We start from the raw sequence: 144,179 nt of genomic DNA, 5'->3' as shown, positions 1-144,179 counted from the left end.
ACTGTACAAAAAAAATCTTCACGACCCAGATAATCATGAAGGTGTGATCACTGACCTAGAGCCAGACATCCTGGAATGTGAAGTCAAGTGGGCCTTAGAAAGCATCACTACAAACAAAGCTAGTGGAGGTGATGGAATTCCAGTGGGGCTATTCCAAATCCTGAAAGATGATGCTGTGAAAGTGCTGCACTCAATATGCCAGCAAATTTGGAAAACTCAGCAGTGGCCACAGGACTGGAAAAGGTCAGTTTTCATTCCAATCCCAAAGAAAGGCAATGCCAAAGAATGCTCAAAGTACCGCACAATTGCACTCATCTCACACGCTAGTAAAGTAATGCTCAAAATTCTCCAAGTCAGGCTTCAGCAATACATGAACCATGAACTTCCAGATGTTCAAGCTAGTTTTAGAAAAGGCAGAGGAACCAGAGATGGAATTGCCAACACCCACTGGATCATGGAAAAAGCAAGAGCGTTCCAGAAAAACATCTATTTCTGCTTTATTGCCTATGCCAAAGCCTTTGACTGTATGGATCACAATAAACTGTGGAAAATTCTGAAAGAGATGGGAATAGCAGACCACCTGACCTACACCTCTTGAGAAACCTGTATGCAGGTCCGGAAGCAACAGTTAGAACTGGACATGGAACAACAGACTGGTTCCAAATAGGAAAAGGAGTACTTCAAGGCTGTATATTGTCACCCTGCTTATTTAACTTCTATGCAGAGTACATCATGAGAAATGCTGGGCTGGAAGAAGCACAAACTGGAATCAAGATTGCTGGGCGAAATATCAGTAACCTCAGATATGCAGATGTCACCACCCTTATGGCAGAAAGTGAAGAGGAACTAAAAAACCTCTTGATGAAAGTGAAAGAGGAGAGTGAAAAAGTTGGCTTAAAGCTCAACATTCAGAAAACGAAGATCATGGCATCTGGTCCCATCACTTCATGGGAAATAGATGGGGAAACAGTGGAAACAGTGTCAGACTTTATTTTTTTGGGCTCCAAAATCACTGCAGATGGTGATTGCAGCCATGAAATTAAAAGACGCTTACTCCTTGGAAGGAAAGTTATGATCAACCTAGATAGCATATTCAAAAGCAGAAACATTACTTTGCCAACAAAGGTCTGTCTAGTCAAGGCTATGGTTTTTCCAGTAGTCATGTATGGAGTTAGAGTTGGACTATGAAGAAAGCTGAGTGCTGAAGAATTGATGCTTTTGAACTGTGGTGTTGGAGAAGACTCTTGAGAGTCCCTTGGACTGCAAGGAGATCCAACCAGTCCATTCTGAAGGAGATCAGTCCTGGGTGTTCTTTGGAAGGAATGATGCTAAAGCTGAAACTCCAGTACTTTGGCCATCTCATGCGAAGAGTTGACTCACTGGAAAAGACTCTGATGCTGGAAAGGATTGGGGGCAGGAGGGAAAGGGGACATCAGAGGATGAGATGCCTGGATGGCATCCCTGCTTGATGGACATGAGTTTGAGTGAACTCCAGGAGTTGGTGATGGACAGGGAGGCCTGGGGTGCTGTAGTTAATGGGGTCACAAAGAGTCGGACACGACTGAGCAACTGAACTGAACTGAAGGGCTGAAGTAGCTTTTTGAGAATCTTGTAAAGCCTGTTGAGTAAAGTTAGTCAGAACATCAACTTGTAGTATAACATCTATAGTTCCCAGAGAGATAATCATACCAGTGAAATACAGACCTTGCCCAATGAGTTTTAAGGTGTGGCAGATTAGCAGGCTTCTTTGGAAACTCTGAAAATATGAAGCCATGAGTAAAAGCTGCACCTAGGGTGCATCTCCCTATCCAGCCAGGGGGAAGCCACACCCATAGGTAAGAGCCACGTATACAGTAGGTCCATTTTAGAGCAAGCCAGCATGACTGAGGGATCCAGTCCCAATCAGTGCCTGGCCAGGCAAAAAGGAGGACCTGAAGTTCTTATGTGAAGCAAAATAGTCATTAAACCAAGTTAAAATATAATCAAAATTAAGAGTCACATTATGTCCATAGTTACATCAGTTTATCTTAGGATTGTTAGATGTCATCGCACAGTTGAGGAAAGTCCTTTCTTCGAAGTGGAGAAACCCACCCTGGGAAGCCTTCAATTGATGAGGAGGCTGAAAAGCTGAAAGCTGAGTCACATAGTTAATTCTAAGGCTTCAGGATCTCTGACAATATCTGTGGACAAAAACTGTCATTGAGATAATCCCTTCTTCTTAGGGGCAGTTAAGCCCTCATTAAAACTATGGGTCAAGCTTTAAACCAACTGTCTTGTGTTTCCTGAGTTAGCTTACACAGATGTCTCTTAATAATGTCATTAGCCTTTTCAGTTTTTCTGACATTGGGGTCTCTAAGAACACGGTAAGTGATATTCTGTTCCTCAAGTTTTTGACACCCCTCGAGTTACAGCACCTTTAAAGGTAGAGCACTGTTGCTCTGAACTTCAGAGTTTAAGAGCCCACTTACATCATGAGAAGTTAGTACAGTAAGATTTTGCCCATTCAATTAACCTTGGGCTTTAGTGGATACTGCTTTTGATGTGAAAATAGGTCAGGGTCATTGAGCTTGATAATGACAGGAACAGTATTTTGTGCTCAACTCATAGTTTTCCCATCAGTCCACACTCTAGAATTTACATTTTGTTCAATTAATGGGAGAGAAAGAGCAAGCTCCATATTCATGAAAACAGAGGCCTGGACCTTGTTCAGTATATCCTTTGCTAGAAGGGGTGAGTGAAACTCTGGCAAGATCAGAAACTCATGAGAAAACAGCAAGAGTCCCAATTGCAGCTTAAAGGATGACTGAAATAATAGCCTTTGACTCGTCCTGACAGTCCCATTACAGTAGTGGATTGGGAGAAAAGTGGACCGGGGCTTCAGTGAGCACAGAGTAAGTTTCCTTGGGGTCCAAAAGGAATCGACTGATTGGCCCCCCAAAGTTATTAATACCCGGGGTTCCTCGGGTATTATTAGGATGGGGGCTTGTGTGGGGACCCCCAGGCACCTTCGGTCCTGATTGTCTTGAGAGTCTGACCCCTGGGGCCTACACCTCAGAGGGCAGTCTCTTCTCCAGTATGGTCCTTTGCAGACCAGACATGGAGCTGGGGGCAGCTTAGATGCCTGAGGGCATTCCTGCTTGAGATGCCCTTTCTTTCCACAGTAATAACAAGTCCATCCCTTTTCACCTGGGTCCCTCTGGGTATTTTTCTCAGGCTGTTCCAGAGCAGGTTTAACAGCCATTGTTGGTGCTTCAGTCTTTTGCCTGATTTTTTTTTTCCCTATTTTCCTCCTCATATTCTCTACCATAATATCTGTCTGAGCCATCTGTAACAGTTTTTCTAAAGACTGATTTGGTCCAAAAGCCTGTTTTCATAACTTATGGCGGATATCTGGAGCCGACTGAGTGAGAAATCTATTGTTTAATATTACTCCTCCTCTGAACTTTTGGAATGAACATCAGTAAACTTGTGGAGAGACTTCTGTAGTCTATCGAGGAATTTACCAGGAGTTTCCTTCTCTCCTCGTTCTATGTCAGCCAACTTAATATAGTTTAAAATCTTAGTGTGCACTTGCTTAAGTCCCTCAAGTATACATCTGGCAAAGCAACTCTGTTATTGGAACCACTTGGCTCCCAGTAGGAAGGAGGGCTATTTCGTGTTCCCTCTTTCCCCTTATCTCACGTTCAAGCCATTTATCTCCAAAAGTAATTGATTTCCCCAAAACTCAAGTTTTTGAGTCAGGAGTCAGTGTCTGTCCCAATAAAGACATGCATTACATCTCTCCAAGTAACATTATAAAGTAAAGTTAGTTCTGTAAAGCCTTCTATGTACCTTTTGGATCCTCTAAATAGTTCAACCACAATTGGGACTGTTTGAATTTTTACCAAGACTGAGGCAACCCCTCCTGGAAGGGTGCCCTGTTCAGCCTTCTCAGCCTATTCAGTTGGGAGCCTCAGATACAGGGGCAAAGTAAGAGGACAGGAGGGAGCCAAAGGTTTCACACCCAAATCTGCACCTTTAGGACAGAAGTCTGGCATGTCTCGCAGAGAAATAAAGAGCAACATATATGGTACTTCTACCCATTTCTCTTGTTTTCTATGGAACTGGTCTAGTTATAAAACAGTATTGTAATTAAGAGACACTTCAACAGGCTAGCACTCCACATCTTCTAAAGGATACTGTGACATTCAGTATCACAGAAGAAGATCAGGTGTGTCTTTTTTAAACTTTGGGTCAAACTTGTTCCTTTAAAAAAAAAAAAACATTATAAAGGAACTGCTAGCTCCCATCTGTAAGAGGGGAAAAAGTGCATCCACAGCTGTGGTTTCTTTCCACCAGAGGCGTCCCTCTCCACTCTAGATGGGGGTGTAGACAGACTTTCCACTGAAGCTTTCCTTCCCTGGTCAGACTTAGTCTGTCCCTTATGGATGCAGGTACCTTATTCATCCCCCCTGGTTCTACCACAGATGTGGGGTGGAGAGGCACCAGGGGTAGACCTGATGGCATCCCAGATTGACTTTGTTCCTTACCACCAAGACCTTTGATTTCTTCTCCTCCTCTGATGCCACCCAGAGTGGATCAGAGTAATCTTTTGTAATGTTTCCCAAGCTAAGATGACTAGGGGAAGCATCCATCTTCCCTCTGCCTGTGCACATTCCTGAGTACAGTCCTGACTGCAGTAGAAATGGTGAGTCATAAAGGGATGAAAAACAACCAAGATGTCCCTTCTGAGTGTCACCATGCCAGCATATGTGAGAGCAAAAGGGTCGGCCAGCGAGGAAAAAGTGGTTTTTGTCCTCAAGCTATTAGGGCCAATCCTTCCAGTTCTTGTCCACAGATTCCACAAAAAGAATATCTAAGGAGTTGAAACAGAAGCCACTGGAGAGCTTTCTCTGGTCTTCTAAGAGCTAGCACGACCAAAGGAAGAGGCCCATTGCACTTGCAATCTAACCAGATCCTGCAATTCCTGATCTGTGTCCTCAAAAACCTCACGATCTTCAGCAGTGCTTCTATCCACATAGATCAGAGGCACAGCCATGACAAGGATTCGCTTTCAGGTCATTGGCCCCTGAGGCAGGCAACCAAGAGAGACGTTGCTGAAGCTAGAGTTCCACTTCCTTCCCAAACATGCTCCTGTAACTTTTAGCTCCTAGCAAGCCTAAATGCTTCCATACATGGGGTCTAAGTACACAGCAACAGCATGGATCACAAGTCCCTTGAAAGTCTATAATCTGACAGATTAGGTTAGTAGTTCTAATTCCCCATGTAATCATGAAGTAGCCAAAGGGACCAGGAAAAGTTGACCTAGAAAGGAAAGTTTGGTCTACACGCTTCGCCCATTTCTGGCCATTCTCTTCACAGGGACATTGAGTGTCTCTTGGCATTGGCAGGTAGGTATAAACCCCCGCCAAGGTTCCCCTTTTGGGGACTGCCTTCAGTCATTACAAGGCACTGCAAAACCACAGAGCAGGGCTCATCACTTGCTTCATACAGGGCATATCATTCATTCACACAAGCACACCATAGAGTTAGTGAAGTAGAGCAGAAAATGTTTACACTGAGAGAGCAGAGAGGCTAGAGCTCTTGAGTGTTCTTACCTTGTCCTGAAGATCCTGGAGGAGCCCCCAAGATGATAGCTTATGGTGAATGGTGTTGGATTCATGATCTCTGAAGAAGATTTAGCTGTGGGGCCAGACACCAGGCTTAATCACTCAAGAGTTTTGTATAGCAGAGTTTTATTAAAGTGAAAAGGGACAGAGAAAGTTTCCAAGGAACAAGTATCTTTTAATTTCATGGCTGCAGTCACCATCTGCAGTGATTTTGGAGCCCCCCCCCCCAAATAAAATCTCTCACTGTTTCTATTGTTTCCTGATCTATTTGCCATGAAGTGATAGGCCCAGATGCCATGATCTTAGTTTTATGAATGTTGAGTTTTAAGGCAGCTTTTTTGCTTTCCTCTTTCACTTTCATTGAGAGGTTCTTAGTTCCTCTTTGCTTTCTGCCATAAGCTGGTGTCATCTGCATATCTGAAGTTACTGATATATCTCCCGCAATCTTGATTCCAGCTTGTGCTTCACCCAGCCCAGCGTTTCTCATGATGTACTCTGTTTATAAGTTAAATAAGCAGGGTGATAATATACAGCCTTGATGTACTCCTTTCCCTATTTGGAACCAATCTAAAGACTAGAGATCTCTTCAAGAAAATTAGAGATAGCAAGGGAACGTTTCATGCAAAGATGGGCTCAATAAAAGACAGAAATGGTATGGACCTAACAGAAGAGGAAGATATTAAGAAGAGGTGGCAAGAATACACAGAAGAACTCTACAAAAAAGATCTTCACAACCCAGATAATCACAATGGTGTGATCACTCACACTCACCTAGAGCCGGACATCCTGGAATGTGAAGTCAAGTGGGCCTTAGGAAGCATCACTACAAATAAAGCTAATGGAGGTGATGGAATTCCAGTTGAGCTCTTTCAAATCCTGAAAGATGATGCTGTGAAAGTATTGCACTCAATATGCCAGCAAATTTGGAAAACTCAGTAGTGGCCACAGGCCAGGAAAAGGTCAGTTTTCATTCCAATCCCAAAGAAAGGCAATGCCAAAGAATGCTCAAAGTACCACACAATTGCACTCATCTCACACGCTAGTAAAGTAATGCTCAAAATTCTCCAAGCCAGGCTTCAGCAATACGTGAACCGAGAACTTCCAGATGTTCAAGCTAGTTTAGAAAAGGCAGAGGAATCAGGGATCAAATTGCCAACATCTGCTGGATCATGGAAAAAGCAAGAGAGTTCCAGAAAAACATCTATTTCTGCTTTATTGACTATGCCAAAGCCTTTGACTGTGTGGATCACAATAAACTGTGGAAAATTCTGAAAGACATGGGAATACCAGACCACCTGTCCTGCCTCTGGAGAAACCTATATGCAGGTCAGGAAGCAACAGTTAGAACTGCACATGGAACAACAGACTAGTCCCAAGTAGGAAAAGGAGTACATCAAGGCTGTATATTGTCACCATGCTTATTTAACTTATATACAGAGTACATCATGAGAAACACTGGGCTGGAAGAAGCACAAGCTAGAATCAAGATTGCTGGGAGAAATATCAATAACCTCAGATATGCAGATGACACCACCCTTATGGCAGAGTGAAGAAGAACTAAAGAGCCTATTGATGAGAGTGAAAGAGGAGAGTGAAAAAGTTGGCTGAAAGCTCAACATTCAGAAAACTAAGATCATGGCATCCGGTCCCATCACTTCATGGCAAATAGATGGGGAAACAGTGTCAGACTTTATTTTTGGGGGCTTCAAGATCACTGTAGATGGTGACTGCAGCCATGAAATTAAAAGACGCTTCCTCCTTGGAAGGAAAGTTATGACCAACCTAGATAGCATATTCAAAAGCAGAGACATTACTTTGCCAACAAAGGTTCGTCTAGTCAAGGCTATGGTTTTTCCAGTAATCATGTATGGATGTGAGAGTTGGACTATAAAGCAAACTGAGCACCGAAGAATTGATGCTTTTGAACTGTGGTGTTGGAGAAGACTCTTGAGAGTCCCTTGGACTGCAAGGAGATCCAACCAGTCCTAGGTGTTCATTGGAGGGCCTGATGTTGAAGTTGGAACTCCAATGCTTTGGCCACCTGATGCGAAGAGCTGACTCATTTGAAAAGACCCTGATGATGGGAAAGATTGAGGGCAGGAGGAGAAGGGGACAATAGAGGATCAGATGGTTGGATGGCATCACCAACACAATGGACATGGGTTTGGGTGGACTCTGAGAGTTGGTGTTGGACAGGGAGGCCTGGCGTGCTGCGGTTCATGGGGTCGCAAAGAGTCAGACACGACTGAGCGACTGAACTGAACTGAACTGATGGTCATACTAAAATCATGTGTCATGGCTATTAAGTTTACAATTCAGCTAAATTTGTATTCCTAGCCAGAAAAAAAGATAAAAATTAAACAGGCAAGAAGTGGACTTTTTCCTAAACACCCCATGAATACAGATGGAGGCGGTGGTTGCCTTGACAACTACGAGAAATCTGCTTTGTGCAGGGAAACAAATGAAGCATCAAAGCAAGAGGAAGTGAAATTATTAAGTAATTTGAGGTTTAACAGGTGTTTCTAAGTTTCTTACATAGTAAGACACATGCTTAGACGTGACCTATGTGCCTGAGACAGGACATTTTTATTTATGACAATAATGAATTGAATGTGGCTGGGCTGGGCTTGTTACCTCTGAATATGATTTCAACATGAGTCAGGGCCACATGGCAATTTATTTATTCCTGTTTTCCTTTTGTCATAAATCTTTGTTATCCTCTAGCTTCATGATGTAATGTTAGTATGCAGATTCTCAAAGGGGGTGATCATTACCAAATTGCGATGGATTATAGAATTAGGCAATGGCACCCCACTCCAGTACTCTTGCCTGGAAAATCCCATGGATGGAGGAGCCTGGTAGGCTGCAGTCCATGGGGTCGCTAAGAGTTGGACACGGTCGAGCGACTTCACTTTGACTTTTCACTTTCATGCATTCAGTTCAGTTTAGTTCAGTTCAGTCACTCAGTCCCGTCCGACTCTTTGCGACCCCATGAATCGCAGCACACCAGGCCTCCCTGTCCATCACCAACTCCTGGAGTTCACTCAGACTCATGTCCATTGAGTCAGTGATGCCATCCAGCCATCTCATCCTCTGTCGTCCCCTTCTCCTCCTGCCCCCAATCCCTCCCAGCATCAGAGTCTTTTCCAATGAGTCAACTCTTCGCATGAGGTAGCCAAAGTACTGGAGTTTCAGCTTTAGCATCATTCCTTCCAAAGAAATCCCAGGGCTGATCTCCTTCAGAATGGACTGGTTGGATCTCCTTGCAGTCCAAGGGACTCTCAAGAGTCTTCTCCAACACCACAGTTCAAAAGCATCAATTCTTCGGTGCTCAGCCTTCTTCACAGTCCAACTCTCACATCCATACATGACCACAGGAAAAAGCATAGCCTTGACTAGACGAACCTTTGTTGGCAAAGTAATGTCTCTGCTTTTGAATATGCTATCTAGGTTGGTCATAACTTTCCTTCCAAGGAGTAAGCGTCTTTTAATTTCATGGCTGCAATCACCATCTACAGTGATCTTGGAGCCCCCAAAAATAAAGTCTGACACTGTTTCCACTGTTTCCCCATCTATTTCCCATGAAGTGATGGGACTGGATGCCATGATCTTAGTTTTCTGAATGTTGAGCTTTCAGCCAACTTTTTCACTCTCCTCTTTCACTCTCATCAATAGGCTCTTTAATTCTTCACTCTGCCATAAGGGTGGTGTCATCTGCATATCTGAGGTTATTGATATTTCTCCCAGCAATCTTGATTCCAGCTTGTGCTTCTTCCAGCCCAGCGTTTCTCATGTTCTCTGCATGTAAGTTAAATAAGCAGGGTGACAATATACAGCCTTGAAGTACTCCTTTTCCTGTTTGGAACCAGTCTGTTGTTCCATGTCCAGTTCTAACTGTTGCTTCCTGACCTGCATACAGATTTCTCAAGAGGCAGATCAGGTGGTCTGGTATTCCCATCTCTTGAAGAATTTTCCACAGTTTATTGTGATCCACACAGTCAGAGGCTTTGGCATAGTCAATAAAGCAGAAATAGATGTTTTTCTGGAACTCTCTTGCTTTTTTGATGATCCAGCGGATGTTGGCAATTTGATCTCTGGTTCCTCTGCCTTTTCTAAAACCAGCTTGAACATCAGGAAGTTCACGGTTCACGTATTGCTGAAGCCTGGCTTGGAGAATTTTGAGCATTACTTTACTAGCGTGTGAGATGAGTGCAATTGTGCGGTACTTTGAGCGTTCTTTGGCATTGGAGGAGGAAATGGCAACCCACTCCAGTGTTCTTGCCTGGAGAATCCCATGGACAGAGGAGCCTGGTGGGCTGCCGTCTATGGGGTCGCACAAAAGGCGGACACAACTGAAGCGACTTAGCAGAAGCATTACAGAGTCATCCAAGTTTCTTTTGCATCTTCTGTGTCACCAGATGCCAGCATGGTGTGGCCAGGCTCTCTGTTCAGGATATTACGAACCTGAAATCAAAGCGTCATATGGACTGAGATTTTTGCCTGGGGGCTCTAGGGGAAAATTAACTTCCAAGTTCATTGGTGTAGTTGGCCGAATTCAGTTCCTTGTGGTTCTTCTAAGACTGAGGTCCCCTTTGCTTGCTGGCTGTCAGCCAGGAGCTATTCCCAGGCACTAGAGGCTGCCCTTAGCCCGCTTCTGCGTGGCCACCATTACCACTTCACAACATGGGAAGCCAGACAGTTCTCTAATGTCCCCTTCTTCAACTAGCCAGAGAAAATGCTCTACTTTTAAAAAACATTTGTTTATATTTAAATATAAATAAATCTTCCTGCAATCCCTGGGTCAGGAAGATCCCCTGGAAAAGGAAATGGAAACCCACTCCAATATTCTTGCCTGGAAAATCCCATGGACAGAGGAGCCTGGTGGGCTACAGCTCATGGGGTCACAAGAGTTGGTCACGACTTAGCCACTAAACCACCACATTTACATTTATTTATTGATTATTGACTGCCCTGGCTCTTCGTTGCTGCATGTGGGCTTTCCTCTAGTTGTGGTGCTTGCTCTTTTCATTGTGGTGGCTTCTCTTGTTGCAGAGATGGCTCTAGGGCACCCTGGCTTCAGTAGTTGCTGCCGTAGTTTTGGTACATGGACTTACTTGCCCCGACGCAGGTGGAATCTTCCTGGACCAGGGGTGGAACCAGTGTCCCCTGCATTGTAAGGTGGATTCTTAACCACCAGATCACCAGGGAAGCCCAAAAATGCTCTACTTTTAAAGATTCAATATAATTAGGTCAGGTCCATCCAGATAATCTCCCTAACTTAAGGTCACTTCTTCCTGTAACAACATAATCACAAGAGGAAAATTCATCAGAGTCACAGTCCCAGGGATTATCAGGTAATACACAACCTGTCAGTGGGATATTTGGGGACCATTTGAGAATTTTGTCAACCATACCACTACCCATGAAAGTTTATCAGGATGGGGAATATATTTTGAAAAGAACCCAACAAACAAAGAACATCTAAGGTTTTTCTTAGTACTTTCCCCCACATTCTCAAAGAGAATCCTTTCTTTAATGGAATTAAACTTGAATTATTCACGATTACATAATTAGTTTCATTCATTGTGATTTATATGACTAAATCCAATTCTTCCAGCACGACTCTGAATTTCCATTTGTTAGACAATGATGGTGGCAAGTGTTAGCATGTGTGGGTTATCCTTGCTTGCCAGTGACTTCATTTTGGGCTAATTTAGCTAAACCATTAAATAACAATAAAATATTTTTTTTGGAGTGCTAACAATATCCAACGATGTCTGTATTATTGTACTAGAGTTTTGTAAGATGCTACTTACTATTGGAAAAGACCCTGATGCTGGGAAAGATTGAGGGCAGGAGGAAAAGGGGGTGACAGAGGATGAGATGATTGGATAGCATCACTGACTCGATGGGCATGAATCTAGCAAACTCCCGGAGATAGTGAAGAACAGGGGAGCCTGATGCGCTGCAGTCATGGGATTGTAAAGGGTTGGGGATGACTTAGTGACTAAACAACAACTTACTATTGGGGGAAACTGGGTAAGGGGTGCGTGGGATCTCTTTGTTACTCTTACACCTGCATGCGAACCTACAAATTTCACCTTAAAACTCAAAGTTTAATTTTAAAAAACTATCCACTTTTTTGGTGGCACATTAAATTCAGGTGCCAGCTATCTGGAACACTGGGGCATTGATTTTGTTTTTTCCAGAAGAAAAAGATACATGAAAGGGGAGCAAGATAGAATGAGAAAGAATTTTTGGAATATCCTAAGTGAGGAATCTGATCAAAAGCTCTAGACAGGCTCTTCCCCAGCTTAAGTCAGCTGAGTTTCTAGATCAGTTTCTAAATTTTACAGAGTGAGTGAATTATCTACTCATGCTTTGAAGTTTGTGTGTTGTTTAGAATATTGGAAATCAAAGCTTTCCCTAAGTTTCCATTATATTATGCAGAGGATCAGATGTTTTAAGCAAAAATATTATGGCTTTTGTAACCACGTAAAAGAGAATGATTTAAAAAAAAAATGGTGTGAAGCACTCAAAGAGCAAGGAACATATTTTCTCCTAGACACTGTTTCTGTGATTTCAGTTACCATCACCATGTGATGAACCCATAAATATATTCTTCTCTGTGGATAGGCTACATCCTAGGTGAGAAGAGAGAAGAGCTGAAATGAGTCTTTGATTCTGTTCATTATGATTTTTACCATAAAAAGTATTAGAAAGAACTATTATGTTTTAGCTTGTTATATAATGAAGCTTCAAAATAAAAGTATCCTATGCTAAGAAAGACATCAATCTCTTACTTATTTCTCTATTTGACCCCAAGCAAAAAATTTTTCAGGTAAGTTCCAGATGCCATTCACCAGCTATTTTCTCCTCACATCTTCATTAAAGATGCATCATCACTCCAAGACTGTAATAATTGAAGTCATTAACTGACATGTCCGCACTCTGCTAATCTCTGCTTATTTTTCACAGAATTGCTAATCTTCAGGGAACATCTCAAACCATCATTTCTTTCTGAGTCAGAAAAACAGAAAGTGGAGAAAGTTATGGATGACAAGGACTTTTGAAACATCAGACTTTAACATGGGCCATGTGACCATCTCTCTTACGTGGAAAGAGACAGATTTGATACACTGCCATTAAAATTCAAGGTACCCCAAAGCTGTATGGTCTAAGGAAAGAGTATAAAGGATGTTTTTGTCTTTATATCTTTCTCTACATCATGAAAATTTTTGCATGCGTGTGTTCAGTTGCTCAGTCATGTCCGACTCTTTGTGACCCCATGAACCACAGCATGCCAAGCCTCCCTGTCCATCACCAACTCCTGGAGTTTACCCAAACTCATGTCCATTGAGTCGGTAATGCCATCCAGCCATCTCATCCTCTGTCGTCCCCTTGTCCTCCTGCCCTCAATCTTTCTCAGCATTGGGGTCTTTTCAAATGAGTCAGCTCTTCGCAAAAGGTGGCCAAAGCATTGGAATTTCAGCTTCAACATCAGTCCTTCCAATGAACACCCAGGACCAATCTCCTTTAGAATGGACTGGTTGGATCTCCTTGCAGTCCAAGGGACTCTCAAGAGTCTTCTCCAACACCACAGTTCAAAAGCATCAATTCTTCGGTGCTCAGCCTTCTTCACAGTCCAACTCTCACATCCATACATGATTACTGGAAAAACCATAGCCTTGACTAGACGGACCTTTGTTGACAAAGTAATGTCTCTGCTTTTGAATATGCTATCTAGGTTGGTCATAACTTTCCTTCCAAGGAGTAAGCGTCTTTTAATTTCATGGCTGCAATCACCGTCTGTAGTGATTTCGGAGCCCAAGAAAATAAAGTCAGCCACAGTTTCTTCATCTATTTGCCATGAAGTAATGGGACCAGATGCCATGATCATAGTTTTCTAAATGTTCAGCTTTAAGCCAACTTTTTCATTCTCCTCTTTCACTTTAATCAAGAGGCTCTTTAGTTCTTCACTTTCTGCCATAAGGGTGGTGTCATCTGCATATCTGAGGTTATTGATATTTCTCCTGGCAATCTTGATTCCAGCTTGTGCTTCCTCCAGCCCAGCGTTTCTCCTATGTAGTCTGCATATAAGTTAAATAAGCAGGGTGACAATATACAGCCTTGACATACTCCTTTCCCTATTTGGAACAAGTCTGTTTTTCCATGTCCAGTTCTAACTGTTGCTTCCTGACCTGCATACAGGTTTCTCAAGAGGTAGGTCAGGTAGTCTGGTATTCCCATTTCCTTCAGAATTTTCCATAGTTTATTGTGATCCACACAGTCAAAGGCTTTGGCATAGTCAATAAAGCAGAAATAGATGTTTTTCTGGAACTCTCTTGCTTTTTCAATGATCGTGCAGATGTTGGCAATTTGATCTCTGGTTCCTCTGCCTTTTCTAAAACCAGCTTCAACATCTGGAAGTTCACGTGTGTTGAATGCATGTGTTAGGGAGGGGGAAGTTTCCTCTTCTCCCCTTCTTGTGTTCTTGTAACTGGAGTAATAATAAAATTGACACACGACTGATTCATATGAGAAAAAGGAACACAATTTTATTCATGCACATGGTGGTCCCATATAAATGACACCTAAGAAGTAATGAAAACAGGCAACTTTTATACTTTTTATACAAAGAAACAATAAATTTGTGAGGAATTGACCTGACAAAGAAATTTAGGTTTGGGGCCCCCAATTAGTGAAACATCTGAACTGCATTTGGGCTTGGGGTAGTAAATTTTAAAAGTGGCCAGGTTTATTTACAGAGGCTTCTCAGCCCCAATTTCCTACCTCAGGACATAAGAATGTCCTTCTGCCTCCAGGTGAAAGAAGGGCATCTTTCACATGAGACATTTATTTCCTGCTTTCAGGGAGACAGAGAGGAGAGTCAGAGTGGCCCTGTTGCATTGGACATTTCTTTAGCAACATTGTTTCAAAATAATCAATATGCTATTGAGGTACATTTTGGAGTGACTTAGTCTGAACCCCAATACATGTAACATTTCAATTGAAAAAAGCCTGCCTTTCAAGGCCCTAAGTATAAAAAAATAAACTTTTTAAATGGTATCATTTTAAGTATCAAGTTCACTTTGCAAGGAAAGAGGAGACTGGGTCATGACAATGGTTCCTGACTGTTAGGTGGACTTTGGAAACTTCGAAGGCAAGAAATTTCAGTGACAGACTGTTTCTGCCCTACTGGAATGCTGGCTATGTCTACCATATTAGAGCCAGTCTACCCCACCACAGGATGGAGCACATTCTCAGGAGACCTGAGACCCCCTAGTTAACAGCCAGTGTCGAACCCCCAGTCTTGCAAATTCCAGCGTTCTTGCAAGAACAGCCATTCTTGCAAATATGTAGCTGCATGAGTGGGTCAGCAAAATTGACAGAGGAGCCATCCAACCAACTCAGAATTGGCATAAGAAATCCTTGCTGTAAAGTCACTGGGTTTTGGGATGCTTAAAGCAGATTGGGACAGTTGAGGAAGACTTCATGAAACTCAATGTTTTAAAAAAGAAACAATAGTCCCAAAATAGAGTCATTTATGCTAAGTCCACGTCACCAAATCAAGACTTAATACCTAATCTAATTGCTGTCTTAACTCCCTTGGAATGTGATCTTTAACCAGTTAGCCTGGAATTACCTGTCAGCACTAACTGAAGCAATTTGGCCAATAGGTACTTTCTCTCCCCTTAGAAAGGTGATCCTGTCTGAAACTGCATTGTTTGTTAATAATTTTCTATTTCTACCCCCTTTCTGCCTTTAAAAACCTTTCCTTTTCCATAACTCAAGGGAGCTCCTATCTGTTTACTAGATGGGTGTTGCCTGATTCATGGATTGTTTAATAAAGCCAATTTGATGCTTATATTGACTCGGTTGAATTTTTGTTCTTTAAAAATATTACAAAACTTAACTCATTTTTCTTGATTTTCGTTTTCCCCCTTTTCTAGTAACAGTGCCTTCATTTCTGTGTCCTCATGTTTCAAAACTTGAGGCAGTCTTTTTCTTTCATTTTATTTCCCTTTAATGTGCAGAGCTATGTCTCATCAATTCTTCCTTAATAATTTCCGACTCTACTTTCCTTTCCACTAACAGTTACCATGTTTATGCTAATTTAATAGCTAAAGCACAGCAATGATTCTTTGGCCTTCAGCAGTTCAATTTATCCTGAATCCTCATGGAATTTTCATTTAGTAAAATATTGCTCTAATTATGCCTCTTTCCTCCAAAAAAATCCTTGGATGGCTTCCTTTGCTGACATAACAATGTTCTTGCTCCTTCGATTTATTGATCAAATCACCTCCCTCCCAATTCTGGTGGCCATTTGTTGCCCTGGGGATAACCTATCCTTCTTCCATGTTACCACTTTTCTCCAAAAGCCAGCCATAACTCTAGTCATTATTTCTAGACTATTCCATCAGCATTCTTTCTTCAATAGTTTTGCTCTTGATTTTTTTCTCAAAGGAACCCCCACTGCTAATCCTCAAATTGCCAACTCAAATCTGTCTTTTATGTGAGGCTTCTTCCGTGACTTTTCTCAGATTCCTTAAGTCCTTTAATATTTTGTCCAAACCATTCAGTTAACACCCAAAAGGTTGCTCAGTGGTAAATAATCTGCCTACAATGCAAGAGACTGCTTGCAATGGAGAAGACATGGGTTCAATCCCTGGGTTGGGAAGATCCTCTGGAGAAGGAAATGGCAAAGTACTCCAGTATTCTTGCCTGGGAAATACCACGAACAGAGGAGCATGGCGGGCTACAATTTATGGGGTCACCAAGAGTCGGACATGACTTAGCGACTAATCAACAACATGTAGTCATTTATTATAGTTAACATTTTTCATGTGTAATAAATGTTTCATCCACATACCTGAACTACAAACTTCTGGAGATCAAGATCCATACCTTACACCTGTATAAGGATAAAGCATCGTCAGTAAATAGTAACTGGTGCTAAAGGAAGCAGTAGATTTGCATAATTGGGGAGAGAAAGGGCATTCTAGAGGAACAACAGGGACAATAAAATATGCAGTTTGTTCCAGAGACTAGAAAGATGATATCAAATAAAGGGTCAATTTAAGTCCCTAACAACAGCAACGATAAAAGCAGTGCTCAACTATCCTTCCACTTGCTTACTTTTCTCCAAGGCACATCGGGGCTCATTTTTGCCTCAGGACTTCAACACTTGTTGTGGAAAATATGATAACCAAAACAGAATTTTAAAATTACTTTGTTGTTTGCAAGAGGTGTGTTACAGGAAGGAAAGAGGGGGCGTGTTCACTAACCGTAGGCAAATTACCACTGAACCCCAGTTCCTTAACATATGACAGGATCTATTTATACCTGTCCGCCCACCTCCCAGCCTCTCTTCCTCAGAGTTGTCTTGTGGCTTAGCACAAGGAAACGCCTCCCTAAATGAGCAGGGTGGCAGAAGAGAGGGCCCTGTAGTCAAAAGTTCTAAAGAGCTGTTTAAAAAGGGTGCTGTTTGCATATATTTGAAAGATTCATGCAGTTGGTCCAGTAAAACACTCAGTAACCACTATTTACATGAGCCCTTAAATTCTCTAACAATCGATATGTAGTGGTGTCACCATTCAACAAATTCATTTATTCAACAAATATTCTCTGAGTGCCAACTATGAGATAAACACTATGCTAGGAGAAACATGCCTCACAATAAAAAATATGAAAAATTTATATACAGAGAAGTCTTATGAGGTGGCTCAGTTGGTAAAAAATCTGCCTGCAATGTAGAAGAGACCTAAGTTCGATCCCTGGGTCAGGAAGATCCCCTGGAGAAGGGAATGGCAGCCCACTCCAGTATTCTTGTCAGGAGAATTCCATGGATAGAGGAGCCTGGTGGGCTACTATCCATGCAGTCACAAAGAGTGGGACACGAAGAGCAAGTAACATTTTCAAGGGCAGGAATATACCACCAAGGCAGCACAGAGGTAAAGAATCTGCCTGCCAATGCTAGGAAACACAGGAGACGTGGTTTCAATTCCTGGGTTGGGAAGATGCCCTGGAGAAGCAAATGGCAACCCATTCCAGTATTCTTGCCTGGAAAATTCCAAGGACAGAGAATATACTGTTGAGAATATTGACCAGTCAAGAGCTGGTTGGGCAATATTAATAGATAAATGTTCATGAAAAAAATATTGTGAACAGTTCACTTAGTAATGTTGAAATGATCAACAGGAAGAGATCACAATTTTATTTCTGTGTCCTCTGAATAACAGCCTCAATATATATAAAACAAAAAAAAATTGATAGAACTGTAATGGAAAATAAATAAATCCACAATCATAATAGTTTATTAAGGAGAAGCTAATTTCTTTACCATCCCTTCTCCCTCTACATCGTTACATTGTGTATTCCCCTCCTTTTTTCCTGATAGTATCTTCTAAAAGGGCTATTTTCAAGTTATTCTATTTAAAATAATTCCTATTATTCTTTACTGTGCCTATACTTGCCTGAGATTACAGTATTCGTTTACCTACTTCCTAATTTCTCCTCTATTGAAATATATCCCATGAGGGTAGTGATAATATTTCTCCTTCACCATGAAATCTTTGGTTCCCTGAACAGTTTCTGCCACATAAAAATGTTTGCTGAATAAATGAGTAGCTAAACAATAGTCAATGGTTGTTGGATACTTCTGTGTTCCAGAAACTGTTTTTTTATGTTTTTTTTTGAAGAATTACTTACTTATGGCTGTGCTGGGTCTTAGTGGCTGCTCCTGCTTTTCTCTAGTTGCAGAGGGGGCTACTCTCTTGTGGTACAAGAGTGTCTCGTTGCAGTGGCTTCTCTTGTTGCAAAGTGCGGGCTCTAGGGCAAGGGGGCTGCAGCAGTTGCGGCTCCCAGGCTCCAGAGCACAGGCTTAGTAGTTGTGGCCTGTACGCTTAGTTGCTCCACGGCATGTGGGATCTTCCTGGACCAGGGATCAAATCCGTGTCTCCCGTATTAACAGGCAGATTCTTTACCACTGAGCCACCAGGGAAGTCCCTCCAGAAAGTTTAAATGCATTATTGAAATGCTCCCAGTACTTCTTAATTTTATAGAAATCCTTAGTTTTTACAGTGTAAGTAATTTACTCAGTCTCAAACAGTAAATGAGGAGTTAAAGATTTAAATCCAGGGCTCTTGTCTCCTTGCAAGTCCTTAGCATTTCATCAAACTTGAGAATCTGTTCTTCTTACACAGGGACATGACATTTTATTCATTTAATAAAAATATACTGTATTGCCTACTGTGTGTAATCTGCCAGCAATGCAATGATGAGACAGAAATGGACAGTGCTTGATTTCACAGGGCTTATTACCAGGGCAGAGGGCTTTAAACAACTACTCACGTAATTAATTATTTAGTTACAATTATTTTAACATTAAAAGGGGTAACTTAAAGTACTACACAATGCTGACCTAATCTGGGAATGCAGGGAAGGTTTCTTTGAAAAAATGCCAATTGTGTTGAAATTAATTCCCACTCATCTTTCAACTTAAATGTCTTGAGCACCCTAGACACAGGATGAGTAACATAATTCACGGTAGACTTAATTTTAAAAGAAAACATTTATTGTAGGGGTGAAAAAATTTCTAGGTTCTTGGGTTGGTCTAATAATTAAATAAGATAGAATAACAGGAGAAAAACACATTTAAATATATATGTACAAGAGACCCTCAGAGACAATGATGGTCAAAATCTGTCAGGAAATTGAGGATTATATAAGGCTGTGTCCTCTTCAGCTAAGGAGACACAGGTAGGGGCCTGGGACTTCAAAAGGAGGAAGACAAGTCCCCGGAACATGAGAAGAGTTTGGCTTGCCACACACAAGTCTTTCAGATAGAGAAGTCATCTCTGAACTGATTCAGCTAGATACATATATTTTCCTTTACAGTTTATTATAAGGTATTGAATATAGTTCCCTGTGCTATACACCCCAGACTGGTAATATTTTAATTTTACTGTTCCTTTATTTATGAACTGGAATATATCTATAAAGAAAAACTTTCCCTTATATATTATTCCCTTAGGTTATCCTGAGGTGAAATTCTTCTAGAAAAGGCAAGATAATACTTTATTCATTCTCTTTAGTTTCTGTTCTCAGAATAATGTGTTTGTTTCCTAGCATTCTCCAAAGGGAACAACGAGGCTTTTTATTCTATTGCTGTAAATATTATGAACATTGGATTTTTACACATTTGATGTGTTCCAACAAAATATACATGCTATTAAATTTGATGTGGCCCAATAATAAATATATATATATACACACACATATATTCAATATGGATATTATTACTAAAGATTTGATCATATAAAACAGATTAAGATTTCTTTGTAGTTATTTTCATCCCTGGGATTCTTTGCAGTAGGGATACATAGATGAACTTCTATGTTGTAAAGACATTTGGTTTTTTGTGTGTGTGGTTAATTTACCGTTTTCCTCTTTGAGACCCACGGACTGTAGCCCGCCAGGCTCCTCTGTCCATAGTATTTCCCAGGCAAGAATACTGAGTGGGTAGCCATTTCTATCTCCAGGGTGATCTTCCCGACCCAGGGATTGAACCCAGGTCTCCTGCATTGCTGCTGCTGCTGCTAAGTTACTCCAGTCGTGTCTGACTCTGTGCGACCCCAGAGACGGCAGCCCACCAGGCTCCCCTGTCCCTGGGATTCTCCAGGCAAGAACACTGGAGTGGGTTGCCATTTCCTTCTCCAATGCATGAAAGTGAAAAGTGAAAGTGAAGTTGCTCAGTTGAGTCCGACTCCTAGTGACCCCATGGACTGCAGCCTACCAGGCTCCTCTGTCCATGGGATTTTCCAGGTAAGAGTACTGGAGTGGGGTGCCATTGCCTTCTCTGCTCCTGCATTGCAGGCAGATTCTTTACCATCTGAGCTACGAGGCAAGCACCTTCTATATAGTTAGATTTGCCTTATTTTGATTTCAATTAAAAAATTTTTTTTGTACTTTGTTTCCAAAGCCTGTGCGACAGAATAAAGTACTTTTCTAAAAAGACTAGCTTCTTTCCTATCTTCTCTCTCTCCTCACAGGTAACCATTTTTATTAGTTTTAATTTATTCTTTGCTTCAAAATAATATATGTGAATACTTTTCTATTTATTATTATTCCTCCCCTTCCTTCGAGAAAAGATATTTGGTGGTTGTTTTTTTTCCCCCTCAACTTGGTTGTTTTCAAAACATGCTTTTTTTCATGCTTAGCCTGTATATCCTGGTAATTGTTCCTCAGTAGTATATAGATACTGTCTTTACTCATATTACAGTTGCATACTATTCATATTTAAATATGCAAATGACATAGTACTTTATTCAGCCTTTCATAATTTTCAGTCTTTTTCATGATAGGTGTATGTGTTCTTAGTCTTTTGCTGTTACAAAGAGTGCTATCATTAATAGCCTTGTGCACACAATCTTCTGTGTTTTTGTTAGTGTTTCTTTGGGATATGTTTCTCGAAGTGGGATTTTTGCATCAAACAAAAATTCATTTGTAATTGTGCTAAATATCCCCACATTCTTCTCCACATGGATTATGTTTTGGCATTCCCACCAGAAATGTATGATATATCTGTTTCCCCGCAGCTTTGCCAACAGAGTATGTTTGTCAAGCTTTGGGGTTTTTTTCCTACCAGATATATAAGAAATGACAATTCATTATGGTATTATTTGCACCTTTTAAAATTATGAGCATATTTTATATGCTGAGGACCATTCGATTTTCTTTTTTTTCTTTGTTTGCCCCTGCTCTGCGCAGCTCTGGGGATTCTAATTCCCAGACCAGGGATTGAACCTGTGCCCTTGTCAGTGAAAATCCTAAGCACTGGACTGCCAGAGAATTCCCTGATTTTCTCTTTTCAGGTGGTTCAGGGTACAGAATCTGCCTGCCAATGCTGGAGATGCAAAAGAGAGATGTGGGTTTGATCCCTAGGTCAGAAAGATTCCCTGAAGTAGGAAATGGTAACCCACTCCAGCATTCTTGCCTGGGAAATCCCACAGACAGAGGAACCTGGCAGGCAAAGGCCCATGGATCACAGAGTCAGACATGACTGAGCACCCACGAACAGGATGGACATGAACTATGTTTATACTTCTTAGTCATTAAAGATCTTTTTTAGAAGCTCTTTATATACAGAGCTATTAATCCTTTTTCTGTGATATAAGTTCCAACTACTATGATGTGAGGAACATGTTCAATTTTTCCTTTTCCATACAGCTATTTAGTTATCTCAACATTAATTATTAAGAAATGGAAAATGGTATTGTTTAAAGGAGACCAATGCAGTTGGAATAGGTCAGTGGGAGGGAGGGTCATGAAAATTAAGCTAGTAAAGTTAGGCTTCCCTTGTAGCTTAGTCGGTAAAGAACTTGCCTGCAGTGCAGACCTGGGTTAGATCCCTGGGTTGGGAAGATCCCCTGGTGAAGGAAATGGCAACCCACTCCAGTATCCTTGCCTGGAAAATCTCATGGACAGAGGAGCCTCGTGGGCTGCAGTCCATGGGGTTGCAACGAGTCAGGCACGACTGAGCAACTAACACTTAATTACTTAGTGTTTGTAGGGGCCAAATCACATAAAATCTTATAGTATACTTTAGAAATTTTGGTTTTTCTCTTTGTAGCAGTAGACAAACATTCAATAGTAATATATATCAGGAGATGTTTGAGCAAACTTCCTTTGGCTAGGTGTGGTGGTGGTGAGTCAATTTCTTTACCCAAGTGGGAGTGAAGACAAGCCACAGGAGTTAAGTAGGAACTAAAGTCCCAAGGTATGTAGCTGAATTTATTCTTGGAATATTCAGATCCCTACATCAACTGAGTTTTGTTGTTCCAACCCCATAGGTATTGCTAAAATTTCAACTGGTTGCATCTGAATTGCAGTAGCTGTCTGTATGTATGTTGCCTGTAATGTGTGAAGTTACTTTCTCCTGTGGGAAGCAACTCAATCCATAGCAGGTCTAGAAATCCTTTATGCAACTGTTTGGAACAGACTGCAAGTGTGTCATATCACGGTGAGCTGTACAGGGATACTAGCCGTAGATTAGGTTCACTTCTGTTCTTCCCATCAATTGCAGTAATTAGTAACTGCCTCACTTCTTACCATCCCTCCTTTAAATAGTCCACAGTGAGTTCAGCCTAGGAGCTGAATCTTGCTCATTACAGATTTTAGTAAATATATATCTCTAGCTTTACTTTTCAAGATACATTGGAACATTATTGAACATCTCCTCTAACAATAGGAAAATACTGGACATTAACAAAGGGGTTGAGAAATTTATACCAGTGTAATTAGATTAATGTTACATTCAGTGTCTCTGTGAAGATAATGGCCTATAGGGTCAGGAGAACTCTATTAATGTCATGTAACTGGCAAAGGAAAAATAATCTGCATCAGAGGAAATACAGTGGCTGAGTTAAAACTTTTAAGGGTCAGTATCTAACTTGTATATGACTTCCCAGGTGGCTCAGTGGTAAAGACTCAGCCTTCCAAGGCAGGAGACGTGAGTTCAATCTCTGGATCAGGAAGATCCCCTGCAGAAAGGAATGGCTACCCATTCCAGTATTCTTCCCTGGAGAAAACAATGGATAGAAGAGCCTGGTGGGCTACAGTCCAAGGGGTGGCATAGAGTCAGACAAAACTGAGCATGCATACACAGGAGGCAGTCTAACTTGTATAACTTGTAATGAATTATGGTGAATTGGGATCTATTTCAGTCTGTAGATACTGAAACAAAACAATTCATTTGAATAACAATCCCTTAGAAATGGAATAATCTACCATTAGGTGATAGGGTAACACAGGTGGAAAGTCATAGTTTGGCTTTAAACAAACCCATCAAGGCAAATATTAAACTAAAAAGCCACTTCTGATCTCCCTAAGTTTTGAACATTTTTACTTTCTTATAAAGAAAAGTCTCTGACAAGAAAAAAGGGATGTCATCTAATCTTTGGCAAAAATATTCCCCTAAAATAGAGTGATGCAAATATATTTGCTATTTAAAAACATCTCTTTGGCGGCTTCATAGATTTAAAACAAAAGTGGAAGTGGGGTTACCAGACATCCAGGAGATAAATAGTGAAGGAAGTAGATGGATTTGAAAGATACTTATTGGAAGGACTGATACTAAAGCTAAAACTCCAGTACTTTGGCCACCTCATGGGAAGAGTTGACTCATTGGAAAAGACTCTGATGCTGGGAGGGATTGGGGGCAGGAAGAGAAGGGGACAACAGAGGATGAGATGGCTGGATGGCATCACCGACTTGATGGACATGAGTTTGAATAAACTCTGGGAGTTGGTGATGGACAGGGAGGCCTGGTGTGCTGTGATTCATGGGGTCCCAAAGAGTCGACATGACTGAGCAACTGAACTGAACTGAACTGAACTAGGAGTAAAAAGCCACAGGACTTGGCAATTCTTTGAGTGTTAAGGGTAAGAGGAAGAGTCCAAGGTAATTATCAATTGTGGTTAGAGTTTTCCAGAAAGATCTTCAATTCAGTTCAGTCTCTCAGTCGTGTCCAACTCTTTGCGACCCCATGAATTGCAGCATGCCAGGCCTCCCTGTCCATCACCAACTCCTGGAGTTCACTCAAACCCATGTCCATGGAGTCGGTGATGTCATTCAGTCATCTTATCCTCTGCCGTCCCCTTCTCCTCCTGCCCTCAATCCCTCCCAGCATCAGAGTCTTTTCCAATGAGTCAACTCTTCCCATGAGGCGGCCAAAGTACTGGAGTTTCAGCTTCAGCATCAGTCCTTCCAAAGAACACCCAGGACTGATCTCCTTCAGAATGGACTGGTTGGATCTCCCTGTAGTCCAAGAGACTCCCTCTTCTCCAACATAACAGTTCAAAGGCATAAATTCTTCAGCGCTCAGCTTTCTTCACAGTCCAACTCTCACATCCATACATGACCACGGGAAAAATCATAGCCTTGACTAGATGGACCTTTGTTGGCAAAGTAATGTCTCTGCTTGTGAATATGCTATCTAGGTTGGTCATAACTTTCCTTCCAAGGAGTAAGCGTTTTTTAATTTCATGGCTGCAATCACCATCTGCAGTGATTTTGGAGCCCAAAAAAATAAAGTCTGACACTGTTTCCACTGTTTCCCCATCTGTTTCCCATGAAGTGATGGGACCGGATGCCATGATCTTCGTTTTCTGAATGTTGAGCTTTAAGCCAACTTTTTCACTCTCCTCTTTCACTGTCATCAAGAGGCTTTTTAGTTCCTCTTCATTTTCTGCCATAAGGGTGGTGTCATCTCCGTATCTGAGGTTATTGATATTTCTCCCAGCAATCTTGATTCCAGCTTGTGCTTCTTCCAGCCTAGCGTTTCTCATGGTGTATTCTGCATATAAGTTAAATAAGCAGGGTGACAATATACAGCCTTGACATACTCCTTTCCCTACTTGGAACCAGTCTGTTGTTCCATGTCCAGTTCTAACTGTTGCTTCCTGACCTGCATATAGGTTTCTCAAGAGGCAGGTCAGGTAGTCTGGTATTCCCATCTCTTTCAGAATTTTCCACAGTTTATTGTGATCCACACAAAGGCTTTGAGTGTCAAGGCATAGTCAATAAAGCAGAAGTAGATGTTTTTCTGGAATTCTCTTCCTTTTTCCATGATCCAGCAGATCTTGGCAATTTGATCTCTGGTTCCTCTGCCTTTAGCTTGAACATCTGGAAGTTCACGGTTCATGTATTGCTGAAGCCTGGCTTGGAGAGTTTTGAGCATTACTTTACTAGCGTGTGAGATGAGTGCAATTGTGCAATAGTTTGAACATCCTTTGGCATTGACTTTCTTTGGGATTGGAATGAAAACTGACCTTTTCCAGGCCTGTGGCCACTGCTGAGTCTTCCAAATCTGCTGGCATATTAAGTGCAGCACTTTTAAAGCATCATCTTTCAGGATTTGGAATAGCTCAACTGGAATTCCATCACCTCCACTAGCTTTGTTCGTAGTGATGGTTTCTAAGGTCCACTTGACTTCATATTACAGGATGTCTGGCTCTAGGTGAGTGATCACACCATGGTGATTATCTGGGTCGTGAAAATCTTTGTTGTACAGTTCTTCTGTGTATTCTTGCCACCTCTTCTTAATATCTTCTGCTTCTGTTAGAAAGATCTTAAATGGACATAAATGGAAATCCTCTAGGCTTTGCAATACAGGCACTAATAAATGGAGTTTGTCACAATAAGAAATAATAAGCTTGTCAAAATAAGAAAGTCAAGGCCTTTAACCTACCCATTACACCTGGGTGACTTGGCTCATTGAGAGCATTGTTGGTTACTGACACCAAACAATGTGTTCCACTTCAATAATGGAACAATCTGGAGAACATCTTACTCAATGTGGTCAGGATGTCCACCATTATGGCTTTATGAGATTCAAAGGAACCAGTGGGAAGATGATCCTACTTAGCTGCCTATTTGGCTCATTTTTATGCTTACTATGGAGAAGGAAATGACAACCCACTCCAGTACTCTTGCCTGGAAAATCCCATGGACGGAGGAGCCTGGTAGGCTGCAGTCCATGGGGTCGCTAAGAGTCGGACACGACTGAGCGACTTCACTTTCACTTTTCACTTTCATGCATTGGAGAAGGAAATGGCAACCCACACCAGTGTTCTTGCCTGGAGAATCCCAGGGACAGGGGAGCCTGGCGGGCTGCCGTCTATGGGGTCGCACAGAGTCGGACATGACTGAAGCGTCTTAGCAGCAGCAGCAGCGGAAGAGAAAGTGAGAGTGAAGTCGCTCAGTCAAGGTGCCTTGATCTTCGTTTTCTGAATGTTGAGCTTGAAGCCAACTTTTTCACTCTCCACTTTCACTTTCATCAAGAGGTTTTTTTAGTTCCTCTTCACTTTCTGCCATAAGAGTGGTGTCATCTGCTTATCTGAGGTTATTGATATTTCTCCCGGCAATCTTGATTTCAGCTTGTGTTTCTTCCATTCCAGCATTTCTCATGATGTACTCTGTATATAAGTTAAATAAACAGGGTGACAGTATACAGCCTTGATGAACTCCTTTTCCTATTTGGAACCACTCTGTTGTTCCATGTCCAGTTCTAACTGTTGCTTCCTGACCTGCATACACATTTCTCAAGAGGCAGATCAGGTGGTCTGGTATTCCCATCTCTTTCAGAATTTAGGACAGCACATGTAGACAACCCTTGAGAGGCTTAACTTTGAGGGGATGGAGAGAGATGAAAGGATTTTAGGAAATCAGGAAAGAGCAATGTATTAATACTGTAAGTGTTACTTAAATTTAATTCAACAAGTATTTTCTTGATCACATGAAGGGCAGGGAACTGAGAACTGAGAGATGAGTGAGCAGAAAGAAGTCCTCAAGTTTCTCAAAGTTGAATGGGGAGAGACAGGCCAAAAATTATGTATATGGACAGTGCAATATTACACGTGTTAGATTCAGTGGTAGCATTGTACGTTTATTAGGAAGGAGAACAGGGAAGACATCTAAGTCACATTTAAACTGAGTCATGAATTTTTAGGTGTCCCTGGTAGCTCAGCTGGTAAAGAATCCGCCTATAATGCAGGAGACCCTGATTCGATTCCTGGGTCGGGAAGATCAGCTGGAGAAGGGATAGGCTACCCACTCAAGTATTCTTGGGCTTCCCTGGTGACTCAGACAGTAAAGAATCTGCCTGCAATGCAGGAGACCTGGGTTCCATCCCTGGGTTGAGAACATCCCCTGGAGGATGGTATGGCAACCCACTCCAATATTCTTGCCTGGAGAATCCCCATGGACTGTACGTAGCCTGCTAGGCTCCTCTGTCCATTGCTTCACAAAGAGTTGGACATGATTGAGCGACTAAGCACAGCACACACATGAATTTTTAAATGTTTTCTATGATGACTATCTCAGAAAGGCATTTCAAGCAGAGAGAAAAGCATAATTTATTGAAAAACTACATGTAGCCTTTAAATAACAAGGGTTCTTGGAATGGCACTGTCTAGATATAAATCCTGCCTCCAAGTTACCAGCTCTATGACTTTGGGTAATCACCGTGTGTTTGCCAAGCCTCAGTTTCCTCATCTATAAAATGAAAGCTGATAATTACTATCTCAGGTTTTTAGGGAGGCTTAAAAGTTGAGATGCGCTGACTGTTGCACATCAAATATTCAATATACATTAACTTTGGTTAATACGGTAGGATATAAAATGTAAAAAGTGTGAGAGGGTATGAAGCTAAAGAGGTAATCAGGAAGCAGATCACGATGGATTTGTCAGGAAAGTCAGTATTGTTCACAGAACTAATTAAAAGAAACCAGTACAATTATTAGATGACAAACTAAAGCCAGATTTAATTCTGCTAAAAAAAAAAAAAACTTCAGGAAGCATCTTAATTATAATCTCCTGTTGATAAGCCTAAGGCAACAGCTATGTACAAGTACCTCTCAGGCTACTAATTAGGAGGCTGAATGACTAATTTCTAATTGTGCAATTTACAAATTTTTTTATTACAACATCCTGTAACATAACGCAATATTTTTCCATTAAGATTGTTGCTAAACTTCATTTATCTAATTCTTCTCTTTATATATATATTTTTTGGTATTAAAAAATGATACTATAGCTACATTTTGATTTCAGCAAAAAAGCTGTTTCACCTCTACCATTGAAACAAAATAAAACAAACCAAGATTAGCTGATCATGTACTTATTATAGCTGACCTTGAGAGTATTGTAAGGGCATTTTAAGTGTAGAGTTACACTCCACAAAAACTGCAGGTAGATTTAAGGAAATTTGCATTGAAACTGTTGCCTCTATTCATTTGTCATAGTTTGGATGGGTAAAGGTTTCTCTAGTTTAATCTTTTAGATTTTAATTTTGAGGTAGTCTTCCTTTTTTTTGGAGGGGGGAGTTCAACTTCTTACTTACATGAACAGTATTCCTTCTGTAAAGAAATTTTTGCTTTGAAAAGATAATTCTGGGTCACCACTGTCTAGTATACTTAATTTAACCTGTTGAGTATTTTTTTTTAATTGAGGTAAAACTAACATATAACACTGTATTAATTTCAGGTATACAACATAATAATTTGCTATTTCTGCTTTATTGACTATGCCAAAGCCTTTGACTGTGTGGATCACAATAAACTGTGGAAAATTCTGAAAGAAATGGGAACACCAGACCACCTGACCTGCCTCTGGAGAAACCTATATGCAGGTCAGGAAGCAACAGTTAGAACTGGACATGGAACAACAGACTGGTTCCAAATAGGAAAAGGAGTACGTCAAGGCTGTATATTGTCACCCTGCTTATTTAACTTATATGCAGAGTACATCATGAGAAACCCTAGGCTGGAAGAAGCACAAGCTGGAATCAAGATTGCTGGGAGAAATATCAATAACCTCAGATATGCAGATGACACCACCCTTATGGCAGAAAGTGAAGAGGAACTAAAAAGCCTCTTGATGAAAGTGAAAGAGGAGAGTGAAAAAGTTGGCTTAAAGCTCAACATTCAGAAAACCAAGATCATGGCATCTGGTCCCATCACTTCATGGGAAATAGATGGAGAAACAGTGGAAACAGTGTCAGACTTTATTTTTCTGGGCTTCAAAATCACTGCAGATGGTGATTGCAGCCATGAAATTAAAAGACGCTTACTCCTTGGAAGGAAAGTTATGACCAACCTAGATAGCATATTCAAAAGCAGAGACATTACTTTGCCAACAAAGATCCGTCTAGTCAAGGCTATGGTTTTTCCCGTGGTCATGTATGGATGTGAGAGTTGGACTGTGAAGAAAGCTGAGCACCAAAGAATTGATGCTTTTGAACTGTGGTGTTGGAGAAGACTCTTGAGAGTCCCTTGGACTGCAAGGAGATCCAACCACTCCATTCTAAAGAAGATCAGTCCTGGGTGTTCTTTGGAAGGACTGATGCTAAAGCTGAAAGTTCAACACTTTGGCCACCTCATGCAAAGAGTTGACTCCTTGGAAAAGACTCTGATGCTGGAAGGGATTGGGGGCAGGAGAAGGGGATGACAGAGGATGAGATGACTGAATGACATCACCGACTCCATGGACATGAGTTTGAGTGAACTCCGGGAGTTGGTGATGGATAGGGAGGCCTGGTGTGCTGCAATTCATGGGGTCGCAAAGAGTTGGACACTACTGAGCGACTGAAATGATGAAGTGATCAACACAGTAAGTCTAGTTACCATCCATCACTATACAATTGACCACTTTCACCATTTTGCTCTCAGCCCTCTTGTCCTCTAATCACCAGTTTTTTTCTGTGAGTTTGGTTTTGCTTTGTCTGTTCTCTGTTCTTTTTTTTTTTTTAGATTCTGCATGTATGTGAAATCATATGGTATTTGTCTTTCTCTGACTTATTTCACTTAGCATGATACCCTTAATGTCCATTCATGTTGTCACAAATGGCAAAATTACCTTGTTTATGACTGACTAGTGTTTTATTGTATATACACAGGACATAGGTTGCTTTCGTATGTTGGCTAGTTTGTAAATAATGCTGCAATTAAAATGGATGCATCTTTTCAAATTAGTGTTTTTGTGTTCAGTAGACAAATATCCATAAGCTTGATCATATCATAGTTCAATTTTTAATTTTTTGAGGTACCTCCATAATGTTTTCCATAGTGACTGTACCAATTTACACTCCCACCAACAATGCGCATGGACTCCCTTCTCCACATCCTCTTCAACACTTGTTAACTTTTGCCATTTTGAGAGTAGTCTAATATTGTGTGCTGATATCTCAATGTAGTTTGATTTGCATTTCCATGATAGTGATGTTGAACACCTTTTCATGTGCCTGTTTACCACCTACATGTCTTCTCTGGAAAAATGTCTATTTAGATCCTTTATCCATTTTAAAATCAGATTATTTTATTTACTATTGTTTGCGTTCGACATTTTAGATACTAACCCCTCATTAGATATATATTTGCACTTCTATTCAGTAGGATGCCTTTTCATTTTGTGGATGATTTCCTTTATTGTGCAGCTTTTTAGTCTGATGTAAGCTCACTTATTTTTGCTTTTGTTGCCTTTAGTTTTGCATGCAGTGTGCAGTTGTGTCTGACTCTTTGCAACCCTTTGGATTGTAGCCTGCTAGGCTCCTCTGTCCATGGGGTTTTCCAGGCAAGAATACTGGACTGGGATACCATTCCTCCTCTAGGGATCTTCCTGACCCAGGGATCAAAACTGCATCTCCTATGTCTCCTGAATTGCAGGTGGATTCCTTTACCCGCTGAACCATCGGGAAAGCCCTAAAAGGCTTTGCTTTCGGATTCAGTCTAAAAATTTAATGCCAAGACCAAAGTCAAGGACCTCATTGCCTATGTTTTCTTCTAGAGGTTTTATGGTTTCAGGTCTTATATTTAAGGCTTTAATCCATTTTAAGTTAACTGTTGTGTATAGTGTAAGATATTGGTCTAGTTTCATACATTGCACGTACTTATAAAATTCTCCAATGTATACTCTTGGCTCCTTTATGGAAATTGCCCATACACTTGTGGGTCTATTTATTGCTTTGTATTCTGTTCCACTAATCTGTGTGCCTATGTTTATGACAACATCACTCTATAACTTTGCAGTATAGTTTGAAATTGGGGAGTGTGATACCTCTTTCTCAAGGTTGCTTTGGCTATTTGTGGGTTTTTTTTTTTGTTTGTTTGATTCCATAAAAATTTTAGAATTGTTTCTTCTAGTCCTGTGGAACATGGCTTTGTAACTTTGATAGGGATTGCATTGAATCTATACAAAGCTTTTGGTAATATGGACATTTTAACAACAGTAATTCTTCCAATGTATGAGCATGGAATATTCTTCAATATTTTGTGTCTTCTTTCATCAATGTCTTAACAGTTTTCAGTATACAAGTCTTTCATGTCTTTGGTTAAATTTATTTCTAGATACTTTATTCTTTTTGATACAGTTGTAAATGGAATTTTAATTTCTCTGATAGTTTTAAAGAAAGCAATAGGTTTCTATATATTGATTTTGTATCCTGCAACTATAGAGAATTCATGTTAGTTCTAACAATGTTTTCCATGGAGTCTTTCTTTATACAGTATCACATCATCTGTAAATACTGAGTTTTACTTCTTGCCTTCCAATTTGGATGCCTATCTTGTTGAGTATTTTCAAAGTTAAAAATATCATCTTGATATCTTCATCTGGAATTTTCCACTCCTGATGAATCCCAGTGGTATAATATTTCTACTGAAATTGCTAATGCTCATTCTGGTATTTAACATGCCATGCATCGTTAACGCTGTTTTTGATACTTTTATGGAGTGATTTGTGTTACCTCATGTGTGTGTTTCAATTTCTCTTTTTCTGATGGTCTGAGCCTATAAATTAGGCTTGATTTTAGCAAGTTTATGTATATATACAATTGGGTCGAGTCTTCAAACTGTTTAATCAAGTACGTCCAATTAGCTGAACATAATTTCCTATGGGGTGTGTATTAGTTGCTCAGTCGTGTCTGACTCTTTTAGTCCCCTGACTATAGACCACCAGGCTCCTCTGTCCATGGGATTCTCCAGGCAAGAATACTGGAGTGGGTTGCCATTTCCTTCTCCAGGGGATCTTTCCAACCCAGGGATAGAACCGAGGTCTTCTGCATTGTAAGCAGATTCTATACCATCTGAGCCACCAGAAAAGCCCAACTTCCAATGGTAGGAGGTCCTGAAATTCGGCAGAACTGTAGATGTTTGCTGCCGCTGCTGCTAAGTCGCTTCAGTCGTGTCTGACTCTGTGCGACCCCATAGACGGCAGCCCACTAGGCTCCTCTGTCCCTGGGATTCTCCAGGCAAGAATACTGGAGTGGGTTGCCATTTCCTTCTCCAATGTATGAAAGTGAAAAGTGAAAAGTGAAAGTGAAGTCGCTCAGTCGTGTCCGACTCTTAGCGACCCCATGGACTGCAGCCTACCAGGCTCCTCCGTCCATGGGATTTTCCAGGCAAGAGTACTGGAGTGGGGTGCCATAACCACACTGAAATGAACTAAGATTGGAGGGCAATTCCCTTCAAGAAGTTATAAGAGTGTCAGTGCAGGGGCAAGCTATAGCCGCTCAGCTTTATAGCCATTGGTTAGCACCCAATGGGCTCCTCCTCCAAGCAGTTAACAGGGAGCAACTGTCAACCCGCAGCTGCTACTGGTTCTGCTCAGTGATTTGGACTTCCCTGGTGGCTCAGACCCATAAAGAATATGCCTGCAATATGGGAGACCCAAGTTCGGGAAGATATTGTGGAGAAGGGAATGGCTACCCGCTCCAGTATTCCTGCCTGGAGAATCCCATGGACAGAGGAACCTGGCCAGCTACAGTCCATGGGGTCGCAAAGAGTCAGACACGACTGAGCGACTAACACTAACAGAGTGGGCCCCTCTCCCACTGTATAAAAGGAGCCTGAATTGAGATTAAGCAGAGGTAGCTTTTTGAGGCCTTAGTCGGCCATCTTCTCAGTCTGCTAACTTTCCAATTAAAATCGTTATTTTTTCTTCCAACAACTCATCTCCTGATTGATTGGCCCGATTTATGGCCAGCATAACCAGCCTGCGATGACCTAAGGGTACGAGGCAAATTCCTGCAAGAAGTGCCTTTGGATTTCAAAAATTTTCCGTCCAAAATCTACCTTAACATCTGTAACCCAGTACACGTGTATATGACTGAATAAAGAATGTTACTATAGAATACTCGACTATCTTACTCCAATACTTACTCGACTACCCGAGAGGTTCCTGAAATTTCTCACTCTATTTCATATAAGACAAAAACTGTAGCCCTTCCAGGTAGAAACCAGGTAAGCTGATTTCACGAACTACTAAATGGTCGTTAAAGGCAAACTGAAACCGCTCCTCTATCCGTCTCTGCTGCTGCCTGGTCTCTCCTGGCCCTTTGGAAACGCGGCGCTGGCTGCCGGGAAGGTAACGGCCCGCGGAGACGTTAGGAGCTGCACCTGCGGTCCGCCCTTGACCGGTAGACCGGTTTCCTCTCCGGAAGCAGCTGGGCTGCAACTCACAGCCCGCGCTCGCTGGATGATGCGGAGCTCCACCAGTTTCCCTGCCCTCCGCTTCCTCGAAGTCCGTCCCGCCTCTCATCTGCTCTCAGTCAATTTCGCATCTCCTCTGCGAGGTGGGCCGAGCGCCGAGCAATCGATGCCTCCTCCTCCGCCCCGGGAGCCGCCATTTTGGGGGGAGGAGAAACACTAGTAGGGGCGGCAGCGGCTCAACGGGATGTCGACTGGCTCCTGCTTCTCTTGCCAGCGCTGTGGAGCTCGGGCAGAAGCCTCCATAGGGGCCACTCCTCCGCCTGCCTCTCCGGAATGAGGCCTAAGTTCCTGCACCGGAAGGCCCCCTTTCTCCTCCAAGAGTAAGTAGCACCAGGCGGCGCAGCGCGCCCCCGCGCGCCCTCCTCTGTCAGTTACCCCGCGCGTCCCCGCGGCCGCGCGCCGTTCCCCGCGCGCTCCCGCCCTCCCCCTCCCCCCCAGGCTGGGCGCTCGGCGCAGACTCGCTTGTTTGTGTCTGCAGGAGCCCAAGAAGAGGCCGAAGCCGAGACGATGCCTGGGAAGCTGAAGGTGAAAATCGTGGCCGGGCGCCATTTACCAGTGATGGACCGAGCTAGTGACCTGACTGATGCCTTCGTGGAGGTTGGTGCAAGGTCCTGCCCCTCCAAACACAGGGAGCGCCAAGCCCTGTGAAGGATCCTAGCCACCTTGCCCGCAGTCCCTCAGCCCGTTCCCCGCCCACCGGCCTGCCGGGTGCGGTGCTTAGCCAGCCCTCCCTGGAGAGCTGGCTGCTGAGGCTGCAGCCCATGTAATGGGTGCACGGCTCGCAGGCGTCAGCGGCACGCTCAGCCGCGAGGGAAGGCTGTTACTGCTCTGTCTGCAGGGGTGACCCTGATGTCAGGACTCCTAACAGGCCACCCGCCAGTCAGGAGATCGCAAGGCGTGGCCAGGCGGCCACTGAAACACACACACACACACACACCCCCACACCCACATCCACCCTTCTCTGGGGGCAGAGTACCTGGTTTTTTAATGTTAGAGTGATGGAGATATTTAAGAATGTAGATACAGTCTGTTATGGACTCGGGAGAGCTGCAAGGCGATCTCCTCTTTAGCATAGTGATTTCTGAATCATCAGTGCAAGTTCTGAAACCCAAGTGTAACACTTTTCTGCTCTTGTATAGACTGGTAGGTCTGATGAGCTGTTTCAGGGTAATTTAGTGCCTTGAGGTAGGAAGCCAGTTAAGTGCCATGGGTTTAAATTGCAAAATTGCTTTTTAAATCTAATGATTAGTTTAAAACTCATGCAAATTAGCACAGGCCTGGGGCGCAGAAAGTAATAATCCAGAGTCTGAAAGAAGCCTAGTAATACTGTAATAAAAAATTGTCAGGACGAGCCAGAGCATTAGAACAGTAATTGTTTGGGCTATTAATGCTTCGAGTTGATAGATACATGATAATATACAGCCTGATTCCATCTCAATATAAAATACTGTTCACGGTCCCTAAAGATTCTCTAACTCAGTCAAATATTGACACAAACATTTACATTCTTAGTCTCAACTTCATTTTTATTTGAGAAACAGTTACTGAGTATGTTCTTGGGCCAGATGATAAGTCATGGGGTTGCACAGATTGCAAAAGCATAGTCTTTGCTCTCAGGTATATCAGAGACTGACCTGCACAGTTTAGGTTAATAAATAGTAGCTAACATGTGTTGAATCTTGTTATTGCCAGGTCTGTGCTAAGTATTTTTCAATTCTTAGTCTTTATATCTTAAATTTTAGTCTTACGTCTTAGTCTTTATATCAGACTTCCCTGCTAGCTCAGGCTGTAAAGAAGCTGCATGCAGTGCAGGAGACCCAGGTTTGATCCTTGAGTTGGGAAGATCCCCTGGAGAAGGGAATGGTTACCCACTCCAGTATACTTGCCTGGAGAATTCCACAGACAGAGGAGCCTGGAGGGCCACAGCCCATGGGTTCGAAGAGTTGGACACGAGTGCGGGACTAACACACAACCCAGCCTTTGTATCAGTCCTACTGCTGTATTATTTCCCATTTACAGTGGAAGTACTGGAAGGACACAACAGATTGGTTTGTTTTAATAGCATATGAACTTTTGTTTCCAAGCAATATGTACATATAATCAATTAAAACATATCTGGAAAGAATCATGATATCTGAGAAATGCTATGAAGACTTGCTGGTGCAAAGGAACCTGGCAAGTTCAGGAGCCAGGGGAAAATGTTCTGAGATAACATTTGCATTGTCAACCTGTATTGACTGTTTTTACAATTAAAAATGCTTTACAACTTGGAAAAATTCTAGGAACAGTAAATATTTTGCCAGAGGTAACTTAACCTTGTAATTCTCCATAGCCTTGTGGTCTGTTAATCCACTGTGCTCATACTGCCTTTCCGGACAAGATGATGGATGTTTTCTGTAGACTCTGGAAACTTAATTCTGTCTCTGAAGGTTGAGGGGTCTTCCTAAGAAAGAGACATCAGAGCTGGGCTTTGTAGAATACCCAGAATTTTCCAGGCAGAGTGAAAAGGCGCAGAACATCAAAGGCACCGAGTGGGATACGTGATGTGTGAGGAGACCAACCTAGTTTGTGATGTGCTTGGTGTCAGAAGGGATATGTGGGTAGTGGAGCTTTGGGGGGTTAAAGCTAGAAAGGTAGGTTTGCGCCAACCTCATTTTCTGTATTAAAGACAATTTTCCTTTATTTTTTTGAGTGTAGGGTAGTTTGGGGAAGTTTTTCAAGCAGAAATGAAATAAGATCATTTTTGTATTAGGTTGTTTCTTTCTAGGATGAGTTGAATGGTGATGTTATTGATAGCCTGGATAGATGAGAGACGAGGCAAGGAGATCAGTTGAGAAGGTGGTAAAATTATCCAGACAATGTGTGCGTGTTTAGATGATAGTGGGAATGAATTAAAGGAGAAAGATTTGAGGGACGTTTCTGAGGTAACATTCTCAGGCCTTGGTAACAAATGGTGTTTGCTGGAGAGGGAGGAGTTGGATTTAATGGTGACTCATTCATTCCTTCTTTCAACAAATAGTTACTGAGTGTCTGCTGTTTGCCAAGCCTTGTGGTAGTCACCGATCTAGCCGATGCATATGTGATAGTGAATAAAATATTCTTGGTTCCTGTTTTTATGGACTGTATATTTTGGTGGGAGAACCAGATGTTAAAAAGTAAAGGAAACTTAAATTTATAATTAGAAATAGTGGTGAGAGTCATGAAAGAAAAGTGATAGAGAATCTCAGGGGGTTTACCCTCACTGTTCACCTGAAATTATCACGACATTGTTAATCGGCTGTACGCCAATCCAAAATAAAAGGTTTTAAAACGGAGAAGGCAATGGCACCCCACTCCAGTACTTTTGCCTGGAAAATTCCATGGACGGAGGAGCCTGGTGGCTACCGTCCATGGGGTCGCTAAGAGTCGGACTCGACTGAGCGACTTCACTTTCACTTTTCACTTTTCATGCATTGGAGAAGGAAATGGCAACCCACTCCAGTGTTCTTGCCTGGAGAATCCCAGGGATGGGGGAGCCTGGTGGGCTGCCGTCTATGGGGTCATACAGAGTCGGACACGACTGAAGCGACTTAGCGATTAGCGACAGAATAGATGCTGCCTTGAATTCTGTAAAGCAAATACTACTTTTCCTATTGGTATTTATTGTAGATCAAACATTTCATTTCACCAAAAAAAAAAAAAATTTTTTTTTGCCCTGACGTAAGGTATACAAATAAATCAATCTAATAATAGTTTGCTTTTTGCATCAAAAAGTGTGTGGATGGATGTGTTAGTTTTTCCTTGTTTCTTTCTTCCACCTAAATGGTATGGAAGGAACAAAGTACGTGGTAGAAGTCACAGCATTTCTTTCACCACAGAGACCGAGTATGTGATTTATTAGCTAAACTTGTCTATATCCTGAACTACTTCTATTAATTTTTGCTTTTTGCCTACTCCTTTTTTCCTGTCAGAGGCTAAGTATATTTCCCATGTGTAAAATGGGACCTAAGAAAGTGAGATGCAGTACAATCAAGATTTGTTCACATCTCAGTGCAAATCAGTGAACAAATCAACTCATAATTTTTACAGATGTAAGAAAGATACTAAAGGTACCCTGGCTGACCCATTTTACACATGAGAAAACTGGACCTCCTTTTTTACATCATCATCAGTTCAGTTCAGTCGCTCAGTCATCATACCTTTTCATTTTTTTCCTAAATGTACTAATTTCTCCTGCCATGCTTTGGCAAATCTAATTTGTTTTTCTTTGTTTCACACTCATATTTGGTACCATGGATCACTCTATAAACTGGTCATCAGTGGATATTCTAAAACCACAAGTATAGAGACCTTGCAAAGAATTCCTGCCCAAGAGGGACTATGCCATGCATCCAGTATTATCTGACCTCAATTTTTTAAGCTACAGATTTTAAAGTTTCTGTTCTTCAACCTGTAATTGTTCTCGATCTTCTAATAAATGAAGTGGCAGCTCCAAAAAAAAAAAAGGTTTAAAAAAAATTAAATACCATGTACTTGTACCCTTTTAGAAGTAGTAGACTGTTAAAATTTAATTTTGCATAGTCACTGTCCTGGAGTAAAAAAATAAATATATGCAGATACCCTTTTCTAATTGTCAGTAACTATTAAAAAAGAAGAAGAATCTCTGGAACTTTTGGTTGGATTATCAAGGGAGGCCCCCGAGAAAGTGCCAGCTAGGCACAGACCTGCTGGATGAGAAGGAATAGCTGCTTGGTGGCAGTGGCGGTGTATGTGTGTGTAGCGGAGGGGCTGGAGGAGAAGGAAACCTCAGCAGAGGGAAGATCCTGAGGATTTGCTTATTGCAGGAAGTGAGGGAAGAGATGTGTGCTGGCAAGTAATAAGGGAAGGAGCGAGTGCTGTGAGAGAACACTGGACAGTTAATCAGGGAGCCAATTGTGCAGGATCCTAGAGGCCATGACTGAAGTTTGGTTTTGATTGTCAGTTCAGTGGGAAGCACTTATTAAGATGAGTATTTCTGTTACTGTCTAGAGAATGGACTGCAGAGGGGAAAGAGCAAAAGCAGTCAACTAGTTAGGAGATTTCATAATAGTTCAAAAAAGAGATCGTGAGGGTCAAGGTGATGGTTTTGGTAATAGAAGTGGATGGATTCCAGATACACTTTGAAAGTAGACAGTAGAGGACTTGGTAGGTTGGAGTAGGGGCAAGGGAAAGGGAGATGTAGAGATGATTCCTAGCCTTCTGGTGTCACTGGAGTAATTTTCTCAGTCTCCATGGGGTTCAGAGAGATTGGCTGAGTGGGTTGAGCATCAGCTTCCGTTTGGGCATGTTCAGTTTGAAGTGTCTTTGGGTCCTTTAATTGGAGTTATTTAGGAGAAAAGGTTGGATTTGTGAGGATGGTGTTCTGAAGAGAGGTATGAGTTAAAAATAAGCTCCCACAGTCCAGTACTTCTCAACTCTGTGAGACCCAATCTCGCATTTATATAGCAGGTATTTTGGAATCTTCCCTTTACTATCTTTACATGCTTACAGTTCTAAATAATCAATATAATGCTCTAACTGTAATATGATACAGAAATAAAAGTATTTTATAATATGTATTTTAATATGGACATACTTGTTAATGACCATAGTAGAAGACATGAAGTAGTCAGATTGAGTCCATGATATTTATTGAGGCTTTGTATATATCAGATACTGTACTGGCTATAGTACAGCATGCAAGGATAGAGCAGTGAGCAAAACAATTTCTGTAGTCCTGGAATGTAGGTTTTAGTGGGAGGAGAGAGTTAATCAGGAAAATTGTTAAGTAAGAGAGAAACTATGCAAGGTGGTGAGAAGTGCCCCATGTGGAGAAAATAAAGCAGGGATTCAGGATAGCAAATACCTCACCTCCACGTACAATCTCCTGAACACGGCTGCTCCTCGAACAGAGTGAGACAGTTGTGTAGTGCTGGCATCTCAGATGGGCCTTCACGGCCATAGGTGATCTGGGTTTCCAAAATAGTCAGCTCATGGGAAAAAAGTTGTCCACTGATTTTTACAGTGGTCATATTTCTTGACAATTATGTATATTAAAGTGAGTGTATATTTAAACCACACTATAATACTTATATTTGTAAAACTGATTTAGGTTCTAGGTAGGTTTTTGACCCATCTGGCTATCTGGTGCGGACATTTGATAGTCATGACATTGGACAAGTCTTCATTGTTGGGGACTGTCTCTTGAATTGCAGGACACCTAGCATCTCTGAGCTTCTTCGCTTAATAGTACTACTGTTTGTCCCCAAAATACCTGGTGGCAATTTTTAAAGTTCCATTAGAAGTTGGTTCTGTCCCTTTTGCAAACCACTGACTAAGGGGGAGAGAAGAGGGAGCAAGAAGAAGGATGGATCCTTGAACAAATTTGACATTAAGAATTTATTAGAAGTTGAGGATTGTGGAATGGAAACATACTGTCAGCCAGTGATTTTAGGAGAGAATCAGGAAAGTAATGTCTCAGATGGCATTGACACTCAGAAGGAGTGACAAGGCCGGAAACGCATACTGTAGAAAAGTAAGTACGAAGGAGGGCTTCGCAGGTGGTGCTAGTGGTACAGAACCCACCTGCCAAGACGGCAGACATAATAAGAGACCCACGTTTGATCCCTGGGTTGGGAAGAGCCCCTGGAGGAGGGCATGGCAACCCACTCCATGGGAGAACCCCATGGACAGAGGAGCCTGGTGGGCTACAGTCCACAGGGTCGCAAAGAGCTGGACACAACTGAAGCGACTCAGCACACACGCACTGTACACAGGAATAAGGAAGTAGGGGTGGCATGAATAGGCAACTGTTTCAAGAAATAAGGCTGTGAGGGGAGAGGAGAAACAGTGTGATATTGAGGGGGTATGCAGCTTTTAGTACTTAAAAAATAAATTAGAAGATATTAGAACATATTTGTGTGCTAGTAGGAATAATCCAGCAGAAAGGGAAAGATTAATGCAGGAAAAAGGGGATAATGAAGGATTATAATATAATAAAGGGATACATTGTATGGGGTAGACTCTAAGTACTGTATGAACACATAGGAAAGGAGCATAATGAAGTCTGGGCTGGTGATAAGAAGCCTTTGTGCTGGACTCGAAGGATAGTAACATCTCCACAGGCAGAGAGGAAAAGGGAGCATTTTTTGGATGAATAGGACAAACTTGATAAAAGCAAAAGGAGGTGATAGAGCACATGTCATTGAAGAGAGGGTTCTTGTTGAATAGAACTGGGAAATAAAATTTGGCTGAGTAAAGGGGATACGGGCCCCCTGGTGGCTCAGATGGATACAGATTACCAAGTGGTCTGAAAAGGACGGGGAGAAGTCTGTATGGTGGATGCTCTCTTAACCAGTTTCTACCAGCTGACTCATTACGGTCTCCAGTGCTCTGCGTTTCTACCATAAACACATTTTTGAATACCTCGTATCATTAGATTCTGCTCCAGTGTGCCTGTTTTCTCTCATCAGTTCTGATATATTACTAAGAGGCAGTTGTGTTTATTTATGCCCTACCCTATTTATGCCAACTCCATTTGTTATTGTTATTTGTTTAAACCTCATACAAATCAGTGATTTAAGTGAGATGATGAAGTTGATAATGCTGTGTAAAGATTTATGGATACAGTTGCTAAAAATTACTCCTGAATTAGATGAAGATTTTAAAATGAGTATTTTCTATCCATAGTTTTTTACCAGCAATTTTAAGTCTACTGCATGAAAAAAAAAAATTATTTGTTTATATGGCCGCACCAGGTCTTTAGCTATGGCATGTACAATCTAGGTCCCTGACCAGGGGTCGAACCTGGGCCCCCTGCATTGGGAGTTCAGAGTCTTAGCCACTGGACTACCAGGGAAGTCCCTCTACCACATTATAAGGAAACCCAAACTGGTAAACACAGATGATACATTATGAGTGTTGTTTATGCAAAAAAGATGCCACAGAACTATCAGCAGTGGATCCTTACTCAAAGATGAGGCCTTTAGTCTTAAGATAAAAGATAGAGAAGTGAATATTTGTTTGCCTGTTTTATTTGAAAATGTTTATTGCTTGTATCATTTTTAATTATTATCTGACTACAAATTATTTGACTGACTACTCAGATATTGGTCCTGGTTGTATTGGTTGAGGGAATTTCTGCTGTATTTGATGTGAGGCTTTCAGGAAGCCAATGAAGACCAAGTAGTACTTAAAGATGATTATTAAATGGGAATCTCCAGGATGAATGGGATGGGATTCTGTACAAGGGAAGTATTAATCAAAATATATCCCAGTATTAATGTGCATGTTACAAACTGTTCTGCTAAACTACATTATCATGTGGTGTTTACCCAGGAGCCTTTGAAGGAACTGGGAGAGGAAAAGAAATTAATAGTTAATGAGCATCTTCTACCAGACATTTTGCTAGGTCTCTACATGCATTATCCTGATTAATGCTTACAGCAACTCCTCTTTTCAGAGGAGGAAGCAGCTTTAAATAACAGGTTAAATAACTTTCTCAAGGTAATTTAGCTAATGAGTGGGGAAAGAGAATGCCTTTACCTTACCAGGGAATCTCGTTAAAATCCCTGATGTTCTTTAGCTAAATGGTGAGGCATTCATTTAATTGCTGAGTAATAAAATCTCCTTTGAATTAAATAAGACCAAATGAACTCTGATTCTTCTTTAGTAGGTGGGGAATCACCGCAATGTTGGCAGAGTACCCGCTCTAGCCTTTTTCTTCTAAAATCTTTTGTTGGTTTAGAGTAGTATGGGGACTATTAGATTTTTACTGTAGATGAAATGGACAGTTGACCGTCCCCACCCCACCCCCCCAAAAAAAAGCACATTGTGGCACTACATGGTAGTGGGACAGAACTCAAGAGGGTGCCAAAATCATAACTTAGGGAATGATATGCTGGTTTTTGGCAGTTGAGCCAAAACCCTTGGGTACATTTGGCTTTTGAATGGTGTTGAATGGTATTATGAATCCTAGTGATATTTTACTTCAAATAAAGTAGTTTTTAGGTAAATTAAAAAATAAATATTTCTTTGGTGTTTTGAATATTGAAATGTAATAAACATTAAAGAAGTAGTAATCAGGTTTCTTCTGAGGGTCTTTTTCCTCATTTCATTTCTTTTACATTTGTGGTTTAAAAGTGAAAAGATAGTTACAGAGTAATACAGTTGGCCCTTCATGGCCCTGGGGTCTGCTTCCTTGGAGTCAACCAACTGCAGGTAGAAAATATTTGGGAAAAAAAATTCCAGAAAGTTCCAAAAGGCAGCAGTTGAATTTTTTGTGTGTGGCAGCTGTTTACATAGTATGGGCTTCCCAGGTGGCATTAGCAGTAAAGAACCTACCTGCCAATGCAGGAGACATGAGACAAGGGTAGGGTTGAATCCCTGGGTTGGGAAGATCTGCTGGAGAAGGGGATGGCAACACAATAGTCTTGCCTTGAGAATCCCATGGCCAGAGGAGCCTGGCAGGCTATAGTCCAGAGAGTCACAGAGAGACAGGACTGAAGTGACTTAGCATACACACATGTTGTATTTACAGCTATTTACATAGCATTTTGGAGAAGGAAGTGGCAACCCACTCCAGTATTCTTGCCTGGAGAATTCCTTGGACAGAGGAGCCTGGTGGGCCACAGTCCATAGGGTCGCAAAGAGGACAGGGCTGAAGCGACTTAGCACAGGGCTTCAGCCATGTCCTCTTTTCGACCCTCTGGACTAGAGATGATTTCAAGTGTACAGGAAATTATGTGCAGATACCGTACCATTTTATATAAGGGACCTGAGCATCCACAGATTTGGATATCTGGGGGTTGGATGAGGGGTAGGGAGGAGTCCTGGAACCAATACCTGGGTACTGAGAGACAGCTGAGCACGAATAACTCCTGTTACAAAAGATTTAGATACTCAGATGTAAACTTGAAAGCCCCATACTTCTTGCTACACTGTACTGTGTTATCTGCTCCCTTATCAGTTCCTTCTTCAGAGATCATTGCTGTCTCTTTTTTGGCATGTCTATATCTACTCCTCCCTCTAAAAAAAAGCAACTCTTACTATCATATGTTTCTTGTTTTTTTCATATTCCCCTCCCAGCATATATAGTTAACCCCGTTCTTTAGTAGGGAGTGTGTGATTTAGTCCCTTTCTTGTTCTCACTAGGTTTTTGTGTATTTTTTGGAGGAGGAGCCGCATGTGAAAGTACTACTTGAGGATAAATTCCTGGACGTGAATCCAGAGTTCTGTAATTCGAATCTAAACAGAGTTTTTGCCATTTGAATTTATTTTTGATGTTTTTGACTTTTAAAATAGCCCATTTAAAAAATAGGTAATATACATGCATGTCAAAATTCCAGCAGGTGCAAAATGAGTCAGCCTCTCATTGCCTCTCCTTCAACTGATCTGTTTTGTTCTGTTCAGTGGCCTCTGTTAACATTTGTTGTATATCCTTCCAGAAATAATGCGTGCACATATAGGCATATGTCATATGCCTTATGACATTTTGTCATTTTTTTCTCCACAAAGAATACCATACACACTGCCCTGCAGTAGAGATGTATCATAGACATTGTTCCTTTTTAAAAATTTTTTAAATTCAAATTATTTTGGCTGCACTGGGCTCTTTGGTTCAGCACACAGACTTCTCTGCTTGCAGCACATGGGCTTAGTCGTGGTATGTGGGATCTTAGTTCCCCGACCAGGGATCAAACCTGGGCCCTTAGACATTGTTCTGTACTAGTGTTTAGAGAACGGCTTCATTTTTCTCTTTAGCACTGCATCATGCAGCTTTCCCATACTTGATTTAGCCAGTTCCCAATTGATGGACATCTAGGTTACTTCCAGTCATTTGCCACCATCATGCTGCTTGTATATGTCATTGTGCATCTCTGTATGAATTTAAAGGGTATGGGCATTTAACATTTTGATAACTGTTGTCAGATTGCACTTTGTGAAGATTGTTCAGAGTTGCACTTACAGCAACAAGAGTACGAGTATGAAACACTCACACTGTTTTTTCCGACTTTGGACCTCTACCAACCCAAGCAGTCAACGTGTTGGGTTAGTTTGTTTTCATCTTTTGATATATTAAAAAGACATCTACGTTCCATTTCTTTGAATTTCTTTTTTTCAGTTGGTTTATTGATCTTTTTCTTACTGCTTTGTAGGAACTTGTTAGAAATCAAGGAAATTAGCTGTTTGTGACATGTTGGCAAATCCTTTTTCTCAGTTTTCTTATTTATCATAGTCCTTACCAAGCCTGATGGAGTAGGAAATGGCAAATCAGTATTCTTGCCTGGAAAATTCCATGAACAGAGGAGCCTGGCTGGCTACAGTTCATGGGATCGCAGAGTGGGACACGACTGAGCAACTAAGCGCACTCACCATGCAAGAACTTACTATTTTTGTGTAATTTCTTAAACTTTTTCTACTCTCTGATGCAACTACCTAGGTACAAAATGGTGGGTATCATCCCTGATAATTCAAATTGTGTGATAAAATGTACAGAAGATAATGACTATAGTTTTGGGTATTTTGCTTTTAGAATATTTTCTGGACTGATTAAACATTAATGTCTGCCAGCATTATAATACCAAAAGTAGGATTGTCAGTCAGGGAGGAAAGGAGATTTCATGGGTAATCTGACTGAACCAACATTTCCTGAGTATCTACAATGTGCAAAATTCTTTATTGGGTATTGGGATAAACCTTTAGTGAATTTTGAGGGTGGGACATACACACTGGTGAAAACTGATAGAACTGGGAAAGAGCTTGGCAAGATCAAATTTAGGAAAGATGAGACAGTCTAGGAAGTAGTTTCTTATCTGTTTTGCTCTTAAGCTTCCTGACCGCTTCTCAAGTCCAGTCTAAGGTTTCACAATCTCCATTCTTTGTTAGAAATGTCCCAGGGATTTAGCCTGCTTTCCATCTTCTTCATTTCCTTATTTACTTTTTCTTTTTGATTTAGTGCCCACCAAGACTGACTGTGAAACCAGATAGACTCCCCATCCAACCCCTTTTATTGTCCCCTGACGTAGGAACATAAAACCCATAATGACCATAGTTATTGCTGATCGCTGATGCTGGGAGGGATTGGAGGCAGGAGGAGAAGGGGACGACAGAGGATGAGATGGCTGGATGGCATCACTGACTCGATGCACATGAGTCTGAGTGAACTCCGGGAGTTGGTGATGGATAGGGAGGCCTGGCGTTCTGCGATTCATGGGGTCGCGAAGAGTCGGACACGACTGAGCGACTGAACTGAACCGATGTATACACAAGTAAAGATTTAAAAAAATAACAAATATGAGGAAGTAAGAAAATAGGGGAGTATATGTTACCAAGTTCTTGTAATAATAGGCTGTAGTTCTGGATTCCCTTGATAAGCTGGTAAGACAGTTGTCCTTTTTACCTTCTGATTTGTTTTGCTGGTCCTCCACCCTTAAGACTTTCCTCTTTTGTTTAAGCTCCTGTTTAGTGAACGCCGTGTTGAGTACTTCCTCCATACGGACTTGGTGGTGGATTAGCCACTAAGTCTTGTCCCACACTTGTGGCCTCATGGACTGTAGCCCACCAGGCTCCTCTGTCCTGGGATTTTCCAGGCAAGAATAGTAGAGTGGGTTGCCATTTCTTTCTCCAGGAGATCTTACCGACTAGGGATTGAACTTGGGTCTCCTGCATTGCGGGTGGATTCTTTACAGACTCAGCCACCAGGGAAGCTCTCACACTGACATAATGGTCTGATTTTAATTTCCCCATGCCGTGCTGTGCTTCATCACTCAGTTGTGTCCTACTCTTTATGACCCCCGTGGACTGTAGCCTACCAGGCTCCTCTGTCCTTGGGGAGTCTCCAGGCAAGAATACTGGAGTGGGTTGCCATGCCCTCCTCCAGGGGATCCCTGGAGGGGATTCCTGACCCAGGGATCAGCAGAGCTAGTCAAACAGAACAGTGGGCGAGCCCTTGTTCCCAGGTGTAATCTATCAACTTACCTGGGCCTATCCTATTTTCTCCCCTTTCATCTCAGGGATAGTTGTCTTTTTCCCCCTGCATGGTTAATCTTCCCATTGCTTAGCTGACGTTAAATTTTATTGTTATTCACATTTTTGATCTTTATATTTGAATTATTTCTCATTTGTTTTTAGGTAAAATTTGGTAATACTACCTTTAAAACAGATGTGTATCTCAAGTCCCTCAACCCTCAGTGGAACTCAGAGTGGTTTAAATTTGAGGTAAGTTTTTAAATGTCAGCATTTTTTGTGTGTGTATTTTTGATATGACCCTTTTTTCTCCTCTCCCCAGGAATGATTGCACTACCTTTTATTTCAGGTAATGTAGTTTTTGTACACCAGGAAAATATTTCCTGTGTGTGTGCTCAGTCACTCATTTGTGTCTCTTTTCGGCCCCATTGGCCTCTGCCCATGGGATTCTCCAGGTAAGATTACTGCAGTGGGTTGCATCTTCCAGGGCATCTTCTCAACCCAGTGATCAAACCTGCATCTCCTGCATTGGCAGGTATATTCTTTACCATTAGTGCCAGCTGGGAAGCCCTGCTGCTGCTAAGTCGCTTCAGTCATGTCCGACTCTGTGCGACCCCAGAGATGGCAGCCCAATGGCAGCCCACCAGGCTCCCCCATCCCTGGGATTCTCCAGGCAAGAACACTGGAGTGGGTTGCCATTTCCTTCTTCAATGCATGAAAGTGAAAAGTGAAAGTGAAGTCGCTTAGTCATGTCCGACTCTTAGCGACCCCATGGACTGCAGCCTACCAGGCTTCTCCGTCCATGGGATTTTCCAGGCAAGAGTACTGGAGTGGGGTGCCATTGATTTCTCTGTGGGAAGCCCTACGAATATTGAATTTTCAAAAAAATTATGTTACAGTTTAGAAAAATGGTGTATGAATAGGAGAGCCCAGATTAAAAAGGTATTATATTATTATGTAATAATTTTCCTCTGGATTTTAGCATATACCAAAAATCACATATGCACTGTGTATAGATTAAAAGTTTTTGAATTTTGTAAAAATATGTCATAAATATTACCATTTTAACCATTTTTAAGTGTACAATACAACAGCATTAATTGCATTTACCTGCATACAATGATACGCAGGCATCACCACTATTTCCAAAACTTTTTGGTCACTTCAGAGAAACCACTCATTCAGCACCAACTCCCTATGCCCTCCTCTCCCCTGCCCCTTGTAGCCTCTCATCTACTCTCTGTCTCTGAAGTTGCCTATGTAAGTATTTCATGTAAGTGGAATCATAAGTATTTGTCCTTTTGTGTGTGGCTTCTTTCACTTAACATGATGTTTTCAGGGTTCATCTGTGTTGTGCAGTGTGTATCCAAATTTCATTTCTTTTTATGGTGGAATAATATTTCATCTTATGAACATACCATATTTTGTTTATTCTCTTTATCTGTTGTTGAACACTTGGATTTGTTTCTGCCTTTTGGCTGTTGTGACTAATGCCACACCAGTGAACACTGGTATACAAGGATCTGTTTGAATCTTTGTTTTCAGTTCTTTTGGATATATACCTAGAAGTGGAGTGGGTGAGTCATATGGTAATTTCTGTGTTTAGCTTTTTAAAGAACTGCCAAACTTTTCCACAGTGGTTGCACCATTTTGCATTCCCACCAGCATGTCTTGAGAGTTTCAGTTTTTCCATATTCTTGTCCATATTTATTTATTTTAAAAATGTAAGTCATCCTAATAGGAAGGATAATTTAATTATATAAATTATCCTATAAATTATATACATTATTATATAATTTTAATGTGCATTTTTATTATGAATGAGGTGAGTTTGATTTCTTATGGCTAAGGCTCATTTGCATTTTTTTTACTTTGAACTGTACCAAAGGAAGATATGTAGATTTTTGAGGTAGACTTCACCAGACTTGATGACCATTTTAATACAAAGAATGTAAATGTGAGGTGGTATCTCATTGGTTTTCTTCTGCATTTCTCTGATGACTAGTCTCTCTACCTTTACTTGGAGATAAATCTGTGTGATTTTTTTTTCCCCAGAGATAAGTAATCTTCTACATTATGCATACATTTATGGTAATGAAGATTTTTATTATATTTTTATTATAAGATTTAACTTTTAAAGTATCCTTTTTTAGGTGGATGATGAAGATTTACAAGATGAACCTCTCCAGATCACAGTTCTTGACCATGATACATATAGTGCAAACGATGCCATTGGTAAAGTGTACATTGACATTGATCCTTTACTCTACAGTGAGGCTGCAACTGTCATCTCAGGATGGTTTCCAATTTATGATACCATTCACGGTAAGCAGTACATTTTAAGAAAATAAGTCACGATGTTTTTTAAAAAATTAAATCTTCAAAATTATTTTTGGTCGTGCCAGGTCTTTGTTGCTGCGTGGGCTTTTCTCTAGTTGAGGTAAGTGAGGGCTTCTCTGTTGTTATGGAGCATGGGCTCCAGGTGCCCGGGCTTCAGTGGTTGTGGCTCATGGGTTCCAGAGCTCAGGCTCAGCAGTTGTGGTGCATGGGTGTTGCCCTGGGTGTCATATGGGGTCTTCCTGGACCAGGGATTTGAACCCATGTCCCCATTGGCAGGCCTATACTTAATCACTGGACCACCAGGGAAGTCCTCACAATCTTTTAATTTATCTTAAAGACTTTTGTGCTAAATTTGGTTTTTTTAAAAATATGACTTTTGTTTTAATAGACATGTGGTAGTATGTATTGTTGGTAGAGTTGTAACTTTTCTGACCGTAATTTGGAATAATGCTTGCTGAATTTGTGCAATATAATAAGCAAATATATCATTTGAAAATCATCTAATATTAGTACTCTGTTTCTAAAGCATACTTTAAAATGAATGATTTTGAAACTTTGTAAAAATTCTTGAAAGGAAGAAAAGTGTTCAAAGGCTTTTTGTTACCTAAAGTAAAGTTCTCAAAGTATGGTCTAGGGACATCTGTGTGTCCCTGAGATACTTTCACAGGCCCTGAGAAGTGAGATGAGAACTGTTTTCGGCATGATACTTACATGTATGTCATTTGCCATTTTTAGCCTCATTTTCTTAGGAGGGTACAATGGAGCTTTCTAGAGGTATCTTAGATAGCATATTCAAAAGCAGAGACATTACTTTGCCAACAAAGGTTCGTCTAGTCAAGGCTATGGTTTTTCCTGTGGTCATGTATGGATGTGAGAGTTGGACTGTGAAGAAGACTGAGCGCCGAAGAATTGATGCTTTTGAACTGTGGTGTTGGAGAAGACTCTTGAGAGTCCCTTGGACTGCAAGGAGATCCAACCAGTCCATTGCAAAGGAGATCAGCCCTGGGATTTCTTTGGAAGGAATGATGCTAAAGCTGAAACTCCAGTACTTTGGCCACCTCATGCGAAGAGTTGACTCATTGGAAAAGACTCTGATGCTGGGAGGGATTGGGGGCAAGAGGAGAAGGGGACGACAGAGGATGAGATGGCTGGATGGCATCACTGACTCGATGGACGTGAGTCTCGGTGAACTCCGGGAGTTGGTGATGGACAGGGAGGCCTGGTGTGCTGCGATTCATGGGGTCGCAAAGAGTCGGACATGACTGAGCGACTGATCTGATCTGATGTGATCTGATGATAATATCATGTTACCACACACTGAATGCAGAGCAGAAATGAGAATCTAAATATTTCATTAAGTTACGCACTATAAAGGTTCGAAAAAATGTAAAGCCATTCTTATCATTAAACATTTTTTTGTTTTTCAAAATATAGTTATTTTTATAAAAATGTTTATCTTGACATAGATTTCCTGTTTAAATGAAGTAATAAGTAAATATTTTTCTGAATTCTCAGTTTAGATTTGTAACATGGTAAATATTGAAGATAGGTTTTGACCCACATAGACAAAGACTCTTTGAGATCCTCAATAGTTTTTGAGATTAGAGGGGCCCAGTGATCAAAAAGTTGAGAACCACTAACCTAAAAATAATGTCATCTCTTTAAAAGGGCAGATGGACCCATAAGAAACTGGCAGATACTTCTGCCTACAGTCTTGTACTTTTTGCCTATTTTACATTTTTGATCTGGCAATTCCATCGATAGTAGTTTATTATAAGAAGTAAGATATTTGATGAGATTTGTGTGTATTGTGACATTATTCATATTCTGTATTTTTACTGATATTTAAAATGGTAAAATAAGTTGGGAACAATATTTACTTAGAGCATCTGTAGAATAAAAATAATTAGGAAACAAGGTTAGCATTGCTATTATGATTGATACATTATTTTAAAATCATTAATTGGCATTTATTTGCTGATTATTTAATTATACTTTATTTTCTAAAGGTAGAAACTTGATTTTCCTTTTGAAATTACAGGTATCCGTGGGGAAATCAATGTAGTTGTCAAAGTAGACCTCTTCAATGATTTAAATCGATTCAGGCAGTCATCATGTGGAGTCAAATTCTTTTGCAGTAAGTAAATATATTTTATTACTCATTTGACAGGAAATTTAATGCATTTATTAATAAATATGAGAAATTTTGTTAATTTATACATATTTATATTAATAAATATGAAAATGTATTAATAAATATGTTAACTGTGAGAAATCAAATTAATATTTCAGAAGGCTGACAGAAAACCTATTACACTTCGGTCTTAATGTCAAAGAGAAAATTGCTAGTTTTTCAAAACTAATTGCTGTAGTTCTGGAAACTTATCTGATTTTAAAGTAGATGATAGCCAATTTTCACAAGTTCATAGAAAGTTTTTTCTAGAAAAATCCAGTAGGGCATGTCTGTGCATGTGGTTGTCATGACGATGTCCCTGTGGCCTACAGGGAGGCTGCCTTTGGTTGTTCCCCCCTTCCCTGACTTCTCTAGTCTCTATGCCAGCCTCTGCCCAGGCCCACAGAGCGTGATTAGAAGGAATCACATTAGTCACTGCGGCTTACAGTACTTAACACCATTAGAAAGAGTAACAGGTGAGGATTTTTGAATCTTTTTCAGAATTTTTAAAGAAGAATCCATATGTTAATGAGAGAATATTTAGTTAAACCTTATGTTTAGTGATACTGGGTTTGAGGTGGAGAATTGATTGGTAAAGCACTACATAAGAAATATTTAAGAATGACTGGAAACAAGATTGAAGATAAAGGTGAAAAGTTTTTTCCTGCAATGCAACAAATTAATTCAGCCTTAGAGAAATTAGATATGGGAATGCAAAGTGTGCTAGCATTTGGTACAGTCTTAACTCAAAATGCAATAATTAAGGGAATAAACCCAAACTGATATATAATGAGCCCACAGTTCATCCAGGCTACATGTTGAAAGAAAATCAGTGCATTCTTAAACTAGGTGTGAGCCCATGTGTAATATAAAAGATTGTGATATAAAACAGCTGATATACTGTATTTGAACATAGCCTACGCTATCTTGATGTCAGCAGGTAGTCAGTGGTCAGAGAGACAACACGAGGGGAGAGAACTTGTTGCACTTTCTCAATCAATGAAGACAAATCCCATTAATATCTACATTTGGGAAACATACTGGATGAGGCTACATGTGTGGAATATTCAGACCTAATTCAAATAGGTTGTTCAAAATCAGACAATATAGATGTGGAACCATTTGTGGTGGATGGACATGTATATCTTGCAGAAGTCTGACATGGCTTTAAAAAGCAGAATTATTTAAAAAGCATAATTACAGGACACTAACTTATAGAGAAGATTGCAAGCTACTCATCTGGTTTGAGTTTTACTCTTGTACCAGTAGTCAACAAAATCTTAAAATAATTTGCACATGTTTGTCTTATTTTGTAAAAATTAATATTTTATTGCCTATTACATTTTTTTCATAAATTAGAACAAGTTATTTTTGTCAAATGTGTAAAAGATCTGACTATAATTAAGCTTTGACTAACTGTCCCCAAAAAGAAAAATCCAGTGGCATTTTATGCTGGTATAGGATGCTAAAAGATAGGAGTGGAGTACTGTGGTACTATCCAGAACGACATAAACACCTACAGGTATGGAGCCCTACAAATGCCATGAAATATGGGGTTGCAATTAAGCAGTTCTGGGCAATTCATAGCCAGCCTGAACTAACAAGGTTGAAAACGCCTAAATAATTGAGTTCGTTTCAAGGTACATGAATGGCTTGAAACTAATGACTTCACCACAAATGGCTCCATGTCAGTATTGTCTGATTTTGAACAGCCTATATGAATTAAGTGTAAATACGCCACACATGTAACCTTATCAGATTTGTTTCCCAGATGTTGATATTAATGGCATTTTTTTTATTGGTTGAGAAAGTGTGAATTCTCGAATTCTCCCCTTTTGGATAAATCCACTGAGCTTTGTTGTTCTCAGTATTGAATGAGTCTGTTAAGTAGTGTAGTGATTACTGAACCAGTTGGCCATGGAGCCATGGATTATTAGGAACTACAAACCTGTAGGACTTCTCAGATTAAGTCAGAAAGGTAATGGTGTGATTTTTGAGGCTGCATTATGAGGTGTTTTTAAACTTTTTAAAAGGGCTTCCAGTAATTAAAGGTTTTTGGTATTCATTATCTGCTTTCTGATTTTTTGTATAATACCTACTTAGCTCAGTTGAATTTTGACTTTTTTTATATTCTGTATTGAATACTACTTAAGATGGTGTGTAGCTATTTTCTGTATTATAAAAGTAAAGTTTGTATCTACTATGCTTATATGAGAAAGGTGAGAAGCCTCATGAAAGAAAATTATTGTTTCTAAGAATAATCATTAGAATCAATAGATTGGAAGAATCAATTGATTCTTGATTATTCTAATATTATTCTAATCAAGAATCATTAGAATCAGTTGTTTGATTGGAAATATTATTATGATTATACTGAGGTTATCACAGTCAAAGATGTTCTTGTAGTATGTATCCACAAGGTAAGAACTAGTTGTACATTTTTAAAGGGTTGAATTTAACTTTGTGATAAACAGAGCATAATAAATAATTTTTTTTAACAGCAACATCCATTCCAAAATGCTATAGAGCTGTAATAATTCATGGATTTGTAGAAGAACTTGTGGTCAATGAAGACCCAGAGTATCAATGGATTGATCGAATTCGCACACCAAGGGCATCAAATGAGGCCAGACAGAGGCTCATTTCTTTAATGTCAGGTATTTGAAAAATAATAATAATAACTTCATGGCTGATTGACTTAATCCTCGAGAATTCTTCACTTCCTTTTGACATTTTACTAAAACTTTACAATGAAGACTGAATTGTAACTGACTGTTTCCCTATCCTTGGCCCCATTCTGCTAAACACATGTGCATTGTTGTCTTATAACAAGAAATCTGAATCAGAAGCTTTTGGTTCCTTTTTTCTAGGTGGTGAAAGGAAATTGCGCTTATGAAGTGGAAGAGAGGGAAGTAGTTTCCCTCCTTTGAGTGTTTATTTGTATGCAGAGCTTAGGTGATCTCTCTGAGGCTTCCTGTTTGCGTGCGTGCTCAGTTACTTCAGTGGTGTCTGACTCTTTGCAAGCCCATGGACTGCAGCCCACCAGACTCCTCTGTCCATGGCATTATCCTGGCAAGAATACTGGACTGGGTTGCCATGCCCTCCTCCAGGGACTCTTCCAACCCAGGGACTGAACCCACGTCTCCTACATAATAGATAATTTTTCCTGTATTGTGGGCAGATTCTTTACTGCTGAGCCACCAGGAAAGCCCCTAGGCTTTTTGTTTAAATGTCTTTTCATAGTCCTTCTCTGACAATTTATATCTCCTTTTATCCCCTACTCCCCTGCCACTCTTACCCCATTACTTTATTTTCCTTTGAAGAACTTATTTCTATCTAAAGTTTGTATTTATATGTATTGTGTGTGTGACTGCATACGCACACACACACGCACATACATTCATTCTCTCATATATATCAGATAATAAACACAAATGTGTTTATAATAAATTTGCATATTTAAATAGAAATATAGATATATTTATAGTTATTAATATATTATTAATTATATTAAACATGTACTTAATATTTATAAATTTTTAATATAATTGATGAAATTTTAAATATTTATAAATATTTAATGTTTGAATGCATATGCATGTTATATTTAATATGTTACTGTTAATATATTAATTTAATTAAATGTTTTTTGTATTTAGTCTACATATTAAGAAATATATAACTTATTATATTTATTTATAATATATTAGAGTATATTATGTGCTGTATATTCTATGTATTTTATTTATATTATATATAATACTTGTTTACTTGTTTTTTATCTGTTTCTCCCCCTAGTATGTAAATCCCACTAGTTTTAGGGCTTTATCTTTCTTGTTCCCCTCTGTATCTCTAGCACAGAAGAAAAGAATGCCAGGCGCACAGTATACGGTGAGAAATTATTTAGTAAATGAATGCACGAATGAGTGAACCTTACTTAGCACATCTGTAAAATGTAGCTAGTAATATCTTACCTCCTTGACTATAGGAGTATGTACCAGGTAATCTTCTAGGTTCCCTTCAAGTTCTCAAAAATCTGTGATTTTTCTGAACTCTTTCAAATCACCACCATACCCAGCTTTGTATTTTGAAACATACAGATAAAAAGCTGACTGAATTTTCTTCCCTTTTTTGTAGGTGAACTGCAGAGGAAGATTGGCTTAAAAGTTCTTGAAATGAGAGGAAATGCGGTTGTTGGGTACTTACAGTGTTTTGATCTGGAAGGCGAATCTGGGTTAGTGGTACGAGCCATAGGAACAGCGTGTACGCTGGATAAATTAAGTAGCCCAGCAGCATTCCTTCCTGCATGTAATTCCCCGTCCAAAGAAATGAAGGAGTAAGTATGAATTGATGAATTGTTCTTATGGAGCTTTTTATCTTTTGCTTACATATTTTCATTTGATTTGGAACAGTAGAGTTGTTCAAAATACATTTTTTCCTGTGGCAATTTTACTTATCAGAGATGACTATCACAATTAGAAACTTAGATCTTTCTAGTATTTTTTATACTGTCTTGTGAAATTCATATTAAATAATGTATAATTAAACTTGTTCTACATCTTTAGGCACTGTGTACCTAAAGCATAAAATGAACTTTTATGCATTGTGGGGAATTTTACTTGTTTTATGGGAAATGGTTAATACCCCATACCTCATAATCCAATTATGCATATTATTAGCAACATAGTATAGACAGCAGGGAAGAGACCTGTTCAGGGGTCTGAAACTTCAGTGTCTACAGAGGTCAAGCAATTTATATAAATAAAATAATTGGGTATAATTAAATGGTGAATACTGGGACTACATAGAGCAGATGTTGGCAAACTTTTTCTGTAAAAGACCAAATAGTAAATAGATAGTAAATATTTCATGCACTGGACATATAGTTTTGATCTTTGTTTATCAAAAAAAATTTAAAAAAAAGGAATTTGGTGATTTTGACCTTTAGGAAGTTTAGTTGATTTTGACCTTTAGGGAGTTTAGGAAGTTAGAGTCTCACATTAAAAAAAAAAAAACTCCATCTGATCCAACAAAACATTTCTGTTGGCTTGATTTGGCTTATGTGTCATCGTTTGTGCTTAAGGCAGAGATTCTCAACATGGTGGTGGTGCTATCAAGAAGGAGTACTTGAAATGAAAAGTTTCTGTTGTAATGTCTGGGGTAAGGTGGATGATTCTGTTGGAGACCAGAAATGCTGCCTGTTCTGCAGAGCAAGGGACAACTCTATATAACAAAGACTTGTTTAAAATACTAAAAATGCTGATAGTATTTCCACTGAGAGCCATTGCTCTAGAGATTCTTGTAGATCACAGGTCAAAAAACTTGTTTTGGTAAATGACCAGAATGGGAATAGCAAGGACTCAACTTTGCTGTTGTTGCAAGAAAGCAGCCAACAGTAGTTTGCAAATGCATGGGTGTGTCTTTCATTCCAATAAAACTTACTTATTTTTGAAAAATGGATGGCAAGATGGATTTGGTCTGTACTGTGTAGTGTGCTGACCTCTGACTTTCATCATCAGGGAGTCAGAGTTCTGTAGTAAAAAAACCCAAAATGTTTCCTAGTTCAGCAGTAAAGAGAGGTTGCCTAGAAAGCAATCACAATGTTTTTTCCAACAGTCTTTATAAAGGTGAAATTTTTCTCTTTGTCTCAACTTAACTCTTTTTAATTATTTCTTTCTGCTGACCTTTAGTTATTTGAATTAAATTTTAGTCACAAGAGGGAGGACAGTATTGCGTATGCTACCTAATTTTATTTAGAAGTATTGATGTGTAATTGTTTTAAATAAATTGAGTGAATTTGCTTTATATTCCATTTAAAATATGTCTTAAAAAAGCTGTGAACTACCTTATGCTATAGATGAAGTCAGATGGCAGGTATAACCTTTTGGGGGATTGAGATTTTTTTCTTTCCATAGCAAATTTACTTGAAGACCTGGGTCCCTCCTCCTTCCGCCACCCTCCTGCTTTATCTGTACTGCCTGAAGGGGCCTGGCCTTTACAACTGTGATGTCTGAAGTTTTCCTCTTTTCACTAAATTACTTAGTGGAAATAAAGCTGCAGTACCTGTTGTTGTCTTAAAATGATAAATGGATAGTAGAGAAATACATTTTGCCTGCATTCAGGGAGAGTTCCATTTATAGTAAACCTGAGCTTGTCTAAGTTTTCTCTTTTTTCTAATTTTGTTGCAGCCATTTGCCTTAAATTTTCAGATATTCACACCATGAAGAATTTAAGTGGCTTCATTAAGATTTTCTGATGGCATCTTATTACTTAAGTCACGTTATTTAAAAAAAAAAAAAAAAACGCTTTCAACCAGCTTCTTTGTCTTTTTGATAAAGAATTAGTTTGGGTGCTAGTTTAAAATTGTTTTATGAGTCATCTGATTGTATTACTTTGCTATTTAATTTTAACTTTGTTGATTCTAGACAGGAATTTGATAAAGGTAATTTGGATTATGTTCTTGTCTGAATGGACTTAATGTTAAGAAATACCACTGACATATTCTTGTAAGGCAACCTCTCATATAAGACCAATAAGAATTAGGGCTCCAAGAATACATTATGGTGATGCTCCTTCCACTATGCTTGGATTTTAATTCGATGTAATAATTTGAACATTTAACAGTGTTCATTTTATTTTGCTTTTATTAACCATGTGTTCTACTCCATCAGTTTGTTTTCATTTTAGATGTTTAGTGTATTACAGAGTATAAATCTCTTTGGTGTTTCCTAGTTGAACTATCTTAATGGTAGAAAGTGCATTTAAATATGATTTATCAATTCCCTACTCTTTTTTAAAAAGTACTTTTTAGGAGCTTTTAGTTATAGTTTCTCCTCTGTATGGCACTGATTCTTATACTTTTTAACCATTAGTCTCTGGAGCAGAGAAAGAAAAAAACAAAACCTCACTTAGTTGCTTGTATAGAAATTGGTCACCCATGAGATATTTGATTTTTATCCATTAAACACTTAAAAATTTAAGTTAGCAACAAAAGCAGAAACATTTGTCCTGCAGTAAAAGCAGTGATATTTTCAGAAAGTAGATGGTCTGTAAAGGACCACTGTTGCCAGTTAATGAGAACTCATGTTTGAATCTTGACAAACTGTGACTTGGGAATGTTTACTGGGAGATGGAAAAGGAAGAAAGGCCAGGAAAAGTTGGGCTCTTAAACTACTATTAATTTGAATTCTAAAAAATGGGAGCATGAGAGCTTTTCAGAGTATAGTCACTTATTTGTTTCTCCCCATTGGGAGAAACATAAGGGAAGGAATTGCACAGTGAAATAATTGATTATATGAAGTCCAGGATTCTTAATTATATAATATGCCTTTTTTTCTCTCCTTTTTGGCCATCCATTGAAACTGCTCTTTCAGCTAAATTTCTTTGTGAAAATTTTAAATCTCATAGATGAATGTATATCTGTGTATCTGGTCTAAATATGTATCTTTACATGTACATAGATGTGATCTGTTGCAAGATATAGTTGATATCCTACAAAGTTTCAGTTTAGAATTTAGTTGAAATAAATTCTGTTTAAGTTTAAATAATATTTTCTGTTTGAAAGTTACAGAAGAGTCATTTATATTGTTTAATGTTTTTATTTTTTTAAGAGTAGTGTTCCTTTGCTTTGTTTTGTTCCCATTGTAACCTGATTTTAAGGTAGATATTTGGTGTGCAGAAATATGGATGATTGGATATACATATATATACATTCTATTCACTTATTTATCTTTATGCTGTCATTTTTCATATTCTAATGTACCCCAGTCTTGATATTCTAGATAGAAACAGTTCTGTTATTAAACTTTCTTTATAGAAAAATATAATTAATTATATTAGCAATTATTCATATCTCAGTTTCAAAGTCCGTGTAAGAACTTCATATTTGACTTTCATTTTTATGGGTATTTTCTTCCTGAAATACTGTTCAGTAAGCTCAGTGATGATCAAAATAATAACAGGCATTTTAAAGTAACTGAAAATCCAAATCATAGTCTTTTTCTTATTTAATTCCACTGACAGTTCTGCTTGCTGTTTTTCTATTCACAGTCATAATTTATTAATCTGATTCCTAACAAATTAATATCTAGCTCTTCTTTTTTATCTCAACTTGTTTTGTGCATGCTAGGGATTAAAAAAATAATTCCTCTCCCCTAACTAAAGCTCATTTTAAACTGTTTTAACATAACTTTGCTATCTGTTGTATGTATTGTTTTCTTTTCTTCCACTTTGACCACAAACTCCCTCAGGTCTCCGCTGGTTCATCCTCCAAGCCATGGATGCCGCTCGACTCACAACAGCCCAATTCACACTGCTACTGGCTCACGACTTACTCAGAACTTCTCTGTGTCTGTTCCCACTCTCATCTATACTGGTACGAGACTGCTCAGACTCCAGAGCTGGGGAAGCAGGCCACGGGCAGAGTGGCTGCAGAGGGCAGGCAGGCAGGTAGCGTAGGCAGGCCCCCGCTAGTCTTTGCTTCCTCCTTTTCTCACTCCTAGTCCAGCGGCAGTGAAGAATCCTGTATTTAGCCACCGCAGAGGCTCTAACTACATGGAAGTGAAAGTGTTCTTCCAGCTTCCAAAGTCTCTTCCATAGATCCTCTAAGACCCCTATCTTGTGTGTGTGTGTATATATATATATACACACACATATATATACACGTACATATAGATACTGTGAGTTTTGGGAGAATCTTCCAGTGTTTATTTTTGCCATTATTTCTGCATTAGAAATAAAATAGATAATTGGAATCTAAATGAAATAGCTGCCAAAGCTTCCAATTTGCTTATTTTCTTTATGTACAAAGCTTGTTACAGTAGGGTCTGTTTCGTTCTGTGGAAGAGAGCTATTGGAAAACAGGTAAGCGACTCTTGTGCATAAAATGCGATGTCTCTGTGTAACTATATTCATTTTCCACTCTGCTGTGTTTTTAGCTGTGGCACTCTTGATGCTATAGGATAAGGAAACATGTTTTTTCCCAAGATACCCGTGTGTGCAAATATAAAAACTATTGTGAATATTTACACACACCATTTGCAGTCACCATTTTTTATTTTGTAACTTAAAAAAGCATTGTTTGTTTGAAAATATTTTTAATCATGTATTGATCCTTTTTGTTTATTTCTTCTTTTAATATTTTTTTACCCCTTGAGTCTGCCATTTCATGCTTTTTTGCTTTTTCCCTTGGCTTATTAACTGTTTCAATGCAGATAATTACTTATCTGGAGAATGGTGAATGGTTAAACAACAGTTGGATGCCTTTGGCCTCAGACCCAGCTCCACATTTAAGAAATGACTACTGGCCCTGCCCCAATCCTTCCCTGGTGTTTGGATCATGCTGCCTCTGTCAGGTCCTTTGGCACATGATTGCTTAATATTTCTCCACCTTCTTCTGGCAGGATTCCCTTCAATGAAGATCCCAATCCCAATACTCACTCATCAGGACCCTCAACCCCTCTGAAAAACCAAACTTATTCCTTTTCACCTTCCAAGTCCTACAGTCGACAGTCCTCTTCTTCTGACACAGATTTGAGTTTGACACCCAAAACTGGTAAGGCACTTCCACTCACCTTTTCTTTTTTTCTTTTATTTTCCAAATTTGTTTTTTGTTCCTTATTAGCTTTCCATCCAAGCCTTTCTTCCTGTTTTTGGCATTTAAGTTAAAAGCTAATGGAAATACTGATCATTTTCAGTGATTACAATTAAAATGTGAAAACTTTGTATAGTTCAGAAGTTATTTTGTTTAAAGCATGACATTTTGTTGATTTAACTATAGTTTAGATATGAAGTCCAGGATTTATTTTTGCATGTAGATATTTTTCATTTCATGCTCAAATTAAGAGGAATAACATCTCAAAGCATTTGAATAGAAAGTAACACTAGTAGCTTGCAGTCCAGTTCCTCATGCAGTATAAACAGTTTTGAATTCATTGTTTCTATTTTGAAATTTAATTCTAAGATTTTATTATGAAAAAAACCTTAAGAACAGCTGATATTGTTATACTGGAGTATATATATTTATTAGCTTTTATTTAAAATGTTTGGTTTTGCTAGTCGTATTCTCTAGGTTAGAAAATAGCATTTATGCTTTACTTATTCTTGCATATTTCTCAGTATATGAAGTTTATAATTTTTCCCTCTCCTATTTGTATTTTGCTGATCTCTCAGTTTTGTGAATATGTTTTATGATAAAAATTGATTAATGAATCAAATTAGTTTCTTATGCCTTAAAATAAAATTAGCTTATTTAAATCATCAAATTAATATTCTTAAGAAAAATAAAAGATAAATGAAACATTTAAAAGTTAATCGTTTGCAGTTTTTGCAAATAGCATGTTTGGGAGTTTCCTTGACAGATTGAGGAAAACGTTTTGCCTAGTTCATGTGTTATTTTTAATTTGTAATCTTTAGTAACTATTTTTATGTTAGACAAGAAATTTAGAAGGACCCCAGATTTTATGAAAATAAGGAGAAGAAATCTAATTCTAGAACCAGTGCTACTTTCAAAGTAAAGATAGGGTGTTTTTAAAAAGCCTGTAGTCATAATATCTGGAGAAGGAAATAACAGCAGACTCTAGTATTCTTGCCTGAGAAATACCATGGGTGGAGGCACCTGGCAGACTAGGGTCCATAGGGTCACAAGAGTTGGACACAGTTTAGTGACTAAACCACCACCACCAGACACAATATTATTTTTTATAAATGTAGTCACAAAATGTAAAGAAGATAATTATTAATACCTAATTCTTTGAAAAGCATTACTTTATTTTTACATGTATAACTATGAACAAAAACAAATGTGATATTTGATAGTAATGGATGCTGTGGAATGTGGCATCTTAACCATATTGGTGTCATAAAAACAGAATCATTGAAATTGTAGGGAATTGGGGGTGTTTTTTTTTGTTTTGTTTTTTTAAATTTTGTTTTTAAGTAAAGAATAAGATTCTGGCTTTGAGATTCATAATATCAAAACAATAAGGACGTAGCATAACATTTGATGAGTAGTTTCTTAATTTTTTGAGACTTTGTCCACTGCTTGTTCATTTTTGTATTCCAAGCCACTTTTCAGTATTCCTTATCTTTTTTTTGCCATGCTACAGACACATTTTTTAAAGTATTTTCCTTTGTCTTTCTGTTTCTTTTTAATTGATCAGGAAAACCAAATCTAGTGAAGATTGTCAAGTAATAAATTAACCAAACCAGACTTCTATTCCCTTAGCTTTCTAGTAGGCAATCAATTGTATTATCAATGGAAACTTTTTTCGTATTTTCTAGCTCCAAATTTTTGGTTTTTAAAAATTCATTTACAAAAAAAGTATTGTTCTCATGTATTTCTATATAAGCTGCTTCTAAGTAAATTATTTTGTTTTGCCTGTAATTATTCACTACATCAGTTGCATTTTCATAGGATATTAACAGTTTTTAGGTGCTTGTCCTAATCATGGGTCCTTAATACTTCTGAAAAAGTGAAAGTGAAAGTGTTAGTTGCTCAGTCCTGTCTGCCTCTTTGCAACTGCATGGGCTATAGCCCGCCAGGCTCCTCTGTCCATGGGATTCTCCAGGCAAGAATACTGGGGTGGGTTGCCATTCCCTTCTCCAGGGGGTCTTCCTGACCCAGGGATTGAACCCAGGTCTCCTGCATTGCAGGCAGATTCTTTATCGTCTGAGCCACTAGGAAGTATTCCTATTTTTCATGGAGATTGAAAGTGCCAAAATTGTGAATGTTCTAAAATTTCTAGAGCTGTAGGTCAGCATGTATTTCATGATAGATTGGTTGCTCATGATTGATAATTATATGTACATTGGGAAACAAAAACAGAATAGAATAAAGTTAATAGAACTTAGACTGAGAAAGTTGTTTTTCTGTTTGTAGATAAAGCTCTCATCCACCTTCAGATGAGTCTTGTTTTAAAAAAATTTCACACTTATTTCTGTAGATTTTTATTTTTTGACATTTTACCAGATTTTATTTTCATGTTTTTTTTTCAAGTATTCAACTAGGAGAAGTGGAATTTTAGAATGCTAGTGTTAAGATACTGATGTGACATCTGACTCAAGCTAATTTTTACTTTTTTTTGATCAGGCTTTTTGCCATGTGTGTTTTTTGTGGTTCAGAGCATATTCCTTTGACTCTCAGGTACTCAGATCTTTGTAAATGCAAACAGTGCTATGATCAGATTTGAGTATTTAAAATTTTAGAGGAAAAAGAAAAGCATTAACATACATCCTGTAGTTAATATTGTATTTATTTAAACTTAATGATGGCTATCTGCTTAATGTGGTAGCAGGTGTTTGATTTTTTTAAAATTCAATTAAAATACTCATAAGTCATGTGTTTTAGCTAGTAACATTGGAAGAACTATACTCTTACCTCTTTAAAAAGGTTTTTGTATTTGAGACAACAAATTTCTGGCTTTAAAAAATGTGATACATTTTGACCTTAAACAGTCTTAAGCAAAAAAATGGGAAGTAATTTAAATGTTTTTAAGGAGTCAGCTAAAAGTAATCAGAATGGCATAAAATCCTGTTGATCGATTTAAAAATGTTTAATGAGTGCAGAGTTTGTAAAGGTTTTGTTAAGTTTTAGACTATGCCTTTTATTTCTATTACGTTGAACAGATGATCTTGCTAATGACTTCATATGCTTACTGTAATTTGTGTACGCATTTTACAGTTCATTTTACTGTTATGTTTTGCTTCACCATTGCTTTCCTTATCCTGCATTTTCTGGTCATCTTCTGAATCTGCATCTTTTCTCTGCTACTTTCCTCCACAGCACCTTACCCACAGGGGCCTAGGATTTACCTGTGTCCCAGCTCCCCCTCTCTCCCTTGTGGGTCCCTTCATCTTAAAAAGTCCTGTCTCCTCCTCTCGGAATCTAGCCTTCCCCCTCATCCTTCTAGCCTTGTCAGCCCAGTTCTGAGGAAAAGTGTTTCTTTCAGTGAAGAGCTGTTCCTGGCTGCTTCTGGTAGGATCATATTATGTCAGCTTTTTAATCCCTTTATTCGAAATCATTTTTGAAAAAAATTAATTATTTCCTACTATACAGAAGTATTGAGTATTTGACACAGGATGTATTTCTTATTTTTCTTATTGGCGGACAGTAAAATTACCATGAGAACACGATTGAGGATTACTTGATGGATAATTATGGATATTCTGCTAAATAATCTTATGTATTAAAAATTGTATGTCTAAGTGCTTAGAGCTGCATATTTCCAGTAATTATTAGGTTCTCATTACTAGAATTTCTGTTCTAGATGCTTTTACTTTCTTTCCCTTCACACCAACTCCATTCACGTTGGACCTATGCCATCATGTTGCTAAACCATATGGTTACATTAGTAAATTATTCTGTTTGAATCAGTTTAAGTCTCATTTTAGTGATATTCTTTCATTATCTATTTTTTTTCTTGTCCATTGCATTAATTTTCAAGTTATTCTGCTCTATTTTCTGATATTTCGTTTATCTTTACCAAATTACATTTTATTTCATGGCTTTCAATATGCTTCATATGAAGATCTTAGTTTTGTTTCTGTGTTTAGTATTGTATAGTCTCTAACATAATATAACCTAAACATAATTTACTACAAGAAAAATACATTTCTTTTTAATTTTTAAAGAACAAAATGGGACTATACACATGCTAACTTTGTTTCCTATCCAAGAACAGCTAAAAATATAAAAGTAAATTAGTTCCTTTCTTAAGTCATTGTAGTAAATATGCTTGCATGTATCTTCAGATTTAAAAGGTGGGACTAAATTATTAATTTTAGTTTGTAGAGCACTGGCTTCTCACCTGCCCCCTGCTTTCTTTAATTCTTTGACCATAGTTGGTCTATTAGTACTATCAAAAGAACAAAATAAGGAAAGACATTTAAACTTATGCCTTAAAAATAAATACGTCTAAGAGCTTGGGAAATGTAATTCTTTCATCCATAACCATGTACATTTGTGATGTGTCTATTCTATGTCTGCAATTTTTAGTTTTTAAAAACTTTATGTCAGTTTTTGCAAATGAGTGTTATGATATGAATATTAGTGCTATTTTGTAATGAATATTATGTTTATGAATGCAAAATTATCAGAAAATAGATGTGACTATATTTCAAAATTGCCTAAAATTCATACTCCTTAGAGAATTTTGGAGTATTTTAAGCTCAATTAGTGCTTTCTCTATATGTATATTTAGTTTGAAACAAACATTTAATGTTTCTCTTATTTCTTTTAGTACTTTTCACTTGTTAGCAGGGTATAAATAATTGATATTACATTGATTTTTTTATTAGAAGATTCAGCTTTTAAAATTGAGTATTACATTAAAAAGTTTATCACCTTAATGTAATTTTAAAAATGATTTTTAGAATAAATTAAGTCCACACTCACTGTGATCAGAATTTTGACATCTTGCTTCTAAAGAAAACCTTGTGAATAAAAAAGAGTATGTGCTTAGTTGCCATCACAAATACTTAAAATGTTTAGATTTTTGTTTTTAACAGATTTTGTTCATGATATTTATGAAGATAAATGCAATTAAACTTTCTATGTCTCTAGTTGTTTTTGGTCGTTATTTACATACTGATGTTCTGTAGGAATGGGAAGTGGTAGTGCTGGAAAAGAAGGGGGGCCCTTTAAAGCTCTTTTAAGACAACAGACTCAATCAGCATTGGAACAGAGGGTAAGGTTCACTCAATATTCTTTCTTCTTACACTGTTAATATGATTTTATTCTCATGCTTCTATGTACTTACTTGTTTCCATATACTAGTTTTGATTAATATTATAATTTCAGTCCAAAAGGTATCATAATAATTTGCTTATAAATGATTACTTTTAATTTGGAATAATTCTATAACTATTTTGGTCTTATCTCCCAAAGTTATATTAGAAATAGTCTGTTTGGAAATATCCACTGAATAATGAAATCATTTCTAATTTTACATTACAGTTTAATATATAAAAGGAAATAGTGGATAATTTTCTAGAAAAAAGTTTATTAGTGTTGTATTAAAAATAATTCTTTAGTATATTAATATAGATTTGCTGAGATGAATTTTATCAGTGGCCAGTCTCTTTGGGATTAAGAAATGCAGATTCCATATTTTTACAGATTAACATAGATAATATGATTGTTCAGTATGTGAATACATCTGTATTAAGTACTGTAAATTTATTTAATTAAATATGTTGTATGAAGAGCTAAAGTGTTTGGATGATTTTCTCTCTTTATTTTTTTGTATAAACTTCATTGCTAAGGGAGGATCGCCTCATAGGTTCTGTAGAAGGCGGGTATGTTTCTGAACATGTGTGAGAGCCTATTTCATGTATTGGTAGCTTTTCTAGTTTTAATCTTGGTCATTTAAGTTTTATTTAAGCATTTAACAAATGTTGCCAGCTTTTTTTCTTTTTATAATGCAAAATTGTTTGTTTTTTGTTTTAATTTAATGGCACTATGAGACTCATTTTTTTTTCCCCCCTAACTAATACAGTGCATGGTTTTATATGTCATGTCAGTTATTTTAAGGCACAGTTCCATAGCTTTCATTATGTCTGATTTGGAAGTTACAAGCATTTACAGAATTTTCTTTTACATGTTCCGTTTTATACTACAGTAAAAAAAAAAGATGAAACATATCAAATGCCTGTAAAAGGATGCATTTTATAAAACAAAGGTATTTATTTGCTAGAAGTTGGCTTTCAACAAGAGTGTTTCTCAGATGCTATTATTATAAACAATACAACAAGTAATTTTTTTAGACTTCCTTTCCGTGTGCTGAAAGTATCTATGCGTGCAGTTTGCCTGTTATGAAAGTCTGGAGAGAACAGAGCTGAACTAAACTTGGGACTTTGGTAGGACTTGGGTGGTACCTGGTTCTTTGCCTTTGAGCTACTACTCTTACATCGGCAGGCATATCGTGCCAACGGCTGCCATCAAGTAGCTCACCTAAACATTCAAACTATACATTGAAACCAAATATAAAGAAAGACTAACAGCGTGGGGAAGAGGATCAGAGTTAAAGTGTGTGTGTCACTTACAGTTTTTAGGCCAGAGAACTCTTATTGCCTACCCCCTCCCAGTTTTACATTTTCTGGAGTCCCTTACGCTAGGAATATTTTCTGTAATCTAATTACCATTCTAGAATTCACATGAACAGAGAAACTTGACTTGCCTTGACGTTTGATATAATGAGACTTTGCCTGTGTGTTGAGTCCGTGACTCTCCTGTCTGTACTAAGAGCTTTAAAAAGCACCTAGTTTTAAAAGACAAAAGAAATACTAATCATTGAAAAGGTTTTGGATTTAGTTTGGATAAAATTTATGTTTTCAAATATGCTTTCAAACATTCTTAAACTTTTGGGCGCATTAACACATTAGACATACATTACTAGATAATCCTCGAGGCATTAGCAGCAGAGACGTGGAGGTCTATAGTTTTCGTTTACCACTCTGTAAACCTCAGTTGGCAATATATTTACATTATCAAACCTTGCAGTGGCAGTGAGTTGTATGTGTGAGCCTCCCTCTCTACCCTGTGTACATAATGGGTAGAAAAAGCATTGTCATGCTTGGCTTCCCCATTTACCTGTGGCTGCCATCAGTATGGGAAAATTTGTGCAGAAATAATGTAGAATTCTTCCTATATGTGGTCACTGATGCTTTAACTCTGCCAAGTTGAACACTAGATCAAGTTGAACATATGATCTATTTATCATTTTATATATTCATTTTTAAAATATTCACTTCTGCCCCTTGCTACCCTTAATATATTATATGGCCTTTTGTTTCTTGTGGAAAAGAGGAACTTTATTTGTCCATCGTCTTTTATTTTGAGTTACTCAAGTAGCAGTTATCAAAAATAAAAGTGCTTTTTTCTTCCTCACAAAAGCATTAAAAAATGAATTGACAAGATCGTGGTAATTGGTATCAGATTATTGGGAGGTAAAAGTTTAGATTAAGGTTCTGCCTGTGAAGTATTTGCTGTGAAGCAAATAGATTTATTTTTCCAATATGATTCTTTTTTAACTTGCCAGAAAAATGAAGTTACTTTTTAGATTCTGGAATGTATATTTTTCTTCAATAAAGAATCCTAATTGACTTAGTTTAGTTTAGTATTTCCCAAATGTATTTTACCATGAAGTCCTTCCATTTAAAATGCCTGTTAGGAACCCACTTTGGAAAACTTAGATTTAAAATGGATTCTTTTGATAAATTATGATCTTTTTTGAAGTAGGGATAAAATTATATGATAAATCATTGTAGGAACCTAGTGGGGAGTTTTGTATCTAGAAAGTTTTCTGTGGTGTCTTGGGATAATAAAAAAATCTCTGATTTCAAAAAATGAAATTGATTAAATATCTTTTGAGAAAAATCCTATTTAAATCTTTAAAAAAAATTCCATTTGTTCTCAGAATTTTCAAGTAGCCTGCCTCTGAGCACATGCTATTAAATGATTTATGCTGCATGCACTTGGCTTATGTCAAAGCATCCATGTATGAAGTCTTATCTAGGCTCCACAGGGCAAAATAAGGGCTTTCCAGAGAAAATGTGGTCCCTGGCATTCCCATCTGGACACTGAAGGCAGGGTGTGCTTGGGCGGATCTTAACGAAGCTGTCCTTTTCAGTGGAGGAGAGCCTATGGATTCATCAGGTGTAGTAATAGACTATAGAGATTAAAATCAATTCTTTTACTCAGTGATTTAACCAGCAATGGTAAGAAGCCAGGTGACAAAGTTTGTGGCTCAGAGAGTGTAGGCCTCCTCATTTCAGTGTTTCACCTGAACCCTGGATTTGATAGGACATCCATCTCAGGGTATGGTAACGTCTGTGAAGCCTAGTTTTGAGGTACTGTGTACAGGACTGGCACATTGGAAGTGCTCCATAATAGTTACTGGTGATGCTGGTGGGAGGACAGCTATTTAACCTTCAGTTGAGATACTGGCGGTAAGCTCTTCTGAAAGTGTTGTTTGCCAATCATAGTTTGGGTTGAATAACAATGCCATTTTAATTCTAGGTTAAGTTTGTTGGTTGGTTTTTGGCCACGCCCTGTGGCATGCGGGATCCTAGCCCTAACCGTGGGTGGAACTCATGCCCCCTGCAGTGAAAATGCCAGTCCTAAGCACTGAACTTTCAGGGAAGTCCCTCCAAGGTTAAGTTTTGTGTAAACTGGGGGAGTGTGCTGCCTGGATGAACTGGGGACAGTTAGGACAGAGTCTAAGTTGGCAGGGCATCGTCCACCTCTGAGGTCAGCTGGTCCCTACTACTTCTGCTCTGACCAGCTCTGGAGTGAGCTGTCTCCAGATCCTGTCTCCCCATCCTGTTCTTCCATATTCTGAAGTTTGGGGAGAAGGGTCAGAGACTCCCAAATAGAAAAATCATTTAGGTTCATTTTCTTTTTCTATCTTATCTAAAATCGTATATGCATATTTCTAGCATGGAATTTACTTATTTCTTAAGTTTAGGTGGAAGTACTACGTTCCATTTAGCTTCCAAAATTTGCATTTTCACTGTCTGTTATCCAAAATATTTAAAATGTTAAATATAAAGATAAAGTGTAACATGCTTTTTGGGCTTTACCACAGTAGTTTGAGGAAATTTTAAAATTTTAAAATTAAAAACAAATCTTAAGGATCTTAAGGACACAACTCAGAGACTGAACAAAAGACTCATGTTTCCAATAGTATGAGCTTATCTGTACATTTCTCATTTAAAATTTATATGTAAAAAATTTAGGTGGAAATAAGGGGGCCTCTACCTATCAACTGGGTCAAACCTGTCCACTTCCACTGTTTTTTTACTCCCTTTTTACATAGCATAGGTTTTTCTTGCCTTTGTTAAAGATTATTTTTAAATTTTAATGAATTTATTTCTGAATATGAGTGTGTGTGTGCACACACGCACTCACACATGTATATATATTTTAATACTATACCTCATGGGTTATTGGGGTGTGCAGGACTGTTTGCCTGTGTGCTAAATGACTCCAAGTTGCTTTGCTGTGTGAATTATGGTCAGTTCATATCCCCATGCTTTAAACAGCCAGTCAGTAGTCTTGCTGTGGTTAATGTGCCTGCTTCTTGTAGTATTCTGTATCTCTTTATCTCCCAACTTTTATTTGCTGCATTTAATCTGCTATGGCCCAGAAAAAAAAGACACCAGTAGATTTTAGAATATAATTGTAATGTTATACACTTGTAATTACCGTATATCATTGTATGAATATAGTCTATGGGGATCTCTTAGGAATGAAATACATGAAGTTTAGTCCTTGCAACTTTAACAGTTCGTTTGATTGTTGAGAGCTCTGTTTTGCTTACTTTCCAGTTCTCAGTTATGTTCTGAATAGCTGAGGCTACTGCTAAGTGACTTGTGGTTAAGTGAGCTACGTTAATCTTGGCCGCCAGACAGGTCGGATATTGTTTTCCTTTCTTGCATCCAGTTTTTATCATATGAGCGGCCTCAGGAACTCTCCTTTCCTTTGGCTGCTGTTTCAGTACATTTTCTTTCTCTGCTTTACCATTTCTCTGTTGCCTGCATCTCTTCATTTCTAGACTTCCCTGGTGGCTCAGACGGTTAAGCGTCTGTCTACAATGTGGGAGACCTGGGTTCGATCCCTGGATCGGGAAGTTCCCTGGAGAAGGAAATGGCAATCCACTCCAGTGCTATTGCCTGGAAAATGCCATGGACAGAGGAGCCTGGCAAAGAGTCGAACTTTTCTAAGTTGACAAATTTGATGTCCGAGAGAGAGAGAGAGAGAGAGAGGAGAATAAATCTTGGAAGAACTTGTAGAATTTGATTGCCTCCCTTGCTGTCATCTACATACCTCTCCCTTCTTAATTTGCATTTATATATTTAGATTTTTTTTCCTGCTGCCCCCTTGTTGATAGAGGAAATAAGCCCACACAATAATTCTCTGCCTACCTGAACTTGACATTGGCTCTTCTCTTCACCTTTCAATGTAGGGTTAACCTGCTCTGCTCATCCTCTCCCTCCTCCTCCCTCAGCCCCACCTTGTTTTAGACCTCCTGCCCCAGAACTTCAGAGTCTGCCAGTAGCCTGGAACAGGGTAGGTGTCTGAGGGAGACTCTGCCCCGTCGAGAAGTAGACGTGGATTGTGGTTCTGGCAGATTCCCCATCTCATTGCTAAGTTGGATCGCAATAGGCGATTGAGAGGAAGGAAGAGTGTGTTCAAATATCTCAAATTGAAACTCTGAGAATTTTTTTTTTTTTTTCTCGTTTAGAAGTGATAAAAAAGGTGTTTGGATTCTCTATAACATAATACATATGGGAAAATGGATTGGGAACTCAACATCCAAGGAAGCTTTTCATTACAAAGCATCTGTAATGTATAATTGGTAGCCTTTTGTTAAGGGGTAGAATTCATTTCTTTATGACAGGCTTTTTAACAGGCATGCATTTGTACTTCACACATGGTCAGGCATATTTTTCCCCCATTCTTTCTACTAGGAATTTCCATTTTTCACCCTGACGGCATTTCCTCCTGGATTCCTTGTGCATGTTGGGGGCGTTGTTAGTGCACGCTCTGTGAAGCTTTTGGATCGTATCCACAATCCTGGTATGTTCTCTAAACATTTGTTTTCTGTGTTTCATTTACTTACACTGTGATTATTATTAACACTGATTTTGATAGTTTTTTAAGCTGAATTTATCCAAAAAGAAAAATGACGAAGAAAGTATAAACTAGCACACATTGCTTATAAATATTTGCAGTAATCTTAACTAAAAATAAACTAAGTAGAAGTGTATATTTCAGTTACTTTTTTTTAATACAAAGCAAATCTTGATTCATTTTTGGCCAAGGTATATCACTCTGAGGCAATCCTTAAATCACTTTTGAGTCAGCTGTTTTCTTTGACTCAGGCAGATAACGAAATTTACAATTTGATCATTGTGGCCATTAGCTTAAGAGGTTAGGTTAGTTCTTTTCACTGGAATAATTCTTTATGGGTTGTTTGAGTAAGTTTCTTATTCATAAAAGAAGTCTTAGTTTGAAATGTATAAATTGTGTAGAGAACCTAAAAGTTTTAAAAAAATAATTATTGTCTTTGGGTCCTTGATTTCTTTCAGTAGCTATTTATTCCATTTAAGCAAACAGGAGAAAATGGCAACTCACTTCTTTAAGACATGAACCTTGATTATAAAAGAGAAAAAAAGCATGCAAGTCCCGGTAATTTCAGACCCTTGGATTAGAAATGCTTTGCTGATTTTTCTAAATCTAAAATAAGCATGAGAAGTATAGTAGGAACTTTCCCTGTGGAACTTGTTCTTGCATCTCTCATTGACTGGATGCCCAGTAACTTGCTCAGGTCACTTATTATTTTGATGACATACCTTAAACTTGAAGTTATATTAGTATTCTTACCTGGCATGTATGCGAATGTGTTTTTGAAAATTGAAATGGTCACTTCCAGTAACCTCTTCGGGGCCTTGTACTGACAGCTATGAAAAAAGAAAAATGCTTTGAAATTATTGTATGCAAAACTCAAGTAGTGATTTTGAGGATACAAAGCATTACTGTTCTTTTAGATTTTTAAAAAATTTAATCTGGGCCCCATAGTTTGATGTCATTTGAATTAAAACAATGGAATTTTTCTAGACCCTGAATGGAATTGCAGAAAAGCAATACTATTTGGGATTAATTAAACTCCTAACGTTGGGCAAATACATATTTTAAGTGCCAGTCTTCTCTTTTTCTTCTCTGGTTTATTATTTTTTTCCCCTGTATCTCATTTTTGGGGTCAATTTAAAATCTTTTCTTCATGCAGTATTTTATGCATTCTGTAGTAATTAAATGGAGAAGACAATGGCACCCCACTCCAGTACTCTTGCCTGGAAAATCCCATGGACGGAGGAGCCTGGAAGGCTGAAGTCCATGGGGTCGCTAAGGGTTGGACACAACTGAGCGACTTCACTTTCACTTTTCGCTTTCATGCATTGGAGACGGAAATGGCAACCCACTCCAGTGTTCTTACCTTGAGAATCCCGGGGATGGGGAGCCTGGTGGGCTGCCATCTATGGGGTCGCACAGAGTCGGACACGACTGAAGCGACTTAGCAGCAGCAGCAGCAGCAATTAAAGGCAAATTTAGACTGATGCCAGTTTTAATGGATTGAGATCTTGAAAACTATGCCAAGTTTCATATCTGTGCATTTAGGAGCTTGAATTATTTGAGAAGTGCAAGGGAATACTGAGTTAAGATACCTGACACTAACTGGGTGACCCAAGGCCAGTTAGCTGAGTTTCTGTGTACCCTTGACTCAAGTATTTTGATAGTTGGCATCCACCAACTCCAAATAGCTCCAAAAATGGTTATAGGAATATATTCAGTTGTTCGTGATGGAAGCATTTAGACTTCATCATTGCTTCCATGTACTCTGAGTAAGCTGTAGAATCTAGGAGAAGAAACAAAGGTTATTTAAACCAAATTTAAGTAGAGAGCCAAATTTTAAATTGCATTACTTAAAAAAAAAAACCCCAAAACCTGCTTTTGAGCATTTTCTATACTTGCCAGTTTATTTTTAGTTGTGTAAGAAATATAAAATTCCAGGCCCAGGGAAGAAAAAACAAGTTCTTCCTTCTTATAAAATATGATTTGTATATTGTAACTATAGCACATCCATTTTCTTCCTCTCCTTCCCTATCAGAATATTTTTTCAGTTTACGTGGAGAAATTCTCAGTTACTGATGGTTTATTTTCCAGAAGATTATGGGCATATATAATACATATAAATACTTGTAATGTTATAAATATTGTATTTCAGTTTTGTTTTTATTTTCAGTTAAATACAAATCATATTCTAATGGCCCTAATATTATATTATTTTGATACAATTATCACATTATTTGGATTGTTTTTTATATATGTATTGTGCCTGAAAAAGGAACATTTGTTTAACATTTTGTTAATCTTCAGGCCCCGTAAATAATTATGTGTGAAAAAATTTTAATTTGTTTACAGAAGCTAAATGTCAGAACAAAACTCAGTTAGCATCTACCATAATAAAGATTTATTAATTTTATGATTCTGAGTTACTCTGCTGAAAGAAAATTATGACAGATGAGATAATACGCGCTAATGTCAAAAGACCTATATTTGCACTCTCAGATGAATCTTGCAGCTATTTTTTGACTAGTGAATATGGGAAATTTTCATTTCACACTAAGTATAAAAGGAAAAGCCTTATTTTAAAACGAGTACCACCTGCTAACTATTGATTATTATTTTGGAGTTACTTCTTTAGAACTTCCTCTTCTTCAATATTAAACAAACAGGTCATACAATAAGGGAGAGAATGGGATGGTTTTAAAAGGTAATTATCTGAAATAATAATTAGACTTCAGTTAATGTTAGATTACTATAGCATGTTCCTTCTTCTCTATTTCTACTTCTTATTAACTCTGCTGTCTCTGTCTTTCTAGTTCCTGTCAAGTGGTGTTGTCAATTGTGTTCTTATTTGTAGTATTTTTTGTTTTTTTTTCCTACTATTCTGCACCTAAAACTGATCTACTAATTTGCTGTTTTGAACTCAGCCTTTGTCGGAATTATGGGTAACACAAGATCTTACAAACTGCTAGACTGGAATAGTTTCAATTCAGGTATTTTAATGGTCATTCAGTACTACATATGCTGACAAAAATTATGGCAGCTCAGTGAAGTTTTTAGAAATGTTCTCAATTAAATAGGCTTAATGTCAATTCAGTTAATACAGATACATTTTGGAATACATATGTGATAACTTTTGTAATTTCCATGGAAATACAAACATAAAAATGTTTTTACTAAAATGAATTAATCAAAACCATAGAAATACCATGAATTATGAATGACTTCTGTTAGGTAATGAACTTTCAGAGTGATAATTTTAAATTTATTACATTTTTGTACAGTTTTTTTTCATACCAGGTGAATGATACTAGATTAGCTTTATCATTAAGGGAATAGTAATTATTTAAACTTCAATTTAGATTTGAATATATTTAGTGTTCTATGAATATTATAAAAGTATAACTGTATTTTTAATTTTTTAAAATTTATTTTAATTGGAGGCTAATTACTTTACAATATTGTGGTGGTTTTGCTGTATTTTTATTTATAATTCTAGAAGTGTTCTAAAATTTGGTAAGTAGGAGCAGATTTTGGGGGATTAACAGCTTTCATAAGCTTTCCTCTCCTTTCCAAATAGAATATATTTTTTTCTTTTAAGTAATTTTACATATGAATATAGTTTGTAGCTTTTAAAGAAACTTAAGATAGCTTTACAGCTGATGATGTGGTTTAGAGTCAAAACAATTTTTCTTTTTGATTAAAAGCATGTTCTCTTAACATAAAAATGTAGATATTTATATTAACTCTATTTTAGAAGTAAATAATAGAGCTATTTTGATTCAGTCTCAGAAACTGGCATTTTCCTAAAGAACTTTTTTAGTTGTGTCAGAAAGTACATCTATTTACAGAAAAACAAAAGCAGAAACACCAAGAGGCTCAACATTTGAGATAATATTCCATAATCTTTTCAGTATTATAAACTTCTTTTGTTTTTAGGAGTCCAGGAGTAAGTTCTGATGTAAGTAGTGCATGTTTGACTATGAAGTAACTCATGTTCATCATGTGGATTTAACCTAAAGTCAGTCTAGTAAACAATCTGATCTGGTCCAACCTTTGCAGATTTGGACTGACGTCAGTTGGTAAATCTTTGAGGAAATTACCTCTATTTCCTATCTAAGTTTTTGCCAGCATGTATCACATTGGTTAGAGTTAAAGTAATCTCTTGTAATGTCATGCTTTATATTGGTTTCTTTAATGAGAAATTAAAAACGTCCTGCTGGATTCATTTAATAAGAATATATTTTAGAAAAACATGGGCAGATTATGGTGGTGGGCAGAGAAAAGGCTAGTTACATAAGAATAGAACATTGAGGCATCATCATTAATAATTTAAGGAGCTGAAAGTTTGTGAGGGCAACGATGTTTAAGATGAGAGATATAATAGATGATAGAACTGTTTTGAAATGTGGAAAAGGCAAAAGTTTTTAAAGACACAGTAAAGACTTTGTTCCCTGTAAACAGAATTTGGTGAGGAGGAACATGGTTGAGGAAGCAGTATATCTTGCCATCATTTAAAATAAAATCCAGTAGGAAGTGTAAGAAAGAAAAGATGGATATGTTACAGCATATTAAAATAACATAAAAAGTGATGCTTTCAGTTTAATATGCTTATAGTTTTATGTTTTTGATTGGGGGTATTTAGAGTCTTTCTGATAAGAATTGGTACATACTTAGAAACCAGGGTTTTTCTGATACTAGTTTCAGAAAAATAGCTTGATAATTCTGCAAAAAAAGTTATATATTTGGTAAATGTATTCAAATCCTTTATATATTTTTCTGTGTAATTAGGCAATATTTAGCCACTCCTGTCCTGAATTACCACAGAAAATCAAAAATTGTAGAAAAGTAGTTGTTGATACAGTTTCTATTAATGCTAGAAATTATTTATCAATACTATATTTCCTGGTCTCTGATACCAGCTATAATATGATATATCATTGACTTCATAAAAGTCTTCTAAGAAAAAAGAGGAACACGTGGTAGTCAAATGTACTAATTATTCGACATTTTTATTTCAGAAACATTAAAATGTGGAACAGTATAGGAAAACATTTTATATCACACAATAGTGTTTCATGCAAAACAGTAAACCATGTGGGCAGTTATTAGAATTTATTTTGTACTATGCAATTTGTTAGATAAGAGATGTGCAAAGGTGCCTGTCCCCCTATTTTTATATTCTGGGAGGATAGAAGAATATGTAAACGGCTTACTGTGTAGTATGGTGTGATAGTAGATTCAGAGTTAAAGAGAAAGTTAGGATTAACTCTGTGTGGCAGGGTACCTTATAGAGGTAGTAATCTTGAGCTCAGTTTTGGATAGTATATGAAGATTCACTTAGATTTATATTTCAGACAGTGCATTTGGAACCATGTTAATATATTCTTTGAGTTTAGTTCTGAAACTTCAAGCATTTGCAAAACAATATCCTAGCCATTACTCATTCAATGAAGTTTATTACATAGCTAGTTCATACTTTTTGTTTGCTATTAATACAAAATGTCTTAGTTTACCTTTTTTCCCCACCCCCTTTTCTTCTGCTTTGTCCTGTTAGTTTGTGTATTTTTATAGAGCAGGAAGAAAGGAACTCAGTATTTGAAAATTTATTCAAAACTCTTACCTTTTATTACCTTGTTTCTTTTTCTTTGGCCTGTTAATACACTGAGAAAGATAAAATGAACCTTGCTACTGGAAGGAGAATGTAACATTTAAAGATCTTGTGTGTGACATGCCAGGGAGGAGATTCTCAGAAGACGGAGTAGTCAGATTTGCATTAAATCGCTGCCTGCTGGTTCAGAATGAATTTAAAAGCAGCAAGACTAGAGAGATCCCAGTTAGTGCAGTGCAGGAGTCCTAGCCAGATTGTGACCTGGGATCTGATGGTGACAGGAGAGCTAAAGTTTTGTGGTGCACTTACTATGTACTATTCTAAGATTTTATGGTAGTAGCTCATTTAGTCCTCAAGCACAGCGCTCACATACGTGTTCTCATTTTGGACGTGAGCAGTATGAAACATAGCCATTTGTCCGAGGTCAAATAGGGAGTGACTGAGCCCCAGATTGAACCTTGCAATTTTGGCTTCAGGGCTTAAACTCTTAACCACAAGTTTACAAACTGTTTAGAATGGGAAGCCTGCAGGACTTGGTAATTAAAGGAGAATGTGGTGAGTGAAACAGGCTCTGTGCAATTGTCAGCTGAGAGAGAGAGAAGGGTAATGATTGTCCCACATGTCTGCAAGTCTTAACATCCCAGGGGACAAATGATTCCTATCTTTTAGAAACTCAAGTCTGTTTGAAAGTTCAGTTGTAAATAATATTTTAAGAGTAAATCCTGATAGCCCTAGCTCATTGCTTCTCAAATGGCTGTAATCTATTTTTCTTCTGAGTTTACCACTAGAAGTATTTCTGAATAGGTCACACATAGTTTCTTACTTATGACAATCTCAGTGAGTTGAGGAAAATTTGTTATTCTTTCCTGTGTAGGATGCATGTCAATTTAGATAACTTTTTTAGAAGTGACAAGAGGAAATTAAAATACGTGTATAATGTCATTTGAAAAATACTAGTTTGAAGTAGCTTATGAACTTAGACAATATTTTTAAGTGTTTTTAAGCCCTGAGTTAGTAAAGCAAGATGTTTGAATAGCCTTTCTTTTGTTTTTGAGAATATTCTAAAAATATTTTTTCTTTTTTTACTGTTTTAGACAGATCGTAGGTTTTAAGACTTATTAGACTGGAAATTTTCTCAATCTTACAATGAATGAACTTCAGCTAATGATAGATTTAGTGGTTTAAATTTAGAAAATGTTACTCTTTTTCTCTTTTTTGTTTTCAGAAATATAGTTAGAAATTTGACTTTATTTTGGAGGCAAAATTAATAGTTAACATCTAAAAATGTAGTTACTACTTTAAAAATATGTAACAGAATATGAGTCAGCTGAGGAAATACTTATATAAGGAAATATTTATATAGAATATACTTATCACTCTGATCATTCAAATTTTTCTCCAATAGATGTTTGTCAAGTGCCTACCATGTCTTAAGCACAATTCTGGGATTGGAAATAACCAGGGTTCACCCAGGCAGACCTCCTGTTTACATACTAGTCTAGTCTGTTTCTTACACTACTTTGCTGTGTGTCTGTGTGAGAGAGAGAGAGTTAAATGGAGATAGACTTTCTTGCAATTTGAATTCTACTGATGATCTCAGCAATCATTATTTTTCTACATCTGAGGGACATTCATGAGCAGATGTGCAAAGTAAGCCTAAAGTAGTTAAGCAGCATTTGGTTTTCAGTATTTTAATAAGGTTTTCAGAAAGTAGATACATAGAGTTCAAGAAGGCATAAATATAGCATGCATGACTTGTGAGCTTTCCTTTATAATGTGACATAAATGTAATATTTAATTTTATTTCTATATATAATGTAACTGGATATTCATTACTTTTCTACTATCTGTAAAAAAAAAGTCAGATGGGTAATCTCCTTAAGTGGGAAGTTTCACTCTTCATATATATGAAATATGTAAAATGTAACTGGATATTCCATTACATTATTATAATGTAACATGTAAATGTAATGTATCATTCTCTGTATAAAATAATGTAACTGGTCACCAGTTACATTATATATATAAAGAATGAAATGTCACAGTCAAGGAGTAAATTACATATTTGACTTTTTTTTTTTTTAAACAAATAGTAATGACTGCAGTTTGGTCCAACATGGATTGTATCTGAGCCACCATCCTAATATTCCAAATTACCACATCTTGAAGTTCACTCTCAGTTTGCACATTACTTCTTCTATAATGAGATTCTTCTTTTTAGTCTGTACTGAATCCCCAACCAGTTTGAGGTTCTATACTTCCTTGAACCTGGACTCTCTAATTTCTGTTCTATTAGTGGAAATTTATCTTCTTCAAAAGGTTGTTTTGCGTTGGACTATTACTTTCAGACATTTGAGAAGGTAGCTTTTTGTGCTGTCCATTAACAAGATACATTGTCCTTTTTCTGAAAATCCTATCTAACACTTTATCTTGTTTATTTAAAAATTAGATTGAATAACTGCCCATTTCCTTTTTTATTTTCTTTCAACTTGATTAAAAGGTTTCCAGGGACAGAATTATTCTCTTCTAGACCTATATGAAAATAGAACTACATTTAACTCTTCATGTAGTCAGCATTTCTTAGTTGCAAATGTGTAATTGCCTAAAATCTCGAAGGAATTGACTTTTATAAAGGCATATTGTGTTGAGTTGTTCACTTCTTTACTTTTTGAGGGGTAAACTATTACTGTCATTTTAGGAATCTTTACCAGTGTCACCTGTACTTTAGAAACAAGATTAAATACTAAAAAGATGGCAAGATATCAAGCTATGGCCATGCTCTAGACAAGTAATAGAAAAACAAATTAACTGTGGTGTCAACATAAGTGTGAGGACATTACCCTCGTAAGAGGCATCAGTGAGGCATTGATCTAGAACTCAATTCTTGCTTGCAATTAAAAGAATATAGTAAAAGATCTGTGATAATTATCTATGTATAGTTCTGACCCTTAGAAGAAAAATACAAAATAGTATGAAATATAATTTATATAATAAGTAACTTTTCATATCTCCTAAAATGATAATCTTTTTACGATTATCAATAATTCTATAGATTCTTGGAAGGAGCATGGTATTTTAAGTGAAGATATTTTTTCTTCACATCTCTGAAACGTTAATTTGCAACCCTCACATCTCAGCTGTATATCCTTCAAGTGACCAAATTGTATCCAGTTTCATATAAGGTGTGTATAGTTGCCAGTAAATTTTTAAGCCAGGTTCTTTGTTTTGCCTTTTACAGAAGTATGGTAAATCCTCAGTTTTTACTTTTGTAGGGTGAATAAAACAGTTCAGATTCACTAATGTATTTCCTATAAGAAGTATAATTAGCAGTTTTTAAGATTTCCATTAGTAGGGATTAAATACTCTGATTTTTGTTTCTGAATTTTCAGTACTAGTAAGTTAGACTGAATCATGATTGCTACTTAAATATTCTGTGGCTCATCTCTGGCATTAAGTATAAGATAGGCTTTGAAGAGAAGTTTAATTTTTCTGTAATATTAAATAAATTGATTTTTCTTAATTGTATCTTAATTAACCCCTAAATTTAATAGCCAAAAAATTCATCCTTTGACTTCTTGCTCACAGTTGTAGGTAATTATTTTAATCCAATTCCTAGTTTGTGATGAAGTGCTCCCTACTGTATGCTTGCCTTGCTTTCACCTAGAATCTAGGGCCATTACTTTCTGTAACCATTTCAGTGAGCTGCCATAGTTTTCAGTCTGTACTGTCACCTGATCCAAGCATGCGCCAAAGTTTCCACTGTTTCTGGCTCCCGTCTGCTGAATCTGCTTTGCAAAACCCTTCGTTCTTTGAGCTTTTGCTTTAGCCAAAAACCAAATTTAAGAAATTCTTTGGAGTGTGGACATAACACCATTTGCTTCCTTAGCCCTCCTGTATGTAACTCTTTAGCTTTTATTAAACTTGTAAATACTGTATTAACTACAGCAGCGGCATCCCCATGTGCAGTTGTGTGGCTCGTGTGTCAAAATAAAGGCTGCTTGTGAACTTGTCAGAAGAGTATGAATGCTCTACTTGCGCTGCATTCAGCTTTTTGTTGGTTTTTTGTTTGTTTTTTTTAAATCAGCCACTTATTCTTTCATAGTGTTTGGTTTAATTATCTGATTATTTTATGTGTTATACCAAGGTAAGTTTGATGTAGATAAACTTTGTATTCTATGTGGTTACATGTATCTCATAGTAATTATGATTACATACTTTTTCCATTTAGGCATGCTGGCCTTTCTAAATAAATAGATCTCGAACTTGAAATAAGTAGCTTCTTCCAAATTTTTCATTAATTTAAAAAAATATAATACTGTTGATTACATCCTGTAAAATTTTTAAAGCAGAAAACTGCCATGTATCACTATGTAGCAAGATGTAGGCTAACCTAATGTGAGAAAATCTAATTTATAAAAACGGAGTATATGATTATTTGATTTAGTAAATATTATTGTAAACTTCCAGAATGATTTGAAAAGTAAATTGCAGGTTTTACTATTATGTTTTAGAAAGTCAACTTTTCATTTTACATAGTTTTTCAGGAAAATAATTTTTTTCTAAGCTGAGATATAGTTCTCTTAATTTTGCTATCTTTTTCGAAAATCATAAGTAATTTGATAGATGGAGCAACTAGTTGAATGATAGTTTGTCTTATGATATAAAATTTCCCTATTAGGAAAAGATGATGTTAATAGATGTCCAAATTAATCTGGAAACTTGTATGTCCTAAAAAGAGAGAATGGATATGAAAGTGTTTTTGTGCTCTTAATGTCTACATTTCAGCTAGGAATATGAAGAAATTCTTTAACGTAGTAGCATATGTGCAAAATAGGGCCACCTAATTGTCTCACCCATTTCTGAATTCGTAATATTGATTGCTAACACCATATTGTAGTATTTTCTACTTCTTTTCCTTCTTTATCTCGTACTTTGATCTTTTCCTTGGTTTCCTGGAGTTTTGTGTTTCTTTCTTCTCTTCTGAAAGAAAGTTTTAGGGTAGCACGGTCTTGGATCTAAGACTTTAACGCAAGAACTGGCTGGCATCATTTGTAGTTCTGGTTTTTATCTCCTCACTTCTTTTTGCTGATCTCCCTGTGGGGGAAACAAAATTCCACCATAGGAATGTGAGCTATAACAAGGCTTTTAACCTTTCTTTACTTTGCTGTCTTCAGTATTTCACTAGTGAGTATGATTCTACTTATTCTACTTATTTTGAAAAACGTATTTGAAAACTGCATATGTACAGAAACTCAGAAGGCTTTTGGAGTGTTGGATTTTTAGTCGTAATAGTGCCTTTTTAATGTGAAAGATTTACAGTAAGAGCTTAGCATCTTATTTAGAGTTGATCAGGTTTTTTCTTTTCCAAATTGTTCCCAAATGGAATTGGCCACAAAAAAAGAAACAATTTAGGATATGCTGATTATAGACCGTTTCTGTTTTTAACATCTTTGGGCATGAAAAGCTAACTATATATGCAGCTGCTGTTCATCAGTAGTTTGCAGCTAAATGCAAGTAATTAGAAAGTGTATGTGACAGATGTTCCATCTATAATGCTCCATTGCAAGCAATGTTGGGCTACTCTATGGTAATAAAATGTGATTCTGTGATTTGAAAGCATTTTCTTAATGACAGAGCTATATATGGAGTTGCAGTGTTCTTTCTGAAATTTGTCCTTATGTACATTAACTAGATTCTTCGTACTAATGTTTTCAGTGTATTTGCTTTCTTTATTTTGAACTGGCCAGTCCCTTTCTTTCTCGTCACTTTGCTTCAGGACCCACATCTCTTTAGAAGGATGGCTATAGATGGCTTTCTGCTTTTTAATGTTGATAAATCTATGCCTTGCAGAGAACCCAGAATGTATTGCATTATTAAAAATTAAGTACAGGAAATGAAATCAGAATTTAAAATAAATTTATGGATATGACTCAAGGTGCTCACTCAGTGAGGTGAGACATAGGAAGTCATTTTAGTTTAAGATTAGAGTCTGAAAACTCTGGGTCTACCTTTCAAATTGTATTTCATAAAACAGATCCCTATAGATAGCCCTAAAGCAAAAAAGCAAATAGAACTAGATGATTTATTTTCTAGCACCTGAGTTTAAAATGTTAAACTTCTTGAGACGTAGCATTAAATGAAAATGTTAATAAGCTTTTTGAGAAGTAGCATTTTAAAGATGTGAAGTTTGAAAACCTGTTGTAGAATAGTAGTTCTTTGCCTTCCAGAGTATGCATACTTTAAATATTTCTTGTTCAAATAGACTATGCTATTGAGTAGTGAACTGATTTAAAATTTATTTTTCAGATGAACCAGAAACTCGAGATGCATGGTGGGCAGAAATCAGACAAGAAATAAAATCCCATGCCAAAGCATTAGGCTGTCATGCTGTAGTGGGCTACAGTGAATCAACTAGCATCTGGTAAATGATAATAACAACTTGATTTTCTAGATGCTGTGGTTTACAGATTGTCATCTGAAAGGGGAGAAGCTTTATGCAGATACGGAGAAAAGAAGAAAAGTGGATTGATCCAGTTAGTGTGGGCTTTTTTAGAATACATCAAGAGGAAATTCGTATGCTATCTTTACTGCTTAGTTAATGTGAAACTTCAGGAAAATTGTTCTACTCCTCCAAGCCTCAGTTATACATTGGAGACAGTAACTACCTGTCAGTTAAGGTTATTGAGGCATTAAATGAGAATATAATACTGGCACACAGCAAGTATTAACTCCAAGCCTACTTTACTCCAGTTTGTGACTCCACCAGCTCTTTCCTCTGGGATTTTGAAACTCTTAATCTATTGTAAACAAACCGCCGTGTGTCTTTCAAGTTCATTTGTAAACTCTTTCTGCCTTCATTAATTAACTATAACTTAACTTTTTCCTACCAACAAATCTCCCTAATGCTACCCAGTTAGGAAGGGACTTCCATACTCTCAGTTCTCAATTTCTTTTTCTCCTGTCTTTCATTTGGACAACTTCTTCCCCATTTAAGTCCGTGCCAATCCACTGTTCAGGATTTTCTACCTCCAAAACTTTTTTCTGCTCTTTTTTTTCCTGCCCATCTCCTCCAGTTAAACACAATTATCTCCCTTCTAACAGTCTGTCATTGTGCTTTCTCATTCTCAAGTCCTCTATCCTTAGTTGACTTTCAACCTTATTTTGACTTCATTATTGCATGAAACTGTTCCTCTTTAAAAATTTGAAACCATAAAATTTCACTCTTGGATCACAACCTGATATTTTCCTACTCATCCTATTTGCTTATTTATTTCTGGTTTATTTTGGCCCTTCTCTTAATCAAGAGTTTTCCCAGTTCCTTACTTAGGTTCTGACTTTACTTGCTGTCTGCCATCCTTGAACCCTACTTTCCACTCCTTCAGAAGTTGGTAATAGATGTCATCTAGACACTGTTTGCGGAGAAGGCAATGGCATCCCACTCCAGTACTCTTGCCTGGAAAATCCCATGGATGGAGGAGCCTGGAAGGCTGAAGTCCATGGGGTCGCTGAGGGTCGGACACGACTGAGCGACTTCACTTTCACTTTTCACTTTCATGCATTGGAGAAGGAAATGGCAACCCACTCCAGTGTTCTTGCCTGGAGAATCCCAGGGACAGGGGGAGCCTGGTAGGCTGCCGTCTATGGGGTTGCACAGAGTCGGACACAACTGAAGTGACTTAGCAGCAGCAGCAGACACTGTTTGACTTTAGGCTGTCTTATTTTTCCACCTTCTGTTGGGTAATTCTTAACTGCCAGCTATTACATGGATAACTTTCTTGTGGTGGTGCTGATCATTTTTGTTGGAGAAAAAATGATTAGACTGTAATAAATGAGGATGTTACAGAGCCATGCTGTTTAATTCTCTAAGGATCCTTTTTTTTTCTTTGCAGACTATATATTATACTCTTTTTAAAAAACAACTTTAGTGATATATAATAGGCATATAATCTCACATGTTTAAAGTACATTACTTTGAAAAGTTCTAACATAACTTTTATGTGAAACCATAAAACTCATGAAACCATTATTATCATGAAACCATTAGCATCAGTCATGAAACCATAAAACCATTAGTGTCATTGAGACAGTCAACACATATATCACCCCCAAAGCTTCTCTATATTCCTTTGTACTCTCTCCCTTCAGTCCCTTCTCATCCCACCCCTGTCATAGGATATACTGCTGATCTGCTTTCTATCACTAGAATAAGTTTTCACTTTTACAAAATTTTATGTAAATAGAATCTTAACATTATGCACTCCTTTTTGTTTAATTTCACTCAGCATGTTTAAGTTGAGATTAAATTGAGTGTCATCCCTGTGACAGCAAGAACCTGTTCCTTTTCCTTGCTGAGTAGTACTCCTTTGTATATATTATACTCTTGAACTGCTCTATTCTCATTGTGGCTGTTCTACTTTTGTTAACCTACTAACCTTGTTAGGCTTATCCTGCCTTTCTTCCCAGTAGATAGTCTTGCTCTATTTGTGGATTTATTTTCATATACTTTCAGCTCTTAGGGGTATAGTTTTAGAAGACATAGTTCTTACCATTAGATTCACATTCTCCTGGAGAATTATGACAAGCATGATACATTTTATGGTAGAGATATCCCAGGATATCTTAGGATCCTAGAGGGCTATAGGAGGATTGGAAGAAAGTTTTAATGAAGTAACTGAAGCTTGAACTGTATCTTGAGAGATGAGTTATATCAATGAAGAGAAAAGGCATAGGGAGGGTTTTCAGGGTGAAAAGAGTAGCATGTGGAGAAGGCCAGAGGTGTGGATTCAGTTGCTGGAGATAAGTCACAGATGCAGGAGTCTACAGAAATGAGTCCAATTCATTTATTTAGAAGTTTGCATTCACCTGATGTAAGCTTCTGTTTTCCCTGGAGACCTCAGAAATTTTGTATTTAAATCCTGTCTTTACTAGTTTTTTTCTGTTCTAACCCGTCCTACTTACTATTACTGGTTTAGTTCCCTGCAGTGCACACCTTGAAATGCACACCTGCTCTAGTAGCTCTTTGATTCAGCGCCTTCTGTGGCTTTATGTTTTTTTTATATTCTCAATGTGCATTTAACCGTTAGAAGCCTGGCCTCTTGCAGATCATTTCTTTTATGGCCTTGCTTCTTATCCATTTACTTTGTTTCAAGTGTATTGTCCCTAGGTTGCTACTTTTCCCATTAGCTTTGGGTGATCTCATTCATAATTCAATAATTATGTTGATTGTTTTTTGGCTTTCAAGTTGGGTAATATGTAATAAAGAGTTTCAGATAATTCTTTGGAAAATCGGTTTTTATCATATATATAATATGATGTAGCTTAAGCTCTGTCTAGTATACTTTGGATGTTTGTGTCAGTTGTCTTTTTATTATTAAGTCTAAATTAAGCTAAAGCAATATAGATATTTACATAGTTGTGCTTTTAGAATAATTTTAATAAAATTCAATATTCATTTAAAGAGTATTTTATTACAGTTTAATGGGCTATTGCTGGATTCAGCAATATAGTTTGTTACTACTATTATTTTGAAACATTCCAGTCTTTATAAGCTTTGCCATATTTTAAAGGAATTGTCACTAATACTAATCTTTTACAATTTTTAAGTGGCAAAGAATACTCTTCCTCTTCATTTTAACAATATTACTTCTATTTTCTATCCTAGATTTAGGAGGTAATCCAGTGATAATAATATTTAGTAAAGTCTATCTTAAATTTAAATTGTCACCTTGGTAAGTTAGACTGCCTGAAAATATTAACTTGGTTACATTTTTTTTTTTTTTCTCTTGTAGTGAAGAGGTCTGTATTTTATCTGCATCCGGCACGGCAGCTGTACTGAACCCTAGATTTTTGCAGGATGGCACCGTGGAGGGCTGTTTGGAACAGAGGTTGTCACGACAGCATGGCTTATTTTCCTTAAGGGTAGAGAAGGGAAAGTTTGACTTTCTTCTTCTCAGAGCTGGGATAATCCTTCTTTATGAGGGCGGGTTACACGGGTGCGGTGCAGAAATCAGGACCAGGCACTTGACTGATTTTACCTAATCCATAGCAACACCATAGCAACAAACAAGTATTGGGTTCTGCACTGCATGACGCACACTGTTATTTCTAACACCTCAGTAAATGGCACATATGATTACCAATTGAAGAATTTCAGGTATATGTTTTTGTGTTTGCTACAATGTAGAAATAATTTCTTTTGAGTTTTCTCTTCCTTTCTTTTCCTTTTGTTTTACCTCCAAAATAGGAAAAGGTCATGACACAATTTCCATAAAGAAAATTCCTAATTATAAAACAGACACTATGTTGTATGAAAATTATATATAAAAGCTTCAATTATGTATAAAAATCTTGTGAAATATGACTTTAAGATATGTAAAAGAGAAAGTAAAAATGAAAGCATTGGGTAAAATGAGACTGCTTTTTGGTTTATTTGATTATTGGTTCCTTTAATCTGTTAGTGTCCATAAATAAAAAGATGAGGTTATCAACTATATATACAAAAAGCTGTAAGTTTGATACCAGAGCTTGCCTGAATAATATAAATCTTAAATACTTCTTACCTAACACTATGCATATTTTTCCCCAGTATTAATGTATAATATATATTAAGGAAGAAAGCCAAAAAAAAAAAATCTATACGTTATCAAATTTACTATAAATTTGAAAGTCTCTATGTAGCCAAGAAAAATGTGTTACAAAGACCTTGGTTAGTTTCTTTTGTCAGTATTAAAAATGGATTTTGACCATAATATTTTTCAGAGCATTAAAAGTCATGGTAAATAATAGGAAAGTGAAGGTTGGACATTTTGAAGTATACTAAACAATTGGAATATTCTGTTGAGGAAACTGACTTTGCCAGTGAGTTGTCCCAGGGCTGCCATATAGTTCTTGCTTGTGTCAGTAGCTTCCATTCTGTAGTAGGTAGAAGCCTAATTTAATGAACAGCCTTTCTCATGCAGTTTGGTTGTTTCCATATAATGGCTTAGATGGACACATGAAATTATTAGCGCTTACTAAAAAAAATTTGAAAAAATGTAGGAGAGTAGAAGGAAGAAAAAAATTCCCTAGGATGTCAGTATTTAGAGATTATCCATTTTGTACATTTCATATTTCAAATGTTTTCATACTTTTTTTGCATTTCTTCTTATTTGGGATGATTTTGATCACCTCCTCCTGTACAGTATTATGAACCTCCACCCATAGTTCTTCAGGCACTCTTTCATATCTAATTCCTTAACTCTATTTGTCACTTCCACTGCATAATCTTAAGGGATTTGATTTAATCATACGTAAATGGTCTAGTGGTTTTCCCTACTTTCTTCAATTTAAGTCTGAATTTTGCAATAAGAAGTTCATGATTGGAACCACAGTCAGCTCCTGCTCTTGTTTTTGCTGACTGTATAGAGCTTTTCCATCTTCAGCTGCAAAAATCTGATTTTGGTGTTGACCATCTGGTAATGTTCATGAGTAGAGTAGTCTTTTGTGTTGTTGGAAGAGGGAGTTTGCCATGACCAATGCATTCTCTTGGCAAAACTCTTTTAGCCTTTGCCCTGCTTCATTTTATACTCTTAAGGCCAAACTTGCCTGTTACTACAGGTATTTCATGACTTCCTACTTTTGCATTCCCATCCCCTATGATGAAATGGACATCTTTTTTGGTGTTAGTTCTAGAAGGTCTTGTAGGTCTTCACAGAACCATTCAGCTTCTTTAGCATAAGTGGTTGGGGCATAGATTTGGATAACTGTGCTATTGAATGGTTTGTCTTGGAAATAAACAGAGATCATTCTATCATTTTTGATATTGTACCCAAGTACTGCATTTCAGACTCTCTTGTTGACTATGAGGGCTACTCCATTTCTTCTAAGGGATTCTTGCCCACTAGTAGATATAATAGATATAATGTAGATATAATAGTAGATTTAATGGTCATCTGAATTAAATTCACCCATTCCAGTCCATTTTAGTTTACTGATTCCTGAAATGTTGATGTTCACTCTTGCCATCTCCCGTTTGAACACTTGAATTAACCTTGATTCATGGACATAACATTCCAGGTTAGGAATGTTTTCTATGCAATATTGTACTTTATAGCATCAGACTTTACATCCATCACCAGTCACAAAATGCAAAAAGGCAACATGGTTGTCTGAGGAAGCCTTACAAATAGCTGAGCAAAGAAGATAAGTGAAAGGCAAAGGAGAAAAGGAAAGATATATCCATCTGAATGCAGAGGTCCAAAAAATAGCAAGGAGAGATAAGAAAGCCTTCCTCAGCAATCAGTGCAAAGAAATAGAGGAAAACAATAGAATGGGAAAGACTAGAGATCTCTTTAAGAAAATTAGAGACACCAAGGGAACATTTCATGCAAAGATGGGCACAATAAAGGACAGAAATGGTATGGACCTAACAGAAGCAGATGATATTAAGAGGTGGCAAGAATACACGGAAGAACTATACAAAAAAGATCTTAATGACCCAGATAACCACAATGGTGTGATCACTCACGTAGAGCCAGACGTCCTGAAATGTGAAGTCAAGTGGGCCTTAGGAAGCATCACTATGAACAAAGCTAGTGGAGATGATGGAATTCCAGTTGAGCTATTCCAAATCCTGAAAGATGATGCTGTGAAAGTGCTGCACTCAATATGCCAGCAAATTTGGAAAACTCAGCAGTGGCCACAGGACTGGAAAAGGTCAGTTTTCATTCCAATCCCAAAGAAAGGCAATGCCAAAGAATGTTCAAACTACCGCACAATTGCACTCATCTCACACACTAGCAAAGTAATGCTCAAAATTCTCCAGCTAGGTTTCAACGTTACGTGAACCATGAACTTCCAGATGTTCAAGCTGAATTTAGAAAAGGCAGAGGAACCAGAGACCAAATTGCCAACATCCACTGGATCATAGAAAAAGCAAGAGAATTCCAGAAAAAATCTGTTTCATTTACTGTGCCAAAGCCTTTGTGTAGATCACAACAAATTGTTGAAAATTCTTAAGCAACAGTTAGAACTGAACATGGAACCAGCAACAGACTGGTTCCAAATAGGGAAAGGAGTACATCAAGCCTATATATTGTTACCCTGCTTATTTAACGTATATGCAGAGTACATTATGCAAAATGCCAGACCTGGGTTAAGCACAAGCTGAAATCAAGATTGCCGGGAGAAATATCAATAAACTCAGATATGCAGATGACACCACCATTATCGCAGAAAGTAAAGAGAAACTAAAGAACCTCTTGATGAAGTGAAAGAGGAGAGTGAAAAAACTGGCTTAAAACTCAGCATTCAGGAAACTAAGATCATGGCATCTGGTCCCATCACTTAATGGCAAATAGATGGAAAACAATGGAAATAGTGACAGACTTTATTTTATTGGGCTCCAAAATCACTGCAGGTGGTGATTACAGCCATGAAATTAAAAAACGCTTGCTCCTTGGAAGAAAAGCTATGACCAACCTAGACAACATGTTAAGAAGCAGAGACATTACTGCATTACTACATCCATCTAGTCAAAGGCATGGTTTTTCCGGTAGTCATGTATGGATGTGAGAGGTAGACCATTCAAGGAAGCTGAATGCCAAAGAATTGATGCTTTTAAACTGTGATCTTGGAGAAGACTCTTGATATTTCCTTGTACAGTAAGGAGATCAAACCAGTCAATCCTAAAGGAAATCAAACCTGAGTATTCATTGGAAGGACTGATGCTAAAGCTGAAGCTCCAATAACTGACTCATTGGAGAAGACCCTGATGCTGGGAAAGATTGAAGGCGGGAGGAGAAGGGAACGACAGAGGATGAGATGGTTGGATGGCATCACCAACTTGATGGACAGGAGTTTGAGCAAGCTCTGGCAGTTGGTGATGGACCGGGAAGCCTCATGTCATGCAGTCCATGGGGTCACAAAGAGACACGAGTGAGTGACTAAACTGAACTGAACGTCATACATTTTAGCACTTTTATTCTTTATGCTTTATGATGTTACACCACCTGTGTTCAAATTTCTGGGAGTTATTTGGTTAAAAGTTGTCCCAAATTTTCATCTTTCTGTGGCCCCCTTGTACCACATGACCTTTGGATTCAAACAAACTGACTTTAAAATCTGATGTCTGCTACTTAGTACTTTTTGTGACTGAGCAAATTACTTAGCATCTCAGCTTGGTTTCAGGCCAAGTGAAACTAGGTTTTGTTTCCCTGTGCTTGGCATTATATCGAAGGGGGTGTTCATGTAGCTATAGTTTTCTTAATCTTTAAAAAAAAAAATAGAACGTTTCTGAGTAGATACTGTTGTTCCAGTTTTATAGAGGAGACTCTCAGAGGTTAAATGACTTGCTTAGGCTCACAGCTCTGCTCATATCTGTTTCCCCTGTTACTTCTAATAAGCCAGAATGCCATCCCACCAGTAAAAGAATAATATCTTGGAGAAACTTAATAATTTAGAGGCTTATTCTGTGAAATAATGTATACAAAGAATCTATGCAAAGCCTGATTCCTGGGAAATATAGTAACTTGTAAACTTTTAGATGAAACAGAATTGAGAACCCACATCTTTTCAGATTCATGGATGTGACTGTGAAATCCTGCTGTTCTCCATGGAGTTTCCCTCTTCCCTTCCTATTCTCCTGATTTCTTCAGATTTAATGACTGGAAAAAGATTTTATCATTCTAAAGTGATTTCATAAACAGCCTATTACAGTAGACATTTTACAATGAATGGGAAGGTTGTGGGTTATTTTTTTCTGCTTCATGTATGATAAATGTTCATTTCTGAAACACAGGTGTTTTGGTTTCTCTGAAAGGCTACAACAGACATTAGAAATTAGAAACTTTAGAGTGTGCCTAGCTTTGACTTTTTTTCCCCCTCTTAAATACATTTGTTTCTAACTGTAGATTTTTTTCAGATTGGTAAAGTTTTTTCCCTTAGGAATTATTTTCTGATTTTATGTGTATTATCTTTTCAGATAATAAAAGCATATCACTCTTATTATCTAGCCATTTTTAAAAATATTTAATTTTTAATTGATTGATGATTGGTTTGCAATATTGGTTTGATTTCTGTCATATATCAACCATTCATTTTTATGTTGTATCCTAAAGAAGAAACCATTGGAATAATAGTGGTTTCTGTCAGGTCATCAAACATAAGAATTGAGGGAAGGGATATATGTATACCAATGGCTGATTCATGTTGAGGTTTGACAGAAAACAACAAAATTCTGTAAAGCAATTATCCTTCAATTAAAAAAATAAAAAAAACATAATTGATAGAAAATGCCTCTCTACTTGTATAAGCCTCTTCTTTCATAACAGTGTGTGGTTCTGATTTCCTGTTTATTTCTTATCAATCATAGTAGTACCTATTATGGTCAAAGTTATGATATAGTTTGTACACAGGTACTGGATAGAGAATATTTGTTTTTGGAAAAATGCGTAGAATTTTTCAAGAATGCCTTTTTTCCCCTTAATGTATCCATATAGGCTAGAAGAAAATTTGCCTGCAGGCTGTGGATTTTGCCATATACCATATGATGAACTGAATATGCCATTTCCAGCTCATCTCACATACTGCAATAACTGCAGGAAACAAAAAGTTCCTGATGTTCTCTTCACAACCATAGACCTCCCAGTGGATGCAACAGTTATTGGAAAAGGTTGTCTCATTCAAGCAAGGTATGTTTGTGAAGACAGTACTTGGGGTCCTTGAAGGAATGTAGAGTATGAAGTCAAATAGACGTATTTGATCCATATGATTTTATTGTATGGAAAATTGGAAGGAAAAATAATCCTCTTTGTGAGACTCAGATAAACTTTAATGCAAAAGCAGTCTTAAAAATTGAAATTAGGTACAAATGTTTATTATTATGAAGATTATTAACTAACCTGTCACAGGTGAGGGATGTGACTCAGTATGCTTTAATGACGTTAAATATCTGATACATTTTGGAAGTTGACTTTTTGTTCTTTTTAAGAATGGTGCTACGTGGTTTTTTGTGTTTTTTTTTTTTTTTTTAAACAATTTCAGTTAACTGTTAAGAGTTCTCTTTAAAGTGTGCTGGAATAGGAAATTGGAAGGCACACAGGAAACAGCTGCAGCTATCTAGGTCACTAACAACTGCCAGGCTGCCAAATCCATGGAGCATTTCTGTCTTCATTTTACTTAAGGTCTCAGCAATAATCACACAGCTGATCGTTTTCTCCTTGAAATTCATGACTTCACAATGCCACATGTCCTCTTTTTTCCTGCCTTTATATGTAGTCTTCATTCCTCCTCATTTCTTGTTCCTTGAGAGCCATGAGTTCAGACCCTCTTCTCGAAGCTCTCTCGCTAGTTGAAGTCATCAACTCCTATATATCTGTATTCTGTCTGTAAGTCTAGGACTCCTAAATTTATAGCTCTAGTTCAGAACTTTCTTCGGAGCTTCAGACCCATATACTTTGCTGTCTACTTTATACCCCACTTTCATAAGTATCTCATACTTGTTCCATATTGAACTGCTGATTTTATCCATTTCTCTCATATTGGTCTTTCCTGTTTTCATAAGTGATACTTGCTCTATTCAGTTCTTCATTGCAAATATGGTATTCTTAGACATTGTTCTCTTTCCTAACCTCCCCACATCAGAGTTATTTATATTTCTAATCTATTTCCTTTTTGCTTTCATTCCGTCTTGCATCTTAGACCTTCCATTTAGAATAGTTTTTCTTTCACCTGAGTTATCTCCTTGAGTATTTTTTTGATGAATCTGTTGATGGTGAACAATTTTTACGTGTTTGAAAATGAGCCTATTTTATCTTTAAACAGTATCTTTGGCTAGCAGTTATTTTCTTTAAGCACATTGAAAATACTTGTCCACTGCCTTCTGGCCTTCATTGCAACTGTTGAGAAATAACCTCTTAGACTAACTGTTCTTCTTTTGAAGTTTGTCTATTTTTTTCCCTCAGGCTGTGTGCAAGCTATTTTATTTGTCTTCAGTTTTCTTCAGTTTCCCTGTAGAGTATTAGGTATGGAGTTCTCTTTATCCTAATTGCTATACCTTGGACATCTTGAATTTATAGATTGGTATCTTTCATGTGTTTTAAAAAATTTTAGGTTAGTTCTGTGATTCATCTGTTCTCTCGTCTTGATATTCCAATTAAAGTATGTGTGTCTTTCTGACCGCCTCTTCTATGTCTGTTACTTTCTTATCTATATTTTTAATCTTTTTATTTCTTTATGTTATATTTTGGATATTTTCTTATCTTTCAGTTCTTTAGTTTTGTCTTCAGCTGTCTTTAATATGCTGTTATGCCTAATAATTGGGTTTAAAATTTTTGATTTTTTATTTCCAGAAGTTGTATTTTATTCTTTTTCAAATCTGATATCACATACTATAGTCTGTGTTTAATTCTGTAACTGATAATTTTAATATCTAAAACATTTTTTTTTCTGTTGTTTCTGCTGCTTATTGTTCATTGTGTTTTACTTGCTTTGGCAAATATTGTAAAAAGTCCTGTGTTCACCTAGCTTCCCCGATTGGTGACATCTTACACAGCTATAGTAGGGTATCAGCTAGGATATTGACACTGTTATAATGGTTTTAACTATGCTCCAGACCTGAATCAGTTTTACATTTGTAATACTTGCATTCATTTAAGTATTTGTGTGCGTGTGTGTATATGTATGTCTATGCAGTTTTATCCAACAAATAGATGGTGTAAACCACCGTCACAGTCAAGATACACAGCTGTTTACCACCACGAAAGAACTTCCTTATGCTGCCCACTTACATTTATACCCTGTATTGCCCCTTGCCCTGGTCCTGTGATGCTTTTAGGAAGATTTTTAAAAGTACATAGTTTATCCAGTTGTTTTTTTTTTTCCTTGTTTTAGGTAGTCTTCTTCAGCAGTTCTCAGAGTGTGGCCCTTAGACCAATAGCATCACCGTCCTGGGGGAATGTATAGAAATGCATATTGAGGCTCTGTGCCAGAACTGTTGATTTGGATACCCTAGGGATGGAGCCCGGCAATTGTTTTTTAACAACTACTGGCCTGAGCAGCCTGGCTTACCAGTTTGGGGATATTCTCTTCATCTTTTCAGTCAACTTTTTAGTCCAAGCTTTTGCTGTCTGTCACCTAAGTAGGTCTTGTTCACCATTCCCACATCAGTTCTCTTTGCACCATTCTCTGTGTAGCAGTATAAATGGTGTCCTAAAATATACATTAGATCATGTTACTTCTTAAAATCTATCTGGCGTTCCCATTGCTGGTAGAATAAAATCAAACTCCTCACCATGACCAGTCCTAACATATTCATGCCCATGCTTAACTGCATCCTCCTCTGTGCTGCCCTCACCTTTGCTCACTTCACTGGAGCTACAGTGGTCTCCTTTTGGTTCTTGTAGTATGCCAACTTCATTCCATCATTGTCTTTCTCCAGCAGTCCCAATTCTATTTTGTCTTTAAGATCCTGGCTCAGGTGTTATCTCTGCTCTGAGGCCTTCTGTCCAGTTATTCTTTCTTCCCCTGGTTTATTTTCTGCACACACCTGATTCTTAAGTGTTGTCTGCAGTTGGCTTTGTTTCTTTGCCTTTTTTTTTATTACTCCTCCCCTGGAATACAGTCATGAGCAGGGTCTCTGTGTTTTATTCCTTGATCATTGCTCACCACCTAGAACAGTGCCTGGCATGTAGTAGATACTCAAGTTTTATATTCTTTTAATGAGTAAATTAACTGTTTTCTCTATTGTCCACCCATTATATGATCATGTGGAGTTATAAAACCTAAGATTTAAAATTATATTCTCTGATGATTTTGATTACTGTTTGTTTCATTTCTAGAGATTTTGAGATTTTTTTTTTCATTTTGTTTATCAAAATGGGACTTTTACCAAAAGTGTATACAGTGAAAAAATGGCAGAAAGGATTATTGATAAAACATAATAAGCCCATCTGAAGCAAGTAAATGTTTTTAATCAAGCACATTTTTATGAAGTTTTAAAAATTGGGTATTGCTTAAGATGGTATCAGGAACACTATCCACTGACTACATTATTTTCCTTAATAGGTTGTGTCGCTTAAAAAAGAAGGCACAGGCAGAAGCAAATGCCACAGCCATCAGTAATCTCTTGCCATTTATGGAATATGAAGTACATACTCAGCTAATGAATAAACTAAAACTCAAAGCAATGAATGCTTTATTTGGACTGAGAATTCAGATCACAGTGGGTGAAAATATGTTGATGGGCTTAGCGGTAAGTTTCAAGATGTTTTGTTTTTGTTTTGTGATTCATGTAGTTGTAGATTCTGTTTTATGAGATTCAAAGAGTCTTTTAAGAAGACTTAGCTATTGGCATTAAGACTTCTAAAGGCTAGGGACATTATAAGAAGAAAAGAAATCCAGTGATAGACTTTCAGATACTTTTATATTTCTTTATGAAATTATTTTGAAATTAAGTTAATAAACTATTATATAAATTTATATTTATGTTATTATTCTATTTTTGTATTCAGATTATAATTCTTATAGTCACATTTCTAAGAATTACCATGTAGACCTTATTTTGTAAGTTGGCCACCATTGTCTGGACTTTATTATTGTTTATACTTGCTAACATAGGGTTTTTCCTTCTCAGCATTGTTAACATTCCTGCCTCAAATACTGCCTTTTCTGATTCTTACTGATCTTTTCTTCTTAATCACTAGGGACACTCATTGTAACTATTGGAGACTTTTTTAGTCTGTACACCTGAATCTCAAGGTCCCAAGAGTAGCTTTCATAATAGGTAATCTCTGATGAGTGTCTCCTGGGTATGTGGCACTGCACTGCTCTGGAAGGAATGTGACATTATCTTAACTTTACAAGAGAAGACAGATGCCATAATAGATTGAGACTTGTCCAAAGTGATATGGTTGTACATACCAGAACTCAGTTTCAAATGCAGGCCTGTCTAGTTCCAGAGTTTGTGTTCTCAGCTATGCTGGGTTGTTGCCTCATTAGTGAATGCAGTTAAGAAAGTGTTAAGAGATGGTGCTCTCAGGCTTCATATGGTGCGGAGGGCATTCTAAGTTTGAGCATCAGAGACTGGGTTGTGAGTCCAGTCATGGACATGTGAACAAACCAGGAGAAAGAGCTTCTGGGGACCAGACTTCATAGAGCACTACACGCTTTCCAGGATGGACTTTAACAAAATTGGCAGTTGCTTAAAAATTTTAGTAACAACAACAGCTCTTACAATTTATGCAACTATCCAGAGTTAAAAGAATTGTCTTCTCTTTTCTCCATTCTACTCCTTTGATGTTAATGATTTGCTGTGGGTACTTTTATACATTTTTTTTTGCTTTCTTTCCTTACAGAAACATATTTAAACATAAAGCACATATGTGTGTGTGTTTTATCTTGTTTTGTATTTCCCCTAATAGATTTTCAGTACTAATGACATGCAGTACTGTTACAAAGTCAGAATTTTATTTAATTAAATATTTAAAATAAATCTGTATCAGGTTTTCTTTCTTGGTGATTATGAAGTTAGGATGATATAGTGGAAAGTTCTTGGTTTTAAGAGTTTGAAACACATTCACATCTCTTCTCCACATTTATTGATGTGATCTTGAGTAAGCTTCCTATCCTTTCTGAACTTCAGTTTCTTTACTTGCTTTGCATAAGTTTCTTTTTTACTTTTGCCATTTTAAAGATAAACTACTTATTAATGAAATACTTATTTTATTACAATTTTCAATCGTATTTTCCTGAGCTGTTTCTTTCTGTGCACATTACAGTCCAGTTGTGTGTGCAGAGCCAAGGAAATTGTCCTTTCACTACTGTCTGACCTACCCAGGGTTCTCACTGGGAGTAACCAACCCCTGTGCTACCAGTTCTGGTTTTCTGTGTTCTTTTACATATGTCCTGTGCGAACACTGGTGCTACTTATCTTTTTCCTACAGGACAAGGACCATATTTCTGAATATGAATACTGAAGGACTGTTATGATTTAGATATTTTTTTTCTCATTATTCCCCCATTATTTTTACCAGTCGGCCACCGGTGTGTACTTAGCAGCTTTACCAACGCCTGGTGGTATTCAGATTGCTGGAAAGACTCCTAATGATGGCTCATACGAGCAGCATATATCTCATATGCAGAAGAAGATAAATGACACGATTGCCAAGAATAAAGAGTTGTATGAAATCAATCCTCCGGTAAGTGAAATAAATCTCCATTGTGAATACATAAGTTATTGTCTAAATTTGCTCTCCCTATTACTCATTCTTTCTCCTTCCTTTACATCCATGCTCAAATGTCTTATTTTTTAGGGAAGCCAACTCCAAACACCCTATTTAAAAAATGGTAACTGTCCCATCAATTTTTGGTACTTCCCATCTCCCTTCAGTGTTTTATTGTTTTCTGTTTCTCTTATTTCTGTGTGTCTTTATGTGTGAAGTATGTTTTTGTGTATTGCTTGTTGCTCCTGGGCTTCCCTGATAGCTCAGTTAGTAAAGAATCTGCCTGCAATGCAGGAGACCTCGGTTTAAATCAGGAAGATCTACTGTAGAAGGGCTAGGCTATCTCCAGTACTCCTGGGCTTCCCTGGTGGCTCAGCTAATAAAGAATCCACTTGCAATATGGGAGACCTGGGTTTGATTCCTGGGTTGGAAAGATCCCCTGGAGAACGGAAAGGCTACCCACTCCAGTATTCCGGCCTAGAGAATTCCAAGGACTGTATAGTCCATGGCGTCACAAAGAGTTGGACACGACTGAGTGACTTTCACTTACTTGCCTGATGCTCTCAGTAGAATGAAGCTGCATCAGGGCTGTATTCCTAGTGGCTCAACCAATTCCTCCTAGTAGTAGCCTCCTGATAGATAAGTTCTTGTTAAGTAACCAAATAAATGGTTTAAAATTTTCTTTGTTTAGTATAAAGAAAGATTGCTTGTCTATGGCAAAAATACTAAAAAATGCAGGGTCTTTTCTTTCTCACTTTGTAGTCACTGTAACAGGCACCCTGTCAGATTTATGTAGGGCAGATTAATGTGGAAAGCAAGTAAGGTAATGGATATGAAGGTGCTGCGGAGTAGCTGAGTTAGGAAACTGCGGTGGCAGTCTTATGTAAGGTGTGCACTAGCAGAGAACGTTGAAAACAGTTTGGAAAAACCTTTTTAAAAATAATTTCCTTGGTCTTTTTTTTTTTTTTTTTAAAGATAGCTCTGTTATACCAACAGCAAGCTTTGTCTTTTACATTTGTGTTCACATATCCACTTTCTGTTGATATCCTTGTGGCCAGCAGCTGTTTAGAACCTCTAGTTAGCTGCGATCTTTGGCTATAAAATAGGTAAAAACTTACAAACCCATAAAAGATTGCACCATACATTTACCTTAAAAAGATCATTGTAACTGTCAAAATTTATTTAGCTTAATAAGTTGCATAGCAAATACATGTATAATATATGTATTATGTGTACAAACACAAACATAGATACGTATGTCATATACCACATTTTACTATTTGGGGCTTTGAAAAACTAACACTGCATAAGATATAAAAGATTAGAATGTTATTTGGGTACATAATCTTTAATTCTTTATGAGTTATTTAGGACTTTCAAATGTTGAGTAGAAAACACTGTGAGCTGGAAAAACCGCTAGTTCCCTACCAGTTGTAGTGTCCTCTTTGTACACTAGATGTCAGTGTTGCCTTGTTGTGTCTGATAGTTTCTGGATTATTGTATCAAGGCGGTGGTGGTTGTTTAGTCCCCAAGTTGTGTCTGACTAAAGGAGATAGACATGTATTCTATAAAAGTTTAATTATTCCTAAAGATTATAATTAAATATAGACTAGGAATACATTTTACAGACCCGCCCCATAGTTTTCTATTAATATGCAAATTTAAAACCAGACCGAAGCATACAAATATCAAATCATTGTGTTGAATACCTGAAACTGCTATGTTACATGTCTACGGAAGCTCCATTAAACAGAAAAAGATACGATATAAAGCAATTATATTTCTTTTAGGACATATCTGAAGAGATTATAGGATCCCCCATTCCAGAACCTAGACAACGCTCAAGACTTTTGAGATCTCAGTCAGAAAGCTCTGATGAAGTTACAGAATTGGACCTTTCACATGGGAAAAAAGATGCCTTTGTTTTGGAGGTATTATTGCATTGAAATAATTTCTAAAAGTTTTTGGACTATAAGATACGTATTTTTGCAATCAAATCCTAAATTGGTGCGATTTTTATCATTACAACTGTTATAAATGTCAGAAGAATGTTTTCTTACAGAAATTACAACAAATTTGAAGATATCAAGACTTGGTAATATATCTTTTGTTTAACACCAGATGACTGATTAAATAATGTAGATGGTTTGAGAAGAATTAATGTTGGGGTTGAAATAAAAACATTAAACTTTTGGAGCTATTTTTGTAAATTTGAATTAATTTAAATAAGGTTCTATTCCTTCACTTACTATAGTTCTTATCTACTTTATAGGTTATAATGTTACTATAACATTTTTACATGTAAACATAATAATATAAGCACTGTAGTGTTTTCTTGCCGAGTTCAGAATATGTAATCGAATTTTCATTGTACAAAGACATTCAGAACTGACTTTCCTGAAGAATAAATGTGACATGAAAGGTTTATGGAACCTCTGCTTTCACAGATCTGCTTCCCAGGCACTCCCCTGTAGAATGCTTAGCTTTTAAAGGGTTGATGATCTTTCTTTGATCCTGAAGGAAAGGAAAATAAATGAAGATACTGAGAAATGTTTCCTGGTAAGGTGACAGTTGAGAGAAAAAATCCGACATCTGCATCTCAGTAAAGCAGGAAGGTGATAGTAGAATTGAACTAGGTTGAGATTGGAGGCTTGAAGAGTCTAGAACAGTGCCTGTGAATGATTAGGATGTCAGCTGTAGAAGATGCTCAAGGCTTAACTGAAATAAGAGTGTTACCTTGTAGAAAACTCAAACTATATGACTTTGTACACTTTTCTCATAATTTCTACAGTCTGAGAATGGAAAAAGAAAAGTGTAGCAGGTCAGTGAAAGATTAAGAACAAGCTCCAGGGTTCTGTTTCGAGCAGTGCTACTCAGTGTCCTGTGAAGTGGCATTGGCACCAGCTGGGAGTTTGTAAGAAATTCAGACCCTGGGGCCCCTACTCAGACCTCAAACATGAATATTTCAATGTGGGGCCCAGGAATCTTTCACAAACCTCCAGATGATTCTTAGCTTTACTTAAACCTTGATCCAGAGCATTTTTGATACTTCTGATCCTGGGATTCTAGCTAATTGGAGAATGGAAGTACTTCAAGTGTGGACAAGAAGGCAAGGTGTAGATTCAGTAAAAGAAGGGACAGAGAGACAGAGGGGTTGTGTTTGGAGAGTGCTTGAGATCTTGGTGTGAAATGTTTTGGGGAATACCACAGTTGAGGTATGGCCATGACTGTGGGTAACTGAAGCAAAGTGTAAGTGAAAGTGATTCTTGACACCTCAAGCGTATGAGATAGGACTTAGACCCCCAAGGTACAGAGGAATGTCTATATATGTCCAGTTGGATATGTTCACTATTTATAATTCACAACAGAATATTGAGATGTAAGAAAAATGGAATTTGTACTTATTCTTTTAAGATATACCTTTAAATTTATCCCTATGTAATTCTGTTTTAAAGCAGTTCCATATTTAGCCAAAAGATTTTTTAAAGTTACACTTTATTAGTTTAAACAGAGGTAGTGATTATTTATGTTATCTTTGTAAATCTTTTGAAACATGCCCTCAAAAAGTCTTGAGAAAAGGCTTGATTTTTTTTAACCCAGTGTACTTTGTAATGTAAGATATTTCATTTAGAAGTATTTATAATTATTATTGCAGTAAAGTTTATAGATTTTAGAAAAGTTTTTTCAAATTTTATGCTTTAACTTAGGGGAAAATGGCTCTACTTTTCCTTGACGCTTTATGTTTTCTATTTAATAAATAATAAAAATAATCTTAAAAATTTGAAATAACTATATATTTATTATTTATGTGATAGGTTTAATCTTTTCATTTTCAGATTGATGACACAGATGCTATGGAAGATGTACATTCTCTCCTCACTGATGTCCCACCTCCTTCAGGTAAATAGAGAAAAATTACCTGAGAGGAGACTAATTTTGCATATCAGTATTTCGGTTCATAATTGTTATAGCACTAACTTTAAAGGCTTTGTCAGTGTTACATTCTGTCATGTTCTTTGCTGCCCAAGATCGAAAACACAGTGTTTAAAAATATTTACATTAGAACTTGTGAGCTGATTTTTAATCCTTTTATGTTTATCATTACCCCCAAAACCATGCTGATTTATTAACGTGGTCTGAAGTTTCCCAGAGGTATAGAGTTTTAGAAGAAAAAAATGAGTAGATTTTACAGTTAGGACTTCATGTAATGATTGAAATATGTTATCCTTTAACAACAAGAATAAATGAAATAGTATCATAAGTTTTAACTCTAATTTATTTTAACAGGCTTTTATAGTTGTAATACAGAAATCATGCCTGGTATAAATAATTGGACATCTGAAATACAGGTAAACCTTTTATTCTTAATTTTAAACAAGTATAGCATGTGTGATTTTGGCAAGTTTTTTCTTAACATGTGTCTTCTTTTTACCTCCTTATTGCAATTAAATCTTATCTTTTTAGAAAATAATTATTATAGTAGTAGTATGGTAGTTATTGTTTATTTTATTTTCTGTTACAGTATATAGTTAAAAATAATGAAATGACATGCCATTATATCTTCCCATATTTAGATGTTTACATCAGTAAGAGTAATCCGATTAAGCAGCCTTAACCTGACTAATCAAGCCCTTAATAAGAACTTTAATGATCTCTGTGAAAACTTGCTTAAGGTAGGAACCTTCTGACTAACTATACCTTAGTTAAAATGCCTAAGGATCATGAGATTTAAAAAGAAAAGTGCTTGTATTGTCTGGAATACCTTGCACAGTGGTAGGGACAATTATTTTTATTTATTTGTCAGTCTTAACTTGCCACCAAGTAAAATGCCAAAGTTGTCCTCTCCATCCTAATATGCCATAGTATAAAAGATATATATTTTGAGTTATTTCATAGCTTTAAACTGCATAAAAATCTGTATTTATAAATTTTTAAAATCCCTCTTTCTTATGTTTTTATGACTTAGAAATATGACTAAATATTACTGTCTGCTCAGATATTAAAACTGTATTCATTTTTAATATCTCCATTTTTATTTTTTAATTAATTTATTTTAATTGGAAGATAATTACTTTACAATATCGTGATGGTTTTTGCTTTATATCAACATGAATCAGCCATGGGTATACATGTGTCCCCCCCACCCAAACTGTATTCTTAATGAAAGAATAGACAAAACAGAAATGTTTTAATCTTTTGAATTTTATTTGCCACAGTAAAATATGCATTAAAAATCATTTTTTATGGATTTTTAAATTACAAGAAGTGATATTACTAATATTTTCTTTTGTGTAGAGCCTGTATTTTAAACTCCGGTCTATGATCCCCTGCTGCCTCTGCCATGTCAATTTTACAGTCTCTCTCCCTGAAGATGAATTAATTCAGGTAATTACAGTTTAGTCTATTATTAAAAAAGATTTCTTTGATCTGTTTTAATATTATACATTTGCCATAATTGAGAAGTATAAGCTGCTTTATTTCAAAATATTTTTAAACATGTTAGTATGAGTCAGACCTTATCTGTCCGTTTTACTTTTGTGAACTCTAGTTATCTAAAGGTGGAATCACATGTGTGTTCCAGCGTAATACCCACTGGGAGTTCTGTCTCAGTGTGACTTCTGCAGTCTCCATCCTTTAGAGAAGGTTCTTGAGCTTTTTCTGGAATACCTAGGTTTCGGTGTACATGTTGGGCTTAGTTGTAGTCTGAATATCTGAGTTTATGTGCAGTTCCGGTTAAGAATCTTAACCAGTAAAACTAAAGGCAGATTAGCCAGTTTGTATAAGTTGTATGTAGTGAGAAAGATCTGTGAGAAGATGATTTTGGGAATGATTACTTCGCTCATCATATTGTTTCTGTGATTCTAGGTTACAGTCACAGCAGTTGCAATAACTTTTGACAAAAATCAGGCTTTACAGACTACAAAAACACACGCTGAGAAGTTATTGCAAAGAGGTAAACCTGTGGTAGATGGGAGTATGGTTCAGTGAAAAAAATATATTTGTCTATTTTATAGTTCAGTGAAAAAATATAGAGGATAGGTAACTAAATGATATGCTTTTTGGTAAGATACTGTTACTTTTTCTGTTTTCTTTATCAGGATAACTGTATGGATAAGCATATGACTGGCTTTTTTTTGTTTCACACATGGATAGGTGGTTCACTGCTGATTACACAGAAAATGTGGCTGTTTTTTAGACTTAGATTGTATCATTAATTCTTCAGCAATTTAGAGGCTCTGAAAAAAAAGAAACTTTCTGAAGTTTAATGACTTGCTGGCTAAATAAATATCTAAAATATTTTAAGTTGAATATATTACACCTATATGCTGCTGCTGCTGCTAAGTGGCTTCAGTCGTGTCCGACTCTGTGTGACCCCATAGACGGCAGCCCACCAGGCTCCGCCGTCCCTAGGATTCTCCAGGCAAGAACACTGGAGTGGGTTGCCATTTCCTTCTCCAATGCATGAAAGTGAAAAGTGAAAGTGAAGTTGCTCAGTTGAGTCCGACTCCTAGTGACCCCATGGACTGCAGCCTACCAGGCTCCTCCGTCCATGGGGTTTTCCAGGCAAGAGTACTGGAGTGGGGTGCCATTGCCTTCTCCGATTACACCTATATAGTATTGATTAAATGTCAGATTGAAAGATGTGTTAAATGATGATGTGTTCAGATACTTATCAAAAATAAATAGTAACTGGTTTAAGTATTATAGAACTACTATAGTATCAATACAAAAGTAGGATAGTAATAATTATTAGTGAGTGCTTATTCTTTGAAAGGCATTGTGCTAAGAGGTTTATATGTATCATCCTTTCTAAATCTTAACAGTCCCACCTGGAAAGATAGCAACCACTCTCAGTGTCTGCACGTGAAGGTAGAAAGCAAGGAGAAAATAACCAGAATAAATTGAGTTGGGGAAAAATAAATATATTATCCCAGATTCTTAATTTTTAAAAAATTAATAAGAGATCATTACATAGTAATTTATATTTTTTCTTGCTTCTCTAGCCTCTACAGATAATGAAGAACTTCTGCAGTTTCCCCTGGAACTCTGTTCAGATTCACTTCCTTCTCATCCTTTTCCACCAGCTAAAGGTTGGTTAAGCAAGAGAAATGCAAGCACAAATACTAGTTTCTAGCACAAATACTAGTTTCTAGATGCTTTTACTTGCTTCTTGATTGTAGGTGATCTTAACTTAATTTTGAAATGGAGATTTGTTCTTCATTCCCCATTGTATGTTTCTTCATGTTCATAAAGGGGAGAGAGTTTTGTTGCTTTCATTTTAATTTCTCTAGTAATCTCATCATAACTTATTAAGGTAATTTTTCATATAATATCCTGTTCTAATACCTCAAATATATTAAAGTTTTATTTTCAGAGATTTGGATTTCCCAAAGTTAACTGTTCACATATGGTATTTTTGATATTTTTATCTGGTGAATTTTTTCCAGCAACATTGTAACCTCTTGCAGAAACTTCTAGATTTTCTTAGACAACAAAATACTTATTTTCTTCAGAAGCTAAGTGGAGAGAGGTTTTGGGCAAGGATTAGTGCAAGTGAGAAAGGGATGAGCTTTCTGTCTTTCGGGTGTCTTATATTTGAGAAACATTTTTTCAAATGCAAAATGATTATCCCTTAATTCAGTAGCATTAGGTATATTTATATCTCTACAATCTTTGGAGAAAAATGGGAGGTAGTTTTTTCCATTTCTCTTGTGATTTCAATGTAATTCTTATAAAAATTTCAGAATTACTGTACCTTATCTTAGAGCAGTTTATATACAATAAATGTTTGTGTTTTTTCCTAAATTTTTTATTCTGAGAAATGATGCATTCATTATTTGAAATCAGATGGCCTTTCTAATGCTTACATTTTATCATGCATATGATTTCTATTTGTCAGTTACTTTATCTGATACGAAGTTAGTTATAATACATAATAGCTTTAAATTCACATTGTGTTTATATCAGTAGAGTCTTTACTAAATCAGTTCAGAGTCTATGAAGATAAATAGATCTTGACTCATATTTTGGAGCTGAAAAAGTTAAGCTACTTTCAGATTTGGAACTTTCTAACATAGTTACCATGTGGTTCTTTTTCCTTTTTGTCCAAATAAAATTCTCATTTAGAACTTCATAGAGAATTTCTTTAAAAAAAAAAAGGGATAAATCCAAAGATAATCTGAGTTCAGATTTATAACTTAAATATAGCTTTTAGAACAAAAAGCAGAACAGTCTAGAATCTTCCTTGAACTGACTTCATAAGATTTTTTTTTTTTAAACATCTGCTTTCTATAGAAACTTACATTTAACACAGGGTTAGTTTCAAACTACTTTTAGTTTTCACTTAGTTTATCCTTACCCAGCAGTGGTGAGGAGGGGGCAACTAAAACCAATAACCCTATCAGCAATAAGGTTTGATTAGTTGCTAATCTATAAAAATATTTATTTGTGGAGTTGAGGTCCCTGTCAGCTCTATTTTACCATGTTGTTAATAGCTCCTGAAATCTGCGGAAGATTAAATTTAAACTCTGTAAATTAACCATGTCTATATTGATAACTTACAGTTTCGGTAATAGCTTTCAAAATGTTTTCAAAGGTAATTAAAACTAATGCTTTTTGTAGTAATCAGTGTATTTTGCACAAATGATACTTTGTGAACTGAAAAACAAAGAAGAATTTGAGCAGAATAAGTTATATCTAAACAATACCTAAAATATTTGCAGTTTATTTTAAGGAGCATGGGAAAGGGCCATAAAGTGGACTAATAAAGCAAGAGACCTGGCTTTTTTCTCATTTCTGCTCCTGATGATATCAGATGTGAGAACTTGGGCCAGTTAATCTGCAGTTAAGCCACTGAAGTCTCAGTTCTTCATTTGTAAAATGTGAAAAGATGAAGATTCTCTCCAGCCTTTAAAATTCTTGGATTTTTTTGAGTTTCTATGGTGTATGGTTCTTCAATTATTACTAAAAACAAAAGCTAAATTATGCCTGAGGTCACATTGAGCTTCTTTGAGTTCATTTTCCAAATAGCTTCAAATCAGTTAAACCAATGATTTTTAAACTCTGTCCCTCCAAACCCTAGAATTTCTTCAGAGGTGCCTTGTGGCCTTCTAAGAGGCAAGGTGTCGGGGTTAGTGCTGGCTCACCTACCTCTGAACTAGAGTAGCTTTGATTCACTGTGCTTTCTGTGTTCGCTTTCTGTGTGATTTTGTTAGAAGAAAGGGTTTCAAAAAGTTTGAAAATCACTGAATGAGATCCTGCTGCCTTTATCATCATCGTTGTCACCGTTATCAGCTTCATAATATCATCACATCTAATACTTACATATATATATATATAAAACTTTTAATACTAAGTACTTAACTGTAAAACCTACGTGCCTTTCTTTGAATGTTGTATTTTAAATTCATCAGTGAACACTAAAAAGTTTACCTGTGCATTTTTTTTAAAGTCGTGTATACTGTGGTTTATGTTGCATGCTTACTTATTGTCTTTGCTTCCTGACGTCTCTCCAGGAGAACGTGTGCTATGCTATATACATTAGAAAAAGTTATTTCAAAATATTTTAGAAAATTTGAGGATAGAATGGCTTTTGAAAGGTAGGAAACATGTAATAATAGAGTGTTATATCATGAATGTAGTAGCTGAGTATTTTAACATGAAGACAGGCTTTGAATAGAGAATAGAAATATCTGGAAACAGTTAAGCTTAGCAGTTTAGAGGAAATAGGTGGGAGATAGAAAGGCAAGGATGGGAAATAAATGTTAAAAAAAAAAAAACTTTACTTTCTTTCTGCAACCAGAGGCTTAAAAATTGACAACTGATATGATAAATAAATATAGTTTTTATAGTTAGGTCAGTTAGCTAAGCTGACTGAGGTTTATCTTTTTTAATTCTGAAAACTTTGAATACTAATTTATTTTCCATGTTCTCATCACAAATGAGATGATTTATGAAAATTTTTATTTCTTTTTAGTTGACAGAGTAGTGTCAAGAGCTATGCACAGTATGTTTATTAATACTTCCATCTTTTCACTTGTAGATAAACCTTTACTTATCTTTTGGTGTTACTGAAAATGAGAGACTCTTTGAAGAGAAGATGTTTCAATTATGTGTATTCTAATTGACTGTGTAGAGTAAGCCTGGGCCTGAGTTGTCCATCCATGTTCAGTTTTTTTCCCCTTCTATGTTTTGTTATACTTGGTTTTGTTTCTCAAGGTAAACAAAACAGTTTTGATGTGTGTCTCAAATTATGGTTGATTTCGTGTTACCTTGCTAGTTATCTTGATTTTTCTGATTTGAAATATCAAAAAGCAATTTTTGATATTTAAGTAATTTTAGTAATTTAAGTAATTTCTTAAAGAATATTATCAAGTGAAGGTCATCAAAATTCTCTGAATACTGTGAGGAACAGAGATGATGTGGCATCACCATACATTACTTTTTTTTCATATGAACCTGTGTTATAAGAAAAAAAGATAACAATAGCAATTTTTTTTTAATTTTATTTTATTTAACTTTACAATATTGTATTGGTTTTGCCATATATCAAAATGAATCTGCCACAGGTATACATGTGTTCCCCATCCTGAACCCTCCTCCCTCCCCATACCATCCCTCTGGGTCGTCCCAGTGCACCAGCCCCAAGCATCCAGTATCGTGCATCAAACCTGGACTGGCAACTTGTCTCATATATGATATTATACATATTTCAATGCCATTCTCCCAAATCATCCCACCCTCTCCCTCTCCCACAGAGTCCAAAAGACTGTTCTATACATCAGTGTCTCTTTTGCTGTCTCGTATACAGGGTTATTGTTACCATCTTTCTAAATTCCATATATATGCGTTAGTATACTGTATTGGTGTTTTTCTTTCTGGCTTACTTTACTCTGTATAATAGGCTCCAGTTTCATCCACCTCATTAGAACTGATTCAAATGTATTCTTTTTAATGGCTGAGTAATACTCCATTGTGTATATGTACCACAGCTTTCTTATCCATTCGTCTGCTGATGGACATCTAGGTTGCTTCCATGTCCTGGCTATTATAAACAGTGCTGCGATGAACATTGGGGTACATGTGTCTCTTTCCCTTCTGGTTTTCTCAGTGTGTATGCCCAGCAGTGGGATTGCTGGATCATAAGGCAGTTCTATTTCCAGTTTTTTAAGGAATCTCCACACTGTTCTCCATAGTGGCTGTACTAGTTTGCATTCCCACCAACAGTGTAAGAGGGTTCCCTTTTCTCCACACCCTCTCCAGCATTTATTGCTTGTAGACTTTTGGATCGCAGCCATTCTGACTGGCGTGAAATGATACCTCATAGTGGTTTTGATTTGCATTTCTCTGATAATGAGTGATGTTGAGCATCTTTTCATGTGTTTGTTAGCCATCTGTATGTCTTCTTTGGAGAAATGTCTATTTAGTTCTTTGGCCCATTTTTTGATTGGGTCATTTATTTTTCTGGAGTTGAGCTGTAGGAGTTGCTTGTATATTTTTGAGATTAGTTGTTTGTCTATTGTGTCATTTGCTATTATTTTCTCCCATTCTGAAGGCTGTCTTTTCACCTTGCTTATAGTTTCCTTTGTTGTGCAGAAGCTTTTAAGTTTAACTAGGTCCCCTTTGTTTATTTTTGCTTTTGTTTCCAATATTCTGGGAGGTGGGTCATAGAGGATCCTGCTGTGATGTATGTCGGAGAGTGTTTTGCCCATGTTCTTCTCTAGGAGTTTTATAGTTTCTGGTCTTACGTTGAGATCTTTAATCCATTTTGAGTTTATTTTTGTGTATGGTGTTAGAAAGTGTTCTAGTTTCATTCTTTTACAAGTGGTTGACCAGTTTTCCCAGCACCACTTGTTAAAGAGATTGTCTTTAATCCATTGTATATTCTTGCCTCCTTTGTCAAAGATAAGATGTCCATATGTGCGTGGATTTATCTCTGGGCTTTCTGTTTTGTTCCATTGATCTATATTTCTGTCTTTGTGCCAGTACCATACTGTCTTGATGACTGTGGCTTTGTAGTAGAGCCTGAAGTCAGGCAGGTTGATTCCTCCAGTTCCATTCTTCTTTCTCAAGATAGCTTTGGCTATTCGAGGTTTTTTGTATTTCCATACAAATTGTGAAATTATTTGTTCTAGCTCTGTGAAGAATACCGTTGGTAGCTTGATAGGGGTTGCATTGAATCTATAAATTGCTTTGGGTAGTACACTCATTTTCACTATATTGATTCTGCCAATCCATGAACATGGTATATTTCTCCATCTATTAGTGTCCTCTTTGATTTCTTTCACCAGTGTTTTGTAGTTTTCTATATATAGGTCTTTAGTTTCTTTAGGTAGATATATTCCTAAGTATTTTATTCTTTTCATTGCAATGGTGAATGGAATTGTTTCCTTAATTTTCTCTTTCTATTTTCTCATTATTAGTGTATAGGAATGCAGGGGATTTCTGTGTGTTGATTTTATATCCTGAAACTTTACTATATTCATTGATTAGTTCTAGTAATTTTCTGGTGGAGTCTTTAGGGTTTTCTATGTAGAGGATCATGTCACCTGCAAACAGTTAGAGTTTTACTTCTTCTTTTTCAATTTGGATTCCTTTTATTTCTTTTTCTTCTCTGATTGCTGTGGCCAGAACTTCCAAAACTATGTTGAATAGTAATGGTGAAAGTGGGCACCCTTGTCTTGTTCCTGACTTTAGAGGAAATGGTTTCAATTTTTCACCATTGAGGATAATGTTTGCTGTGGGTTTGTCATATATAGCTTTTATTATGTTGAGGTATGTTCCTTCTATTCCTGCTTTCTGGAGAGTTTTTATCATAAATTTTTATGGCACTTTCATAATATTTTTCCCCTTCATTAATATCTATATGTCAATTTTTTTAATATGTCACTTCACTCTGAAATGGTTTTTAAGAGAATTTTAAAATCATATATATTTTATGAAGTGAAAAAAGATTGAGCAAATATAGTAAAAATAGAGAATCTGAGTAAATATAATCTGGGTAAAAGATGTGTATAATTTTTTTATATAAAAGATTAGCATATTGCTTTAGTAGATACACATTTAAAGACCTGAATCTTGAGATATTAGATACCATATTGTGGGACTTTAAGAACTTACGTTAGACAAACGTGTGTGAATCATATACCACTATATACACACATATATATAAATAGATATCAAATACTTTGTAAATCTAATCTATATCAGGATAATGGTTTTCACTAAAATTCTGAGAATTTAAGGCTATAAAAGTGTTTAATTGAGTCACTTTTAGTGTTTGTATACTGTTGGATGAAACTGTATAGAGGAAACATTTTTTTATTACTCCCTACCCCCCATGCTTATTTCTGCTGTCACTTGGCTTTATGCTGGGGTGGTATCCTCACGTTCAGTTGCATTAACTAGAGGCTGGGAGGAGTTCTCTTTTCACTGAGCAGTTGCTGACTAATGTGACAAACATAGGTCACATTCTGGATTTCAGTAAAAAAGAAAACTTACACCCCTCAATGCATTGTACTCCATAATTAGGTATCCACATTGGAACCTTTTTCCTTTATTTTTACAGTAGGCTATTGGAGTTTACTTTTTTGTTAAACCAAATTTGATTTTAAAATATAGTTTAATTTTTTAAACTTAAATGACTTGCTTTAAATTATTGTAAACTAGTTATTAGAAATATAAATCTATAAGAATTACAGAAATTAGCTTTTAGTTTTTCCTACCAACTAATGGTTCTGAATTCTTACAAGTATATATAATTCTTTATATTAACTAAAGTTTTTTTATATTAACAGTTCATTGCATGTCTGTTTTTTCTCTCTTATTTTTTAAGATATATTTAGTCACTATGACCAAATGGTGGGCTTCCCTGGTAGCTCAGCTGGTAAAGAATCTACCTGCAATGCAGGAGACCCCAGTTCAATTCCTGGGTCAGGAAGATCCCCTGGAGAAGGGATAAGCTACCCATTCCAGTATTCTTGGGCTTCCCTGGTGGCTCAGATGGTGAAGAATCTGCCTGCTATGCGGGAAACCTGGGTTTGATCCCTGGATTGGGAAGATACCCTGGAGGAGGGCATGGCAGCCCACTGCAGAATTCTTGCCTGGAGAATCCCCATGGACAGAAGTGCTTTGCAGGCTACAGAGTTGGGCAGGACTGAGAGACTAAGCACACGTGACCAAACGGTGAAAGTGTGAAAGTGAAGTCGCTCAGTTGTGTCCGACTCTTTGCGACCCCACAAACTGTAGCCTACCAGGCTTCTCTGTCCACGGGATTTTCCAGGCAATAGTACTGGAGTGGATTGCCATTTCCTTCTCCAGGGGATCTTCCCAAACCAGGGCTCGAACCGGGGTCTCTCACATTGTAGACAGACGCTTTACCGTCTGAGCCACCAGGGAAATCTATTAAAAATGCTAAATTTTCCTTGTTATTGGTGGCCACAGCAATCAGTAGGGGATCCTGAAAGGAGAAAGATACTGAGGGGAAAGAGAATGAATAGGAACTCTGTAAAGAGTGGAAAATGTGAAAATTGCACCTAAGAAGTGTGAAGGAAGCAAAGAGTTGGATGAAGAAGTAGAGATAGGGAATCTTAGCTTCTTCAAGGCAGCCCGAGGGCAGTAAAAGCCAATCAGGAATCGAGGGAGTGAAAAGCAAAGAAAGTTGAATTGGGCTACTGACCAAAACCCAGGATTATTTGGGGAAAAAAGATAACAAAGGATAGTAGTGAGAGGAGTGAATGATGGGGACTAAAGAAGAAAAGCAAGTGGGTTAAGATACTGTACACCTTTAATTGGAAGTTTTAATGATTCAAATAGGGCAACTAATTGTCTTTTGTCATATATGTATTATCTGTGTATTCTAGTTGAATTTTTTTCTTCTAGTGAAAAACAACTTACATTTTTCTCCATGCCTTAATAATTTTTAACTGTAATATGTCAATTTCATTATCAAACCACCAATATTTGAAGACCATTAGGGTCCAGGTATATACTGAATGTTTACATACATCATTTGTCTCACTCAGTCATTAAGCCAGATACTGATCAGTGCATTAAGGAAATGCCTAAAGGAACATAAAACCAAATTTTGATCATCATAGTTTAAAACTGAGCATGTTTAAATAGGAAAATAAAGCAATATAGTTTAGAGACTCCAGATTGCACATAGTTTTATCTGCCAGAGAATCTTTTCAGAGTTTGCAGGAATTTTTTCAGCTTTAATACTTTTCTTAGGGTGACAGGAAAAGAATGTCTCAAAGACTTTTTTAATTATTCAGAGCAAAGATGACCTGTAAAATTTAATGATAGTAAATTGTCAGAAGAGTAGTCAGTGTAAGACTTTATCGTGACTAGTACATCCCTTTGTCATTGGTATGACAGATTGTTTAGGAGGATGGAGGCATCTCAAACTTCAGAAGCACTGGCAGGGGTATAATTGAAGGAGGAAGAATTCTTGCTACATTTTCTTTTTGTTTTTCATCTGTATGCTCATTTCCACTAAACCACTTTAATCTGGATTAATCCCCCTCCCCACTCTGCTCAGGCCTGTTAAAAGTCATTAGAGTATACTAAGAAAATAGTTCTATATGTTGTTCTGCTTGCCTTGTTAACTTTCCAGCATTGTTTTTTTTTTGAGGGATCATCACTATCACTTAGTAGATTTTTTGAATAGCAAAATTGTATTCAGTGGGCAAGGAAATGGTAAGAGAACTGGGTTGCTGTGTGGCTTGATTTAAACTCTCTTTGCGGCTTCAGTGGGGACCTGACATACGAAGTGTTTGTCTCAAAGTCTTCCACAGAGATATACAAATGGCCAGAACTGAGCATTGGCTCCCCAGCAAAGCCTCAAGGACATTTAAAAAGTTTCTACTTCTGAGTATGAAATCTGTTGCCTTTTTAAAGTACTGGCTTAGAGATTGCATGGGGCTTCCCCGATGGCTCAGCAGTAGAGAATCTGCCTGCAGTGCAGGGAACAGGAGATCGGGTTTGACCCCTGGGTGGGGAAGAGCCCCTGAGAAGGAAACAGCAACCTACTGCAGTTTTCTTGCCTTAGAGAATCCCGTGGACAGAGGAGCCTGGTAGGCTATGGTCCATGGGGTCACAAAGAGTCAGACACAATTGAGCATGCACGCACTAGAGATTGCAGAGGGCTTCCCTAGTAGCTCAGACGGTAAAGCATCTTCCTGCAATGCAGGAGACCTGAGTTCGATCCCTGGGTCGGGAAGATCCCCTGGAGAAGGAAATGGCAATCCACTCCAGTATCCTTGCCTAGAAAATCCCATGGACAGAAGAGCCTGGTAGGCTGTACAGTCCATGGGATCACAAAGAGTCAGATACTACTGAGCAACTAACACACACACCACCAGAATTTCTGCTTTGTCAGTGAGCCAGACAGCTAATGTCTATGCTACCTTCTCTTGAAAAGTCTGTTACCTGGGAAGCCAAACAGTAATCAGAAGGGGCAGAGAGCCTGAGGTCATTAAATGTTTGAGGTGTTCAGACCAGTCCAAAGTGCTGAAGTCCACAGGACTAGCTTCTCTTGGGCCTTTTCTCTGATAGAAAAAAATGAGTGTCCAGGCAAACGTGGCAGAAGGTGAACCTGCTCTCCTTCAGTGAGGTCAGAAGTCTCCTGACTCATTCACATTTGAGGGCTGGGAATAAATATTTTTGCTCTCTTGTTTCTCTTCTTCTCCACTTTTGTAAAACTTTGGGGAAAGTAGTAAGTGTAGTAAGTGTACATGATAAAAAATTCAAACCCTGCAAAAAGACCACATTGTCCAAAATAAAGCTCCCTTCTCCCTTCATTTTCCTTCCCAAGAGGCAAGTGCTTCTAATAGCTATATTGTCTCTCTTTGCAAAGATGTTCTATTTATCCTTAAAAAAAAAAAAACACACAGATAATCTACAGACCATTGTATACCTTTACTTTTTAACACTTGACATATTTGAAGATGGGAGCAGATAGATTCTACATGTATAAGCTCTTTTTGTGGACATTTCATATACAGTTGCTACCAGGGAATTGCATATTGCCAAGATAATATGAAGGTATAGAGGATAATTTAGTCATTTTCATGTTTTCTCTTAGCTTCCTCTCCCTTCTTCCCATCCCCACACGATAAAACTAGGGTCTTTAGTGCCAACTGTATTTTCTGTGTCTGTACTCAGTGAGGCTGTGCTGCCCAGGACCTCTGGGAGTCCTGGAACTCTCCTGGGATATGTGAGCCTGGGGTGGGCCACTTACTTTCCCAGCTTCTGCATTGGATCAGCTGTTGCTAGAAATTGAGTGTCAGTTCTGTTTAGTCTTCCTGCTGTAGGTCCTGTCTCCTTCTGGGCTTCCAGTACCCCTCAGGATCCCGAATCAGGAGGACACTCCCTTCGAGAACTTCATGATGGCCAGGGCACACCCAGTGTGATCCCCTCACAAGTCATTTTGTGAACTTCTCCTCATGATCCCTTTTATTGGACAGCTGTGTATCTCAAGAGGAATGTTGACCACTGTACTCTCTCCAGTATTAGCTCGTGGTCACTAGCCTTAGGGAAAAAGAGGTGGAGTGGGGATGGGAGATATGTCATTGTCCCCCAGTTGGCAGATACATTCTGTATACTTCTGATTTTTGAAAAGTACAACTTTTACAAATTTAAGAATATTACCCCCAAAATCACCATATGACACAGAGACAAAAATATTATATATTTACTTATTTACTTAGTTTATAATAATAATAAAAAATGGCTGACCCAAATTATTCTTAGTGTTTTTATGAGTTATTTCTGTCTTGGCAACACTATATATCTTCAGTTATGAGATTCTTAGAAACAAAAATTCAAATATGCTAGTGTGGGTAGAGCCTGAAAATTAGAAATAGATGATGACTTTTTTTTTTTTTAATGTAGTGCTGTTTGAATTGTACAGTTCCTTAAATATGTATGATAAAAATATAAACTTTCAGGAAGAATTCAAGATGTTGCTTTTGTGAGCGTACTAGAAAGGAGGTTATAGTTTGGGATTCCTAGTTATTTCTGTGAAAAGTAGTCACCTTTTAGTTCCATAAAGTCATGATAGTTTCAGAGGAAGCTGTTGAAAGTGAAAGCTTTGAATGAGGGGGTTGGTGGTGAGGTGGGTGGGGCGGGGCTAATGTATGGTGTGTGTTTATCTATGAGACACAGGTCATTGCTTTGTCTGTAGCTCTTAATCTTACTGGCTTTTCCCCATAGACATTTACCTTCCCTCTTTCATTTCAGATTTTCTTCCCAGTACATCGACCCTTTTCTCTGTTCAGGTTTCCCACATCCTGCTTCCCTCCCGCTAACATTTGTTACTGTGTTGATATTTTCTAACATGTAGACTTTCTGGAACTTTCTTTGTGTTATAATAACAAGTAATCTTTCTTGGCATGGTGTTTATTAACCGAGCTAGTTTTCATATATCAATAGAAACTGCCATTTTAAACCTAAGTACTTCTATTTGGTTTGCTTTTATAATGAGGCCATAAAAATTTTCTCCTATTCATCTGGTTTTTAGAGAGTATTAACCAAGAGCAAAGAGATACTGGCTTGTATTTAGCATCCAAGCTAATGTTGTTCATATTGTCTTACTAGAACACCTGGAGAGTGCAAGTTCTAACTCAGGTATACCAGCTGCACAGAGAGGTGAGTTTGTCTAATGAAGCAAATAGTCACCAAAGGTGTGAAATTCTAGCGTGGTGGTGCATAAGCATACAGACATCGAAGAAGTGCTCTGGACAATGGGATAGACACCAAAATGTGGCTTTGTTGTAGTTAGATTGTGAAATTCAAGTAATATTTACGCCATCTAGCATTTTAGTAGTGTCCCAGTTTCTAAATATAAGACTTTAGCTTTTTAATATTATTTTTTAGCTCAACAGTAGTAAAAGATATCCTTTTGAAAAGGAGAACTTGTTGGGCTCACACTTGATCCTCACTCCATGTTAATAGAAGTTTTGTTGCCAAAATCAGATGTGGAAATAGAATATTGATAAAAATGACCCTTTGGCTTCCTTGTTACTACTGGTAGAAAGAAGATCGTTTGCAAAAAATAAGTTAACTAGTGATTTTTTTTCATGTATCCTTTAACATTTGATTCTCATTATTTATTTATTCATTTATTTTTTTGATTTCAGGGCAAAAACAGGGCAAGGAATTACTCACAAAGTTCTGATTGTAAATTAAAGTCCTAAGTATAAACAGCTAAAAACAGTGTAAAATAAAAACAAGGGAAAGGAAGTTAGTTAAAACGCAGCACGTGACCCTTTCCTTGATCTTGGTAGACCCGCTTCTGTTCCCGCTAAGAGACCACACAGCTCTGACATCACCAGAGATGCTCAGCCAACCGACAACTTGGCTTTGGACAAATCAGTGTCTAAAGCTTGATTCTTTACTATCTCTCTCAACCTGACTTGAAAAGGACCACCTTTCCCCCTAAGTTACAGTTAAATTACATCATCGAGAGGAGTGTTGTGATGAGTAAGAGACGTCATCCATATTTTTTCTTTGTTTTTTCTTTTGTTTTCTGTCTGTGTTTTCAGCAACGTCAGTTGATTACAGTTCCTTTGCAGACAGATGCAGCAGCTGGATAGAGCTCATTAAACTGAAAGCTCAGACCATAAGGCGCGGATCAATTAAGACAAGTAGGCGGATGTTTCTACCACGTTGTGATTTGAGAAGCATATCCGTGATTTCCCAGTGGTGAAGGCTGGCCCTGACTACTCAGTAATAACATTGCCAATCAATCATGTGTTGGAGTGTGAAAGCTGCAGACGCTAATGGTCATTTAGCAAAAGCTTTTGAAGGGCCTTTAGATGTTTAAATTGTAGCTGCAGGGTTGTGTTGTTAGTATTTTATTTTGGGAAGGTATTCTTAGACGTATATAAATAGATATTATGTCACATAGTGGAAGGAAATTAATGAGCTTTTATTGAAGAGACTCTTTCAGGGCCCAAGGTACTCGGTAGTATATGGCATCTGTCAGATTACTAAGAGTAATGTCTAGAGTGAGAGTAGAAGGTATCTCCAGAGAGAAAGTGGCCAACTCTTACCTCACTGCTAGACTCAGCATCAGGACTAAGACTTTTTTTTTTTTTTAATCTATACTCCATGTGTTTTGGTAGACTTTGAGGTAAATGTATTTGAGTGAAAGAGTTGACATTAAAGGGAAGGAACTGTATTTAGGGGGAAGCTCACAGGCTATGAAACCAACCAGGTCTGGTTTTGAATCCTAAAAGTGTCATTTTAATAGCTGTGTGACCTTGGCAAGTTATTTAAGTTTTGTGAGCCTCAGTTTCCTCATGTGTTAAATGGGGATGACAACACCTATGTCGCTGCGTTGCTGTGAAAATTACACACACACACGTGTGTGTGTGTCTGGTTCATGGTAGTTATTTGATAAGCAGTAGGTATTTGTTATTTTATGAACAATTAACTTTTAGACAGCCAAGGTCATTTGTTAAATTTTTTAAATGACAACTTTGATCGAGAAGGTTTGGAAAAGAAACCTGCTACAACTAGTTAAGATAAGGTTTATCTACAAGTTGACAATGAAGAAGTCGTCTGAAAAAGAGATGGAAAACACTGCACTGGGAAATGTAACAACTTTCACACTCTCGTAATAATTTGTTCCTACAGCAGATTTTTTAATGCTCTACCGCTTTTTCTTTGTCTTCACTTTATAACGATCATTGTGTGTGTAGCTACACCGCATCGACATTTTCTTTTGCAGGAATGCCATTTTTCTTCCCAAAGATTCCATTCCAGCATTTCCTCTTACGTTTTTCTTTCTCTCTCTATTTGTAACTGCATGCAGTGCATGATAATTTCTTTTCTTTCATGACATGGCTTAGCCTCACAGACAGCTGAATGTTGTCACCACTTATTTGGAAACACTAGGGAATCATTGAGTCACCAACATGTGATCTTGATGCTTTCTCTTCTCTTTCCAATTTTAGCAGTGACAGTTGAAAAAGCAAGTCCAATGGGTGAAGGAAACTTCCGGAATCGTTCTGCTCCCCCTTGTGCAAATTCCACCGTTGGGGTTGTTAAGATGACACCTCTTTCTTTCATTCCTGGAGCAAAAATAACAAAATATCTTGGGATAATTAACATGTTTTTCATTCGGGAAACCACTTCTCTACGTGAGGTAATTTTATAGTTGTTATTTCATTGTGTGTGTGAATTTTCTGTGGTTGAAAGTAGTAGTATCAAAACTAAACATGTTTCAAATTGTTTTTTTGCCAAAAGTAACACACACACACACACACACACACACACACTTTTTGCCATAACCTGTCTGGATTGGCTGTAGATTAGGCTCAGATGGTAAAAGTGTCTGCCAGCAATGCAGGAGACCCAGGTTCAATTCCTGGGTCAGGAAGATGCCCTGGAGAAGGAAATGGCTGCTGCTACTGCTAAGTCGCTTCAGTTGTGTCTGACTCTGTGCGAACCCATAGATAGCAGCCCGCCAGGTTCCCCCGTCCCTGGGATTCTCCAGGCAAGAACACTGGAATGGGTTGCTATTTCCTTCTCCAATGCATGAAAGTAAAAAGTGAAAGTGAAGTCGCTCAGTTGTGTCCAACTCTTAGAGACCCCATGGACTGCAGCCTACCAGGCTCCTCCGTCCATGGGATTTTCCAGGCAAGAGTACTGGAGTGGGGTGCCATTGCCTTCTCCAAGGAAATGGCAACCCCACTCTAATATTCTTGCCTGGAAAATTCCATGGACAGAGGAGCCTGGTAGGCTATAGTCCACAGGGTCGCAAAAAGTTGGACGTGACTGAGCGACTTCATTTTCACTTTCAGTATTATCACAAGAGTTGTGTTGGGTTTAAATTCATTTGTTATTAGAAGTTACAGATCCTTATCAGATGGTAAATTAAAAAAAAATAAATGTATCCATGTTTGATAGAGGTTTAAAACAGCCCTGAAAGAATAGCTTAGTTTCTCAGTAGGTATTTGCCTGAGATGGATTTAAATGGCAATTTTTTAAGAGTTCACATTAAATAGTAGGGGACTGTATCCTGAATAGATGTCTTTGGAGGTTTTTTTTATATCATTTAGTTCTGTCGTTTTCTCCTGACAAAGAAGGAGGCTGCTTGTTTTCTCCTCTAGCCATCAGTGTTATTTGTTCAAGTTCTACCTCACACTGGGTATCATTAAACTTTAATTTGTTTTTTAAGTAACAGCAGTTATAATCTCTTGCTTGATGAGGTCAGAATTAAGAATCAGAGTCAGCCTATTATATCTTGCATTACAGAAGAATTTAAACTCAGGAAAAGATTATATTTCTATTTGTCTTATGTTTCTTGAGCAGGGCTGCTAAACAAATTAATATAGTGAGTAGGGAAAATGTTTAATTATTTAAATCTGAAACCCAATAAACTCTTCAAAATTTACTTTAGCAGAAGTTTGTATTTTTTAAAAGTGTGTCAATTATAAACACAACTTAATTGTGTTTTTCCCCCCCTTGTTTCACCAGCAGTGTTTCTATGCCTTCTTGGAAATGACAGCCTGCTTACTAACTCAGGCTCACCCTCCTGCACCCAGCAGAGTGCCTGGTGCAGAGTAACCACAAGCCGTTTTTGTGTAAATGAGGGAGTGACTTCTGACAGATTAATTAATTAGATAGATGTTTCCTTTAAGAAAAATTATTTTTATAATCATATTCTAATTGTGTTGAGATGGAAAAGAAACTATCTCAAGATATTCTCAAAAACCTTTTAATATAGAATTAAAATAGGCAACACTTAAATCCATTGAGGTTTGACAAATTTGGGTTTGAGAAGCTGTCATAGATTGGTGAATTAACCTTTTCCAGTTGCACATGGATATTATACTGTTGAATGCGTAAAATTTTCTTTCCAAAGTGTCTTTTCAACTGCTGAAGCAACCATACCCCGAAATGTTGCTTCACAGATTTTCCTTCAACAGAGATTTATAATACCAGCTGTAATATAGTTAATAGTATAATATGTAGTATATGCATGCATGTGGGCTAATTTGCTTCAGTTGTGTCTGGCTGTTTGCAACCCCATGACTGTAGCCCACCAGGCGTCTCTGAACATGAGATTCTCAAGGAAAGAATACTGGACTGGGTTGCCATACTCTACAGGGGATCTTCCTGACCCAGGGATTAACCCACATCTCTTACGTCTCCTGCTTTGGCAGGTGGGTTCTTGACCACTAGTGCTACCTGAGAAGCCTGTGTATAGTGTAATATCTGAAATCTGTTCATTCCTTGTTGAGTTATTTGCTTTCAATTACATAATATTAGAATTTACCCCTCTGTAGTGTCTTTTACTCTAAGAATTTTTTGATTTTATATGTAAGAGGAAAACTGATGAAAGTAGAAGAAAAGACTGTCCTGGACTGTGATTGAGTCAGAGGGAGGCTGAAGCAACTCCTTTAATTCCTTAATGACAAACTTTATGTAGGATCCTGTAGCTTTTCAAAAAAATGTGACCTAGACAAATGCTTTTTCTAACAGTGTATTAAATTTTGCCCTTACCTTCCAATTTGAAGTTGGAAATTTCTTCCTAGACTGTAAAAAACCTTCAGTAAAATTTGTGGGAAATTTAGATTGTAAAGCGTTCTAAGCTATCAGCTAGCCTTTGGTTTCTGTCTTGTTTGGTTTTGAACACTGCAAAAGTTCCCCAAATTGTTGGATTTCCTTCCATGACAAATATGTATAGATCACTGGGTACATGCCCCTGTTGAAACAGGTGTTAGCGTATATAGTTGTGAGCATGGCAGATGCGGTCCCTGGCATGATGGAATTTAGTGGACAGTAAGTAAATCATCATCATGTGGTGAATAGATAGCTCTTAGTAATAGTAAGTCATATAAAGAAATACAACAAGGGCTCTCAGAGAATATTAACAGGAGAATGTAATTTAGGTCTGATAGGGTAGATTGCCAGAGAAGGCAATAGCACCCCACTCCAGTACTCTTGCCTGGAAAATCCCATGGATGGAGGAGGCTGGTAGGCTGCAGTCCATGGGGTCTCGAATCAGACACAACTGAGCGACTTCACTTTCACTTTTCACTTTCATGCACTGGAGAAGGAAATAGCAACCCACTCCAGTGTTCTTGCCTGGAGAATCCCAGGGACGGGGGAGCCTGGTGGGCTGCCGTCTATGGGGTCACACAGAGTCAGACACGATTGAAGCGACTTAGCAGCAACAGCAGCGGGGTAGATTGCTCTGAAGAAGTCACGTGTAAACCAGGACCTGAAGAATTGAGTATGAGTTACCCTGGTGGAAAATTGGGTATGGACCCTTCATGTACAATGACCCCGAGGCTGGAAAAGGTGTCAAACCTTCAAGAAACTGTAAAAGACAAGTGTGACTTGGAACATGGTTCATTTTCAAAGTGGGAGATATGGATAGCAGGGAAGTCTCATTGTTTATATTTACCATCAATTTATTTGAATGATGACGGGAACAGCTTCATGGAGGGAGGTGTTGACAGTGGAGGAACAGTTAGAACTCTTGCTCTGCCATCTGTCCACTAGCTCTGTGTTCCACCTTCATCATGGACACGTCACATGAGCTTCAGTTCCATCATCTCTAAAATCAAGATAGTAATCCCTGTTGGGATTATGACACACCTTAATAACTGAACACCAACAATAATCCCTGTTGTAGACGTGTTAGGTAAAGGTTTTTCATTCATGCAACAGGTCTGCATGGTGAAGGAAATTAAAAGGACCATCCATTATAGTAAGATCACTTAAACTGTTTTAATATATATTCTTTGATGTTTTATGTACATTCATTTACCCAGGTATATAGTTTGGTTTGCTTGTGCATTGTCCTTTAGGAAGGTGGAGTCAGTGGTTTTCTCCATGCTTTTATCGCTGAAGTGTTTGCAATGGTGCGTGCACACGTGGCTGCGCTGGGAGGGAATGCTGTCGTCTCCTACATAATGAAGCAGTGTGTCTTCATGGAGAATCCAAACAAAAACCAGGTGAGGTGGAGTTAAAAACCTCTCATGGGGAGACCCTACGAATTCACCCTATGGCCTTTTCACCTCCCACCCGCCTCCAAAAAAGAGAATTGTTCCTCAGAGCTCTTTGATTCCAGAGGCTTAAAACATGTTTTAGTAAATATTTTGGTAACTGTGGTCATACATAGGTCAGGTGTTGTTTTCACATCCCCAGTGACTAGTTAGTCTGAAATACCTCTGGAAGTTTTGCTCCTAAATTACTTTTCCCACCACCTTCTTAGGGGGGGTGTTTTTGGGATCCAGTGATGGCTAATGGAGGACAGTTAAATATGCCCTCTGGTTTGAGCTGTGATGCTGTCCACTTCTGACTGCCCTGCTGGTAAAGAGTACATCCTGATGGGGCCACACTGTTAATTCTAATAAGTAATATAATTTTGTTAATGAGGATAGGGGAGTGTTACTTAGGTTAAATTTTAGAATAGATTTCTCTTATCAGCTTTGTTAACATAATAATTCACTTACAACTGTTAAACATAGTCCTTTAAAAAATTAAATAACTATATTAATGAATTTTTTTGTTTCCTTTCCTATGCATTGCCTTCTTAGCCTTTGCTCATTTTTTTCTTGAACTGTATGCCTGTTTCTGCTCTACAGAAACAGTAGAACATAAACACTGCCCCCAGCATAACAGGAGAGTATGAGCGTGTTACTGAAATGTAACTGAAATGTGTTATTCTTTTAGGCACAGTGTCTTATAAACGTCAGTGGTGATGCGGTGGTTTTTGTTCGTGAATCTGAATTAGAAGTGGTGTCTACTCCGCAGCCTGCTGCCAGTTGCCAGCCCTCATGTACTGGAGGAGAAGTCACAACCTGAAGTCAGTTAGAAAGAGCTCAACTAAATGACATTCATCAATTTCCTTTGTCATTCATTTATCGTACTAGACATAAAAAATGAACTTAATATGAGAGAATTAAGAAAGAATTGATCCCATATGAGAATGTTTGATTTGAATGGGATCGCTTGGAGGCATGAGAATTTTCGAATCTTGACGTTTTTTTTAACCAAGGCTAGACAGACAGGCCTTATGGAGGCTTGACTCCCCAGGAAGTTCAGATAAATTTCTCTGAGAACTGTAGCAAAGATGCAAGCTATTTATAATTTATGTTGATTTTAATAAAATCGTAATTTAAATTATCAGGAAATTAGGCTAGCTATCCTGGTGTAATTTATAAAAATTAAGCAAGAAATTAACAAATTGTTAATAAATAATCTGATTTGAGGAATGTATAGGGAAAATGGAGAAAAGTTTTCAGAAAACTGTGAGTTTATTAATGTGTTATTTTGATGAAGAATCTGGTAACAGCTGAAAGGGAAAAGTACTTTAGCCATCTTTGAAAAAGGAGTTAAGCTTCTGTGACTTGTATCTTAATTGCTGCAAAAGTAAAATCTGTTTATCAGAGCCAGTGTCCTTTTATCGGAAGCTTAATAATATCTCTAAGGAAGGAGGAAAAAATTACTATATAACTTCATTTTTACCCAAGTTTCAATTTGTGTTTAATTTTTCTGGAAGGGGCTTGGCTTCAACTGGGAAGAACAGGCCAATGAGTTTTGTTGAAGTAGTTAAAATATGATTGATCTAGTTGGAACATAAAATTATTTTCTAATAAAGTCATACTGAACTCTTACAAATAAACAGAATTTTAGTACTATCTTATTAGGGGTTTGGGGTGGTGAGGTAGACTGTATTTGGCATAGAATTTGGAAATGTAACTTGAATGTAAATATGCTGCAGAATGTTGAATGTATAGATAGAAATACTTTTTTTTTTTGTCAATGCCAAATACATATTACAGATGAACCTTTAAAAGTACATTCCTCCTTTGGACAATAAAATTTCTTTTTAAAACTCATGATTTTGCTCTTCCAGGATAACAACTGCCCTAAAGATTAGGAGTCGTTTCCTTGTTATCACAGGTGTCAATATTTTTCTGTATTTTGTTTATAATTTTATTTTTTAAATAAAAGATTTTATAAACTGGAATATTCCTAAATCTGTTTTTTTGCCCCTTTGTAGTATTGTCAGTGGTCAGAAATCACTTTCCATATGATCGTCTTCATTGCTTTAGTCAACAATCTTCTGTTGTATGTCTGTTCTTCATTTGGAGGGGAAATACACTTGTAATTGTGCCACTTTCGTTGTTGGTGGTAGGAAACCTGCACGGTTAAGTGAGAAAATGTGTGTAGCTTGGGATGAAGGTGGCTTCCCCAAGAGGATAATACTTAAGCTCATTCTGGAAAAACAGGTACTTGGAATTGACTGACTTGTTCATAGTTTTATCCATACATACAACAGCTATTTTGTGATTCCTGAGTATGTTTCTGAGTTCTTTCTTGGCAGGGGCTTAATAATGTAGCTCACTGGTTGAGTACCTGTTTTGTGTCATATCCTGTGCATGTTGTTGTTGTTCAATCACTAAGTCATGTTTAACTCTGCGACCCCATGGACTGCAGCATGCCTGGCTCCTGTCCTCCACTACATTCTGGAGTTTGCTCAAATTCATGTCAGCTGAGTCAGTGATGCTATCTGCTAGCTGTCTGATCCTCTGCTGTCCCCTTCTCTTTTTGCCTTCAATTTTCCCCAGCATCAGGGTCTTTTCCAATGAGTTAGCTCTTCCCGTCAGGTGGCCAAAGTATTGGAGCTTCAGCAACAGTCCTTCCAATGAATATTGAGGGTTGATTTCCTTTAGGTTTGTGCATGTACCTTATTACTAATGTTTAAAACATAATACTGGCTGTTTTTGTTTTACCTTTTGAGACCAAAATGTATTTCCATTTTGGTCTCAACATTTGGATACTTAACAGAGGCACAGACTGATTTCTAGAAAAGCTAGAGTTTCTATAACTACTCAGGTTTTCTGTCTGCTGACACAGGCCATTTGCTCAATGTGGGTCACATGTGAGGTAGTCAGCCCATGCCAGAAATGGCTCCTTCTGGAAAGGCTGATGTTACCTGATGCCGAAAGAGTTGCTGCTGTTCATTGTGTGTAAGCTGCCTCAGAAACATCATTTTAGACAAACGTACTGGGACTTAATCTTTTGGAAATATTGAGGCCAGTGACAGGACTTTAGCACACCTTGTAGTATCTCATTCTCTATTGGTACTCCAAAGCTTAAACGACACAAGTTATCCAATCCTTTGTTAGATTTGCTAAACTCACTGTCCCATTTCCTCACTTCCCGTGTGTGTGTGTTTAGTCACTCAGTTATCTCCAACTCTTTGTGACCCCATGGACTGTACCCCACCAGGCGCCTTTGTCCATGGAATTTCCCAGGCAAGAATACTGGAGTGGGTTTCCATATTCTTTTCCAAGGGGATTTTCCCTACCCAGGAATTGAACCTGCATCTCCTATGTCTCCAGCGTTGTAGGAGGATTCTTCACCTGCTGAGCCATCCAGGAAGCCCTACTCTGCCATAAACCATCACCAGGTTTCCATCATCTGATCTACCCCTAAATTTGAACTTGCCAAGGATGCAAGTATTGGACTGCAGTATCAGGTAGCTAAGAAGCTTCATGCATACACAAACAGTTTTTCATAAATTGGATCAAGTACCTAATTTTTAAGTATATTGGTGTTTTTTTTTTTTTTTTACCTTTTCACCTGGTTTTCTCTTCCCCCATCTTATCCCTCCCAATCCATGTTAATAACCTAGTATGTATTCTTACATATTAAAATATGCTAATATATAATTTACATTCAATAAAATTTATCTATTTTAAATGTACGAGTCAAAGTTTGACAAATAGATTCAGTTGTGTAACCAAGATAACATTTCATCACCAAGGAGAATGCCTTGTGCCCCTTTGCAGTCAGTTAACTTACCCCCTCCATGTCAATACGATCTTGTGCTTGGTAACTTTCACTTAGTATGAGGCATCCCATTTGGACAACATTTTTGGCTATTATGAATAAAACTTTTATTTAAGTTCACACTTTCTCGTGAAACTTGTGTTTCTGTTCTATGAGGTCTTTCAAACAGTACTGTGAGAATCTGATCTAAGCTCTGGAACTCTTCTCCAGAAAAATAAGCACAGAGGTGAAATTTTGCACACTATTTCAGGTTTGTTGAAGCCCCATTGTTGAGCTCAAGTTAAATTTAGTACAGGCCCCAGGTGGTGCTAGGGGTGAAGAACAATGCAGGAGACATAAGGGGCGTGGGTTCCATCTCTGCATGTGGAAGATCCCCTGGAGGAGGGCATGGCAACCCACCCTAGTATTGCCTAAAGAACCCTATGGACAGAGAAGCCTGGTGGGCTACAGTCCATGGGGTCAGAGTCAGACATGACTGAAGCAACTTAGCACAGCACAGCATATGGAGGGGAATAAGGAACCAGGCTGAAGGAAACATTAGGAAGATTTGGGTAAATCCTATCCTAAAATGTTTGCCTCTTCTCCAGTAGAAAAGACATTTTTAAGATTAGACGTTTAAATATTTGAAAGATGTATATTTATGGTAGGCAGGATGATGTCCCCCCGGCCTCCCACCTCCCAGCAAAGATGTGCACAGCCTAACCTGCAGGGCCTGTGAACATATTACCTTACGTGACAAAAGGGACTTCACAGATAGTGTCAAAGCTAAAGACCTAGAGATGGGCGAATTATCTAAGTTTATCTGTGAAAGTCCTAGAACCTAATCTTTCTTCTTGAAATTCAGCAATGGCAGGTTGAGTTTACCTCTCAAAGAGGGATAGGAGACTAGGTCATAGAGATTCTTTTGAGAGGTGAACTCAACTGCCATTGCTGACTTTCAAGAAGAAAGAAGAGAGCTATAAACCAAGGAATGTGGGTGGCATCTCAATGCTGGGAATGGCCACCAGCTGACAGCTAGCCAGGAAACAGGGTTCTCAGTTCTACACCTGCAAGAACTGAATGTTGCCTCACCTCAAATGGAGGAGGAAATGGATTCTTTCCTTTGAGCCTGCAGAAAGGGGTTTTAGCCTAGGGAGACTCACATCAGACTTAATGACCTGTGGAACTGTAAGCTAAACTTGTATAAGTCACTAAGTTTGCAGTCATTTTTTAATAGTAGGAATAGTAAACTAATACAAGTTCTCATAAGTATAAACTGAAGAGATATAGTTCAAATATCAAATACAGTGCTCTTTATGAGTGACTAAGCACAATAACCTCAGATATGCAGATGACACCACCCTTATGGCAGAAAGTGAAGAGGAACTAAAAAGCCTCTTGATGAAAGTGGAGAGCAAAAAAGTTGGCTTAAAGCTCAACATTCAGAAAATGAAGATCATGGCATCCAGTCCCATCACTTCATGGAAAATAGATGGGGAAACAGTGGAAACAGTGTCAGACTTTATTTTTGAGGGCTCCAAAATCACTGCAGATGGTGACTGCAGCCATGAAATTAAAAGAGGCTTACTCCTTGGAAGGAAGGTTATGACCAACCTAGATAGCATATTCAAAAGCAGAGACATTACTTTGCCAACAAAGGTTCGTCTAGTCAAGGCTATGGTTTTTCCTGTGGTCATGTATGGCTGTGAGAGTTCGCCGGACCCCGGCAAGAGTTGGACTGTGAAGAAGGCTGAGCGCCGAAGAATTGATGCTTTTGAACTGTGGTGTTGGAGAAGACTCTTGAGAGTCCCTTGGACTGCAAGGAGATCCAACCAGTCCATTCTGAAGGAGATCAGCCCTGGAATTTCTTTGGAAGGAATGATGCTAAAGCTGAAACTCCAGTACTTTGGCCACCTCATGCGAAGAGTTGACTCCTTGGAAAAGACTCTGATGCTGGGAGGGATTGGGGCAGGAGGAGAAGGGGGACGACAGAGGATGAGATGGCTGGATGGCATCACTGACTCGATGGACGTGAATCTGAGTGAACTCCGGGAGTTGGTGATGGACAGGGAGGCCTGGTGTGCTGCGATTCATGGGGTCGCAAAGAGTCGGACATGACTGAGCGACTGAACTGAACTGAAGCACAGCACATAGTAATAACATCTAATACAAAATGCTTCACTAACTCAAGGTACGAGTATAGTTGTATCTCTTTTGTTTTCCAATTAATTTTTTAATACTCATTGACTAAGCAGAAATTCATGATCTCCAGTCTTTGAAGTTGCCTTCAATTCTAGGTCTCAGCCCCCAAAGCGCTCAGCTCTCAGAACCTCTTTGGTTTGCACTTGCTTCTCATTGCCACATGGTGTCACTGTTGTAACGGGTTCCACATAGTAGAGCAGACGATGCTGGTTTTTCTGCAGTGAGGATGTCAAACTGGCCAAGATGCGCATGTATGTTTCCAGGATTCTTTAGCAAGTAATTTTCTTCATGCCTGCTCCATCTGAGGAAACCTGCCAAAATTCAGTTTATGGTGCTCAACTGTTTATTGAGTTCTGAGAGTTACAAATTCTAGATATCAGGGGTTTTTTTTTTGTTTTTTTTTTTTAATATGTACTTTGCACACATTTCCCCTCAGTTTGTGGCTTATTTTGCATTCTTTAAACATTATCTCTGAGGAATAGAAATTTTAAATTTCGGTGAGGTCTAATTCTTTTTTTTTGTTGTTTTGTAATTTGTGTGGTGTTCTAAGAAATTTTTGCCTAATGAACCTCGAAAACATTTTCTAGAAATTTCAGTTTTTGCCTCTACATTTAAGTACATGATCATTTCAATTTACATTTGTATATGGTGTAAGGTAGGGGTCAAGGATTTATTCATTCATTCATTCCTTTGCTTGCATATGGATGTTGAATTGCTCCAGCAATGACAATGTTGACTAGCTCTGCTACACTGGATTGACAGGACCTCTTGGTTGAGAACTGATTTTTAGTATATACAAATATTGATTATTTACATTGGTATTGCATCCTGCATCCAGGATGTATTGATTCATTAGCTTTTTCTGTATTTCTTTGGAGTTTTTATGTGGAGAATCATTTTTATGACTGTACATGGGGACGGTTTTATTTATTCCTTTGAATCTAGTGTATATTTATTTTTCTTGTTCCTTACTTAATTGGCTTTATTAGTAATTATCTTAGTAAATTATTAAGTATAATGTAGAATGATAAGAGTGGATATTCTAACCTTGTTCCAGATCTCAGGGGGCGAAGAAGCATATTTTCAAAGAAGCAGCTTTTGGTTTCATTGATTTTTCTCTACTGTTTTCCCCTCTGTTTTCAGACTCTGTGTCTGCTTTTACCTTTATATTTCCTTCTTTATACTTGCTTTTGGTTTAATTTTCTCTTATTTTTCTAGTTTCTTAAGGCAGAAGCTTAGATCATGGATTTGAGGCCTCTTTTCTAATGTAAAATTGAATGTGACACATTTCTCTATATACACTCCTTGAAGAGGCTCCCCAAATTTTTATATTTTTCTTAAATTCAAAATAGTTCACAATTTTCCTTTTAACTTCCTCTTGAACTAATGAGTTGTTTAAAAGAGTGTTAATTTCCAAATATTTAGGGATTTTTCCAGTTATTTTTTTGTGGTGATAGCCAGATTGAGTCTTTCAGCAATTTTGAAGTTTATAATACATGATGTTCGTAGTGATGCTTTCTAAGGCCCATTTGACTTCACATTCCAGGATGTCTGGCCTTTGACTGTGTGGATCACAATAAACTGTAGAAAATTCTGAAAGAGATGGGAATACCAGGCCACCTGACCTGCCTCTTGAGAAATCTGTATGCAGGTCAAGAAGCAACAGTTAGAACTGGACATGGAACAACAGACTGGTTCCAAATAGGAAAAGGACTACGTCAAGGCTGTATATTGTCACCCTGCTTATTTAACTTCTATGCAGAGTACATCATGAGAAACGCTGGACTGGAAGAAACACAAGCTGGAATCAAGATTGCTGGGAGAAATATCAATAATCTCAGATATGCAGATGACACCACCCTTATGGCAGAAAGTGAAGAGGAACTAAAAAGCCTCTTGATGAAAGTGAAAGTGGAGAGTAAAAAAGTTGGCTTAAAGCTCAACATTCAGAAAATGAAGATCATGGCATCTGGTCCCATCACTTCATGGAAAATAGATGGGGAAACAGTGGAAACAGTGTCAGACTTTATTTTTTTGGGCTCCAAAATCACTGCAGATGGTGACTGCAGCCATGAAATTAAAAGATGCTTACTCCTTGGAAGGAAAGTTATGTCCAACCTAGATAGCATATTCAAAAGCAGAGACATTACTTTGCCAACACAGGTCCATCTAGTCAAGGCTATGGTTTTTCCTGTGGTCCTGTATGGATGTGAGAGTTGGACTGTGAAGAAGGCTGTGTGCTGAAGAATTGATGCCTTTGAACTGTGGTGCTGGAGAAGACTCTTGAGAGTCCCTTGGACTGCAAGGAGATCCAACCAGTCCATTCTGAAGGAGATCAGCCCTGGGATTTCTTTGGAAGAAATGATGCTAAAGCTGAAACTCCAGTACTTTGGCCACCTCATGCAAAGAGTTGACTCATTGGAAAAGACTCTGATGCTGGGAGGGATTGGGGGCAGGAGGAGAAGGGGACAACAGAGGATGAGATGGCTGGATGGCATCACTGACTCGATGGACGTGAGTCTGAGTGAACTCCGGGAGTTGGTGATGGACAGGGAGGCCTGGCGTGCTGCGATTCATGGGGTCACAAAGAGTCGGACACGACTGAGCGACTGAACTGAACTGAACTGAATACATGATGTTGACTGTAATAACTATGCTGTGCGTTGGAGCTCCAAGACTTACTTATCTATTGTTTGCAAGTTTTTACCCTTAAAGAGCATCTCCCCAATGCCCCCACTGGTTCCCCATCCTGAGCTCTGATAACTACCATCCTATTCTCTGTTTCTATGAGTTCAACTTTTCATTTTAAAATGTTTACTGTTTATTTAGCTTATTGATATAATTGATGTGTAACCTTGTGTAAGGTTAGGGTGTGCAATTTTTTATTAATTTGTTACATTTATGTATTGCAATATGATTGCCACCATACTGTTAACTAATACCTCTATTTGCTCATGTAATTATCATTTCTTTTTTGTGATGGGAATAATTAAGATCTAGTCTCTTGGCAAGTGTTATGTTTGAAACACAGTATGTTGTCTATAATCACTATACTATAACAAGTTTTATTTTTTTAAGATTCTACATACCTTACAGTATTTGTGTCTTTGTCTGACTTATCTCACTCAGCATAATATCCTCAAGGTCAGATTTTCTGATTTCATTTTGTCTTCAAAATTGACATATAAATTTTGCCTCTTCTTAATATAGCTTTGGTGGTTGCTCTAGACTCTTCAATATGTATTTTCATATTTATCACAGTCTACCATCAAATAATAGTATAGCAGCATAACTTTGCAGTTCAAGAATATTCTTTGAATGATTGAAATCAATTTTACTTTTCATTTTTTTCCCTTTGGACTTTATCAGCTTCCTAGGGTGAACATTTAGCTTGTTTATTGTCACTCTTAGTTAGATACACTTTCTAACTAATACACTCTTAGATACACTTAGATACACTCTCATAAGTGTATCTAAAGTTATAAATTCCCCTGCAATTGCTTTTTTATCATCTCACACGTTTAATTCAGTATCTCTAGATTTTTACCTGAATATTAGTAATTACCATTATGATGTCTTCATTAGAAGTGTATTCTTAGTTTCCAAAAGCATGTTGTTGTTGTTGTTTTCTTTGGTGTTTTCTAATTAAGTTGCACTATGATAAGATATTGTGATCTCAATAAGTTCTTTGAAAATTGTTGAAAATTCCCTGGTTGTTTTTCTGTTCAGTTTATGTAACTGTTTGATATGCACTTGAAAAGAAAATTCATTTGTTGCAAGCAAGTTATATATCTCTATATCATCTATCTGTCATCTATCATCATGGCTCTATTAAATCAAGCTTATTAATTACGTTATTGAATCTTCTACATCCTTACCACTATTTTTGTCCCCTTGACCTGTCAATTTCTGAAAGAGGTGACTGTGGTGCATTGATTACACTGATGGCCCTAAATAATGGCCTCCAGGTAACCAGGCATTTAGCATATGACTTTGTGGCTCCTACCATCAAGAGGTGGACTCCATTTCCCCAGATTTTGAGGAAACAGACTGGCCTCCTGCTTTGCAAAGGCCAATGGGATAAAGCAGGAGTATATCTGCTTACACTGCACTTGGATCACACATGTACTCTACTGTGCGTTTCTGCTTTCTCTCTGGAACCTCTACCATGCCATGCAAACAGGCCCTGGCTAGTCTGCTAGAAGCTGAGGAACTTTGTGAAGCAAAAATAAGTCCTTCTGAGTCCATCCCACACTTGAATTAATTAACTGTTAGGTAGATTCATAAATAGTAATGAATGACAATTGCTTTAAGCCAAAGAGTTTGAGGGTAATTTTTATGAAGGAATAACTAACTGATACATAATTTTAAAAATTTTCCACTGTAATTATGTAGTTGTCAATTATTACTAATGATGACATTTTGGAGAATGTGACTTTAAGTCTATTATCTCTGAATTAGGCAGACTTATCTGGTTCCTAACAATGTAGAGTAACCACAGGACTCCTTCCTTACTGAGGCGCAAAACAGAACAGAGCAGAATTTGTGTTCTCTACTGATAGATCAGATCAGATCAGATCAGTTGCTCAGTCGTGTCCGAGTCTTTGCGACCCCATGAATCACAGCACGCCAGGCCTCCCTGTCCATCACCAACTCCCGGAGTTCACTCAGACTCACGTCCATCCAGTCAGTGATGCCATCCAGCCATCTCATCCTCTGTCGTCCCCTTCTCCTCCTGCCCTCAATCCCTCCTAGCATCAGAGTCTTTTCCAAGGAGTCAACTCTTCGCATGAGGTGGCCAAAGTACTGGAGTTTCAGCTTTAGCATCATTCCTTCCAAAGAAATCCCAGGGCTGATCTGCTTCAGAATGGACTGGTTGGATCTCCTTGCAGTCCAAGGGACTCTCAAGAGTCTTCTCCAACACCACAGTTCAAAAGCATCAATTCTTCAGCACTCAGCCTTCTTCACAGTCCAACTCTCACAGCTATACATGACCACAGGAAAAACCATAGCCTTGACTAGACGGACCTTTGTTGGCAAAGTAATGTCTCTGCTTTTGAATATGCTATCTAGGTTGGTCATAACCTTCCTTCCAAGGAGTAAGCGTCTTTTAATTTCATGGCTGTAGTCACCATCTGCAGTAATTTTGGAGCCCCCCAAAAATAAAGTCTGACACTATTTCCACTGTTTCCCCATCTATTTCCCATGAAGTGATGGGACCGGATGCCATGATCTTCGTTTTCTGAATGTTGAGCTTTAAGCCAACTTTTTCACTCTTCACTTTCAATTTCATCAAGAGGCTTTTTAGTTCCTCTTCACTTTCTGCCATAAGGGTGGTGTCATCTGCATATCTGAGGTTATTGATAGATGATCCCAAAGATTAGAAGGGACTGAGCTGTAGCTAGAGAAAGCCTGCATACAGTGTGGAAGGACACTTAAGGACACTTGTGGTTACATGTAGGACCCACCTGGATTAACCAGGATAACCTCCCCATCTCAAGATCCTTAATCCCATCAGCAAAGCCCCTTTGGTATATAAAATAATATTCACAGATCTGGATTTAGGGCATGGCTGTCTCTGGGGCCCTTTAAGGAGCCTACCACATATATGTTTTTTTTTTCTTAAAAAAAAATTGCTTATTTATTTGTCTGCATCAGGTCTTAGATGTGGCACTCTGGATCTTCTGAGCATCATGCAGGCTCTTTCATTGCAGTGCAGGGTCTTCTCTCTAGTTGTGGCACATGGGCTCAGTAGTTGTGGCACAGGGTATGTGACATGTGGTTCCCCAAGCAGGGATCAAACTTGCGTCCCCTGCATTGCAAGGCAGATTCTTAACCACTGGACCATGAGATAAGTCCTCATGTACCCATTCTTAGTATGTTATTTCTCTAACAAGTCGAAACTTTTGAGTGTTCCTATATTTCTCCCAAATAAGCAAAGATTTAATGTTACTGTCTATGATTTTTAATTCTCACACTTTAAAACATAAACAAATTGTGGTTGTTTCTGAGTTTTATGTATTTATGGAGATTACTGATGTACTTTTCTGATATCTACTTAGCATTGCTTTTTGTGTACCATTCCTTTTTTCTGGGTTTATTTTCATTCTTGCATCACAAGTATATTTATTAGAATTTAGTTTGCTCAGGTCCTGTGCATATTTAAAATTTTGTATCTGAAATTTTTTTGTTCCACTTTCACTATGTAGTATAATTGACTCTATAATTCTAGGTTCACAATATTTTTCCCTCCGAAGAGTACCATATTTTCTAGCAGAGCACCAGATACCTAGGGGTGAATGAATGAATGAACTTTACAGATATTAAGAGAACAGAAGAGTGAAAATAATCATTAGGATGAAAACATGGACTGGCGTTCAGAAGAACTGGCCTTAAATGCCAGAGTTCCTTATCACAGTTTGGTTTAGACAAAGCCACTTAACATAACAATCTCACTTGAAAATGGGGATATTAATCTGTGCCCTAAATCACAATGGTCTTGTGAGTTTCCAAATAAAAAGAAAATAATGGATCTGAACATTCTTTGTGAATTGTAAAATTTTACAATATCTGAGTAATCAATTAATTGTTATATTAATTATTTTTATAAGTAATTGATTACTCAGAAATGGTGACTGCATTTCATGGCATCCATGAAAAAGACTCTTGCTTCGTGGAAGAAAAGTTATGACAAAACTAGACAGCATATTAAAAAGCAGAGACAAAAAAATAAATAAAAATAAAAAGCAGAGACATAACTTTGCCAACAAAGATCCATCTAGTCAAAGGTATGGTTTTTCCAGTAGTCATGTATGAATGTGAGTTGAACTATAAAGAAAGTTGAGCGTCAAAGAATTGTTGCTTTTGAACTGTGGTGTTGGAGAAGGTTCTTGAGAGTCCCTTGAACAGCAAGGAGATCAAACCAACTCAATGGACATGAGTTTGAGTAAATTTCGGGAGTTGGTGATAGTGCAGTCCATGGGGTCACAAAGAGTCGGACACGACTGAGCGACTGAACTGAACTGAACTGAAAAGCATTTCCAAAACGCTGATTTAAATCTACATCCACTTACTGGGCTTGAGAGTGTCTCTTTCAAATGATTCAGAGTATTTGACAAGGTTGATTTTTTTTTTATTGCTAAACAAGGGAATGATTATGTTTCACAAACATAACTTTGACCTGTGAGATTTAATTACATCAATTAGTAAAAAGTATATTGCCACAGCAAGGGGCTTCCCTGATAGCTCAGTTGGTAAAGAATCCACCTGCAATGCAGGAGATCCCCGGTTCAGTTCCTGAGTTGGGAAGATCTGCTGGAGAAGGGATAGTGAATACCCACTGTAGTATTCTGGCCTGGAGAATTCCATGCAGTGTATAGTCCAAGGGGTCGTAAAGAGTTGGACACGACTGAGCAACTTTCACTTCACTTTCATATTGCCACAGCAAAATATATTGTGTATCTGAAGACTCTTCTCTAGTATATCAGTACAGCGTTTCCATAGTGATGGTTTTTGACGTAACTTTATGTGTAAAAGGTTAATTAGAAGCCTTGATGTTCCTAGCAGTAATGTTTTCTTGACAGGAAATTATTTATTTGAGATTGTTTAAGGGAGTTGATGAGATCTGTAGAGAAGATGACAGATGAAGCTTAGAATGAATAATGAACCAGAATCTGTAATGGTTAGAAAACATTTTGCATTGCAGTCAGTCACACATAGCACTTTATCCTCACAGGTAAGATTTTCAAAGAAAATCTGTGAAATTTTCTTTGCAAATCTTACTAGGCTTCAGGTTGAGGGAACAAGGTGGATTCTTTATGGCATAAGAATGAAGGTAACTATTCCATACCCATAAGACAAAAAGGCACGCATGCATGTTTTAATAGCAGAGTCATCTGGGTGAATTGCTCTTGCCTGCCTTGGGTGGAGTTTGCTAGGTGTTTTTAGAGAAACAATCTAAATAGAAAGGATCTATTTACAGACATTCTCATCTCTTTCTCCCTCTCTGAAGTTGAGGAAATTGAGGAGTAATCATTTCTATTTTTGCTTGGTCACATTCAGTTATGTTGGATGGACCTTTGCCAAAATTTCCATTGATCAGTCTCCTAATCCTCCACTTTGAAATAAAGTACTCAGCCATTATTGGATCCCAGGATAGATAGAAGAGATACTTATTGGTCCCTAAGATATTCCTCCACACATTGGCATAAATACCTCATTTACCAGAGTGGTTATAATGATGGAAATAAAAGATGAAGCATCAGTTTGTAATGGGTGGAAGGAGGTGGGGAGCAGCTGGGTTCCGTGGACTGATTGCTATTCATAACCTTAGGCATTTTCCAGAAAGGCTTTCTCATTTATTCTTATCATGTTTCAGAGGCATGGACCCTAAGGGATTACCACTTAATGTCTCTAGCTGGGAAACCATAGGCCAGTTTTCTTGGATGCTCACTGGGATGGACATAGATACCACTTTATCCCTCAGATTTTAGGTCTTAAACTACTAATAACCTATTTACAGTTTCTTTTATTTTGCTTCAACTGATCTTAGTATATTAAGAGTTCTGCCACTCTTCTAATGCAGTGACTGGTACATAGTAAGGGCAGAGTAAATATTTATTACAGGTAAAATGAATGAGAAGCTTTTGTTTCTTCTTTTAAAAAAATCAAAATGCAATTCAAGATAAACTTTTAAGCATAAAGCTGTTTAAGGTAAAAACCAGTTATATCTCTTAGTGCTTGTGTATCTCTAATAAATTTTATCATTTTGGCATCATGCTCCCTGAGTTTTCATCTGTCCTAGGAGTTGCCTTGTGTGTCTTTTTTTTTTAATTAACTTAAAATTTTTTTTTGATCCTAGTGTTTAAGAATCTTTTATTTGATCACTTTCTTCATACACTTGTTTGTTTGAATCTAATTTTCAGAACCTCTGATATTTTAAAACTAAGATCACAGGCCAAGAATCTTTTGGTCATTTTTAAGTAAACATCCTAATATTAAATACATGTTATCTAAATAGCAATCAATCAAGAGAAGAATAAAAAGCCAATGAGGTTGATTATCCCTCTGCCCAAACTCCAGATTGATACTCTTCCGTTCTGAAATTGTTGTTGTTCAGTCACTAAGTTGTGTCCCACTCTTTGTGGACACATGGACTGCAGTCCCCATGGACTGCAGCTCATCAGGATTCCCTGTCCTTCATCTCCCACAGTTTGCTCAAACTCATGTCCATTGAGTCAGTGATGCCATCCAACCAGTTCATGCTCTGTTGCCCCCTTCTCCTTTTGCCTTCAATCTTTCCCAGCATCAGGGTCTTTCAGTTCAGTTCAGTCACTCAGTCGTGTCCAAGTCTTTGCGACCCTGTGGACTGCTGCACACCAGGCTTCCCTGTCCATCACCGACTTCCAGAGCTTGCTCAGACTCATGTCCATCAAGTCGGTGATGCCTTCCAACCACCTCATCCTCTGTCATGCCCTTCTCCTCCTGCCTTCAGTCTTTCACAGCATCAGGGTCTTTCCCAATGAGTCAGTTTTTCACATCAAGTGGTCAAAGTATTGGAGTTTCAGCTTCAGCATCAGTCCTTCCAATGAATATTTAGGACTGATTTCCTTTAGGATTGACTGGTTGGATCTCCTTGCAGTCCATGGGAGTCTCAAGAGTCTTCTCCAACACCACAGTGCAAAAGCATCAATTCTTTGGCACTCAGCCTTCTCTATGGTCCAATTCTTACATCCATACATGACTACTGTAAAAACCATAGCTTTGATTAGACAGACCTTTGTTGGCAAAGTAATGTCTCTGTTTTTTAATATGCTGCCTAGGTTTGTCATAGCTTTTCTTCCAAGGAGCAAGAGTCTTTTAATTTCATGGCTGCAGTCACCATCTGCAGTGATTTTGGAGCCCAAGAAAATAAAATCAGTTTTGTCTGATTATTTAACACTTTGGCAAAAGTTTTCACAGGAAAGTTGATATTAAGTAATTGTTTTTCTCCTTCCCTCCCTCTCTTCCTTTCCTCCCTCTCTCTTTTTCTTTCCCTTTCCATCTTCCTTCATTCTTCCTCCCTTCTTTCCTTCCTTCCTTCTTTCCTTCCCTCCTTTCATTCTTCATTTCACAAGGATTTGAGAGATTCATTTCTTCCAAAATCGCAATGAATCAAAGCTTCAGTGGTTTTTTTTTTTTTAATTCATAAAACACTAGCCCTCTAAGGCATTTCCATTTAAAATGATGAGATAAAAAGTAGTTTGCTTTAAAGTCCACATTCGCTTTGAAATAAGAATTGTGCCTCCAGAGTGGAAAAAAAACCTATGGATAAGCTTTGGCACAGTAATTATACTCTCAGCCTGTGTAGGTATATTGGCAAAGGCACTGGTGTTCAGGAACTGGTGTCCAGGTGGGTGGCTCTTCCACTCACCTAGTATTACTACTTCTTCACCTTAAAGTCACCTCCTTGACTCCTTGATCTTTAAAGCCACCCAATCTCTCTCTTACACATCACCTAATACTAATTCTCTACGTAGCCCTTATCACTTACTGCTTGATATTTTTCTTATTTGTTTCTTGTGACTGATCCTCCCAGAATTTAAGCTTCAGAGACTTTATGTCTTTTTCTTTGCTAAATATCCAGCGTCTAGAAGAGAAGCAGGAGTATACCTATCTCACCAAATCTAGCATGATGTCAATTATAAGATACACCATCATTTTACATATGTATGTAAAAAACGCCACCACTTAAGCTATGGCACAATGTCTTCTTGTCACTTCAGATTTTTAATCTCAAAATATTGAAGAGCTCTTTTAGATTTATTTAGAAAGACCATAAATTTATCATACATCTTACCGAACACTTGAAAGATGAGAACATAAGCAAAACTAAACTGGTTAACCTATTCCTGAAACAACTTCTCACTCAGAATCCAACTCTCCAGTATCAATTTTCAATGAAAAGTTGCCAGTACACACACTTTTCACACAGTATTATTGTCTTTGTCATCAAGAGCATTCGCAAAGCAGTGTTTCTTAAAAGACTGAGCCATTATTGTCTTTGTGATTTTCTTCCCAGAGGGTAACATTTGCTCTGCAAGTTTTGATGCTTGTGGACAGTCAATGCCTGGCAGATAGCAACTCTAAAAGTCACCCAGATTTCAGAGTTGTCAAAATATGAAAAATTGTACATCCATGAATTGCCCGAATGGGTTATAGATACTCAATAAATAAATGCGTTTTGAATACTTGAAGAAATGAAGCTCTCTGTCCTTAGGCAAGCCAGTTTATTCCTTGAGTCTTGTTTTCTAATATAGAAAATTAAGGTGTGAGACTAGAAGTCCTCTAAGATCATTTTTTACTAAAAGAAAAATTGTCTCTTCTTTGTAAGTGGCTAGAGTTGTATAAATGTAAGACAGTGTAGTTCAGGTGAACTACTAAAAAAAAAATCCTCTAACTAATTTTGGTCTTCAAGTGTTCAAAATTCCAGGTTAGACAATAAGAATCCCACCCATCTATTTCTTCAGGAGACTGATGGAAGGTGCAGGAGCTCAGCTCAAAAGATGTAAGTTATGTGGAGGGTGGGGATTCTCACCACACTTAACTGGTGCCTTTGCCTGGCTGCCCAGTTGCAGATGGTGAGTGAGTGTACAGCACCCAGAACACTGCCATCAGAGAGAGAAAAACGTCATTGAGTGGGTTTCCAGACAGGAACAAATATATGTTTAACCTCTATATGGCTCGGGATGTAAAGAAGGGATGACCTGACCAAGACTCAGGTTCCAGACATTGTAAAAGGACTATCTGGTCTGACTGCTGGTGACCCAATGGGCATAAGTTAAAATATCTTGTCTGTCCAATTTTGTCTTGATTCTTTCTGTACATAGCCCTCAGGGTCTTATATCTCCAGACATGGCTGAATGGACACTTTGTGAATACAGAATTGCTCCTTTATAAGCCTGAAGGTAGTGCCTACAAATTTGGGGAGCAACTCCATGAACCACCATATAACCCGTGTGTGTATGCACACCATCCAGCTAAGTATGTCTATAGGCACTGCCCAGAATGGCTACCTACACCAAGTAATCTCTATGGCCTTGAAATTGCTATAAACCTCGCTATGTTTCAGGAGGCCATATCTTAGACACAGTGACCTTCTGCACATCAGTGAGATGATTGAAACTAGAATAAGGAAACCTTGGATTGACTTCTCCTTTGTTTTTGCTATTACCGACAGTATCTGACTATTGTAAGTAATTGCTTCCTGCCTGTTTCTTTCTCTAGGTTATGAGATACTCCGCAGAGAACTGGGGAAGAACAATGGAGTACACATTCCTTTCTTTTTTTAATGCCATCCTGTAATAGATAATTTATCGTAGTTTTAGTGCCCCAGGAAACATTCCAGTTTTGTTACGTCCTGCAGAGAGAAGTTGTCGTAAACTTGCCTCCCAGACCCCTTCTTATATCTGGCATGGTGCTAATACCCCCCACTACCTTGGGACTCTTTGTTTCTCAGCATAATTTGAAATTCTACTTCCAAGTCAAAATCAAAGAAGGATTAGAAAGAAGCCCATTTCAATATTTAAAGACGACTTCAGGAATACTTATAATATCCCACCAGTTCTGAATGTATTGCATTTACTAAAAATTATTAAGTACCCTGCTAAATTATTTTGTTAATATTATCATCAAAAGTATTTAGTTATTGGTATTTCTGCAGGCACTGAAAATACCAAGTAATGATATACAGAATATATTTTCTCCTTTGAAACTGCAAAACCCTAGAGGTTCAGACTAATGGCTACACTCTTTCAGATACATTATTCATTATATACTAGCTTTCAAGAATCCTACATAATGGAAAACTACCTGCCACATTTCAAACCACATGTATGCTAATTTACACTATTAGCATTTTGAACAATCACTCTTGGTCAACTGTTTTCTTTTTTTAATAATAAAGGCACTAAATATATATATATATATATATATTTTGGTAAAGCAAAAGAAAATAACAAGTTAGGGAAATTTGACACAAAAACATTGACAGAATTTATTATTAGATGCAGGATAAACAAATAAAATGAAAGATGGGTAAGAGATTTATGTTCCAAGCCAATTGTTTGCTGCTAAGTCACTTCAGTCATGTCCGACTCTGTGTGACCCCACAGACGGCAGCCCACCAGGCTCCCCCGTCCCTGGGATTCTCCAGGCAAGAACACTGGAGTGGGTTGCCATTTCCTTCTCCAATGCATGAAAGTGAAAAGTGAAAGGGAAGTCTCTCAGTCCTGTCTGACTCTTCACAACCCCATGGACTGCAGCCCACCAGGCTCCTCCATCCATGGGATTCTCCAGGCAAGAGAACTGGAGTGGGGTGCCATCACCTTCTCCATTTAAATACGTCTTTTATTGTTTATGGTTCTGTGCAGATGCTAAGGCCTGAAATGGAGGTGATAAGAGATGTCTCCCAACTGAGGATGTGGAAAACATCACTTATCCATTTGCAGCTAACACCTTGGAGAAGATTAGATAGGATGCTTTTTCTAGGTAACTTTCTCCCCCTTCTTGGAAGCTTCCCAATGATTGTATATGGAATTATATGCCTGGTAAATTCGGGTTTACCAAGACCCATCTACTGTCCATTAAGTTTATTCTTTTTTACGGTTTTTTTTTTAACTTTTTATTTTGTATTGGAGTATAGCCAATTAACAATGTTGAAATAGTTTCAAGTGAATACCTAAGCAACTCAGCTGTACATATACACATGTATCCATTCTCCCCCAAACTCCCCTCCCATCCAGGCTGCCACATAACGCTGAGCAGAGTTTCCTGTGCTTTACAGTAGGTCCTTGTTGCTTATCCATTTTTAAATATTTTGCTACAGGTTTTAGTGAAGGATATTGAAAAGCATATTAAAATGCAGAGACGTTATTTTGCCTACAAAGCTCCATATAGGCAAAGCTATGGTTTTTCCAGTAGTCATGTACAGATGTGAGAGCTGGACAATAAAAAAAAAAAGTCTGAGCAAGGAAGAATTGATGCCTTTGAACTGTGGTGCTGGAGAAAACTCTTCGAAAGCAAGTCCCTTGGACAGCAAGGAGATCAAACCGGTCAATCCTAAAGGATATCAACCCTGAATATTCACTGGAAGGACTGATGCTGAAGCTGAAGCAAGGATAATCAAGGGAGGAGAATGTGAAACGTATGTATGTATGACTTCTTCTCCCCTGATCTCCTTCACCTGATGCGAAGAGCTGACTCGTTGGAAAAGACCTTGATGCTGGGAAAGACAGAAAGGTTAAGGGCAGGAGGAGAAGAGGATGACAGAGGATGAGATGGTTGGATGGCATCACTGACTCAATGGACATGAGTTTGAACCAACTCTGGGATATGGTGCAGGACAGGGAAACCTGGCGTGCTGCAGTTCATGGGGTCACAAAGAGTCAGACACGACTGAGCAACTGAGCAGCAAATTAAAAACTCATCTCACATGTAAGTGTTCAAAAACCCTGGGAAGGCCTGAAATATTATCACATATAGAATAAATACAAAGAAGAGTTAAAATAACAACAAACCAGGTATAACTGTATTAGTGAACCTGAACACAGAGTTTTCAAGTCAAACTC

General features: G+C 37.7%; 1 protein-coding gene and 1 non-coding gene across 13 annotated transcripts; one reads left to right on the top strand and one right to left on the bottom strand.

Annotated features, from left to right (window-relative positions):
* The first annotated feature begins 33,744 nt into the window (after positions 1–33,744).
* Positions 33,745–125,563, top strand: C2CD5 (C2 calcium dependent domain containing 5). Of its 12 annotated transcripts, XM_070371177.1 has the most exons (29): positions 33,750–33,975; positions 34,134–34,252; positions 46,784–46,870; positions 48,772–48,943; positions 51,000–51,095; positions 53,633–53,788; positions 55,269–55,467; positions 60,533–60,684; positions 63,913–64,104; positions 65,730–65,815; positions 66,393–66,425; positions 71,601–71,709; positions 83,675–83,789; positions 87,157–87,252; positions 92,845–93,036; positions 96,410–96,596; positions 98,377–98,541; positions 100,356–100,496; positions 102,402–102,465; positions 102,853–102,914; positions 103,140–103,238; positions 103,861–103,950; positions 104,431–104,518; positions 105,570–105,656; positions 117,166–117,216; positions 118,113–118,214; positions 119,529–119,719; positions 123,396–123,542; positions 124,264–125,563. In XM_070371177.1, exons 2-29 carry the CDS (start codon positions 34,163–34,165, stop codon positions 124,393–124,395), a joined length of 3,381 nt encoding a protein of 1,126 aa, XP_070227278.1. In that variant the 5' UTR covers positions 33,750–33,975; positions 34,134–34,162; the 3' UTR covers positions 124,396–125,563. The 12 variants fall into 12 exon arrangements, with proteins under 12 accessions (XP_070227287.1, XP_070227281.1, XP_070227278.1 ...); XM_070371186.1 differs by lacking the exons at positions 123,396–123,542; positions 124,264–125,563 and adding an exon at positions 121,618–122,460 and having other exon boundaries at positions 33,745–33,975; XM_070371180.1 differs by lacking the exon at positions 103,140–103,238 and having other exon boundaries at positions 33,748–33,975.
* On the bottom strand, positions 41,438–41,510 carry TRNAG-CCC (transfer RNA glycine (anticodon CCC)). Its single transcript has one exon. It is a non-coding gene; the product is annotated as a tRNA-Gly (tRNA).
* Positions 125,564–144,179: the final 18,616 nt, after the last annotated feature.

The sequence above is a fragment of the Bos mutus genome, chromosome 5 (assembly GCF_027580195.1).
Source record: "Bos mutus isolate GX-2022 chromosome 5, NWIPB_WYAK_1.1, whole genome shotgun sequence".
In the NCBI taxonomy this organism is placed as follows: domain Eukaryota; kingdom Metazoa; phylum Chordata; class Mammalia; order Artiodactyla; family Bovidae; genus Bos; species Bos mutus.
The sequence above is the reverse complement of the archived record's forward strand: the minus strand, read 5'-3'. Positions and strand labels throughout refer to the sequence as shown.

Bases quoted from the DNA above. Each gene is read 5' to 3' on its own strand.
- C2CD5 (XM_070371177.1), top strand. From the start codon at position 34,163: ATGCCTGGGAAGCTGAAGGTGAAAATCGTGGCCGGGCGCCATTTACCA. The intron at 60,685-63,912 runs GTAAGGCACTTC...TTTCCTCCACAG, and splicing joins GAGTTTGACACCCAAAACTG to CACCTTACCCACAGGGGCCT. The intron at 102,466-102,852 runs GTAAATAGAGAA...TTATTTTAACAG, and splicing joins TGATGTCCCACCTCCTTCAG to GCTTTTATAGTTGTAATACA.